Source organism: Amia ocellicauda, chromosome 11 (genome assembly GCF_036373705.1).
Source record: "Amia ocellicauda isolate fAmiCal2 chromosome 11, fAmiCal2.hap1, whole genome shotgun sequence".
Classification (NCBI taxonomy): domain Eukaryota; kingdom Metazoa; phylum Chordata; class Actinopteri; order Amiiformes; family Amiidae; genus Amia; species Amia ocellicauda.
This window is the reverse complement of record NC_089860.1, coordinates 33,609,348-33,749,810: the sequence shown is the minus strand read 5'-3', so window position 1 is coordinate 33,749,810 and position 140,463 is coordinate 33,609,348. Positions and strand designations below refer to the sequence as shown.

The 140,463-nt window shown below is 42.3% G+C and overlaps 6 protein-coding genes across 7 annotated transcripts; 4 read left to right on the top strand and 2 right to left on the bottom strand.

The window, feature by feature from the left end:
- Nucleotides 1-48,180: 48,180 nt before the first annotated feature.
- gnl2 (G protein nucleolar 2) lies at nt 48,181-60,470 on the top strand. Its single transcript, XM_066717571.1, has 16 exons — nt 48,181-48,374; nt 49,179-49,263; nt 49,520-49,614; nt 50,951-51,090; nt 53,348-53,532; nt 53,735-53,801; nt 54,087-54,245; nt 54,472-54,585; nt 55,361-55,489; nt 57,360-57,464; nt 57,672-57,830; nt 58,515-58,622; nt 58,964-59,418; nt 59,720-59,796; nt 60,092-60,168; nt 60,286-60,470. Exons 1-16 carry the CDS (start codon nt 48,311-48,313, stop codon nt 60,430-60,432), a joined length of 2,166 nt encoding a protein of 721 aa, XP_066573668.1. The 5' UTR covers nt 48,181-48,310; the 3' UTR covers nt 60,433-60,470.
- A 4,023-nt stretch (nt 60,471-64,493) lies between these two features.
- On the bottom strand, nt 64,494-68,460 carry LOC136763515 (axonemal dynein light intermediate polypeptide 1). The gene is made up of 5 exons (XM_066717569.1): nt 68,329-68,460; nt 66,060-66,189; nt 65,408-65,586; nt 64,961-65,020; nt 64,494-64,660 (listed from the first exon to the last, which is right to left on the bottom strand). The coding sequence occupies exons 2-5, from the start codon at nt 66,154-66,156 to the stop codon at nt 64,625-64,627; spliced, it is 372 nt and encodes a 123-aa protein (XP_066573666.1). The 5' UTR covers nt 66,157-66,189; nt 68,329-68,460; the 3' UTR covers nt 64,494-64,624.
- A 3,218-nt stretch (nt 68,461-71,678) lies between these two features.
- LOC136763514 (axonemal dynein light intermediate polypeptide 1) lies at nt 71,679-75,567 on the bottom strand. Its single transcript, XM_066717568.1, has 6 exons — nt 75,354-75,567; nt 74,415-74,554; nt 73,798-73,967; nt 72,804-72,982; nt 72,400-72,564; nt 71,679-72,143 (listed from the first exon to the last, which is right to left on the bottom strand). Exons 1-6 carry the CDS (start codon nt 75,432-75,434, stop codon nt 72,108-72,110), a joined length of 771 nt encoding a protein of 256 aa, XP_066573665.1. The 5' UTR covers nt 75,435-75,567; the 3' UTR covers nt 71,679-72,107.
- Nucleotides 75,568-75,925: 358 nt separating this feature from the next.
- snip1 (Smad nuclear interacting protein) lies at nt 75,926-79,587 on the top strand. Its single transcript, XM_066717567.1, has 4 exons — nt 75,926-76,260; nt 77,114-77,219; nt 77,762-78,333; nt 78,525-79,587. Exons 1-4 carry the CDS (start codon nt 76,085-76,087, stop codon nt 78,778-78,780), a joined length of 1,110 nt encoding a protein of 369 aa, XP_066573664.1. The 5' UTR covers nt 75,926-76,084; the 3' UTR covers nt 78,781-79,587.
- A 655-nt stretch (nt 79,588-80,242) lies between these two features.
- On the top strand, nt 80,243-84,751 carry meaf6 (MYST/Esa1-associated factor 6). Of its 2 annotated transcripts, XM_066717564.1 has the most exons (8): nt 80,243-80,418; nt 81,512-81,627; nt 81,719-81,806; nt 81,901-81,946; nt 82,256-82,445; nt 82,921-82,950; nt 83,726-83,759; nt 84,210-84,751. In XM_066717564.1, the coding sequence occupies exons 1-8, from the start codon at nt 80,329-80,331 to the stop codon at nt 84,216-84,218; spliced, it is 603 nt and encodes a 200-aa protein (XP_066573661.1). In that variant the 5' UTR covers nt 80,243-80,328; the 3' UTR covers nt 84,219-84,751. The 2 variants fall into 2 exon arrangements, with proteins under 2 accessions (XP_066573661.1, XP_066573662.1); XM_066717565.1 differs by lacking the exon at nt 82,921-82,950 and having other exon boundaries at nt 80,248-80,418; nt 84,210-84,743.
- Nucleotides 84,752-100,358: 15,607 nt separating this feature from the next.
- Nucleotides 100,359-137,802, top strand: fhl3a (four and a half LIM domains 3a). The gene is made up of 6 exons (XM_066717563.1): nt 100,359-100,515; nt 129,589-129,767; nt 131,218-131,392; nt 133,514-133,683; nt 135,398-135,584; nt 136,249-137,802. Exons 1-6 carry the CDS (start codon nt 100,428-100,430, stop codon nt 136,398-136,400), a joined length of 951 nt encoding a protein of 316 aa, XP_066573660.1. The 5' UTR covers nt 100,359-100,427; the 3' UTR covers nt 136,401-137,802.
- Nucleotides 137,803-140,463: the final 2,661 nt, after the last annotated feature.

Genomic DNA, 140,463 nt, shown 5'->3' with positions numbered 1-140,463 from the left:
TGTGGACAAATAATGAAATGGCTTAAGTCGACCGTAGCTCACAACCACGCTGAAAAATGGTGCAAAGAAATGTCTAAGACTTCTAACAAGCACAGAAAAGGATCGATCCATCGGGGATGCCAAAGCCAAAAGAGGACACCAGGTAAATTTAATGATGCACTTTCTTAACCAGGATATCAAAGATGCACAGAACAATCTTTTATTATTATTATTATTATTATTATTATTATTATTATTATTATTATTATTATTGGGCAGAACTTTGGTGAAGTGGTTAGCGCTGATGCTGATCTGTGTGTAGTTTACATGTTATTCCTGTCTCCACGTGGGTTTTCGTGTGCTATTAAGTTAGCTACAGGCTTTGTATACAGCATAATATATATAGGCACTTTTTTCCCCATCCATGTCCATCACTGAGTCCGGAGATTTTGTCAAGTGTCCGTCGCGCAACATCGTGATGCTGACCCCTGATGCAAACGATGGGTGTGGCGAAATACAAGGTCTTGTGCTGTATAGGATAATGCCAATATATGTGTATATCTATACAGATGGGTGACAAATGAAAGGAAAAAGCTGAATAAATGAGTGGAGGAACATAACGAATGCAGATACTTCCAAACAGGTGCACTGCATGACACAATTAAGCAATTAACATCCTATCATGCTCTGTGGCATGTATAACAATGCTGAGCAGCCCCGGTTGACCTTGATTTTGGATCATGATGCCGAGAGGAAAGGATCTAAGTGCCTTTGAAAGAGGGGTCATTATTGGGGCACAAATGGCAGGAGCTTCAGTCACAAGGACTGTACAATTGGCTAGTGTTTTAATTGGAACAGTTCCCTTACATCTGCATTTACATCTATGGGAAAGACATCAGTAAATAGGGTTGGACATTGTGGTGGAAAGCGCACATTCGATGGCCATGATGCTCGTGCATTACTGCAATATGTAAGGAAAAACAGAAGAGCAACTCATTCCCAGGTGACTGAGAATATCAATGCAGGACGTGATGGACGTCAGCAAGAACAGAGATGTGGAAAAAGTGATATGGTCATGTGTGGGACACCAAGCAAACGGTACAGGCCTGACTGCTGGACCCCTACAGTGATGGGGTCCAGAGGCTCTGTTTTTGCTGTAGGGGGCATTTTCCTGGCATGGTTTGGGTCCACTTGTCCCCTTAGAAAGTGCATCATTAAATCTACCTGGTGTCCTCTTTTGGCTTTGGCATCCCCGATGGATCGATCCTTTTCTGTGCTTGTTAGAAATCTTAGAAAAAATTTTGCACCATTTTTCATGTTCTCATGACAGAGTTACTCTGAGTGATCACCTTTATCCTGTGGTGACACATTTCTCTCCTGATGGGAGTGGTCTCTTCCAGGATGACAGTGCCCCCATCCACAGGGCACGAGGGTCACTGAATGGTGTGATGAGTATGAAAATGATGTGAATCATATGCTATGGCCTTCAGTCACCAGATCTCAACCCAATTGAACACCTATGGGAGATTGTGGACTAATGTGTTAGACAGCGCTCTCCACCACCATCATCAAAACCCCAAATGAGGGAATATCTTTTGGAAGAATGGTGTTCATCCCTCCAGTAGAGTCCAGAGACTCGTACAATCTGTGCCAAGAGCATTGAAGCTGTTCTGGGGCTCGTGGTGCCCAACACCTCACTGAGACACTTTATGTTGGTTTTTCCCTTTAATTTGTCATATATATATATATATATATATATAAGCTATGATATATGTTTTTTCTGGAGCAAAACCGTATTGAACAACAGACATCTCTAATTTAAAGAAAGGCACATTTAAATGTGGATATAACAAGTATGAGAGCAATGGAAATCATTCATGCCCTTCACTTGAAATCATGTTATTTAGCAATTAATTTAGTTAAATAAATTTGATTTATGGAACTATTCATTTTCATCAGTCTCTTTTTTCAGAGTTTATTTGAACACTGATTCAGTCACGAGAAAATTGTAAAGGTTCAAGATGATTGAATGGCGTTAACACAGTGATTCATCTTTATTATATAAAAACGTTTCATGACACCAACTCACTACTCTACTCACCCCATTCTGTGGGAAAGCAATTTTCCACCCAGTGGGAAATTTGGCACATTGTTTTGTGACTTTTGTTCAAGTTGTTTTTATTATGTTTATGTTAATACATCTGCTCTTAATTATTATCTAATTGTTGACAGCGGGGCTTGCAAATCACACTGGCGTTGTTTTTATGCTCGCCCGTTGATTCAGAGCGATTAAATAGATGACGTCCTGTTGTGTTCCTTCAAACGCACAGTAGCTTGGGAAAGAAACAACTAAACCTTCTCAAAAACACACACACGTGAATACATGCATACATGCATACACATACATGTACAAACATACCTCAGTACATAATAGTAGTAATGACAGAAGCCTCCCCTTGTAATGTGTTATATAGAGCATGCGTGGTAACCAAAGATAAAAAAGTCTAAAAGGCTATCTGTGACCTGGAGCAAGACGTGTCTCTGGCTTGAGGCAACGGCACACTGACAGCATTCATGGATTTGTGTGGTGAGGGCCGGGGGGCATCGGCAACATTATGCAGAGTCACACAGCGAGGAGTGAAGCGGGGAGATGTAAGCCGAAGGGGGGGGGGAAATATGTGTTGGCCTGCTCAGTCCTAACCTCAATCCCATCGAATAGCTCTGGACAGCAGAACAGGAAGGGACCTCAGAGACACACCTCCCTTACTGCACGAGAGTCTATTAAAGTCTGTGGAAAGGGCTGGGCCAACATGCCCATTAAATACACTGTGAACAGCTGTCTGCTGTCCGTTTGCGTTTTGGTGATGTAAAGTACAGAAAACATTGATTTTATTATATTTTATTATGTTGTGCCTATAGAAAGTCTATACCCCTTTCAAAATGTTCACCTTGTAGTCTGGAATTGAAATTATTGTTATGGGGATGTTTCTCATCGGCAGGGACTAGGGAAAGCCTGCTGCCTTTTGGAAGAAAGCTGAAACTGGGAAGGAAGTTCACCTTTCAGCAAGACAATGACTCAAAGCACAAAGCCACAACTACACTGCAGTGGCTAAGGAGCAAAAAAGTAAATGTCCTTGAGTTAAATCCAGTTGAAATAATGTGGCTTGACTTGACAGAGTTTGAACAGTTTTATAAAGAATGGTCAAATATTAGGCACAAATGTCTCTCTGGGTAAGGTGGCATTGACTAGTAAAAGACAAATGCTTAGGTCCCGGTTAGAGAGGGAAACAGTGTAATAGTTACACCTTCGCTACAAGCAATGGAGTCACGTAGCTCTTTTGGAACCTGGGCTTTTATTTTCTCTGCGTGATGAATAATACAAAAATCAACTGTAAAAAGTCTGCATGCATACTGCGCTTAGATGTACGAAAGGAAAGTTATAGTTTAAATCTGGTTAACTTGGCCATGCATGCAGGGAAATATGCGGTTCGGGTTTGAACATCATTCAAAGAGTGACTCAGCTATCACATAAATGTATTTAAGTTAATGCGTGTAAGCTTTGTTGACTTAGTGGTCTCTTCATATGTTACTCTTGTAGCACATTATTTAACCAATATGCTGCATGTTTGATTCAATTACATTTCTTTGCAAGAATGGATATATTGTTGTCTGTGTTTTGAGACCATATGGCAGTTAACTATCTTGGGAGGAATGTCGATGGCCCGGACTTCAGAACAGATATGCTTAACAGTTGGAGAGGCAGTTAGTAACCGTCAACCCGGTGTATTACAGACGCCTAGGCCCGTCCAGACCTCTCCCTGCTTGAACCTCATCTGACATAGCTCTTATCACAGCACAGGATTTCTTAAGCCCTGTTTTGGTTGTGAATTTAGTTGGATATCGGCTACAGGAAGTACATAAACCATCGTCTCCAGCTGGAGGACGGGTGGGTTCGGTCCGCATTGCCCCGAAAAATAAATAAGCCTCGACTCTTAAAAAGCCGACTTCAAAACAGTGACTGCAAAACGGCTCACTAAAACTGTGTGGCTGGGAGTTTGGTAAGTTAAACGGTCACATATGAAACCAAGTATATTTAAAATGTAGTTTGTAAAAATCATTAAAACACTCATACACAGACACAATTGCCAAAAAAGCAACTCGAAAACAGCACAACTGAAACCCAGGCCTGGTTTCACATCACCCTAAAAGCTCAAGACACACAGCGATATCCCAAAGCAAACCAGAGTGATGTCAAAGAGCGGCAATAAATTGAGAAGGAAAAGTAGTAGTGGATTCGGGATTGGGTGGGGGTCGGCACAGGGGAAGCAGGTTAGCGTCAAAACAAGCCAACCACCTAAATCTTCATAAAACATTTGCTTGAGACCTAACTAACCAACAGGAACCATCAACTCATTCCACAGTTGTGTGATCAAGCAAAAGCATGACACCAACTTTTAGAGACAAACCTCATTACCTACAGCCCAGCATCACTTGAGCCACATTCATTTGAGACTGCACCATTTATTTTTATATATATATATATGTTTGTAATGGGCTATGTATGCCTACTGAATTTAAACGTATCAATTCAAATACGTATTTAATCTACAGATTCTGAGCATTAGGTACTACCCAAGTCTTTCTGACAAGGTCTTTCATAAAACACACTAATAATCTCACAATGCAGTGTTTTCCTACAGACGCATTGTGAAATTCTGTATCCCAGCCCTTTCAGATGGTACACTGTGGTTCACATTTACTCTACTGTCAAACTAATTTTGGCATAAATACCACCAACTAATCCCCATAAAAACCAGCCATAACCAAAAACAAACCCAGCGAATGCCAATATAGTAGAAAACCAGCGTGGTGTGACACAGCTGAATCCAAATGATGTTGTCACTGCCGGTCTTTTCCCTGTTCAATAGTGCTACAGGAATTCCCCAGCCAGCAGCAGATGTATTTGCTTTTGTCTCAGACATTGACTTGAGGTTTTTCATGTGGATGTCTTTGCTAATGGTGTCTGGGTTCACAATTTGTGAACATATGGGAATGTTTCATACTGATGGCAATCCTTAATAATAATACTGGCACTTGTAAGCGAAGGGCACCTGTTGTCGTGCGATAACTGAAAATAATCTGTCCTGTTATGCAACAATTTCCTTTTAAACTGAAACCAGGCAAAAAACAAACAAACAAACAATTTGGTTTTACTTTTAAAGGCGGCTCCTTTGTCAAAATTAAGAGCACATTTCTGCGTTGCGTGAGTTTGCAAAAGTGCTTTTAATTATTAAAACGGCAAGTTGCAATGAAAGTTAAACAACAACCGAAAGCCCGGTTGTAATGATCGTGACGGCCTGGACTCGGAGAGATGGCTTGTTTGTGTGAACCGGTGAGTGGGAACACAGCACCGTTGCCAGTTTTCGACTATTATCCCATTTCTGCTCATGAACGGATCCCCCGGCCAACTTTATGCTCTCATTTCTGAGCAACTGAGAATTCTCATAGACCTTTAACAGTGAGCTCACCTAGCTTCGATCCACAACGAGACACAATATCAGTTTGCAGTGGAAATATATATTTTGGATATTTTTGGAAACGAGTCGAACACAGTTGATGTAAGAAGATCCGTGAGCCAAGTAAGTGGGTTGAAAAGAAAATATCTAGCGTTATACATCCCAGAGTGTTGATAAAGCTGTTTATTTAACACACCTGGAATTTGGCTTCATACAGTAAATATCCTGAAGCCTTTCCTACTTTTTATTATAAAAGTCTGAAGTCTAGCTCACTCCTCTTCTCAAGTGTGTGTTTTCAGTGTGTTGTGCCCCTTCTGTGCCACCTTTACCCTTTGACCCCTGCCTGAATAAAGAATTAAACAAACACGCCTCATGTTTTGACTCTTCTTTTGCCTGTTACATCAAAAGTCTCTCTTGATCTGTTGCCACTTTGGAGATGTGGACGGTAATAATTAACCTCTTGGGGGTTAAAGGTCACACAAGGGAAGCACGGCCACACATTCCATGACTTCACACATTCATATTGACTGTGAAACACAAATTAAATGCTGTGATTGCGGTAAATAAGTGAGGAAATATGACATGAATGTTACCTGCATCCTTGTAGCGACATCAGGTTGGCAGTATGAACCCCACTACATGCTCCTTTAAGTCTGGCTAGACTACAAGGTCATTAAATCGATGCTATAGACCAGGGGTTCCTAATCCTGTTCCTGAGGACCCCTTACCCGGCTGTTTTTTGTTCCAACCGAGCTCTCAATTACTTAATTGAACCTTAATTGAAGTGACTGTGTAATAACTGAGTTGGTTGTTTAATAAGTTCTTATATAATTAAAAGGCTCTGATTTAGGAAATGATGAGTTCAAATAAGGGTTCAATTGGTTGGAACAAAAACCCACTATGTGTCATATATTCTGCCATGATCAGTTTTCTCTCGAGTTCAGTTACACAATGTTGCCCTTTTCCACCCGCAATTATCACTTTCCAGAGGGCTGTTAAAACTGAATCGCAGTGAACTGTGCCTCTAAAGACTTCCTAATGGTGTGTTTTGGGGAATTGTGGCTAAGGCATCTGATAAAATATCGCAGACAAGAAAAACTGTTTACAGTCTTGTTAACAACTGATTCAGATTATTTCTCCTGTTTGTAATCACCCGAGAGTTCGTGATTTGAGTTATTGTTTCACCAAATCAAACGCAGATATTGAAGCATTCCTCTCGGAGTGGTAGCATAGCTCCGACAGATGTTTACTAATTAGAAACAAGGAAATGGTAAGTCCAGGCTTTTTAGTGCTAAGGGGGTGGGGCGGCTGGTTCGTCTCTCACCAGAGCAAGAGGGTGCTGGTGAAAACCTGCAGCTTTACCACACTTTTCTGCATTGTCAGTACTGCAGTTTTTCTGTGTCCTGGAGATACATCATTTTATAATAAAAAAACTCAACTTCAGAGTTAGACTGGAGCTACAATCCATCCACTGCGATCCTCACCATCCGGAACGACTCCCTCTCTCTCTGTGCCCAATGTGAGATTAGGGATGAAATGGGGATAAACATTAAAAAGCCCCTGCCAGTGCGCTGCCCCTGTACCTTGGCCCATGCCTCTTACCTCTACAGAGATGCCCCACAGATGCACTCCAGTGTCCTGACCAGCCCTGGTGTTCATTTGTTCCAGCTGTAGAAGACAAAACGCCGGATTCTTCATTCGATCCTCAAACATTATTATTTTAACAGTATGAAGTGATACGGGTCTGCAGGCTACCAACACACTATCTCACCTCAATGCCTGATTGGATCGGAAGTAAAAAGCTCAGACAAGCAGATAGTGGACCCGTAGGTGACACGTCTACAATCTGGACCAGAACCCCCTATTTGCCAGTATGGTGTGCAAGGACGACAACTGTGCTGTGGACTGTGGTAACTTTTGGTTAAACACAGGTTATAAAAGGTGGCTCACCTGAAGTCTCCCTTCCTCAGCTCTTCCTTCACACTACAATTGTTCAGGTACTCCCTGAGAAAGATATCTAAAAGGTCTACTGAGGATAATAATAAAATATTAACAGTAAACATATTTCTGTATAAATTATAGGATTGTGTCTCATTCTGGAGCTCATCTTTGAGAGATTAAGAATTATAAAGTGACTCAACTTGTTTTATAGTTACCAAAAGAAAAAGATAAAAGATTTAAAAATAAAACTCTCAGGGCAACATTTCAGCTCTTGGAAAATACATTATTCTAAGTACTTTCCTCAGACATAAGGAATAAAGAAATAAAAATCCCATCTTTCTTAAAACCATTGGAAGTGACTGTTCCAATGAACAATACATTCCTGCTGGAGTGATGTGGCAATACTTTTGTTCTCCACCTGCCAGACTTGGGGTAAGATTTATATTTAGGTGAAAATGGGATTGCAGGACGAGGACAACACACAACACTTCACATCAGAGCCAAGACTGACTCAAATCAAAACCAGCTTTGGATCAATAAACTACATCAAGCGTGTAAAAACACGTTATTAATCCTGAGGATACGGCACACTGCGCCGATCTCATGTGGCATAAATCTAAGAGCCAAGATGACACATAAGTCCTTAACTTCGGCCTTTGCCCCTGACAGTCGTAGATTAAATGAAATCATGTCAAAGGCGCTTGATTTTTGGACCCACATGAAATAGATCGATGGAGTAAAAGTAGCCTCAGTCACAGAGTGGACTTACACTGCCAGCGAACGCAGGTGTTTATGGTTGGGAAGCTGGCAGAAACAGGGCAGAGGAACACTGCAGAACTGGCTGGAGTTGTGAACTTGAAGCTTTGCTAGACCAGAACTTGGAAGATGGAAGCCTTGTGTAATTTTAGGAAGTGTGTGCCTTGTGGCAGCCACACCGGTAGGAGCCCAGCTCAGCCGTGACTCATGGAAAACGTTGTCCTGAGGCAACCTTCTTTGGGCAGAGGCGATGCGAGACAACGGTTCTGTGAATTTCCATATCCTGCTGGTTTCGCGAAAGAGACGGCTTGGAGGGGAGCAGCGAACATGCGAGACACTCCCGCAATGTTCCACGTGGAATTTCAGTTAGTTACGAGCCTGACGGATGTCCTAGGGGAGTTTACCCAGCAACGGCTTCTAAACACTGTTATTTGTGGTCTGTCCCGGCTCTAATAGACTGTGATAGAAAACATCCAGTCAGATTTTTTATTTAATATTTTTGGGTAAATGAGGCCCTAGTTAGGCTGCCAACGAATTTCAATTATTTTGGAGGAATGCCCTACACCACTTAAGCTTTCTGTACATGGAAATACATTTTCATATAGAGCCATATGATTGAAATGATTCGATTCAGAGAGGCTTACTGAAAATATGAATGTTGATTATGGTCCAACAGGACAGACTGATTGGACTGATTATTTTCAGACGCATTAAATGGGAAGTTTGCAAACATTAGATCTACACAGATCTGCCAGCGTTGAGAATAAAACCGCAACACGAACGCCAAGCAGACACGAACGCACCCTCGTCCGAGAGCCTGGCCTCGTAGATCACGAGCAAAGCTGCTGGAGTCATCCATTCATTTTCTTTTTAACACCCTGCTGCTCACAGCTACACCCCTTGCACGAGCACAGGAGAGATTAAGACAGCATACATGCACACTGCAGAACACACATCTGTTTCTTCTCACAGCCGACGGCCACCGGGAAAATATGTCTGACGGAAAACCCTGCCAGAGCCCAGCGTGTCACACTGACAACAGCCATTGAGTCAACTAGGGGAGGAATTCCTGTCACATCCAGCAAAAGAAAGGAATTCATCCAGATGACCAAACCAACATCCGTAGAGCAGTTGGGTTTTTACTGGAGCAATCTGGGGAAAGTACTTTACTCAACAGTACAGTCCAGAGCCCTAAATTCTGCTTCACATCTATGGACAAGAGGACCTACACGCCAAGCGGCGGGACAGCAGACTAAGGGTCAAAACTACCCCAGACATTTGTGTCTGTGTCTTCTCCACTTGGGGCATTGTGTATTACCTCCAGCTCGCTCTTCACAATGGAACTGCAGGGCTCCGTCACAAGGGCATTTCTCCTAGTATGAGATTCCTTTCATTTAGCTTGGACTGGGAGGGTTTTAACACTGAAAAGCGCGCCGGTGTGGCCACAATTACACAGAGGCTGAGAGAAGGAAAACAGGAGGATTGAGCTGTGAGGTTATAGGTTTTAATTCTCCCTTTGAGATACAGCCAGAGTCTTACCTCCCTCAGGGGGTGCAGTGACCTCTGACACAGGCTTTGGCCGATTGACTGATCGACTTCTGAGACCGGGGCCAGACACTGGGTCTCAGGGGGGAAGAAAAAAAATTTAAAAACCTGAAAACACACTCTTGTAAATCAGACGACCCAGTGAGGGCTGCTGGTTCTACAAGGGCTCAGTGCTACCCATTCACAAATATACCCCGGTACCGATCGCACAGTTCAAAGGCAGACGCAAGCCACTGGAATTCAAAGACGGCTTTCACCACAGGATTCCAATCATTGCGCCTTTTTATACTCCATATTTCGGTCGGGTTACTAAAAGGCGCTGGAGAGAAGAGGTACTGAAAATGATCTACTTTAAGAAAAAATCATTCTACTTTGGATATCATTTCCTCAACACCTCGGGCTAAGAATGGGATTATCTGGGAGGCAGGAAAAGCAACTCAATCTCAATTTCAATCTTACCTTCCCCAAAATCTTAAATAATAAGGATGAGGGAATGGGTAGTGATTGATTTGTGAAAAGCAGTAGAGGTTTTGTACACAATGTGAAGGTAGTTTTATTGTTAGATCACGTGGTGTTGACTTTAAGACGACAATGTTTTATTTGTTTATGGAAATTGTGTTAGACATCAGTTTAAGAAACTTATAAAGGGTCTAAAATGAAGCCCCTGAAAATAATTAAAATGATCAGACACAACTCATCCCGTGAATCCCTTCATTCTTCCAGTGAAACGCAACGCCACCATTACTAGATTGCAAGGGATTGGCCCCTGCTTTCATTCTTCTCATGCACCCAATAAACATTACCTCAGATCATTCTAACCCAGACTTTTTTATTGTCGTTAATTATTTCATGTATTCTGTTCTGTGTGGCCCGGGGTAAGGAGAGCAACTTAAAATAGAAACAGTTGAGCCCAAGTGATTGAAAGTAATCTTCAGTAAGAAGGTCAGGGATGGCAGTATGTGATGTACCTGGCTATTGGATCTACTTGACAACTTGTTAGGATTGGAGAGGCTGTTGAAAAAATAATCCAAAATAAACACATTTTTTGCAAGTTAAGCTTTTTTTTTTCTCTCCCGTCTCAACCATGAACAGATGTCTACGCCGGCTGATGAATTGAAACCATCTGAAACAACTTTCGGAGTCAAACTCTAATAAATATACCTTTCATCACTTTGCCCCTAAGTGTTTGTTAAACAAAAAGGAAAAAAGGAACCGTCCTTTTTGATGTAACCTGTTGCGAAGCATCACTAACAGCTTTGTGGCAGATAGAAGGAGAAAGCAGAATAACACTAATTAGGTGTCTACGAATTGCTCTGCAGTCGTGATGCTCAGACAGAGCAGTCCGTGAGGAGGAATGATAACAGATATAACCCGTCTACCGATCACAAATTACAGGTACAGTCATCGGTGGCATCTTCGCAAACAAACAAACTAAAAAGCACTGCATCAAGAAAAATCCTTCCATAAATAAGTAAATAACAGTTTGGTGCTTTCAAAAGGTATTCTTCCGAAAGCACAGATAAAAGCTTTCACTATTTTGCTCACATAATCGCAGCCACTGTGTATATTTCTGGGGAGTTCTGAAGTAAAGAGAAAAGCCAGTTATTAGAAAGATAAGTCATTTCTGTGGAAAGCTAAAAGAGTTTTGTTTTTGTTCATCCTGTCTGCTCATATTAGAGAAAAACATTTCTAGGAGGTTCAAAATCCATCTGTATTTCTTTTTTTTGTTGTTGTTGGGTGAGTAAGGTTTTAAGAATGCAATCATGAAAACATATATATTATAACTGTCTTTGCAGAGGGCACTGTCTCTTAAATGTTCGGTTCTCTGCCAAAGACGTAATTGTCACCCTACACCCTGGACGAGAAAGAGTGTTGTACAGTAAAAACTCACTTCATCAACAGAGACAGAGCAGGGGAAATAAAACAGCATTCCCTGAGAGGACGTGTGAGAGATCTTCACCTCTGGAATAACACATTTGTGGAGCAGCAATAAAAATGTTTTCTTAAGGAAGGAAGGAGAAAAAAAGAGGGCCGCACTTTTGTTTTGATAATCTCGGCCTAAGTGGGTGTTTTCGGAGTGGATGACTTGCACTCTCGCTGATCTGCAAGCATCGACCAGAAATATCAAACAAACGCACTTTGGCCTTGTGTCCAAACATTTTGAAGTTCCTCTCAGAAACCGAACCCGGTTCTTGCGGGTCGGACAAATACCCAGAAGGCTGTTCTCCGTTTGTTCTCCTATTTTACGCTCTCCCCATATTTCTTCCCCCCCGTCTCGGTAATTGATGCTCGGTATATGACTGTTGGTTCAGCTGGAGCTTTATTGTGAAGAGCTGTGTTGTGTTTGTGTAGTAAGATTATACGTAAGCTGGATTGTGGAGAATGACCGGTATGTTTTTGTGAAGTGCTTTGGCAGTTTTCCTTCTGATGAAGAGCAGCATATAAAATGCAATCTCCCAGAAAACACAAACAAAAGGATATTGTATTTGAACTGTAGTTTTAGCAATAAGTTGGAGTTTCTGGATTCTGAAAACCCAAGTAAAGACACACATTTTTTGTACGTTTCTCTAATATGTTGCTTGCCTAGTTTATACCTTAATAATCCAGTAATTAAACTTGGATGCAAAAGGTCAACCTAAACCCGCCCTTAAAACACCCATATTAAAGTCCAGCAAATCTAGAAACAAAACTTGTGAACGATGTCAAAAATGAAAACCCAGCATTAAGTGTGACCTATTGCAACTGGGGACATAACCACCCGATTAAAATTAAAAGATTAAAATATATATCAAATATGTATTCATTGTTTTGATTTCGAATTATTCACCGGGGAGACACAACGCAGCTCAGGGGACAGCCATCTGAAACTCAAAATCTCTCGTAAGGCTTTCCGGTCTTAATTAATAATGATCCACACGTGCATCTAGGGTGCAAATCCGGAGCTGCGCTCTCATCAGGTTGTAAGCGTGAATGTATTGTTGGCCCTATTATGACTGGCTGTCATGCTAGCTCTGGTTTTGTAGTAAATTGTCCTGTTTAACTAATAAACTGCTGGACTCTTGTTCTGACACACACTGAAATACTCTTGAGTCCAACTGCGACCGTTTTTTGTTGTTGTCGTTTTTGCTTGTTTGTTCATTTTGTTTTGTTTCCTTGTTTATTTGTTGTGTTGAATGTGAAACAATGAGCCACTGTAGACCTTACTGAACATCCCTGCCAAATATGTGACATTCTCCACAACAATAGACCACAACATTATTAAAGTAATCAATAAAAAAATATATTAAATAAAAGAATAGATAAATAAATACATCCCAATCCTGTAGTTGCTCTTATGTATTTTAGTGCAGAATTTGTGGAAGAATGTAACCAACTTTCATGCTAGAATATTGTAAACAATTTTGTTTTAAACTGGAGTTGGCTTTTGTTGTCAGTTTTGTTTAACTTTTAAATGGCATATTCTCTTTAGGCCTAGCCAATCATTTCCACATGCTGTGACCTACAATGAATTTCTAAGCAAAGTGATTTAATAAGATCCCCCCCCAAAAAAGTGTTAGACACCATCTTGAACAAATAAGTTAATTTGGCGATTTACTTTATTTAGCAGTCATTAATGTTTAAACTCCATTTATGGGAAACTTTTTTGTGCTATTGTTTAACTCTGGCTCTGAACATGGGAATTCAAAGGGGGAAATTAGGCACCATATGTTTTCTCTTAATCAGTATACGATTAAAGGGTTGTTTAATTTTTATTTTGACTAATCATTAATGGACAGAGAAAGCAGTCACACACCAAGCAAAAGGTTGTTGATTGTTTTGTTTGTTTCGTTTTGATTTGGATTGAAGCACTGAGCTGGTGTTCAGAAATGATTTCAATTACAAAACATGTAATTGCATAAATGTCTGCAAAATGACATCTTTCACCACAGCGAGCAACGTCATTCCCAGGAGATCCTCCGCTTTGTGCATCGAGAAGGACCAAAAAGTGCCTGTGTATGCACTGTATATAGATCTATTCTCAATTAAAGATAAAGGCTCCTGGTACCATTTTGTGACTTTGATTTGAGCATGTTGCATGAGTTAGGGCATAGAATTGCGTTTCCTTTTCTTTCACTCATCTCAGTCTCTGCCTGTGAGACTCCCTGTCTCTCTTCTGTAACAGAGCTCAATGGACCCACGTATTCAAATGGAACGGAAACCAGAAGATGGAGAAATGGGAGGCTAAGCTGCATTAGGAACAAGGATGCTGTATCGAGGCGACCAAGTGCAGAGGCGCGTTGAGTTCGGTTCGAGTCCGAGGGTCCCAGTTCAGCTCCCAGACCTGCCCATAACACGTGAGTTATGCGTGAGTCTGGCGACATCTCAAAGTGCCGTGATTAATCGTCTCATTACCTCAGCCCACAATGAGCCGAACAATTTCTGCAACTACACAAATATTAAAGCACTTGTCCCTGTATTAATAAACACATGGAAAGGCTGGTTTATTTTCCCTCCGATGATCAAAAACCATCAAAGAGGAACTTGACTGACCTAAAGCACCTTGGTACGCTCCCACTCTGTGTGTGTGTGTGTGTGTGTGTGTGTGCGCATGATTTCAGACAAGGACTATATTTCATTTTGGGGAATATACTCGCCGTATTGATACGAACCTCTGTGAACAATTTGGCTTTTTTCTCACGTGCGATGTCTGAAGTCCAAATCCTCCTATCACATCTGCCGTGATTAAAAGCAGGAGACGTTTTGGGGAAATTAGAATGTGCTTGTAATTAATCTGTCATCATATTATAAACACCATGATTCAAGGAAAACCTTTTGACAATTAATAATGCGTCTCCCCAAAAGAACGGAGCGGAGAGGAGGCCCCTCTGATCTCACTACCCGGATCAAGCAGCATTGCTTATTCCTGCCACATTGGGGAACCAAGAACCTGAGCTTCTATCCTCACTTCTGATATGTGTTTGTACAGTCAATAAGTCATTTCCCAAATCTTACATAAGACAGTAAAATATATATGAGCTTAACTGTCCTGGTCACTGAGTCACTGTTCTGTGGCACTGTGCTGTGAGACGCCCCTGTCACTCAACCGCCCTTCGCATCGCGTCCCCATTCGTGGTCATTTTAAACCCGAACCCAAACTTCACGCCGCACAAAATACAATTTTTTTGCATATTTCAGCTCCCCCAATGAAATAAAACCTCCTTGATTGGCTGTTGAAGTCTTTAGAGATGTCAATCATTAACGGCCAATAGTTAAAAAAAAAAAGTCAGCCAGCCAGTTAGGAAGTTCACGTGCAGTTAAGAAACAAGGCTAAATAACAGGTCACAATGAATTGACTAAATGGTGTTTTTTTCCAGTGATTCATATATATTATTTCACGGTTTTCCGCAGGTATAATGGCACCCCCACCCCTGTCCGGCTTGACAATATACCCAGCCCACACCCCGCTCTTGCATGTTTACTACTAATATTAATAATTGTATTTATAAATATGTATGGCTTTGGCTTATTGCACTTTCCCACTCCTGACAGGGGGAAAAAAGGCTCTGAGCTCCGGTCTTAGTTTAGGGTGGACTCCCAGGAGCTGTGGCGAATTGCGTTTGGTAATTGGACCATTTCCCTGATTAGAGCTTTCTTAACTGCTTCCCACTCTTATAAAGTTGCCTGGGGTTATAAATTAGCACTAACTTCGTACCAACTGCTGGGATGGACAACTCCCCTCCTTTCAGCACACGGTGGTAATGGCCAGGTGTCTGAAACTCGAGGCGTTGGGCTGCAGCAAAAAAACACCCGTGCTCGTTATGGGGAGGGTAATCTTCGACTGTGCGTTTACATAATTAATTGGTAGCCTATGCAGAGTTCTTCAGACACGGGGGGACACAAATGTTCTCTACAGTTTGTGGACAGGCTTCACAGAGTTCGGTTTTCTAAATTGCTGACCAACTATGCAACTCAGCCTTGTATTTCTAAAACCAAGTTTACTGAATGCAGAGAATAATTTTAAATATATATATACAATGACAAAAATGGTCAATTCAAGCCCTCAATGAACCTAAAGCTGCAAATCAACAGTGGTGCACTAGTGGGGGAGCCACTATCGGCTTTTATACAGGAATTAATCCAATTATGCAATGGGGGAAAAAACCTCCCCAGGAGCAATGCTGCAAACATGGGGCCTGTATCTCTCTAAGAGCCTATTTTTGGGATGTGCACAATGCCGCAGAGCTGTTTAAAAACCCAGCTTCAATGAGACAAATGAGGCAGCGAGAGTGAGTGAATGAGAAGTCACACTTCGTCTGGGTTCGGTCGCTGTTCGTGGGTGTCAGGGCGAGGCGTTGACAGACCAAACAGCGGCTTCGGAGCGCAGACTAAACCATTAGAGACCAGCCTGTCTCTCTCTGTGCTAAATATTTAAAGATTTCAACCTTATTCTGCGATTAATTACAGGGCAGACGGGGAAAACACTCAACAAAATATTTAAATGAGTTACAGCGATTTAATTCCTTTTTAATTGAGTTGTTTCTTTCCACCAGCACATTCTAGGTCTGTCTTTAAATTCAGTTTGTCAGTGTATTGTTCTGCTGTTATTTACACACCTAGAGGCTTTGCGTGTGGCAATCAGCTGACTCCAGAGGTCCTGGCCGCAGCTCCGTGTCCCCAGGTGAGTCTGTGAGTCTGTGAGTCCCTAAAAGGACTGTTTCACTGCTGTTAAATTGAGTTTTTTCCCCCACAGAAGCTAAGTAGCTCTTTTCCTCTGGATGTCACGGGGACAGCCTGTGTTTGCTTGTGTTTGTTACAGCTGAGATCAGTGATGCCAAGTGACTTTGCATCTCCTATAATTGAAATTGATCTTTTTCCAGTTTCTACCAGTTGATGATTTGAACGGCTAATTAACCACATAACGGAGTTCGGCTGTTCGGTTTGATTACTTGAAGTCATGTTTTCGTTTCACTTTACAGGATGTAGACCCACCCTTGGACTTACAGTATAGGTGTCTCTGAGAAGATTTACCTGTTCATTCACTCGGCACAGTTTTCAGAGCAGCCAGAGAAACTGATCTCCACAACACCTCCCTGCTACACGAGCCCATTTCATGCCAGTGGGGAGGGCAGGACCCCATGAAATTCCCTCAACAAAGCGAGGCTGGTCCGATTACTTTAGCTAATGTGGTGCATTTCTTTGTGGTAAATTAGGAAATGTCAATCCCTTTCTCTGGCTACTCTCACTTGGGCTGTACCTTCAATTTCAGACCTTCCTTTAACTCTGTAGGTGGACTGAGAGCCTTGAACACATCACAAAATAATAAGAAAGAAAATAATTATCACTGGAGATTGGAATTCAAAGTGCATAAAAACTAAACACAAAGGTACACAGCTGCATACTCAGATGCTCTGCAGCCGCGCAGTGTACACAGGGTAGTGTGGATGAACTATGGCAGAATAACTCACCCCTACTTCAGACAACCACCATTTGCACACAAAGAAAAACAACAAACAGAGCTACAGTTTCGCCTTCAAATTCATCCCAGCTGTTCCAATTTGCCTGCTTTGTGAAGACAGTGATATTTAATCCATTGTTATTTCTACTATTTTAATAGACAACAAATGCATTCTGACATTCCTAAAATAGATTATCAAACACTTAGACTCTAAATAATGACATCTGTTGGTGCCCGGCCCAGGTCAAACATTCAGACAGCTAAAATACCTACCGACCGTCTCCATCAAAGGCCCGGGGGCTCTCAAAGACCGTAAATTAATTGACGGCTATAAAACGTTGATTTATTCAGCATTATTACAAGGTGGAGAATGGCGTTGGGCTCCCAGAAGGCTCGCAAATACCTAGACGGAAAATAAGTAAAACGATAGGCTTGGGAATTATGAGTTATATCCCTAATTCAAGGAAGATGCGCCTGACACTCCACATGACCCTACAACTCGGATCAGGAATGGCGAAAGGAAGCCAGAGCTCGGTATTGATGTCAATGGGGTTTTTGTGTATCACTGCTGTTGTTTTATTTTTTACATTTTGTAGGCAGTTGCCAGCCTGCTTTGATCTGTCAGGCAAATCAGCCAAAATGAACAAAATTAAGGATTCTATACAGTATTTCTATACATTGACAGTTATGTATATGAACAGCTGTAGTTGACAGTATTAACAACCTCGATTTCAGTCAGTGATTCAATTCAACGCTTATTCATGTTTTTACATTTCGAGAGATTGTCGAACACTGGTTCAGCGGAGATAATCGATATGGTTTAAGAAAATACATACCCCGTGTATTTCAAAGCAAAAGAAGATCTGTAGCCCAGAGTTTGGTACCAATCCCATAGTTTAGATTGTTTGTCCAAGATGACTTGTGTCTTTCCAGGGTAGGTTTGCTAAACGTTGACAAGAAAAAGGAGTAGGATTTCCTTGACATCTCAACAAAGCACTTTTTGTTTCTCGCAGTCCTTATTCCCAGAATTGCAATAATGCCGTGCCAAGCCCTGTTATAGCATTATGGCTGGAATCTACAAAAGCCTTGTGCTTCAAAGTCTTATTGGTCACATTTTCCCGTACGAAGAACAAAAACAAAACTTCAAAACCCCCTTTCGAAGAACACTTGAATGTACGTTTTGTTTGTTTGTTTGTTTGTTTTTTTGTAATACTGTTCAATCTCTGCTCTAACTTGATTTGAACACCTCCTAAGGCCCTTTCTTCCCTTCTTGTGCGTGATTATTCAATTTGACTGTCATGGCAAGAACGAGGTAATATTGCCCTTAAAATGAGACAAAACCTACAAAACAACAATGAAGACAAAAGACATGCTCCGTGATAACTGGAAGTAGAGAACTCAAGCAGTAGTTCATCCAACTTGGCCTAGTGCAACGTGCAGGGCCTAACACAGACCGTTCATACAGAGGGCTGACATTTACCAGGAGAATTGTTGGGAAAAGCAGACAACTGCCTAGCATGTGGGGTTTCCCATTTTCCGATGCCAAGAAATATGTATGCACTTCGTTTTGCGCTTCCTGTACGTACGCACGCCTGGACAAACTTGGGAGCGCTTCTGGTGTTAAGGCCAACCGGCAGGGGCGAAATCCATCCCCCGTTCGTCTTCCCTTCACACATCCACTCTGCATCTGTCAGCGATATCCCCTGCCCGAGAAAACAAGGCATCACAATTGGCATTTCAATTAACCAAAGTAACGTTAGGGATGTCATGGCACGTCGTCTAATTGTTGACATCTGCGATAAACGTTTCGAGGATTTTCCAGCCGCTGAGGTTGTTTTATACCTCGCGCTGTGAAGCAATGATGTGGTTTGTTGATGCAAGAATCAAATTCTGTGGCAAACTCCCTTTGAGTCCCTTCCAAACCTGCCTGCCCTTAAATGTGTTGTATATTAGCAATGTAAATGAGGTACTGATTTATATCTGTTTTGCATGAGATCTTTCCTGAGTCTGTTGAGAAACGCTGCATTCTGTGCCGGCTTCAAACTCCGAAAGAGAGACGTGTGGTTTCAAAAACAAATATCAGAACCAGAATGTAAACCATACTTTAAAAGGCTTCGAAACTAGAGATGTCGCATGTGGTAAACACTTTGTAACAGCTCTGAATTTGATTAAGATCCCGCTTAAAGATTTTCTTTTTGCAGTAATTTGCACGAGCTCTGCTTTGTCAGAAAAAAAAAAAAATGTCTGGCGACTCCCAGAACAGATAATGAAGAGTTTCTGAAGAGGAGAATCAAGAAGATTAAGCAATTATAGTGACATTCCCAGATCGTGCAGCACAGCAATGCCAATGCGGCGAGTGCGGACGCATGTGTGGATGCACTGTCTGAGCCTTTAATCTGAAGCATCGTCTATTAGCCACGCATTACAGATTAATGTGTGATTGACCAGCATTAAAAACATTGGTAGCGCCACCGTGTAAGGCTTTGCCGGTTATTTTACGCACATAAATGACAGATACATCACGTTCATATTGAAGCCAGCGATTATTATTTCTCTTCCACTCGTTCGCAGGTGTTCGTGCTTTGTTAAAGGCTAGTTAGTCACAAATAAATAACCAAAAGATGTCTAATGATTGCATTTGGGAAATCACGGTTTTGCTACAAATTCTGAAAGAGAAATGCCTAACACATGCCAAACACATGGCCGAGAAGGGATGCTTACAATACAAATGTTACCTAAAGTCAATAAAATGACACGGATGGAGTGAGTGAGTGGGCTGATGGGTAGCAGCAGAAAATAAATGAGCAACTTAGGTTTTAGTGGAGGATGTTCTGTTCAAAGAAAGAGAGTAAACAACGTTAAGATGGCATGTGAACTGGACACTGGATGATTTGACAGGGCGATAAAAACGGGGAAATAGATATCCCCAAATGATTTCACCCTGGTCAACTTATTTCATGATTGCAGGGAAGCCCAGTCTAAACCCGACACAGCGTGCAAGATTATCACGCTCAGTATTAATAATAATGTAATGACAGAACTGGGTCAAATAATATTGCTGATTCTCAGAAAAACAGAAAAGAAGAAAGTATTTTAGGCACATGCAGGTATCAAATTAAGTCACATAACTGGGAATGCTATGACATTCAAAATGTGTTGCTTCCATCCAATATCAAACTAATGTATAGTTTACAGGCTGCAAAACCTATATAAAACATGCGCTGCCACTGCATTACAGCTTCAGAAACAATTCATTCATCACCAGAAAATGCAGAAGATAAATCAATTATTAATACTAGAGAGGGCACAAAACTAAGCAAAAAATTAGTTATAAACGAATAATTTCACATTGAAAGGTGGCTAAAATGATTTTAACAGTAGAGAGTTTGGATAACCTTGTAGACTGATCTTTAAAATCCCCCTACTTTAGCTCAAGCTAAGGCAGATTCAGGAGAATGAGGCTCTGTGTGGCTCTCCCTGACATCAGACACTGATAGTAAGGCGTTTAAGACTGCAGAATGTCTTTCTGGCAGGATCTGAAACAAATCTTTATTTACCCTGCTCTGCAGCCACGTCCGACTCCCTAACCCGGGCCTTATCTCAGGCCGCATTCTCCAGGCTCGGCTGTTACTGGGATCCCGAGCAACGCACAGACAACACTTATGAACGTAAACATGATAGGCAGTAACCTGTCATTTTCAGCCCCAAAACCTGAGGCCTCACTGTATTTATAGAACCTTTTTCTTCTCCACACCTGGAGATTGGATTTTCCCCAACACGCTGTGTCAGGAGGATGGGAAACGACAGCCTTCAATGGGGAAAGAATAGTGCCAACAAAGTGCCTAAGTGTTCCTTCTCTGTATGGTGTGGTGTTGAAACAGGGCAAAGTTCCCATTTAGTCTAAGAAGAGATTCATAACCTTCAGTCATTTTCAGACTGGATAGGATATTCAGGATGGGAGATCCACTCATAGGGGAATTGGCCATGGGTCCCGGTGGAGCAGCAGGTCAGGAGCTTCGTTATGAGTCTCTCACCGCTTGCCTCTGTGTGTGCAATGTCTCTCAGCCCCCTTTAGGAGATATTTTCCACTTGGAAGATAACTGACTCTTACAAATTGCCTCCCAATCTCTTCCAGTAAATCTATACAATATAAACTTTACACCTCCGCAACATGATTAAATTAGATCCTTGGCCACACAAAAGTGTGTCTAAGCAACACTCAAGTCGAGTTTACACAGCGTCAGCCGGTATCAGGGCTTCGGCCTCCGAGCCAGAGTTGGGTGCCCGTGGGATGTAAGAGCGCACGGACAGGTCTGCCAGCGCGTGTTGTAAACAACGGAGAACAGAGTCGCACCTGGGTGTCACATAGCTCTCTCTCACACACACACACACACACACAAAGCCTCCTGAAAGGCCGTGCCGACTCAGCGTGCGCTCCAGACGGCGCATTCCTGAGGTGTAAGGGGGTATAGTTCTCACTTCCTATCTGCCCGCTCAATTTAAATATTTGGTATGTTGAACTGCTTCTTAAATTTTCACAGTCCTTTGCCTTCCAGCTGATATATTCCAGATGTGTGGTCAGAGGTGAGCAGGGAAACTATCAGCTCCGTCTTTAGCAGCAGAGACAACTAAAATCAGACCTGGTCTTTGTATCACAAGATCTGATGGGAAGGATAAACTCTGTATTTATTAATGATTTATTCTGTTTTGTCGGCTTGTTTTTATGTTTATTGAACATAATGTCAAAATCAGGAAAGCTAAACTAATTTGTTTAAGTTTATGTAGGTCTTCTTTTCTTACTGATGTTGGAAAAGCAATCTCCAGGGCACTACGCTGAAGAATATATTTCAAATGAATCCGGTGTGAGCTGTGTAAGTGGGTTTATTATGCTGTGGCAGAATTCAGAGATGTCTATTATATCAGCAGCGACAACAGTACATCAACAGGACAGACGTTAAAGCATATTTAATCTGTCCTGTAACTGTGTCAGTGCTTGGGGTTGGAATTAAAACTGTTAATACACACAGGGACTAGATCTTTACTCTTACTTACTAGTCTTTTAGCAATGCGAACTGCTGCATATATATATATATATATATATATATATATATACTTTAAAGGCGAAAAAAAAAAAAAAACTGACTCCAATACCAAAGCTGTTACACAAGTAGATTACTGGAGTCCCATCAGCATGACGTGATGGAAAGAAAAGACAGCGAGACCGCATGGAGCTCGGGAAGCAGAATCAATCCCCAGGAAGCGACGGCTGCGCCCTGCAGGGATGCTGTAGGAGAGCCGGGCAGGAATTCCTGACTCGGCAAATACTAATGTCGGGCTCCCGAGACACAGGTGTTAACTCTGTCCATCCCCCCTTTCATCTGAAACCCAGCTGGAGAGTCTTCTGCCTCTCAGTCACATCAATTATGAGTGGGATGTGTGAAAAAACTGAAATAATGTAGAATAAATACTAATATAACTGAAATAATCATTTGCCTTTTTAAAGGGGGACCGTCAGCACACTCAGTGCTGGTGGGTGTCTTAAGAGATCCTTAATACCTGAAGCCTGGGTGTTGCTACTCTTTCCTGAGTCTGACACTTAAGGCCCCTCTGTCCTACACTGCCACGTGTGAAGACAAGCACTTTGTAAAGTATTCATCCATAGCCTGATTATTGACCGTCCCCAGCAGGAACGTAGTCCAAACTCCCTCTGCGCCAATGGACACATTTCACATCTGCCACTGAGCCACCAAGCAAAGGCTTTTTATTTTAGGAATGTTAAGATAATCTTCCTCCACAGTTGGCAAACATTTTTGTTTCTGGTATCTTGATATATATAATTGTGTAACTGTAAATGGGTAGCAAAAATGATAAATTCGGGACTTGACGTACGTCCACAGGGCAAGAGATTGTGCAGAGCCATTTTGGATCGAGACAGATTGCGGTGAAATGTAGGAGACACTAATGCAGAACAGGATTTAACATTTCCAATTTCGAGTGGCCAAAAAGAAATCTTTTTTTTGGTATTATTTAGTTTTGTTATAGTATGTTCTCCATTTCAAACCCCCCGTGGACATAGAAAACCCAAGAGCGACATCTTGAACGTTGCAGCTAAGTGTCTGTGGCACCGCGCTGATATCCAACACTACAAATTAAAATACGAATGTAAATAAATAAATAAAGTCTAACTGCTTTGTCAAAACAGCCTCAGGGCTTTGCTCCCTCTGAAACCCTACATAAGGCAATGCGATTCAGGCAAAAGCAAAAAAAACGGCTTCGTCTGCAGCCATCTAAACGAAAAAATATATATCTCTAATTTTCCACAGAGACGAGAAAAAAGGGCCGAAAGGTATGAATAATATGAGCCAACCGGCCAAAAAGACACACACGAAGAAAGACAACAAATTGAAGTCTCGCAGCTTTGTAGCCAAATGAGCCCCGAGTGGAGTCGAACCCGTCTCGAACAGTATATCGAAGGGCTGGATCTTGGCACCACTGGGTACAGCCACAGGTGTAGCTGAAAAAATATGGAGGGGCAAGACGATTTAATGGTGCCGAGTTATTTACAGCCAATGAGAAAGACTCAATTAAATTACCTGAGCTCTTCCAGGCTGCTGCTGAAATGACCTAAATTATACCAAAGGCTCGTAACTTATGGAGGACAGACTGCGAATCACAGGAGTTGCAAATGGAAGCTGGGCTGCAAAACACCATTAGTAGGCTTAAGCCATTCATCATCAAAGCATGAGGGATCTTGGTTTAATTTACAGTTTTTTTATTACCTCCACTACTGCGCCGGCACTACAGCTGGGGGAATATTGTGGTTGGCTCCAGCCAAGTCCGAAGATGGCAGAAGCATGAGTTTCATCGCCATAAAAAAAAGCATGAGCCATCTTCCATACCTTAAAAAACCTTTTGTAATAGAACTATAATATAGTCATCCTCAGAAAAAGAATAAAAAGAAAACGTGCTTATGCTGGGTAGATACACTCGTTTTAAACCCCTGCAAGCAGACAGGCGGTTAAATAAAAAGCATGACTGAAAGTATGTGTGCATGATTTAGTATATACCGAGGATCTAACACACTTTTGAACGTACATCTTTCAGCTGCCTTGTGGGCTTACGACTTCTGCCAGGAGGAATGTTTGCAAGACCTCCAGAGTGGCTCTCGCTGCTGTCTCCAGTTGTCTTTGCTGATTTCCTCTCGTCCTCTCCTTCCCTTGGCCTACAAGTGAAGCAGAACCCGCCAGAATACCAGATAGGCCACTTGGCTTGTCAGGGACTGCCATAGAATGATGCAAGGACATTCTGTTTTTATTTTAATAATGACTTCTTTTCATTTCTTGTTTTTTCCCCCTTTTCTGATACACCAATATGAAATCGAGTGGGCCAATTTCTCATCGTAATTACGCTGTTGAAAACAATATAATGCAAATGATAACATCCGGTAACTAAAACCGGCAATTATGGGGAGAACAGGGGAAATATGTTACATCGAGAGAAATGCGGATAATTGGAAAAATGTACAGTCGACATCCATAATAGCGGGGGGGCATTTATGATGTAGTCTTGGGATGGGAGGGATTTGCATTTTAAAAGAGACATTTTGTCCTATGCTTCAAGAAGACAGACAGAGTCCCCAAAATGCTCACTTCAAGACAAATCTCAAGTGCATACGGGGCTCCGTGAAAAATATCCGTGCTTCGTACACGGCCGGAAGATCGGCCTCAGAGAAGTGTAGTTTTCTCTGTCGAAATCCTGGATTTGTGGAGATAAAGCGGTACTCTTTCCCTTCCCCCTTGAAAAAGAAAGTGAAAGATGACAAGGGAGAGCTATGACCTCTTGGGAAAAAATAATAATCCTCCCACAATAGTGTCTAGCACTTTTTTCTCATGAGCTCTGTGGGTTTTCCGCAGTTCATAACATTCCTTGAGCCCCAGGTTTAATTTCTCTGGGATACAGCAACAGGTTCGGCCATATCCCACCCTGTGCCCCCTTCTGTGTGGCATTGTAATCTCCGAGGCTGAAAAGAATGTCTAGTGTTTGCCCTCGGATAATGATATTTGACTGGTTTTACTCTTTTAATACGTTGGTCGTTTGTTTTCTGTCTGAACTGTCAGCTTCCTACCGACCTAAAATCTTTAGAGTATCAAAGCACTTTGCTACTTTTACACAGGCATGATCAACTTCACACACCTGTTTGCATTCGATGGAGACTTCACCCAATGAAGCGTGAATGTGTATATTCTGTATCTGTGTTCATAATAGCAATTATTTTATTCTTAAGTGTAATGATGTATGGGAAACTTAATTATCTTGGTAAGAAAATAAAATGACTCAACAACTTATTTATCAATGCCTTGATTGACATTGTTAGACTAGTCCAATATTAATAACTCAAAATTATGTTGAAAGAATTGTAACCACATTCGTTTTTCATGAATGGGAGGCAACCATAGAGATCCATAAAAAGCTGCAAAATTAAAATATGCAAATTCCCACAGTTATCCTATGTCATTGGATATCATGGAAAAGTGTTACAATAGGTCCATTGTAGATGGTCTAACTTAATTACTGAACTGAACATGCCAATTAATTTAAATTAATTTAGTATAGTGTGACAAAAGGCCCAGAAAGCCATCAATGTAAATGGCACAGGCCCTTGTAAAGAATTGGTGCAGGCAGTCTTCACGGAAAAGACAGAATCGTATTTTTTTTATTAAGCCACTCCATCTTGCAACAATTTTGAAACGGGCAAAAGAAAGAAAGTGGTTGAAAAGTAATTTCAAAAACCTAATTTTGGTCATTTAAGGGTTTATAAAAAAAAGTATCATGTGTCCAACTTGTGCAATATAAATGGCACGAGTTACTTCAATAACTATTATATATATATATATATATATATATATATATATATATATATATATATATATATATATAAAGTTTAATATTCAGTAGCCATGGAAAGTCTGAACCCCCTTGAACTTTTTTTACAATTTGTTGTGTCAGTGCCAGTGTCAGAGTTTCATTAATATTTTGTTTCCCCCCATTTATCTATATTTTTTTCACTTGTAAGCTGTGGGGTAGGATATGTAGATAACTTAATAACAAGTAAATCCAGGCTATAAGGCAACACAAGCTCACAATTTTGAAAGGGGGTGTAGTCTTCCCTTAGGCACTATAAATAAAGGATTTATCAAACCGTCTAATTGTGGCCCGATTTGAAAATCATGCGATAAAATGTGTGCGTTCATAAAATTAACTACAAATGTGTCAAATTCATAAAAAAAAAACAAGACCCCAAATACACTTTCAAGACCTATCAAACTATTTTTAGTGTTGAACGAGTCTCTCAAGTAACTGATTTGTACAGAACATAAATAATGATTTATTGCAGAGCTCAATAAAGATGTCAATTTTTGTGATACTCTTCTAACTCCCTTCTGTTTTTGCTATTGCAAAGACTATCCAGTTACACTTTTAAGACCTGTAGTCTCTCATACGCTTTAAGCAGGTTGAGATTTATAGCGAGTGATGTGATATTTACAATCGTGTCCCTTCTGCACACAAAACACACATATAAATACATCAAGTGACCATAAAAAGAAGTGTTAATGTTTCTGAGCCTTAAAAACAGCACGAGGTCGACTGAAACCATGGTGGTTTGGTTGTGCGGATCGGCTGAATCAATGTGAATTTGAAAAATAACGTATTTCAATCTGATTCTCCTCGACTACATAAATACATGTTTGGAGCAGTGGCTTTGATTTGGCCCATATTTCCCTACAAAATGGTTCCAATTTCAATTTATGTACGGCTCTGTTCTGTAACTAATGCTCTGTGCGTATTTTGTATACATAAGTTGCAGCTTAACTAAAGCATGCCAAGATCGTCCTTGTTAATAACCTCCTTGCGTTGAGGCCCCCAAACATCCACTTAATTTGAAGTCACGTATGGAGGCTCTAAGTTTAGGGGGGGATCTGCTGAAATTATGAAGACTTTTGCTCCAGTTATTAATTCTGCTGACTCATGCATCCGAGTGATCCCCTGGGACTTACAAACGCTATAATGGCAACATGCAAACTGGATTTATAGCACGGCTTCTGTGGACTTTGCAAAGCGATTTCTCTCATCATATTCATTACGGCAAATTGACTGCCCAACTCGCTCACGGTGTCCAGTGCCAAAACCTGAAATTAAGACTTTGAATTTAATTCCACCCCTCCAATGTAAAAGATGATTAAGGAGACACAAACCTTGGCCTTGTTTTTTGTTATTCAATATAGCTGTAAATATGTTGCACATGGATTCCTTTAAAGAGTCATTTCCTTCAGGCTTCGCAATATAGCATTGAGTTTCATCGCCTGCATTAAGTCTTAATTCTCAGTATATTGGCTGCCATGAGCCCCAGAGAAAACAGGCCGAGGAAAACAGGGATGACATCGTACCGAGGGATTAGGAAATCATGCTTCTCTCTCTGATCGGTTTCCTGCTATGTGAAAATGTCCTAAGTGAAAGCATGATGCACCATAGAAATATTTCACAGATTTCTTTGGACAGGGCCTGTGTTTCCTGCACTAGACCACAGGATTCAGCGGGGGTCAATTTCTGTGGCACAGTCAAATCCAAACAGACACTTTGGTCCCTGCCTGACCTCAGATGACACAAGGCCCGGGTTGCACAACAGCCCTGAGGTAAAACACACGGTCTCATTCCTCTTTGTGTAATTCCATAGCAGAAAAACACAAAAGGACGCCATTAGTCATGAATCACAGGATTCACGAATGCAGCCAAGCCCTTCCCCACACAGTCCCACAGCTTTCACTTTCCTCTCCATATTGGACACCCCGGCAATGTTTGGTTGACGAAAGTGAGCCTCAGTCCTTCTCTCCATTGTTAAAGTTCGATTTTAGTGAGGAAAGGGGAATGGCATACTCCTCTAGTGTGATCTTTGACCCCCTCCAGAAGAAAGATTAAAACCAAAATACGACACATGATTTAGTCCTAACCAGATAACGGATGTGGGTAGTAAAAAAAAATGTCATCTACATTACAAAAACCACAGTGCATGACAGATGACATATTGACATATTGACGTGGACTTGAATCTAATACTTTTCTCTTTGGGTAGATTTCCTTTCCACATGCACTCCATCCCATTTCATTCTTTTGATTTCTTCCATAATATCTCCATCAGCACCAACTTCCAGTATATGTCTGTCTACTTCAGTTTTCTTAGATTGAACGAAATTGTTAAACATGTAAGCAATTAAAAAGGCAAACAGGATGCTGGGGTATATTGTCAAAAATGTAGAATTGAGAACAAGGGCAGTGATGTTCAGACTGTACAATGCACTAGTTAGAGCTCATCTGGATACTGTGGACAGTTCTGGGCTCCACACTTCAAGAAAGATATCGCTGCTCTAGAGGCAGTTCAGAGGAGAGCAACCAGACTTATTCCAGGTCTGAAGGGAAAGTCCTACTGAGAGACTGAGGACCTGAACCTTTTCACCCTGGAACAGAGGAGACTACGTGGGGACTTGATCCAAGTCTTCAAAATCATGAAAGGCATCGACCGCATCAAACCAGAGGAGCTTTCCCAGATCAGCAGGGACACACGCACCCGGGACACAAATGGAAATTGGGCTTCAAGGCATTCAAGACAGGAAACAGGAGACACTTCTTCACACAGAGAGGCGTCACAATCTGAACAAACTCCCCAGCGATGTGGCTGAAGAGACAATTTGGGAACATTCAAAAACAGACTGGATAGGATCCTTGATCACTTAGTTATTAATGGACACCAAACGAGCAGGATGGGGCGAATGGCCTCCTCTCGGTTGGACACTTTCTTATGTTCTTATGTCATCGGCAAATCGTAAGTTGTTACAATAAGCTACGTTTAACTTGGTTCATTTGTTGTGTAGAGTTGTGTAGAGATTGTGTCTCCCTGAGGGACTCCTTTACAAATCTCCATCTGGATTGTTGATGCTGCGTTGTTGATATATTTAATAAGAGTTACATAGGTTTCCTCAGTGTTTTAATTTCTTAGAGACCCATTTTATATACTGAAGAAACAAAAGGGAAACTCAAAAGAAAAAAATGTGAATGTGAACTTAAATATCATACAGAACACATGATGTACTCTGAATGGAGAGGGGACAACTCGAAGATATTAATGCGAGCTAACAGGGGGAGCTGAAACACATCTGGGGTGAGAAAAGATGTTGCAGATTGAATGTTTGGGCAAATGAGTGGAATGAAAGAATAACAGCCTTTAGATAAATCTCATTTTTAACCAGCTGGATGAAGGGATACAGAAAAACACAAAAAACGGCTTAATCAGCAAAGAAAGCAAAAGTGAGAGATGGTTTATTATCAGCCTGACATCCTTGGTTGTGGCATTAAAGAAGCTGAGATACTTCTGGAATAGAAAGAGACGCACAGAACAAATGCGCTGCTTTCACAGCCAAAGCATCGCTGTAGCTCCTGGGTTTCAGGAATTTGAAAAGCAGGTCCTAGAACAACACCAGGACTGAAACCAAGCTGGGAGCCGGGGGCCGTTTCGGTTTCATGAATCATTTGTTCGCAGGTCGGTTTTAGCACCCAGATATTGTTCTTGGGTTCCATAAAAAAGCATCTGTTGTGTTATGATGTTATTTATCCCTTCATATTATTGCATGCATTTTCATATTCTGAATCATTGTGAAATGTTCAGCGTATGTCGCATGAAACAGCAGAGCTCTAGTGTGTTTGCTGGATGGATTAACCGTATCCAGTGAGGAACACTCAATGTATGAATAACACTTAAGGTTGTCGATTTTGTTTTGTGGTCTGGGCATCTATTATACGTCTTACGCACACATACTTACCTGTTAGGTCATTGTTCAACAGTCTGGAAGCAGTACAGCTTCATGTATAACCCATGTTGAACCCAACAACCGAGAGCAATACTTATGCATCTGCACTGACAGGGAGGCGATTTAATCCCACCGGGTAGAAATCATAACCCTGTTCCAGAAACGAGAGGTCAGAACCTGGGGACACGTAATCACAGGCTCTGCTTCACTGGACCCTGCTACATTTCTTAAAGCAGTCACACTGAAGCTTTTAAATCTGATTATGACAACCGAGCACACAACAGGGCCCGGAGAATAATTCAGATTTCAGGTCGAGCATGAGGGATACAGTTTGGCCTTAAAACCAGTGAGTGATCTATAAAAGTAACACTGTGCGCAATCTGTTTCCCCTTCATCATATTAACTATTGAGTTTATTATTAAACGCAGTCTGCAAGTATGTAGCCACTTTTCGTATCCCGCAAAAATAAATAAATAAAATGAGCCAGAGGGAAAGAATGACTTTGAAAAGACTCGACACCTGCAAGATATTACCCCGACAGATATGAATGGCTAACTGCTATGATTTGACCATAAATCAGCCTTTAATAGATACCATTTTGTCTCTGTGAATCTCTGTATGAGCTTGTCAGGTTTACAGTGTCATTGATTTATTGCATTTACATGATAGCTTGAAAAAACACAACAGATAGCTAGTGTTTCTATTTAAGTGGTCACAGGTTATTACTACGGGAAAATAAACTGCAGAGAGTAGGTGTCCACCTTTACATCAACAACGGGGTCCCAATAATAAATCTACAGCTCAAGTTGAAAGCTTTATAGCACGTATGGATTACAGTGCTTACTAAGGAACACTTAAAACTGTGATGGACTGCTCCTTCTACAGGAACATGCCAGTTTGAAAAAAGTCAACTCTGATCTTGGGGCACTGAACATCAAGGACAGAAATCACAATGGACTGGGAGCCATGGGAGGAAGCCAGTAAAACAATACATTTTTAATAAATGGCAAACCAGTCTGAATTCTGAAGGGAACTGGAAATGAACGGAGTGGCTCCTCTTTGGGATTCGAAAGGACAACCCACAATTTGCATTCCACATTCATGTTATGAATAAATCCTTCCGGAAGAGGAGGGACGTGTCTGTATTTTATCGTGAAAGGCATCCGTCCCGCTCGGGGGTGAAACGCCAACCCCTGTTTTTGCTCTGTATACTGTCTGTTTGTTTAAATAGCGCTATCTTTCCTTTAACAGTGTATGTGATCCAGCTATATGTTTAAAATATGAAGAAGAAGAGTGGGACCGAATTAAATGACTACCATTCATCACACGGCAGAACCAGATCTCCTTTGTTAATTCAGCTCACAACCAGATGACTTTTGAGATATAAATCAAAGTGCTCCTCTTTAAAACCCTCGTTGTGCACGGAGCTTTAATCTACTTGTCTTACTTTTTTAGGAAAATAAAACAAATTAGCTGCTGGTTCAGGCATCCGATGATAAATATCCCAAATCTTTCAAACGGGATAAGGTATTTAAATCTGTTGCAGACACACCATTATTTTATACTCTAGCCATACAATAAATAAATAAAATACAGCAGAACTATCAGCTGCGTTAAACATATTCATATTTTACAGTGGATATATAAGCCATGACCTATAATTTGATCCAGGCAAAAACGTGACATTTGCAAGATATAATTATATTGTGTGTGTATGTGTGTATATATACACACACGCACACAGTAGAGTCCAGCACAGTGGAACATTATACAATCATTTTTCTTTTAGAAGGATGTGCAACACCACGTTTTTATTTGGGAGTTAAAAATATCTAGTGTTACAACTAAAAAGGAGCATATATATTTCATTTAATTGGCAAGTTACTGACGATAGTGTGTCAAGTAGTTCGCTAGGCTTGAGAATGAGGGGCAATATCTAAATATGCATGACAGGAAGTCAAATGAAGGTAGATTACATTAGGAGAGGCTGAGGTATTGAAGGTGGAATTAGTGGTTATTACATAGGTTATTGGAAGTACTGTGCTTATTATTTAAGCCAGGCCGCTATGCCCAAATAATAATTGTCAGACTTGGTGTGAACAGTCAGATATGACAGGGCAAGTTAATGCTTTCAATCCACTTGAACATATTCAATGAGCGCTGTGTGGAACTGAGCAGACATTGAAGGGCCATATGTTTCTTTTCGCTTTCTTCTTAAAAAAAAGTTTGCATTTGATCAAATTATACTCTCTTATTCTCCACTGTACACGGAAACCCAGAAGTTTATACACAAATTAGGAAAGAGCAACTTAAGATGTCATTCTTGCAGGGCTCTTGCTCTGGGATTGGATTTCAAACGAAAATAAATGGTAATTGCTGGATAAATATAAAACCATGTTTGAACAAGCCTTAGACCACTGGGACTTCAAAATGAAGGGCATTGTTGCTTTGTTGATACTGTACAGAAAGAATGAAAAAGTTCAGTTTTACATCTAATGAATTTCAAAAATATTTCCACAATATGTAATAGGGATGACATTGAGATGTATCACCATGTAGTTTCTCCACAGAAGGCATTGTGAAAGACGTGTATGAACCTTATCAACCAATTGTACAAATATTGTCCTTTGGCATGGTGTTGCTCTATAAACAAACATATTTTAGGTCTGTAGGGATATTGTTTTCAAAGCACAACATTAACCAGGAAGGCAAAACTAAGAATCGGCTATTGTGTTTGAATGTGAAGTGAGTGAGATCGACTGAATGATAACAGCCTCGTTTGCACCGGACCTCCCGTTCCCAGTTCCTCTGCAGAGATTCACGTCAGGATTAGAAATTGAAAAAGGGATTCGCAAACACATAGCTCTGGCTCCTTCACTTTGATTTGAACAAAGAGTCCAACATTTCTTCATCCCTCAGGAAGATGCCGCTGCTTTAGGTTGTGTCCCACCGCAGCCCTTTCAGTTCTCATCAGTTTCCTTTTTACAGATGCGTGTTCCTGTCTGAGCATCTCTCCTATCCATCACGTTAGCTGGGAATGTTTCCAGCCTTACACCGAGGAGCAGACCCCGACAGCGTGCAAACTGCTACTTAACATCATTTGTTACTCATACGCTGGCTCTGAAGAGAGGCCGTTTAAACATCAAAACCTAAGTCTCTCTGAATCGAATCACCCTCTGCACTTTGTAGCCACTCGTACACAACCAGAGTCAAGAATTTGTGGTAACACGTCCGCAACAACCAGGAAGAACCAACCGACTCGTCTGCACTACCCATTACAGAAACTACAGATTTAATTCAATTCCAGACATACGTTTCTTAAAATGGTTCTCCGTCTCCCCGTCTGTTGCCCTCACTGTGACTACTCTTTCTCAGGCAGACGCGGGATTAGGATTCAGTGGTGTTCCCCCGAGGGCACAGATGTGAGATGGCTTCCTCACAGGCTCTCTCTGAGGTGGGCAGTGAAAGTCCTCCGTCATCTCTCCTCCGTGATCTCCGTGATCAAGTTCTTGGGGCCACACACCCGCAGAACATCAGCGCATTCCGGCAACACAAATGAGTGGAAGAGGAGTAAAAGCTGCCTCCTGGAAACAGTTGCTCCAGCGCTTCACCAATCCCTTGAATTGTACATGAGGTCTCTAAGGTAAAGTCCCACAACACTTTGCAGAAAGAAATACAGCAAAAGAAAAGAGACCCTTGAGCTTAATGTCCAAACTCAGATATATCAGATACAACTCAGATACACACCAAATGAGCACGATGGGTCGAATGGCCTCCTCTCGTTTGTAAACTTTCTTCTTTCTTCTTCTTCTTACATGCTTAATTCAATTACAGGGCTTAATTTGACAACGTTACCAAGTGCTCACGGTTTTCAGTGATTGATTTGGAGAGACCTATTAAATGGTGGCCCTCCATGAACAGGGGTTGGCCACCGTTGCCTTATAGTCACCTAATTAATTAAACTAAAAAGTTTATCTTTCCAAGAGGAGTGCCGCGGTATAGAAAAATGACCTGCAGATGTTCTATGAGGGGCTTTTCCAGTCGGCTATCCTACGGAAGGAAACACGTTGGAGCCAGATGTGAAACGCACGAGCAGCCTATGGTGTCTCCTGATTTTAATTCCCCGTTAAACACTCAGGGATTGTGAAGTATTGGCAATTTTGTCTCATTATAGCTGAAATGCTTCAACTGTCTTTCACCCTCTTAGCTCAGACAGGGCCATTAAATCACACCCTTCCTGTGAGTGAATGATGGGGAGATTGCCGTGTTTTTGGTAGCAGGTATTTTGCTCTGAACTCTATTCTTTAGATGAGGTGAAAACTGCAAAAGAAACAGGATCTGTTGTCTTCATGCTGTCAGGTCTGGAGATTTCAAATCACATACATCTGCAAACCGAACTTGTGATAGGATGGCAGCATTACACGCAAACCACGCTAATGATGGCATGCGTGAATGTATGCACAGTATGTATATATATATATATATATATATATATATCAAATTCTGCCTGCTGTTACATCCGAAAACTGAGCCGGTTCCCAAAAGCTCATGATTTGTTCGTTGTTTCGTAACCCTGCAGGAGATCTGACTCCCAGATGGGGGCCAGAGACCGGCACAAATAAATGTTTTATCGCAAAGGTGACCAGAGCTTCCCATGCACGGAGCGATCAGACACTTTTGGAGGAAGAAGAAAAGCACTTTTATCAGCCAGATAATACCCAGTGAGCGTGCAGCAGCCTGGCCATGTGTCTCCCGTGACCCCCCACCCCTTGAACACGCAGGCACACACAAAGAGCAGCCCTGTGCCACTATCGGAGGAAAAACGCAGGAGATAAGAGGGCAGATGCTGGGTGAGCACTGCGCTCTTGGCTGGCATCACATCTGAAGCCTGGATTGTGTTTGAAACCTTTGTGTGTGTCTGGGCAGTAAAGGCGAATAATCCGTCACTTGAAAACAAATTGAATGTTTTATTCACTCTACAATAGTTTTTCATTTCAGGACTAATGCGTCTCTCTACAGTTGCAGCCAAATGAGTTACAGTTACATTGGCTGAGGTGCTGCAACACACTATATAGTTTTATAGTAAACGTCCCCTGGCAGTTGAAAGTGCCGAATATTAAAAATAGACACCAATATCCATTTAGCCTTTGTTTTGTTGATGAGGCCTAAGTAGAGTTTTTCATCCAACATGGAAAATAAACACAAGTTGAATTTGGTTCTCTGGTAATACTTATCTCGAACACTTTACACATTATGGCCATTTCCAAACACATCAGCAATAAAAAATGATAACACTGTTTAAAAGTTGATCCCCAAAATGAAGTGGTGCTGTGATTTGTTTGCGATCTCGTGTACGCTTTGTTAAGTTCTAGTTAGTCACAAATAAATAATCCAAACATGCCTAATAAGTGCACATGGGAGATTGCGGTTTTGTTAAGTGACTGATATAAATGTCTAACACATGTAGAACACATGCCGAAAAGGGACGGATTGAAATAATGTGTTACCGATTTTCTTTTATCATTAAATTATATAGACCCAGTGAAACCAGTGACCCTTTTTGCACCCTTCTGCAAATAAATAAACACATAAACAAAGAAATAAAATGAATGAATGGACACGCACGATCAAAGCCTGGAGTGGCCACACAAAAGGAGCTATTACGGAAGAGGAAGTAAACCGTTTTATCCCCCAGCTCTGTCCAAAGGCAAGTGCGTCTCAGCGAGTCGACCACATCAGGTAAAGAATGTCTTTGAGGAAACGTGCCAACCTAACGTGTTAACTTTTGTTCTCTCCGCTGTGGGAATCCCAACCGACCAAACGGGATTGATTTTCCAAAACAACTCTTCAGGCGGAGCGTCGTCGGAAGGTCAGGAGCAGGGTGTCTGATTCATGCCACAGCCACGTTGTTGGGGTGGGTTTTTTGCATCTCAGACGTTTGATTCTCGCATGCCAGCCCCACAGAAGAGCCTTCCGGACAACCCGACCACGGCACTCATAAAAAAATCATAAAAAACGATGCGTGTTTATTATAAGTAGCAGAAAACTAACAAATTAAAGAGGATTAGAATCATCGACAAGGCATTTCAAAAACATCGCATGTGGTTCATTTCCGCTCTCGGGCAGCTAGAAGCCCAGATGTTGTGAACGAGAAATAGTATTATATGTATATAAGCTTATTACAGTGAGCTTTCGCAAACATAACGGATTGTATTACACACACACACACACACACACCCCCAAGTGTATACAAATCAGTATTTGTAGGAGTGTCTGTGTTTGTCGCTGCATGATGCCACGATCTTTTTTGCGTTTTAAAGATGAAAAAACTTTCATATAATATCTGAACATATCTGTGTTGATCCTTTTCAAGTCTCTTCGCCTGTTTAGGGAGACAGCTTATGATCAGCCTGAAAGAAACTGAAAAATCATGTTTTATTTAATATAATAATCATAGATGTCCTCGTATCACACATATTTGTTTAATACCGCAGTGAAGGGTTGTTTCCTTTCCAAACCTTCAAGTCCACAATTTGTATGTTATTATTATTACATGCCTGAAGGGAAATACTGTGGCAGCCTATTGCTTGTCTGTATCCAACTGAGACAACTTTGTGTTGTTTCCTCGCCGTGGCAAATGAAACTGAATGTGCAGATGAAGATTTCAAACCAAGCTGTAGTGGATGCGTTACACCTTCTTTAAGGATAATTTTACCCTTTGCATATGATCCCACTGTGAATGGTTTTTTTAGAAATCATAATGTTAATGTTTGATACTTCAGCATTCAAATCACAACAAGCTTTTCCAGATCAGCAGGGACACGCGCACCCGGGGACACAAATGGAAATTGGGCTTCAAGGCGTTCAAGACAGAAAACAGGAAACACTTCTTCACACAGAGAGGCGTCACAATCTGAACAAACTCCCCAGCGATGTGGCTGAAGAGACAATGTGGGAACATTCAAAAACAGACTGGATAGGATCCTTGATCACTTAGTTATTAATGGACACCAAACGAGCACGATGGGGCGAATGGCCTCCTCTCAATCGGACACTTTCTTATGTTCTTAACAATCTCCCAGCCCATGGTGGTCAGACCCCCGAGGTCATCTTGGTTATAATGTACACAAACAGTAAACACAAACCCCTCCGTGAATAAAAGAAAAACAGTGTTCGAAATCAATGCTATATCATAAATAGAGAAAAGAGAAATTAGAAAACAGTCAGGCTGGGAATGAGATCTTATTGTTCTTTTAATCTAAGCACGTGTGTCCTTGAAGTAGCAAGATAGTAAATACTTTTGAATTTGATGTTGTTAGGTGGCTACAGATAGTGTGGTTTAGATGGTGGTGATTATGCCGGTCTCTCACATTGTAGTTTGCTAACACAGGCCCTGGACGGCTTTTGGGGAGACGAGCAGGAGTGATGTGATGTTTCCTAACTGTGCTCTTGGGGAGCCAGCGGGCCGTGAAGCTTCACTCTCTATGTAAATGACTCTAGACACATCAGTGATGTGTCCGGCAAGCAGAGAAAACCTTGGTGGACTCCAACTAACTCCACTAAACCCTGAGCCACTGTTGAGAAATCCCCTCCTAGTGGGGTAATGGTGGTGTGAGAAGCCCCATGCCTTCTGTTTTTAAACACTGCCATAGCACATTTGTTTACGAGTACGAGAAAGTCTCCCAATACTAAATATATACACTCATTACTGACAGCGCACTCACACACTGAGAGAGAAAACCCTCTTTTAACATAACGCAGGTCAACGTTTCCGTGTGTGTTTGTAGGCGCATGTTTGACCGCAATCTGAAAGAAGTCCAATTGCTGACATTACACCTCTGATCTAAAACATTTTCGCACGAAACCGGGGCTACTTAGATCGCGGTGTGTGAACCAGATGCACTGACGTGATGCGAAACGCCCCGGGACTCATGACAGTTAAGAGTTACACTTCAGGGAAACGTGTTTATTTTGGACGGAGTATAGACAGACCCACATCTGCCAGCTTCGCAAAGCAAGTGCTTGGCATCCCAGATCAAACCCCCGAGAAGCACAAAGAAAGTGATCCTCAGCACAGGGGGGAACATTTACCATTTCACTTCAGATTAACTTTCTCTCGCAGGTCGAGGAATCGCATTTCACTTTGTAAGAAAGTCATTGTTTTGTTGCTACTTCACACTTCTGGAATGACTGCAGATTTCCATTTTAAAACAGTAAAACAAACTTTGACTTATTTTTGTATCTATGTATGTATGTAAGCATTCTTGTAAGTATGTAAATCCCATAAAAAATCTGATGTATTGCACTTTTTACAACTAAAGAAGACAAATCGTGCAGTTATTCATTGTGATGATGACTTACCTTGTTGTGTAATTGAATGTATTTCACTTTTAGCCTTGTCCTTTGAGGTACCATTGGGCAGCGCCTAGTGTCCATCACCAGCAGGAGGCCCTGTCAGACGGACAGTGGGGAGCAGGTGGTGGCCGGAGACCTGGAGAAAAAGAGGTCAATTCTAACATTTCGAATTTCAATATTGCTTTGATGTTTTGATGCAGTTGTTTATCAATCCAATTGATAGCTTCATTCCCAGACAAATGCAAAGTGTATTGTTACATTCGTATTTGAAGGCTTAATATAACTTGTCATCTGGATAAAATAATGGCAGGTGCTACAGAGTTACAATAATTACTTACTTCCTACCAAAAGTGCTCAAATAATGGTTTCTAAAACCTTTCTAAGGTACAACACAGTGACTTCCTATCAGTCCTGAAAAGCAAGAGGCTTGTCTTTACTCTTGCCTTCCTCGATGGCCTTTCCCCACTGCTCTCTCCCTCGCTCTGAGTTGTAAAAGCAGATGATTGTAGTTGGGGAATCTTGCAGGTGTGAAAGCAGACTCACCTGCACATGGCAAGTCTATTAAGCAGAAAGAGCAGATTTGCAAAGAACCATTTGAACATACAAACGGGATGAAGCAGCTCTGAAAAAATAAAATAAAAGATCCACACAGCTTCCTCTTCACTTTCTTTCTTTCTTATGTTTTTATCAAATGAAGCCTACATGCACATAGAACATGTCAGTGCTGCTCTGCACGCTGATATTGTTATAAACAAACAAAATCTCTTAAAACTGAAGTGATTTTTATTTTTGTTTACTTATTTCTGTCACAATTGCTACCTTATGTGTCATTTAAAATATGTATCTGTCTACAAGAAACAACAAAAAGTGGAAACGACTCTAAATAAACTCTCTTTGAAGTGTAATGGTCAAATGACCTAGAGTAACTCTTGTTACAAGATCAAATCAATTCGGTCACCATGTTAAGATTCTTCAGCACAAATTGTAACCACATCTACATTATTGTGTATAAAGTTAGCCAATATGCTTCCAAATTGTTAAAAAAAAAAACAGACGAAGAAACGTTTTAGTGATAGGACTGTCCGAGAGCATTGGTTAAACCAAACTTCTTTATATAATTTGTTGGAGGCAAGGGATAAAAAGAAGAAAAGAAAAAATAAATGTTTCTTTGCTCTTTGCCCAGGAAGTGGCCAACTTCAATTAACTTTCCATTTCATTGTTTCTTTTTAATGATTTCTTATTTAAACAAAAAACAAAAAACATAACAGAAATTTATTATTTTGTTTATTTGCTTGTTTTTGTCTGCCTCTGAGATTTTCGGGACAGTTATATTCCATATTTCTCCGGACAACTGAAGTCTTTCCGTTGCAAGAAACTGAACAAGAAACCTTCACACTGAAGTTACTGAATACAATTTACACGTCTGTCAAGGCGTTTAAGACACATAACGCTGTCAACAATTAGTCCGCCACCAAGGGGGAAAGAAACACTTTTCAGAACCACACTACAGAAGAAAAGAAAGAAAGCAAACTCAGATATGATGTATACAAAGAAAATCGCAGATACGTTTTTTCATTTCTAAGGAGATATAAAGACACAGTGGTCATAATGTGGCTGGTACGTGGTAATGGAGCCAAGGTAGGAAACTCTAATGACTAAATAAATATGCTTTTGATATATGTCATCCAAAAGCCTTGGCCGGAATCGAATACATTCATTAACAGCCGTGTTTAATACACAACATTCACATGCCTGGGATAAGAAAAATAGGAGAGACCAAAATAGCAAAGGATAACTTTAGCACAGTCTTAAGACTATAAACTATATTTTAATCCAGGCTGTCATTGCGTTGTCATAGAAAGGGATTCTTTAAATTTCCTCCCATGTATGGCTGGCCAGTTCTATCCCCCCGGAGCCGACAATTAGCTGTGTGCATACAAATGAAGTGTGGAGGACGTGTGGAGAGTGACAGGCCAGGAGACAGGGCGGGAGGCAGAGCGCAGGGGAGGGCCACGTGCACTGGGTTTTGTTAAGAGCCACATAAAAAGCCTGACTGGCTTGTCAACCATCGACCGAATCTGTTACAGCATATAAACCCGCTGGATTGACCTACCCCTAAAGTCTGATCCCCCCCCACCACCAGCACCATCAAAATGGGCCAGTGAACCCACAGTGTTTTCACTGAGAGCTGCATCAGTCCTCTGCACAATCCTATAGGTCTGCTGTTTGCACTGGGGACTCGTGGGTGAAATTAAGCTTTTCGGTGGCAATTTTAGGGGCCTGGTCACATCCACTCTGCTCGGTACAGTGGTTGTAGTGAGTAGGGCACAGAAATGCATCCTCTGGAGTTATGAACCTCGGTTCAGCCCTGGCACATTGAACTTCAACAGCCACTCAGCACAGACCACACAGACTAGGTAAACGAACAATCCAAGACCATTTCATTTTCTTTTTTTCCAGAAGGACAATGTTACATTCTCGTCAGGGGCGAAAATGAGGAGAGGGAAGTATGCGCCCGCAACGAGAAGTAATCTGTTCCTTTTGTTTTGCCATTTGTGTTGTAGCTGTGATTCGCTGGTGCATAGGCAGTGTAATCTTGACTCAAAGCAGAGACTTGCCTAATGAGCTGTAATTAAATATTATCCACAACTGCTACAAACAATTATTGAACGAGATATTTCAATCTGAAGTGACTGTGCAGAAATGTAATATTTCATACGGGGGCCTGTTATGATATTCGCGGTCTCTGTTAAAGATTTAGAGAAAGGTCCGGTACCTTTTAGCCTAGGCATCCTCGCATCTGGTATTTGTCTAGCAACAGTGTGGCGCTCAAATGTTTTCGATGGAAGGAAAATGTTTATAATTCCTGCCACAACGTATTAAAGCTTAACTGAATAACAGCAAAGAAGTAATTGTCTAATTGCATTGTTTATGATGAATAATGTAGCTGTGTGGGAGCAGTGGTTTTAGCATTTGCTTTAATTTTCTACCGCTGGGGCCTGCCGCGTTCACGGAGACGCAGGGTATTTCTCTGTCTTGAGTTAAAGAGTCTTCAAAGAGGGTTTTTGTTTCCTTGCATGAAAAAAATTAAAGGAATTACAGACAACAACGCAGTGCATTCCTGCTCTCAGTGAACAAGCCCTTTCCCAGTTTGATCTGAGAAAGAACAGCGTCATACAATAATAATAGGCAGGATACCTTTCCGCTGCTAATGTGTGCCTGTAAAGCAATTTTGTGTGCTTGTTTTTTGTTTTGTTTTGTTGGCATCCACAGTGGCTTCTCAGTTCACCAGCATATTAAACCATTGCTGTACAAAATGCCCATTCACCTGTGTGTCTACCTACACAGGCAACCCTAAGAGAGTTTGAAATTGTGGTCGAAATCCACCAGATGCTTTTAATAGTAGATCGCTCTTGATATGATCAAGTTTGAAAATATGGGATAACAACATTGCTTTCAGTGCAGTTGTACATATTGAAATATAGGGTTTTGTCTCTGCCATGGAAGGCATTGGCTTTGAATACTCTCTAACAATGTTAGTATGAGGTTTATAGTGGCGAGACTTTCTAAACATCGTGGTTTTCATTAAGCCAAAGCTTCTTGAATTTCCTTAAAATACTTCTTCTATGGCCATAAAAGAAAAGGCTGGACACTCTCCATTATTATTTTAATTACTTGTCCCTTTGAACTCACATCCAAAATTTCCATTTTGTTAGCATGGTGCATATTGTCATGGATGGATTGATGGGTGGGTTGAAAGACAGAACCATTTCGGGGGTTGTCTAATTCTTTCATCTCCAATTAATCAAAAGTAAGTACATGTATTTCAGAGTTTAGTGAAGGTTAATGTCTTGATGTATCTATTAGACTTTCTGAACAGTCTTATTTATAGAAGCCCCACAGAGCTAGCTGGTGCACGCATGACAGGCTATCATTTTGGAAGAAAACGAAAAAGCAAAAACAAGAGTTTCATTGTGTCATCCATCATCCCTAGAGAAGTTATAATTGACAGCAAATATTAGCTAGTTTGGAGAGGACTGATCTCCGTCCAACATACTTTTCCTTCGGTTATTCTCGCAGTGTATAAGTAGAGATGGATCGGTGAACGCCACAGAAACAGAGATGTTATGCAGGCACTGTTTGTGGAATGAAGACTGACTATGGTTTATCAATCACAGAGCACTTCGACATTGCCAAGGCAGCTAAATATCCCTTCGACTTGCCATAAAGACGACATTAAAGCCGGGTCTCTCGCACGAAAGTATGATTTTGCTCACCAGTGCCAGATATAATTCAATTCAGTTTTCAGCATGATGAGTTTGTGCCCCGTATTTTATGATGAAACAACTCTCCTGAAGATTTTGGATTTGTTTGCATAGTAGAAAGAGCATGAAATCAGGAAGGTCACCAATGAGACGCTGCCATTTGGACCACGTATACCCTTTTATTTGGAATCTCCAGAATCTGATCTTTCTTGAAGCGATCCAGAAAGTCATTGTGTCTGGGAACCGGACTGTGGCCCTCCGAGACCAGGCTTAGCCCTGACTGATGCAGGACAACAACTCTGCCATCAGTGCTCTGGGCTACGCATGGCTTGACAATGCATATTCCACCACCTGTGTGTTTTCCTCTCCCCTGCTCTGGCACGCACAGTAAGTTAGTAGCAAGAAGACTCTTTGAATAATAACTGGCAATCCCAAAACGGAGAAAATAATTGCTCACTGAAAATGTAAATATTTCCTACAAACAACAGTTCTGAAAAGAGGTTTTGCAATTTGTAAGAATGGCTTCATGCTGAGTACTTTTATGAGGGAAAATCTGAATTCCACAGTTTATAAAGAAAACCAGGGCGAGACGAGAGCAATTTCAATCGAAATGTAAAGAGTAAATAAGAAAACATAACCACAGCCTTCACATAGCAACACATGAATATAGTGCATTTAAGAATCTAACATTGGTTATCATATGAAGTTTGATCAAATCTGATTACAACGATTTTGGATCTCCATGCACACTGGGGGATCTTCTGTGTCTTTTACATTGTACTATAAATGTTGACAAACGCAACACTCCTATTCCAAATTGGTCCTAAATGACTACTGCAAAAATATAACCTCTTCTTGATCGCCCACCGGCTAGTTCTGTTCTAAATCCTTCATGGTAGGCAACATGTACAACAGAAATACCCCCTTAAACACTTAAACATATACCAGGTAGGTGTATGAAATGTGTAAATCTGTTCTGTTAATAAAACAAATTGAGCAATGCAGCCAGTGCCTTCAAATAGATTCTGCCCTTCTCGTTACCTTATAATAATCTTCCAGTAAAAGTCATAGCCCTTTGACAGGACTCCACACACCTTTGCTAATGATGGCCAGACACAGAGACACCTTCTGAAATCATCCATATTCAACTTGGATTGTCTTATCGCTCAGTGTAACTAAAAAAGATGTGCTTCTACACATGCAGCCTTTTTTGCTTGATAGCTAAATATGAAGATGCCATTTTTTGCTCTTATAAAGCCCAATTGCAAATGCATATATTCGTGTATGTGTTCCGAATTACTTTTTCAACACTTTATTGGAAACTGTATTGATCACATCACTCATACATGCCTGACAGCACACTTATCAAAACACACCGTTGGCCCTGAAGTCTCCAACATACTTTTAAATGTTATGAAGTCACTAATTCGGGTAGGAAACCATGTAATCAATCTCTACCAGCGAAGAAAGAGATGTCATTCATTCTAAATGCCAATTTCAGAGGACGGGAGAGTAACAACATGGTTTGAGTCTAAACATGATTCTGTCCTTTGAAAGAATTTTAATCTGTCGAAAAATAAAGTGTAACTGCAGATCAGAGAGGCTTTAATTATTCATTGTGTGGTGCTAACGTTATCTACTTCAATTGTGGAAAATGAGAAAGAACAGAAAACATTCCCATATCCAGTATTCACAGAGTCACGACACATAAGTCACATGCCTGCAGACCTACCACCAATGACTGGGTAAGTAGCATCAGCATCAGATGTCTTCATAGACCTAAATATACTATAAATATACTATAGTGTGCACTCATAACACCTCAACATGTGTTATGAACATGCACAATAATAATAATAATAATAATAATAATAATAATAATAATAATAATAATAATAATATAATTGTTTTGTTTTGTTATTTCATTCAAAGTTATCCTTAACATTGAGATCATGGCTTAATTATCTGTCTGCCCTTTATGTATTTATTTATTTATTGGTATTGTATCGGTGCCCTTTCTCCAACATTTTGGTCTAATTTGTCTCCTGGAAGGCTGAGGTATGCGCCTTACAAAGCCCTTAAAATCACAGGCGTTTTACAACTGGTGCCTGGGTTTTATTTTTGTCTTACGGTTGTAAAGCAATGTCACGCGGGCAATATTCAAGTGATTAATTAAAAAAGACAATTTATTTTTATGTAGGTTTTCTTTGCCCCCACACCGAATTGTTTTGGTTATGCTGGTTAGGTCTGATATGCACAACAAATCAAGACTACAGAAGCAATTGGCTGATCGAAAGAAACTTTGCACGCTACTGTACAACACACTGGTAGTCTTCACTTGAATTATTTATATAGAGCTGACGCAGCTGTCACATCCATTGCTGCTCAGCCTTAACGAACCCGGCTCGGGCCAAGGAACAAGTACGTTTTTCTTCGCGATTATCTGGAAAAGCGATGTCGTAGGTCTTGTGAGATGCGTGATCACAGTAAAAGTAGTACAACATGTATAACTACCATCACAAAGTCCAAGAAAGGTCTGCAATGTGCTAATTTGTATTCTATTAACAACATAATCTCTGTTGTGTTCCCTTTCCGTGGCCAACTGGCTTGGCACTATCTGGAGCGACAGATTATTTCCAGCTCTTTCTCCAACACTTCAGTCCCTTTTTCCTCTGCTATCGAAGGTTGTCCGTTTTCTCCTGAGTCCTGAGTTGATGGATCTGTTGCCGAGAACTGTTGGGCCTCTCCTTCTACTGTAGCTGTGAAGGGTTTCTCTCACTGCCAAAGAGCTCAGAGGCCGTCTGCTCGCTCTGCAATTTAGACCTCGGACCTTTACATGAAAATCAAAACATGTTATTGACGGGTTCAACTGAACTGTCTTTTGAGTCATTATATTGGCAAATAGGTTCCATGCGTGGTTTCTGTTGTGTTTTTTTAATTCTGGGTAACACAAAATTCTTGCAATTCTTCCTCGAAATCATATAAAAGGGATAAAGCTGAACTTTTCCAGTCTGACTGTGCCTGGTTTTCATTGGCTTTCTGTTACCCCTGATTACATTAGCTACGCATTCCCAGTGGTTTCTGTGCCTTTTGCCAGGGTGCACATTAGTTGAACAAACAGAGGCATCATGCAATCCCCATTTATGCAAGAGCATATGCAATTTTAATTCAAACGGACAAAGCCAGATATCACTCATAATCTTACATGTTATATCCAATGACAAGAGCTGCTTTGTTCATGTATTCTGTGGTGGTATATATATTAATATGAAACGACTCGTATGGTTCACATGTTCAGTCTTTATTGTCTGTAACAATCATGAGTTCCGCCCAGACATCATCACTGCGAGAACTGGCTTATTCTCAATAGATGATTTTCGATAAAGTTGCCCTGTTAACTGGTTTAGACTTAATAGCTCAATATATGTTGCCATTTTTGCTCAGCTGAGTAAGAGATAATTGGAAACGCAACCTAACTTGTTAACTGTCCACAACACAAAAAGTCCTACATACTATTTGTTTACAAGGCAGCTAATCAAAACATATTGGGGGGAATCTACCTACAAAAAGAAAGGGTTTGGGTGTGGATTGGGGGGAATGTGTGTGTTCTTGGCAGTGCACTTAACCCGGGGTCATCAGACAGCATGTACTGCAGCCAAGGAGCCGGTTCAACATGGCATTGAAGGTTTTCCTCACATCGTGTGTTGCTAATGCAGTGCTTCCCTCTTCTGGCCAATTCAACAATATGCATTTGCTCAATTCTGGATAAAAATCATAACGCAACTTATTCACACACATATAGGCTACAGTTCCCCCCATAATCAATTTCCGCACAATTACATATCCCACAAACTTAATTTCTTGGTTAAACCCACTTCTTTCACACATTGTTTGGCATATTCATCCATCATCATTAAAAAGCATTGGGAAGCATATTAGGAAATAATGGTTTTGATTATAAGGGTTTTACTATTAATAAATGTTGATGTTGTTATGTGGGTTTGAAGAAAGGGGTAAAATGATAAAGCTTGCTATTTTAAGGGTGGGAGATCCAGAAGCAACTGTATATTTTCTAACGTTACATGGAGAAACTATGTTCTTCTCATTGTCTCCCAGCCATTGCTCTCATTGACTATCCACGTTTATAGATTGCATGTTTAATTTACCATTTCCCTCCAAGTATGCTTCATTACATCAATCAATTCAAAATACACAAGAAACTCCAACGATGCATCTAGGATTGCTGATATACTTCACAGTGATCATGTTTAAAATTGCACACATTACCAATTACATTTACTATACTACTCCACATGAAAGCTATTTCTGACAGTATGATACATTGCGTACCATAGTAATTTATGGTACTGATATTCTGTTCTATTTTTACATTTATATAGTGTAATATAGCAAAGCACGACATTTATGGGGTCACGTTACATTAATGGATTAATAAGTGATTCATCCTTTCCAAAATGATTAATGTAAAATTAATATATATTATGTGATTATTGATGCATTGTTTTTTAGTATGTCTGATTATTTTTAATTGTACAGCACTTTGGTATGACTTTGTAGTCTTTAAAGTGCTTTATAAATAAAATTGAATTGAAACTGTGTTGTAAAGAGTTTATGGTGAAAAATACCATTGTAAATGTATTATTAAAACAGTCTCAAAGAAAAGCGTTATATTTAGCTGTGTTTGTCTGTTTCTGTCACGGCTACAGCAGATAGAGGATTATGGTTTATTTTATTGCGAATAAAAATATAGGAATTAATTCACGGAAAGATGCTGCGAACTTTCTCTCGTTTTGATTTTATTGTTTAAGTAACATTGTCAATCATTACTAGTAGAAACATGACGTAAGTGCACGTACAGTGACGCAATGCGCGGCTGTGCGTCAGCTGGTTGTCGTTCCACCAGAGCGTTCTATCGCGTTGATTAACCCTTCAATTAATTATTATAACACACATTTTAAACGGGAAAACGACCAGAGAAAAAGTTGACAAGACGCTGTCGCTCATTTTAAAATCACTTCATTATTACTTTAATGTTGTATTAATGTTATCACAATCTGTCTCTAAAAGCACACCTGGAAACTAATGATTTGTTTATAAAGTACTTCAAGACTTTACACATGTGAACGTTTGTAAAAGATTATGAAACACGTAGCAAAGAGCATTGTGTGTTGTAGAAACGTGTAGCTTTTCAGGCTTTTTTTTATACTGGATTCACCAATGACACAAACAACACATAATACAGAGGCTGGTCGGGGATCTGCAGCAGGAAACACTGGGCGGCTCTGCATGACCCCCAGCCCCAGATCTGTGCAACACGTATGAATCACAGCATTGAGGTACAGCGTCACCTGGCATGCTTTTCGTGCGTGTTTAGCGCAGATTCCCGCACCTCTGCGCAGTTCTGCGGAATCCCACCGGTCCCATTGGTGGAGCCGTGCAGACCTGCGCACATCTGCGCCATACGAACGCGACCGCTGCCTTTGACTCGTCGCGTTGTTGATGACGTCCTTCCGGGTGGAGCGGCGCTTTCCTTAACACGTGGATCTGTACGGCCGGAGGAAAATAAGTTTTCAGATCCACGAAATAAACGCTTATTGTCACCTTTTCCTCGGCGGTGTTGTCTGACAACAGATCGGCAACATGGTGAAGCCACAGTACAAGGGGAGGAGCACCATCAACACCTCTTCATCCAGCAGTAACCCGGGTGAGTTAGGGGGTCCCATGTTTACTTGTCTGTGTGATCATTTCACAACATCATGTAAACTCCCTGTACACACGACTACACTGTGTTTAAATGTACTGTAGTAGCACAATGCGTTTCTGTGACAGGTGGATCATGTTACCTGCTCCCACAGAATAAGTCATGTATTATTATAGTTGGCTGATTTCTTCCTACCATCTACTTTTGATGCACATGGCATTTACCTTAGAGTAGCCTGTTATAGTAGGACGAGCTTTACAAACGTATACAAGACATGTCACTAAGATTTTGTGAAAGATAGTAATTAAACCAAAAATAATACGGGGAAATTGATAATCTGTTGGAGGTTCACTAAATGTTAATTCTACATTTTCAGGTTCTTCAGTATATTTGTCATTCTCAGTACCTGAATTGGTGTAAATTGTTTAGCCTATACAATAGTAATATCATGTTCCCCTTTAGTTGAATTTTACTATTATTATTATTATTAATAATAATAATAATAATATTAACGACACTTTTACTCAACAGTAAACTGTAGAGATGTGACCCACTGCTGAGGTCATATATATACATTATACACTGACTGTTGTGTGCCTTGCTATATTCCTATAAGCTCCCTACAATATTCATTTGTTTTTTAAAGTAATGGATGAAGCTTAATCAATATCGAAGACTTGAATAACAAATGACTTCACTCTTTGGATGCTGAATTAATATGTTAAACATGGGAATGCAGCTGCCATTGGAATTAGCCTGACCTCTGCATTTCTCAATAATGACATGGTTTTCCTTTTTCTCCAAAAGATCGGCCCAAGGGTGCTGGAGGAAGCAACATGAGGGACCGGGCAACGATCAAGCGCCTGAATATGTACCGGCAGAAGCAACGGTGGTGGGTGTTTAGAGGAGCCATTGCCATAGTGTTTTGCAGTTTTCCACTGTCCCTGTTATGGTCTAATATTGATAAACATCTGAGTCGCAGTAGTAGGACCTGATCCACATCACACCCTTGAACCCATGAAAGCTTTTATCCAGATCATTTATCAATTGTCCTGCACTCTGTTAAAGTAAGCATTTGACCATGATACTGAAGTAAACTGCACATGAACTGCCACCACACTCATCCCTGGTCTTCTTTCTGTTTGTAGTAACAACCGGGGGAAAGTGATTAAGCCGCTGCAGTACCAGTCTACAGTCGCCCCTGGAACGGTAGCCAGAGTCGAGCCAAACATCAAGTGGTTCAGTAAGTTCAATGCAAATCCACAGCTCGGCCTTATGAAAACAGCAGGGTTTCAAATTCATTCATTCAACATTCATTCAACAGCCTAATGATGCACAGAACACGGCTACCAGATAAATGTGTGTAAATATATATTTCACACACCCAAAAAAGAGGGATAGGTAGGAAAGTTATTCACAGATGCAAATAAGGAACTCTTGGCTCATTCGCCCTCTTGGACAGACAGATAAATTCGCAGTGAACTAGAGTTGGCATCGTAAAAAATGATGGTGATGGTTGTGATATAAATAGGGGACAAGTGGGTATAATAAGCAATTTAATAACCAAAGTAAAACACTGGTTTCAACTCCAGTTATCCAGAGCTTTGTGGTGTTGTTTTTAATTATTATCTTTTCATTTCCCAATTGATCTAATATTTAGTTTTTCATATTGATAAATATACCATTTCTCCTGGTCTTGATTACACGGATATATAAATAGACACTTGAATACCTGTGATGTATTAAATCAGACAGTGTCAGGTGAGGAGACATATGCATCTCTCCTTCAATTTCCCTTTTACGGTCTTCCCTTTTATGAGGAGTAATGATCCGGTGCCGGGCTGACAGCACAGTTTGGACAGAGAGATGAGTCAACGGGATTGATTGTGGCTGCCGGGCATATCTGTTTTATCTAACACAGCATAGAAGAGATATGCATGTCATTACTGGCACCTGGAAATATTTACTTTATCTTTACACCGGAGTTATGCGAAGCTGTCTCTGTTTAGAGCTTGGTAGTGCGCTTTGTTGTACAAAACAGACCGAAGGTTGCTGGTATTTGCAGTAAAAGTGTAGAAAATAGCTCAGTCATGGACCATGCTAGATCATGGCCTTGGCTTCAGTGAGGTATTCAATGAGAAACAAATGACGAGAAAACAGGAGTGAGCGCCAAAAGAGTTATTTCTACAAATCATCTCTAAGCCTCGTGATTGTGGTTGAATTGATTTAGGCTTGCTCATTTTATATGATGATGTCAGAAGTGCAGACACTATCTTCATAAATGACATAAGAAAATGATTTTGCTAAGGCCACCAATTGAGCTAGTGGGAGATCTGCCCTGTGAAGTATGACATCTATCCGTTAACTAGCTGCATGTTTCTTATTCGAAATAGAGGCATCAGTCTCAACACTGCAATGGATTTGCCTGTTCCTAGGGTTCAATTAAGAAATTGAGAGCTTGGTTGGTACGATCTGTTGTGTGCTTAACAGATTAAACAGACAGTAGAGTCTTTTCTAGGTAATGTGTGTACGTCTGGACAGGAGAACTGCAATAGTCTGAAAACCCTCCCCTGTCTCAGTCAACACCAGGGTGATCAAGCAGTCGTCCCTGCAGAAGTTCCAGGACGAGATGGACAAGGTGCGCAAGGATCCCTACCGGGTGGTGATGAGGAAGAGCAAGCTGCCCATGTCTCTGCTGCAGGACCGGGTCAAGTCCCACGTGAGTGCCGTAGGAGACCCGAACCCCAGGCCGCGGCCGTTTCCTTTCCTTTGAACCGCAATCAGAGGGAAGCTGGAGCAGCAGTGGGTCAGGGATGGTTGGCCCGTGTTTGCTGTCGGCTGCGGCTGTTGACAGATGCAGTTTACATGTATTTACTGCTGTGTCAAGGTTGGTTTGCATCAGAGCAACACACTGCTGTTCTGTCGAACCTGTTGATTTGTTTTGGAACTTTGGTCTTTTTTTATATAATATATAAACTGTTCCATATGCGCACAATCAACTGTGTATCCGTTTTTCTCTTCCCCTTCTTTCATATTATGCCTCCTGGGGTTTTCCAGTCTCTGCCAACAAGAGCTTAAAGTGTCCAGATTAACATTATCAGTGCCTGTTTTAATTTGGGGGGAACAAAATATATATTCTCCGTGCTGTGTGGCAGCATTTCATTAAAAATATAAAATGTATGAATTTGGTTTTAAAGTGTGATAAATAAATATTCAGGTTTTTAATTCACTTCTCACACTTTTTTCACAGACAGTTGAAATGTCCCTCTATGCACCTGGTTAGTGTGCTGAATTCATAGGTCATGATAGACCTTTTAACGGATGGGTTTATTACTTAAAGCTTTGGGAAGTGTTTAATCAAAGCAGAGCTCATCTCTTACACCCCAGGGATTGAATGTCGCTTTCAGGCGATGAAACACAGACAGAAAAGTAACTCTGTGGATACTTAGCAAGGTCACTGCGCCTGAATTCATCGGTCCGTTCAACAGCCAACGTGTTCATGAGTGTTTTGGGTCGGTTTATATCCTGATATTTCACACAGTGACGGAGATCTCATCTGCCTGAGATACCTACTGATTTGTTACATCGGTCGGGGCTGTCGAACTCCAGTACCGGAGAGCCAACTTCTTCCCAACAGGAGCTCGCAATTACTCTGTTAATTTCATTATTTTCTCGGTGAGGTGTAATTAAGACTTCCTCGTTGTATTTTTTACAAAAGTTAACTTAAAATATGTGAGTCACTCAAGTTGATGTACCCTCAAGACATTTTGGCGGGCGAAAAGTGTTAAATTCTTCCAATTAATCATTCAGTTAGTCAGATGGAAGAGTCTTATGCTTTTTCCCAGCCCGACACTTGCTGCCCCACATTAAATGAGCCGGACACCTCTGTCTTTTATGTATAGCTTTCAAATCCCAAGAAAAACGCTTTATGCTTCATGTATGTTCCAGCTATGTCCCTGCCCAGGATAAAGTACACCCTTCGCTTAGCTAAGAATGCAAATCATGGAACACACTGATGGGTTTGACTCCCATTGGATGCACTGTAGGATCAATAACCGCACAGCACTTTCATAGGTATTTAAAATAACCCCCCCCAGAATCCACTACTTCTCCCAAAACTCTCTCTGCATGTTCATATTGGGTTTCTGTTGTTTTAACTTGGGTTATTATATTTGACTTTTGCCACATTTGACTCAGGAATGTGTTGCATATGCGTTTTAATAAAACAATATAACTAAATTAGGGAGAAATGTGATTTGGAGGAGAAGCACATATTTACCGAAAAACAAGTCAGTTTTGTTTGGTCATGAGAGCAGGACTGTTCCCAGAACCTCTTGGCAGATGTGTGTGCAAACTAGAAACTAGAAAGTGTTATTACGTTTGACAAGATCTGTAAACTGTTTGGTTTGTAAGCATGTTGGAATACAAGTGTGCTTGATTTGTAGATACAAGGTAATTTAACCAGCTTTATCAGACTTGGCACTAATTGAAATATGAAGCCTGTTTTATACCAAACTAAAAAGCCTTTTGACGGTTTGATTCTAGATTGTGAAAAATGTCGCGACCGTCTGTTCCAAGTCAGTTTTAGACAAACATCCAGCTGCCTACGCGTGCCTTTATGTACTGTGATGGGATAAGTTGTAGAAGCTCATTATTAAAACACTTAAAATAGCGTTGAAGCATTTCCTTGCGGCTACCGTTTTCCATCCACAATGAAGTTTGCATTGTTGCTTTTCCAAAACAGACGTTGCTACATCGTCCCGCGGTTTAAATATTTACTTTTATAAATCAAGACCCGGCGTGAAAACAAAACCCCGATAACGGTGTTTATCTGTTAGCTGCCTTTGCACAGTCGCCTTAATGATGCACAAGCCCTTCGCTCCGGAGATCTGATAGCACGTGTACTGAACGGGTCGAGGTATCCCGTTTATAGATCTGAAAACAAATCCTTGTGTTTCTGTTGCGTCCCCTCGCAGAATTCAAAAGTGCACATTCTGGACACGGAGACCTTTGAAACGACGTTTGGGCCCAAAGCCCAGCGGAAGAGGCCCAGTCTGCGTGTGGATGATGTCCGGGAGCTGGTGGAGAAGGCCGAGGCTTCTGCGGAGAGTTACAAGCAGGAAGAGGACAAGGACCTGGTCACGGAGGACACGGGGGTCAGGTGAAGTCACAGGAGTGTCTCCGTGTAGGGACAGCTATACTCTACTGATATGCTGCCAATTGTGGTGTATTAGGGTCGTTTCGTGCATTTTCTGTTGTGTACTAGGCCATGATTCACATGTTAGCAGTCCGTATATAACCGTATCTGCAGTGTAAAATGTTTGATTCAACCTCTCTCCCCTCTGACCACAATGCTTTCTCAGGGATGAGGCGCGTGAGGAAATCTTCAAAAAGGGGCAATCGAAAAGGATCTGGGGTGAACTTTACAAGGTGATTGTTTTGTTTTCGATACTCATTAGTCTGTTTCAGCTTGGTCACGCATGTTTGGCGATGTATGTTTTCGTAGTTCCTCTTGTAAGTATTCAGTGTTTATTCCGTCAATGTTCTGTCTATGATGGATGTATCCATTTCATTCCAAACGCTTTGGAAAATATAGAAAGCAGCCGAAGGGGCCGCAGTGTAGGTCCAAATTGAGGTCTAACTGGTTCCCGGTCCGCTCCCTCGCTTTCTGTAGAGCCACACTAACGACAGGCCGATCCCGTGTTTGTTTTCCAGGTGATCGATTCTTCCGACGTCATAATCCAAGTGTTGGATGCCAGGGACCCCATGGGGACCCGATCGCAGAGCATCGAGACGTACATGAAGAAGGAGAAGCCCTGGAAGCACCTGATCTTTGTGCTGAACAAATGCGACCTGATTCCGACCTGGGTCACGGTGAGCCCCGACGTTTGTCTCGTGCAAAAGTGTGCTTTTCACAACCGATGCGGCATTGCTGCCCGCTCGTCTCCCCAGCAGGGAAGAGAAAGGGAGTCGGAAGAGTAATGGCTGACCTTACGTAGCTGATATGGACAAATGTATGAGTCTGCGTGTGTCGTCCTGTTATTTTTTAGACTGTTATTCTTTCCCACTGACTGTGGTCCTCTTTCCTCCTGTCCCACAGAAACGCTGGGTGGCCATCTTGTCGCAGGAGTATCCCACACTGGCCTTCCACGCCAGCCTCACCAACTCCTTCGGCAAGGGCTCTCTGATCCAGCTCCTCAGGCAGTTTGGAAAGGTGATTAAAAAGGCGTCGCTGTTGCCGGCGGACTTCGATCAAACCAGTTTAAGCGAAACCTGCAGTGGCTTTCACTTATCCAGCGCAGGATAAAATCTGTGACGTTAAAGGAGAGCTGCCAGTTTTATATGCCGAGAATCGATTGATCCTTTTCCCTGGGAAGAGCGATCGGTGCGTGGCAGGCAGGGGAGAGATTTACGGTCTTGCCCATCCGTTAGCAGCAAGTGTGCCGTGAGGGGGTCGATTGCACCTGGCAGCCGCGCACCCGACCAGCGAGAGCCAGACATCTGTGCGCAAGCTATTTTGGGATCTGTATTTAAGGAACCACTTTGAAGTTCAAAAAGAAGGGATTAGAAGAAGAAAAAAGGAATATGTACAAATGTAATTGAAAGTTATATCGTTCAAGGTGTCTGGAAGTGAAATGAGGACTGAGATGACGCGCTGTGAAGTGTCAGCGTTCCTCAGTGTAACGGTTTGCTTTTATCAGCCGGAAAGTTAATTGTTTGAATTAAAACTAAATCTACAGGTTAAATTGAAATTAGCTGTGAAAATACACTTTGATTGGTTTCACGTCTCCTTGTGTAAACACAGCTTTGGAATGGCCGCTTCCTTTAATCAGCACGCGTGCGTCTGTCCTCCAAACCCTCGTTTCTTCACCTTCAAAGCGGAGGGGTGACACGGTCCAGTTGTGCGGGCGTCTGTTTAATGTGTAATGAAAGCCCTGCTCTGTTTCCGCCCGCCTATGTCAACCCCTGTATAAATTCCTGTTTTACAGTTGCACACTGACAAGAAACAGATCAGCGTTGGCTTCATTGGCTATCCCAATGTTGGCAAGAGCTCCGTCATAAACACCCTGCGCTCCAAGAAGGTCTGCAATGTGGCTCCCCTTGCAGGCGAGACCAAGGTAAGTCACCCAGGGACTTCCTGTCGCCGAACCCGCTTCCTGTTGATACTGGGCAACGGAGATGCTGCCAGGGGCTGGTGCGAACAAACGCTCTCCCGCGCTACAGAGCATTCTGGAGTGGTTTAAGTGTTTCCAAAGCCAAGGCATTCAACGGGAAAATAAATAGTCATGCCGAATTTGCTTCATCGTGCCTCACTGAAGGCGTCTGTGAGGATCTGATGGGCAGGCGGCCCAACTCCCGATGGCTTGGAATCGCTGCATCTGACCACATTTCAGCATCTGCAAGTGTTTTCCATCAGCCTCTTCAAGTGAATGTCATATTATGGTTTGCTTTGTTGAATTAATACGTCTATATTGTGCCGGTGTCTGTGGAACGCGTCTTAATTTGTCAGGCTTGAGTTTTATACAAATAACGCGTAGGACTGTTAGTCTATTAGTAGTATAAACATTTGCTGAGTAATAGTTTTTAGCCGAGAAAAAAAAAGGGGGAAATACAATTTATCAAGTCATTGAGAACAGAGCGCGGCTTGTTATTGTTTTAGGTATTGGTTTTCTCAGAAAAGCGTTTTCTTGGACATGATGGGGGCCGTGATTTGACAACTTTCCTGCAAAAGGCAGTTTGCCTGTAGAGCAGATTTTGGAAGAGATTCATTCTAGTAGGTGGTTATGGAGTTCAGCATGAATAGCATTTCAAACTGCTGTTTAAATGAGACGCAACAAATCTGTCGGTCGATCTGTTGATCTCTCGTGTCACCGTGAGCCCACATTGGTTCACTGCTGGATGGAGGCCTTCTCAAGAGGTTTCCACTGACTTTGATCGTCCGCTTCTCTTCTCCACGTCACGCCTGCAAACTTTATTATCTTTTATGTGCTCGTCTTCTAGGTATTTTCTCATCTCTTGGCATCCATTCGATAGACTCCCTCGTCCATCTATGATCTGTTCTTGAAATGTGTCCATTGCCATTTTAACATTTCCACTCTCTCAATGACATCACATGTTTTAGTTTGTTCTCTGATCCACTCATATATTTTTCGATCTTGTTATTCCACGCAGACCTCTCTCCATGCTCCTGTGTGTTGTCCACAGTTTCTGTGACGTTTTTTCATTTAGTGATCGGGTTTCGCGGCCGTAATTGAGATCTGTATACAGCAGTTGTCAAAAGTACTATTTACACCTTCCTTTTATTCAGTGATTCATTTAGTTTAGTAGTTTAGTACTTTTGAATCAAGTATGTTGAACGATGATTCATCCTGGAAAAATGTAACTATTCCAGTTGATTGAATTAAGATCAAATAATAATGTTTTCAGTGAAGGGTGTGAATACTTTTACACTTCAACTGAATGTCATCCTGTTTTACACTCAGTATAGCTCATATTATTAATACGGTTTGCTTCTGATGTCATGGTTTTTCCTTGGGATATTGCCTCGTGGTTTTGAGTCGAGTACTTAGTGTCACATTTTCTTTCATGTGCAGCTAATGTGAACGCTGGGAATAATGATGTGGTTTTGGAAATAAGCATTAAAACACTTAATGGGAGTTTTCTGAAATAAATCTCATCTACCTAAACTGAACTTGCATAGTGCATGAACCTGCCGTTATATCCTTATAGATCTGGGAGATGAATATAAGTATAAATAATTGATTATTAATGTTCAGCAAACTCCCCTCTCATTCACCTTGGCAGTTTGTGTCAGTATTTCTCTTCCCGTGCCTTTCTTTAATTTAATTTCTTTAATACTGTGTTCGATGTTTTGTCAAGCACAATATCTTCCCATACCTTTTATTTGACTTATACGGAGGATATTCTTTTAGCTCCAAGTAGACAAATCAGAAGCTCTTGACTTGTCGTTTTATTGCTGTCCCACAGGTCTGGCAGTACATCACCTTAATGCGGCGCATTTTCCTGATCGACTGTCCGGGGGTTGTGTATCCGTCTGCCGACACGGAAACTGATATAGTTTTAAAAGGCGTGGTAAGTGTGTGTTTGTATGTATGTATTTTAAATTTACCATACCTTACCTTACCAGTTGTGTATTTAGTGGATGTCCTAAGATGTTGAAGCTCATTCCACATGCAGTGAAAACTGTTGTCTTAATCACATTTGTTAAGGTTAAGGATTCAAACACACAGACTTGGTTTTGAGGTCTCAATTTTGTTGTTGTTTTATTGATATGTTTAGGTGCAGGTAGAGAAAATCAAGAACCCCGAGGAGCACATCGATGCGGTGCTGGAAAGGGCCAAGCCAGAATACATCCGAAAAACCTATCGGATCGACTCCTGGGAGTCGGGAGAGAACTTCCTGGAAAAGTTGGCGTTTCGAATGGGGAAGCTGCTAAAGGTCGGTGTCCTTCGTCTCGGTGAAAGAGTGCTTGTGTCACCAAGAGCCCCGGAGGATGGGAAATATATTAGACAGAGTGGCTACTTTATAAGTTTCGTTGTTACAGATACAGCTTCACTCGGGTGTTTTCTGGCAGGATGCTGCTCTGTCAGTCAACTCGGTGAATTGGAGTATTTCAAACTGTAATAAAGTATTCTTACGCTGGAGTATCGCTTGATCCCGTCCGCTAAGAAAAGGGCAGCGTAGGGAGACGACTGCATTAAATCTAGAACAGCGTGGTGACCGTCCGCAACCACATCCATCGCCAAGAGCCCCGCGGAGCCAAGCTGAAGACGACGCCTCCTGGCTTCTGTCTCCGGACGCGGCTCTGTTTATTAAACGCCACCCATCTGTAACTCGTAAGGCGGCACTCCGCTTCAGTGCAACTGTCTGGAAGGAAACTGAATGTCAAACGAACCAAGAAATGAAATGTTTCCACACTTCGGCGTTTGAGCGGTTATTTCATTCATCCTGGTTTGAGCTGGTTTAGTGTGCATTCCCTCAAAACCAGCATCCGTGCCCTTGACGTGGGAGAGTGTCGCGTGTTGATGTCGTGACACCAGGCCTAGTGGAGAACGCAGTGTCGGAAGTGCATCCGTTTAGGATACATTGGGTTTTTTTTTAACCTTGTTTTCTCCAATGCAGGGTGGAGAGCCGGATCTACAGACTGTATCAAAAATGGTCCTGAACGACTGGCAGAGGGGCAGGATCCCGTTCTTCGTGAAGCCCCCCAATATGGAGTCGGACTCGGAGGTGAGAGCATTGCTCTAAACATCTGCAAGGGCTTGTGTAGCATCTGCCAAACTCAAAGTGCTTACAGTAATCATGCAACGGCTTATCAATTAAATCTGAGAGGACAGTAAAGCACTGCAGACCTTTGAGTTCTTTATCCTTGTATTCAGTGTTCTATAAATGGCTTAATGCAAGGTTTAATCACTGAAATAAGCCGGCAGATTACGCCCCCTACAGGGTGAAAACTAAATGTTTGCACACTATAAAGGTTAGATTTTAAAACTCCTAATTAATGATCTATGCTGTTTGTATCAGTTTATTACTATGCATCTGACCCTTGTTGGTTATCGTTACACTTCCAGCCTCAAGCGAGTTTAGAAGCTGCAAAGGAGACCCCCCAGATCAGCGAGACCCTCGAGGAAGAGGCAGCGGTGGGCGGAGAAGCAGACGCCACGGAATTCAAGAAGCAGGACCAAATCCAGAGGCTCATGTCAAACGTCCGGCAGAATTTTGGTAAAATCCACGTGGCCCCGGAGTTCACCGAAGAAGACCTGGTGCCGGTGGAGATGTCCGACATCTCGGACCTGTCCGGGTCGGAGCGGGAGGGCTCGGATGAGGATGAGGAGGATGAGGAGGGAGAGGGAGAGGCGGAGGAGGCGGAGGAAGGTACGGCGCTGGAGGGAGAGCCCGCCCAGGCCAGCCCGTCCACAGCAGCCAGCAAGAGTCCCAGAGAAGTGATCCGGTCCCTGGACGAGAAGATTGCCAAGTACAAAAAGTTTCTGGACCAGGCCAAATCCAAGAGATTTTCGACTATTCGGTACTTTCTCCTTCCTTTCGTCCTCCAGACTTTGCATGTGTTTATGTCTCGCAGAAACGGAACGTGTGGGAAGTGGAATTCCTAAATCAGCAAGTCTTTTAATGAATATACTGGGCTTTAAAATACAGAAACCGCAGTGCGGTAAGAATACCACTTGATGATAATCCTCCTGGGAGTTTGACAGTCATTAAGTTGGCCAAGATTGTCGTTTTGACTGTTTTAAATGTGTTTACAGAACCGGTTTCCTTTTTCATTTTTATATATGTGATTTATAAACAAACTGCTTTTCTTATTTTTGTAGAATACCTACAGGACTCTCTGCAAAGGTTTTCACAAAATCAGAGCAAAAAAATCGTCCGTTCGAGGCCCAGACTAAAGGTAATTTGTGATTAAGCTCTTTGTTTATTGTGTGACTTTTCATTTGTGACCCAGTTCGCAAGGTTTTTATTTGGTTAAGCAGGTTTTCCAAGCAACAGATTTAGCACAGGGAAAAGAGAAATAAAATATTTCATGTTCTAGCGAGGTTTTCTTTTATTCTCTCCTTTCTAAACCAGTTGTGAATCATTAGTTTGACATTGTTATTGCCGTGCACCTGAAATTAAATTGATAGTGATAGTTTGTGCACGTTATGCGTGTCTCGATTTGTGTTACAGCCCGTCTTTTTGTGTTTCAGTTCTTGCAAAAGCAGGAAAAAAGAGGAAAGCTGAGGCAGATGAAGAGGAACCCCAGAGTAAACTGACATCCAAGGAGGTACATTGTGTTAACTGTTAACGCAGTCATTTGTTTTTCTTTTCGTATCTTCAACCTGTTTCTGTCATTGTTTGTGTCGCCACTCAAACCGACTCCTTCCGTTTCTGAAATCCGCAGCGGAGGAGGCAGGAGCGCGCTCAGAAGTCCAAGAAAGTGGGAGTGCGGTACTACGAAACACACAACGTTAAAAATAAGAACAAGAACAAAAAGAAGCCCAGCAGCTCAGAGGGGAAGAAGACCAAAAAACCCAAACGCAAATCCTGAGGCAGACATCAAATTCAATAAAAATACATTCAATCTTTTGATATTTCAGGTTTGCTTTTTTTGTCTAAATAAAGCATATGATTTAGTGATTCTATTTACAAAAGCCTACTTGAATATCCTAACATTCAAATTTTGGTTCTGAAGATACAGACCAGAAGCTATGGTGGGGGTTTATTACGAGTCGAGTCATATGGAGAGAATAGTCAGTCCCGATTAATTTCACATTACAACTAATATAAAAATAAAACTGTTGAAGGTTTCAAGTTTCAAACGCCTTTATCTGAAAAAGTGAAAGGAATACAAAACATGAGTTTTAATACAACTTTGAACTAGAATTAGAAAAGCACAAACAAAACCCAAACATAAACAATTATAGTTAATTATAGTTAATAACTAGACTGTGCTGTCCGCGCTCCGGTGATCCGGCTGCTCTTCAGCTCAGTTTTGGTTTCATACACAAAAGATTTACAAACCAGTTCCTTTTAATATATTTATTTTGCAACACACAGCACCGATGCAGGAGGTCCATAGGAGCAACACGAGCACCACCGCGGTGCGCCGTACACCGAACACCAGCGTGCTGGAGGACAAGCGCCACGCGGGTGTAAATATGGTAAACTAAGTATGAGAAAAAGCTCCCACTCACATGTTTGTTGAAGTCCTCTGTGAAAGCCACTGCACCACAGCGCCGGCTGTACCAATGCACACGTCACCGGGTCACATTCCCTGGTAGCTCAAGTGTTGCAACAAGTGCCAACCACCACCAAGTTGCGCTGAGCAAAGGCGCTATGCACCGAGCACCGGAGTGCTGTTGGATGACCACCACGCAGGCCTAGCTGCACGTGTGCCGGAGACACTGGGGGCCACGCTGTTCGTGTTTGGGGGGCCCAAGAGTAAATTGCCGCCCCGGCCATAATACATTGGGTTGCACGCACACTGTACCGATTTGTGCGTGTACCATATCGGATTGTTCAACTTAAGTGGGTGGGGCAGGACTGGAGGAAGGAAAGGAAATCAGGCAGACGCAGCAGTGCAGCTTATCCCTCAAGTAGCACGTTGCTGAATGACTCACCCATGTCCTCTCAACAGGACAGTACAGGTTATATTCTAAAATATATACTGAGACTTATACACTATATATACTGAGATACTGAGACACACACAATATATACCAAGATGCTGAGACATATACACTATATATTGAAATGCTGAGACTAATACACTATATATTCTGAGACGCTGAGACTCATTCACTATATACTGAGACTTATACAATATATACTGAGATTCTGAGACTTATACACTATAGACCGAAACTGATACACTATACACAGAGATGATAAGATATAAGATATTGTGTGTATCTCAATGTCAATATATAGTGTATAAGTCTCAGTGTCTCAGTATATAGTGTATAACTCTCAGCATCTCAGAATATATAGTGTATTAGTCTCAGCATCTCAATATATAGTGTATATGTCTCAGCATCTCGGTATATAGAGTGTATAAGTGTCAGCATCTCTGTATATATTGTATCAGTCTCAGTGTCTCAGTATATAGTGTATAAGTCTCGGTATAGAGTGAATAACTCTCAGCGTCTCGGTATATATTGTATGAGTCTCAGCATCTTGGTATATATAGTGTATGAGTCTCAGCGTCTCAGAATATATAGTGTATTAGTCTCAGCATTTCAATATATAGTGTATATGTCTCAGCATCTCGGTATATATAGTGTCTAAGTCTCAGCATCTCAATATATAATGTATATGTCTCAGCATCTCTGCATATATTGTGTGTGTCTTATCATCTCTGTGTATAGTGTTTAAGTCTCAGTATGTAGTGTATAAGTCTCAGCGTCTCGGTATATATTGTATGAGTCTCAGCATCTCGCTATATAGAGTGTATGAGTGTCAGCATCTCTGTATATATTGTATCAGTCTCAGTGTCTCAGTATATAGTGTATAAGTCTCATCATCTCTGTGTATAGTGTATAAGTCTCAGTGTCTCGGTATATATAGTGTATAAGTCTCAGCGTCTCAGTATATATTGTATAAGTCTCAGCATCTCGGTATATATAGTGTATAAGTCTTGGTATATATTGTATAAGTCTCAGTGTCTCAGTATATAGTGCAGGGATGGGCAACTTTGACGGTGGTGAGGGCCAATACATTTGCATCCTTACTACCACAGGGCCAGATTACAAACCCGCACTCTCATTAATAGAATATTGTAAACCACCTTCCTCTACTTGGCTAATATAACTATTAATGTATTAAATAATCCAACGTGTGATTATTGTTTTAGTTTTTATTATAAAAGCACACCAGTTGCCCAAAGCTTTAGTTTTAGTTTAAATTAAAAAACAGACCCATTATAGTTATGTCTGAATTATAACACAAAAGCAACAAAAGCTTACAAAAGCTTTAGTTTTAGTTAAATAAAAAAGACAATCTGACTCCCATCTTGGCTGGAATACACGGTTCTCGTGTTCAATTTTTATTTTTTTTAGAATTCATTGTATCCCGGCTCCTCTACTGCTGGCTACAGTAGTTTAAAAGTGCTTTTAATATTATTATTAGCCTAATGCTTCTTGAGCTGGCGCCCGCTAGTGGTTGATTGTAGTAATTAACGGAGCAAGCAATTATTGCATAGACCTGCGATTGTAGGAGAGGTCTTCACGGGTTCAAAATGTGCGCCCGAACCCGAAGACTCGGAAATGTGCTAACCGGAACAGACCCGGACCGTCTATTATTTGAAAGTTTGGAACCGGACCCGTGCAGAACCGAGAAGTGCCGTACATATACACTATATATTGAGATGCTGAGACTAATACACTATATATACCGAGACACTGAGAGTTATACACTATAGACCGAGACTTATACAATATATACCGAGACGCTGAGACTTATACACTACATACTGAGATGATGAGACTGATACAATATATACCAAGACGCTAAGACACACACAGTATACACCATAACTGTGTCAGCCATAACATTACGAACACTGACAGGTGAAGTGAATAGCACTGATAATCTCGTTATCATGGCACCTGTCAGTGGGTGGGATATATTAGGCAGCAAGTGAACATTTTGTCCTCAAAATTGATGTGCTAGAAGCAGGAAAAATGGGCAGCGTAAGGATCTGAGCGACTCTGACAAGGGCCGAATTGTGATGGCTAGACGACTGGGTCAGAGCATCTCCAAAACTGCAGCTCTTGTGGGGTGTTCCCGGTCTGCAGTGGTCAGTACCTATCAAAAGTGGTCCAAGGAAGGAAAAGCGGTGAACCGGCGACAGGGTCATGGGCGGCCAAGGCTCATTGATGCACGTGGGGAGCGAAGGCTGGCCCGTGTGGTCAGATCCAACAGACGAGCTACTGTAGCTCTGCTGGTTCTTAGAGAAAGGTGTCAGAACACACAGTGCATCGCAGTTTGTTGCGTATGGGGCTGCGTAGCCACAGACCAGTCAGGGTGCCCATGCTGACCCCTGTCCACTGCCGAAAGCGCCTACAATGGGCACGTGAGCATCAGAACTGGACCACGGAGCAATGGAAGAAGGTGGCCTGGTCTGATGAATCACGAGTTCAGGGTGTTGACTTGGCCTCCAAATTCCCCAGATCTCAATCCAATCGAGCATCTGTGGGATGTGCTGGACAAACAAGTCCGATCCATGGAGGCCCCACCTCGCAACTTACAGGACTTAAAGGATCTGCTGCTAATGTCTTGGTGCCAGATACCACAGCACACATTAGAGGTCTAGTGGAGTCCATGCCTCGACGGGTCAGGGCTGTTTTGGTGGCAAAAGGGGGACCTACACAATATTAGATAGGTGGTCATAATGTTATGGCTGATCAGTGTATACTGAGATGCTGAGTCTTATGCACTATATACTGAGATTCTCTATATACTGAGACGCATTCACTCCATACTGTACGGTAGGCTATACTACATTGGATTGTATACTATACTCTACTGGTTCACAACTTCACATGCACACTTATATCGGTCTGCTTGTGTACTACTCTGATCATGATTTTGAAAGACCTCTCCCCGGCTGCTGTAATGTGGGGTTTAGGTCTGAATTCGATCCCTACTACCCAGGCCTCTTAAACACAAGGCCTCAGCTGCTTGGCTTTACTTCACTTTTCATTAAGTAAAACCCCTTTTCAGTTCAGTATGCTCTACATTTACTCCAGTGGCTCAATGGTGATGCCCATGCGGACCTGCAAAATAAAAATCATGCATCAATATTACAGAGAGGTTAACTGGTAGCATGTATGTATGTATACATGCATGTAAATTATTGATTGATTGATTTCTTGATTGGAAAGTTGATCTGTCCTCAGAGTAAATCAAAACCAGCCCTACTGTTTAATTAGATGGCACCTAATCTATTTTGTTGAAAGTTAACTGCATGCACTAAGCAGCTGAAGATTTCAGCATGTACATAAAAGTACACGGAGCCAACTGCCTGTGGTGTGATTTTGTGTGATCCACTGTATGCAATTGCAGGTTTTCTTTACCTTGAACTGCACGCTGCTCTCCACCATTTCTTTCACCTTGCTCTTTTGCAATTCGACAATCTAGAAAGAGGCAATTCAAATAATTGTTTAAAAAGAAAATGCACCGCTGGCAAGATCTGGTAATTCTTGGCAGCTGGCCTGGTGAAAATACAACTCATTGTGATTGTTTTGGACCAAGGCGTCAGGTCCAAAACAATGCTGAACTAATCCTGCATGTCATCGTCATACCTTTCACTTTCCTTATTTGTGGAGGCTTAAAACACATTCTGGACAGTGAAAAGTGTATCTACTTCTCCCGTCGTATACTTCTCCTTCATGACTTCAAAGCAATAACTGATCGGTGGGATATCACACGTCCAGCGTCTCTAAACTATGCGCTCTAACTGCATTCCTGCAATGAAATGCCCGCCGTCAGACTGCAATTTCAAACCCGAACGCCAACGTCACCTTTGCCTCCATCTCGGATTTGACCTTCTCAGCCTGCTGGGCCTTCCTCATGCTGTAGCCCATGCTGCTCTCGTACAGCTTCTCCAAGGCAGCGATGGTCATCTTCATCTCATCGTGGATCCTCTTCAGGAGGAGCCCGCGCTCGGCGCAGTTGCTGCCGGTCTGTCTGATGACTTCATCTGGGCGAAAAGGAGAAGCAGAGGCCCGGCTTTAGACGGCTCTTCCCATTTGGCAAACCGGAACTACACATCTTGGTACAGCACCAAAGGATAATGGCATCCATGACCGTTATAGCTATTGACACATCCTCTGAAGAGCAACTGGGAAGAACTGGCTATGCATTAAAGGCTTTCCAGAGAAAATGGGCACTTGAGCTTCCTGGGACAGGTTTTCATTGGGAGCCGACCCTAATGCATCAGTCTATAAGTGTTTCATGAGAAAAAATTATGTTGGTGCTTAAGAAATAATAAAAGTATGGTTATATAAGCCTGCCTATCAACCCTTATTCCCCACATAAATTCATATAACACATAAGCCTTTTTCACAGCGATTGTGAGCTCCAAACATGTTGCCATACACTATGGGAGAGTAACTGTGACAAGTCATTCTGTGTGCACCAATCAACATGTGAGCTAAGGCTCTCCACACATACCGAAGCACTGTGAGTACAGCTCCCTGCGGATGGGGCAGAGCCCGGTCTCACGGGCCTTTCTGTTCAGCAGCATCTGGTCCAGTTGCTCCTCCAACATGGGTATCCGACCGCAGGACGTGATGGACACCAGCTGCACAGTTATTGAAATGGAAAATATTATGTATATAAGTTATATAAACGTTAATAAGAATACTGGATGAGCCTTTTTGTAATTCATTGAATTGGATGAATATGCAGCTTTGGTATTGGTAGCTATAAATTCATCAAATGTGTGTGTGTGTGTATATTGTTGAACCCCTAATAGCCAAGTTATATTTTGGCTTTTAAACCTCTTCATTTTGTATTTATTGTTAGTAATAACTCATAAAACTACCTTCTCGAGTTAGAAGATGACTGGCATTAGATTAAAAGCTCAAGGGATCTCATAAATGGGCTCATCTGCTCGAGATGCTTTCCATGTGTGTGTGTTGGGGGGGGTGATCGGGTACTGCACCACCTGATCTGTCAACACTTATTTGTAGCCAGAATTCAGAAATACACATTCTAATTGTGTATTTATTAAAATAAAGGTTGAATAAGATCATCATCTTATTCATCATAATGCCATAAAATAAAAATAAAATTCTTAAACAAATTAGCAAAGAGAAAAATTACATAAACTCGCCTCAATGTGCCGACAGGGGCTCGCAAAGTACAAGTTATTGATATGAAGTAGTAATAATAATAATCAGGCTAAGAACAAAAACAATTAAATGGTGGTTCCCAACCCTGGTCCTGGAGACCCCCCCCCGCTGGTTTTTGTTCCAGCCAAGCTCTTAATTACTTAATTGCACCTTAATTGTAGTAACAATCTGCATAGTTGTTTAATAAAAGAGTTGGTTCTTTAATTCTTTAGACAGTTCAATACTTAACCTAAAACCCCCACTGTTTAAATTAATTAAAAGGCTCTGATTTAAGACATTGTTAGTTCAATGAACTAATTGAGAGCTCGGTTGGAACAAAAACCAGCAGGATAGGGGTTCCTTCAGGACCAGGGTTGTGGACCGTGTACATTACATAAATGTTCAATGTTAAAAAATAGAATGCAAACTTTAAAATGTAGTTATACCACAATCCTGCTGACAATTTACACACACACGCACTCACATACAAATATGTCAGTTTTAACATGGACTGTTGTAATGTATGGATGTCAGTAACCAATGCATCCCATGGGTGTATATCAGGGGTTTTCAATCCTGTCCTGGAGTACCCCCTGCCCTGCTGGTTTTTGTTCCAACTGAGGTCTTAATTGCTTAATTGAATCATTAATTGACCTAACAAAGCGATATACCATTCAATTAAGTAATTAAGACCCAGGTTGGAACAAAAACCAGCAGGGCAGGGGGTACTCCAGGACAGGATTGAAAACCCCTGGTGTATATTATATACAGCTCTGGCGGTTCTAGTGTGTTTGGCTCCCTGGGTGAACCCCTCCTTCAGCGCCCCCTGGGCCAACAAAGAAAAGCTTCATTCTGCACTACCTGTAATTTTTATTCAAACATTTGTATAAAAAAACATAACATTTAAAACTATACAAAGATAAAAATATATACAAAAATATATATTTCATTAATATAAAATAGAAGTAACAAAGACAAACAGAAACAAATCGTAGTATATAGATACAAATACAACAGAGAATGGAGTTAATACACTATTACCCTAGTGCTAACAAAAAACACACAAATGAAATTCAATTGCACAAATCCTATATCAAACAAATACACAAATAAAATAACACACTTCTACAGAAGAGAACCTGATCATTACACTATCCATTTGTGATGATTTGCTCGAGTATCAATACATTACCCACCCCCCAGCAACCAAGAGTCAGACTGGTTTGATAGTCTTCTTCACGATTTCGCACAAACCAGGGAAAAATGCAGCAATGTCTGTGAAACTATATATTCACAGTATCATGAATGAATTGTGGTTTATTTGGTAGCGTTTGGTAGTGTGGCTGATTTCACTCATTGCATTAGTACTGTACACAGAGAGAGGTGCGCTGTTTGACAGACTCCCCCGCTCCCCTGCTCCGGGCTCCAGTGGGGACAAGGTGAACGTCCCAGTCCCACACGGTGACATGATGTCATTGACGTGACGTGCAAATGAGCGACAGAAACCCGATCGCGCAAACGGCAGCCTTGCGTGTGTGGTGAGCAGGCGCCTGTACCTAAATCCGATATATACGTCATGCCAGTTCTCTTCACTGATAATTAGTTACCTTGACTGGTCCCCGGCGGATTTTGTTCAGTTTGCTGTAATAATCGTCTAGAAGAGGATTTTGTTCTGCGTCTTCGGGAGACGGGTCTGCATCGTTGCTCACAGTCACTCTAATGGGCGCTTCGAGTGCGGATTGGCGTGCTCTGTGACATCACACGCATCTGCTTGAAGACCCGTGACAAAGGCGATGACATCACAAATAGCCCCCGCCAGACAGAGCGACGGTATATACAGATGTGTTATATTAGTATGTATTATTAGGCTATTTATTAATAGTATGTCAGTTTAGCATAATCATTGTCATGGTTTCATAAAACAATTAAAATAATAAAATAATTTACACTTGTGAACACATTACTATGCAAACTCCATCTATCAATAGCAGGGGTTTTCAAACCAGTCCTGGAGTGCCCCCTGTGCTGCTGGTTTTTGTTCCAACCTTAATTACTTAATTGCACCCTTAATTGACCTAACAAAGCAATATACCATTCAATTAAGTAATTAAGACCTCGGTTGGAACAAAAACCAGTAGGGTAGGGGCTACTCCAGGACCGGTTTGAAAACCCCTGCATTAAAGGAAGCTACAGATATATACTATTAAAGAAGTGTGTTAAGAACATTGTGAAACAACCAACTCAATAAACGGCCAACAGGTGAAGCCATTCAAGACAATGACGTTGGCTTCCGAAGAGCTGGCGTCCCCGACACACATGTCCTTCGGGAGAACCCACGGTCTATTCGACCAAACAACCCACACATGACCTCAATGAAGCCGCTGACTCGCCTCGGGAACATGTGGATGTGGAATCAGAGGTTCCAGCATGTGATCGGGATGGAATTGCCAAGAGAAATGCAACTGCTGCATCTTTATAGACTGTAGGAGAGAACATAATCCCCTGCCCTCTGTGTATATAGCGGTGTGATAAATAAAACTGACAGACATTGTAATATTATTGTTTTATTCATGGAACAAAGCATGCAAAATGAAACCGAGTTAAAAAGAAAGAACAATCCTCCCCAGCCAATACATATAAACAACATCACTGCTTTTGCACATTTTCTTCTGACAGTTCAATAATTCCATCCTGTTTTGCAGAGACAAGTTTATTGTCTTCCAGCAGTCCAGTTTCCCTGCGTTCTCTCCTCTCCCTCTGCTCGGCTCTGCGACAGCTTTTCCCCTCTTTTGCTGTCGCCTTGCATTGGCTTCTATGAGGGTTTCCAGCATCTTGGACCTGTACAGTCAGAAACGTCCCCACTCTATTTCCACCAGGTGTCTTGGCTTGTCTTGTCTTGTCTTTGTTGTGGGACGTGTTGTGGAGGGGGGCTGGCGTCTCAGTGGCAGCAGACACAGACAGTCCAGACGTTGATGGCAGTGGATGGGAAGAGACTGCTGAAGGGGCAGATGGTGACATACACATCTGGGGCTTGATGCCTCAGTGGTCTCTTTTGGACAGTGGCGAACCGTGACTATTGCAGCAAGGCCCTCAGCTGCGCAAAATATCTGACGTCATACACAAAGTTAAGCCTGTGTGCACAGAGCATGACGTGAGCCCTTTGTTCCGCAGACCTGTGTAGGAGAAGCAGGTCTTTGATGCCAGAGTCAAAGGTGAGGCATCATACAATTGTCCCGCCTATTACAACACAGTCTGTGATTGGTTGATTCTCCTGTCATTCCACAATGCTGCTCTAATTGAAGTCAATGTCAATGAGGTTGGCTGGTGCTTTCTATTCAAGCCTGAGGGCCTCGCCAATGAGCGTTGAGCCCAGCTGGATTATTTCTACCAAGAGACTACCAAAGAAAAATTCTGATTGGATATTTTTTCTCTTGGATATTAACCCTTCTTTTTCCTACACAAACTGAAGAAATTCAATAGGAAGATTATTGCAATTAAGACCAAAAAGATTAACTAAATGAAAATAAAATTACAAATTATAATATATAAAAAATATATACAAATTTGTAGCTATCCTTAGGCCCTCTCTGAAGGCGTAGAGGGCCCTGACGGTTCCCCACTGCTTTTGGGGGTAAAGCCCCCTGTGTCTTGCAGAGCAGACTATCCATTACCTGGGAGGAGAATAGGTGACAGAATTTAAACTGAACCCATGCCAAGATAAACAGTATTACCTCAAAGTACTCCCATGTGGGCCTGTCCAGTCTCCCTGCGTTTGTAAACATTTTGGGGTGATTGTAATGATCCCAGTGACATCTAGAGGGGTTTCATGGGTTCCTGTAAGAGTTACAGGGAAACAAGCTCATATTTTTTAAAGCATTGGTTTTCAGCTCTGGTCCTAGAGGATCCCTACGTCTTCTAGTTTGTGCTCCAGCCCAGTTGTCGGCACTAAATTGAACATTTATCTGAACTGTCACCCCCAGGATCTGGAAACGGAACATAACTTAAAAAAACTGTCCGTGTCCTGTGTGCGCAGGCGGTCACGTGTTAATAAAGCACATGGTTTAAGACAGTTACACCTCTGATGGCACTGTTGCTGCCTTTTGTAGGATCGAGTGGCATGTGAAAACATCTCACCTGCTTTCTTGAGGGACTGTGGGGGTGCAGGTGTAAAAGATTGTTGTGGCTCGGCTGTTCAAACACTGGATGTACAAATTGACCTTTCACATGTGCCATTCATGACGCTTCTTACATCATGTAGGGAATGTTGTCATCATTCATTTCCAAAGTATCATTGCCTACCTGAAGTTATCTTGTGCTTCTCTTGTGGAGTCACTAAAACAGTCCTGGCGGTGGAGCCATCAGTGACGTTTTATTTCAGATTGAGAATCCATCACTTGGTGGTGGTTCAGACAAACTAACCAGCAGCCTCACCGATTTATACACTTGTTGCCTATCTGGAACTGTTTAGTACATATTATGTGATGCAATGACATTGAATTGATACACAATGTATCACACATGGGGGTTACAATCCATAATAAACTAATACATCTACCCTGAACTTCCCTTGTGTTGTTAGGAAGTGTGTTTATTCTGTCATATAATGTTCATTGTCTTTGTGTGTTGTACAACACTGTGTTGAAATGACACTTGAAAAAACACCTTTGATGGGCATCAGCTACATTATTGTTATTAATCATTTAGCGACTTAATGAGAAATACATTATTACTTCAAATCCACTTTACAGTCGAGCTGATGTAATTAATTGACATTATCTTTAATTTAATATACGTGGAATACAATATTGTACTATTCAGATTATTTTGTTATTTTAGTCATTTTAATTACAGCTTTATTATACATTGTGGATGTCATTATGTAACTATTGAAGCTTTGCCAATGCTATTAATGGTTTCATTGTGTGGTGATAAGATGAAACATTGGAGAAAAAACTAATAAAATTGAATAAAAGTAAGTTTAATTGTTTGACTCTTGTGTTTCATGCTTGATGATGTTTGGGATATTTCAGATTTGCTTTTCTTTAATTCTGAAAACAATACATTTAGTAATTATCCTTACAGAAGTCTACTTGAATATCCTAACAGGTACAAATGTGGTTCTGAAGATACAGACTGGAAGCTTTAGGACAAAAATACTGACCCTCAGGAATGCTCGCTATGAGGGGGTTTATGAGTCGAGTCACATGGAGAGAATGGTCATTCCCGATTCATTCCACATTACAACTAATATAAAAATAAAGCTGATGAAAGCTTTAAAATAGCCTTTTTCTGAACTACACAGAGGAATACAAAAATGTTGTCAAATTGTAACAAAACTTGGAACTACATATTATAAAAGCACATACACTATATGAAACTGGTCCTGTTACTTCTTTGGTGCAATAATGCCTTCCAGTTGGGCCTGCAAAATAAAAACCATACACCGATGTCACAACGCGGTTAACTGGCAGCACGTATGTATCTATGGATGTAAATTATGGAGTGATTGATTGATTGAATGCAAAGTTGATCTGTCCTCCAATTAAAGCAAAAACAGCACTCTACTGTTTAATTAGAAGTATAAAAGTACCCACAGTGGACCCAACTGCCTGTTGTGAGATGTTGTGAGATGTTGTGCAATGTTGTGGGATGTTGTGAGATGTTGTGCGGTCCTCTACCTTGAGTTGCTGGTTGGTTCGTTTCAGGAACTGGATTTCCTCCGTGTGCTTCTTCTCCTCCACCTGCCTTCTCTCAGCCTCTCGTTTCTCAATGGCGTCACACTTTGCCTTCTGTTCGTTCAGCTGCCTCTCCAGGTCTTTCTTCTCATCTTCCAGATCGGAAATCTAGAAGGAGGAGGCGGTTCTAATACATAACAATAGAAATGGCTGGCAAGACCTGTGATCTGGTTGTTTTTTTATCGAATGGGTAGGTAACGCCATTACACACTTCCTCCGGTCGCCTCCAGAGGTCACTGTCTCCCTTATTGCCCCTGTTTACCGGCTCTAGACTGTCCTGACTCTCCCTTGCACTCTGAATTGGGTCTATCCCACCCTGTGATGCCCCGGCGTCACACCCACGTCACCTTCTTCTCCATGTCGGATTTGCCCTGCTCAGCTTGCAGGGCCTTCCTCATGCCGAAGGCCACACTGCTCTCGTACAGTGTCTGAAAGGCGGCGATGGTCATCCTGATCTCATCCCGAACCCGCAGCAGCAGCAGCCCGCGCTCGGCACAGTTGATGGTGACCTGTCTGATGAGTTCATCTGGGTGGAAACGAGAAGCAGAGGACCAGCTTCAGATTGGCTGTTCCCATTTGGCAAACCGGAACTACCATCCAATATATATATATACTACAATATATCTTGGTACAGCACTAAAGAATGATGAGACCTAGGAGCCTACGTGGACTCCTCACTTTCTCCATCCAAACAATGTGGGGAAGCAATAAAAAAGACAAACACAATGCTGGGGTATCTTGTCAAAAGTGTAGAATTGAGAACAAGGGCAGTGATGTTCAGACTGTACAATGCACTAGTTAGAGCTCATCTGGATACTGTGGACAGTTCTGGGCTCCACACTTCAAGAAAGATATCGCTGCTCTAGAGGCAGTTCAGAGGAGAGCAACCAGACTTATTCCAGGTCTGAAGGGAAAGTCCTACTGAGAGACTGAGGAACTGAACCTTTTCACCCTGGAACAGAGGAGACTACGTGGGGACTTGATCCAAGTCTTCAAAATCATGAAAGGCATCGACCACATCAAACCAGAGGAGCTTTTCCAGATCAGCAGGGACACACGCACCCGGGGACACAAATGGAAATTGGGCTTCAAGGCATTCAAGACAGAAAACAGGAGACACTTCTTCACACAGAGAGGCGTCACAATCTGAACAAACTCCCCAGCGATGTGGCTAAAGAGACAATTTGGGAACATTCAAAAACAGACTGGATAGGATCCTTGGATCACTTAGTTATTAATGGACACCAAACGAGCACGATGGGGCGAATGGGCTCCTCTCGATTGGACACTGTCTTATGTTCTTATGAGCTATGGCTCTCTTCTCTCTGCCTACACACATACCGAAGCACTGGGAGTACAGCTCCCTGCGTACGGGACAGATCCCCGTCTCGCGGGCCTGTCTCTGCTGCAGTTTCAGGTCCAGCTGCTCCTGCAGGTGCACCACGTCCATCCGAGTGCAGGGCGCGCTGGACACCTGCTGCACCCACAGCTGGCTGTTCTCCGTCCATTCCCTGCAGTCACAAACAAGAATGCTGTGGTTCGCAGGCCGTGCTCCCATTGGTCAGTAAGGCAGTCAATCAGACAGCTGGAGGGACAGCTACAGCTCTATTTAAGACCAGGCCCAAGACTGTGGTTTCTGATCAGGCCATTTATAAGCTGCTCCTCCGTGGCCCCCAGCTGGCTGAGCCTGCCATAGGTAGGAGCGCTCTACCAGAAGAGGGCGTATTATAATCATTATTTAAAGACATCTTGAATTGTCTATTGGAAGATTTAGGTAAATAACGTTTTGATTTTGTCTTGGCTTTTCTTGATCTATTTTCTTTTATGGTATTTATCTGCTGTATAGCAATTGTAAAGCTTCTCGAATCTGGAACAGAGAAAGAAATGTATAGATAGCTAATAACTAGAACTATACTGTCTTATAGAAATTTGCGTTAATAGCCTGACCCTGATATTACCTAGGGGGCAGGATAGCGTTGAGAATCTCCTCTGTCTGCTGCTTGTTGGCGTCGGCCGCAGCTGCCTTGGGCACTTTTGGAGGCGGTGGCACGGGCCCGGTTACGAGAGGTTGCTGCGGACTCACTTTTAAAGGCCGGGCCTGCAACAGAAAGAACATATTTGTTTTGCTTGTATGCATTATTTTAATTACATGTTATATCAAGTTGTGTGTGTGTGCGTGTATGTATTTTGGAACTCCTTTATAGCCAAGTGCAGCTTTTGGCTTTTAAACCTCCACTTTTTGTATTTATTAGTAATAAGTCATAAAACTACCTTCTTGAAGATGTTTTGGTTTTCAATGTTCATTTGTAAAAATAAAATGATGTAGTTGACATGTGAGTGTTATTTTCTGCCCATGACATAACCTCTGTCTGGAGAACATCCCAGTTTGGAGTCCAAGTCTTCGAGTCGGTATGACGGGCAGTAGATGAAAAGGGATCTCATAAATGGGCTCATCTGCTCGAGCTTTCTCCTGACGTGGTGCATGGAGATGCTTTCCATGTATGTATGTATATATATATATATGTTTGTATGTGTGTGTGTGCTTAAAATAATTAAAAGGCTCTGATTTAGGAATTTATTAGTTCAATTAAGGGTTCAATTAAGTAATCGAGAGCTCGGTTGTAACAAAAACCAGCAGGGTATGTGGTTCTCCAGAAGCAGGAGTGAGAACCGTGCCTATATTAAATAAATGTCAAAAAGCAATTTTTTTTAAAGTAGTTATACAACAATCCTATTGAAAATGTACACACACACACACACACACACAGTTTTAACGTGTTTTAACAAGTAACTGGAGTAACGTATGGATGTGAGTACCCAATGCATCCCATTGTAAATGTATTTCACATGCAAGTTAATGTGATGTCATCAGGTCCCTGCACGGTGTTACTAGTTACCTTTGGGGACTTCTTCTCCGTGTTCCTGCTCACCAGGACGGCGTTGTCGTATTTCAGAAGCGAGTCGGCCGGGGGGATCATGCTGACAGGAGTGGGGTTACGGGCGCCGTGGCGAGCAGCTGTATCGCGGGTCTCCGGGAGGGTTTGTTGTCAAAAGTGCAGCCCAGAGCCCTGTTTGCCATCTCCATGCCTACAGCGCACTCCTGTACGGTGGCCGCGGCGGGAGCAGAACGCGTTCGCAAAATAAGTCACTTCGACGTCGGGTCTATAGTCTATATAAACATCCAGTATGTAAAACATGGCAATAATCTGAACGAGTTTTGTATTTGTATCATTTAAAAGCAATTTACAACGGTCTGTATGATGTAATTACTTTTTATGTCGACAATATATTTCTCGTAATATTCATACATATACATTATAGAGGTTAAAGTGCATTGTACATATATGTTGAGGTTTGTTTTAATTTGTTTTTTCAATAAATATATCTATGTGGACATGGTTTGAAAAGGTGTATTTATTAATATAGGGACGAAGGGGAACCATTTATCTGGCCAGGTTGCAGATCCAGTCGGACCTCAGAGTGGCTGGCCCCGGATCCGGAAGAGGAGCTGCGGTTCATGAGTGTAACTTGGGGCCGCGTACAAAGGATTGTGCTTTCATATCAATAATGCGTGGCCTGAGAGTCTTCTAGACCCAGAGAGACCCAGAGCTGAGCCCACCTTTCAGACATGGACAAGGAGAGACGGCACCGACGGCTGGATTCCCCGCCTCCGTGTAAAGAGGCCAAGATTAAAGTGAAGCAGGAGAAGCTGAGCCCGAGCAGGCCCAAGAAAGCCCGCCGCTCGAGTTCGCCCTCTGACCGGAGCAGCGCAAGCCCTCCCCCGCAGAGGAGGAGAGCCAGCAGGTGCGGAGGGTCGGATAAACGCACTCTTGTATAGATGTGTGTGATATTTGTGTTTGTTTGTAACTGAGTGTGCACGATTTCACCACGTCACTGAGCAAAGTTAGGGACTAATGAGAAGAGGCCGACTTCAGGAGCATGTGTTTTACTGGCTGAACTTGAGATTTGTAGTGATCTTTTATCGCGGGAAACTCTTAGAAACAACACTGTCCAAAACGCGTGTAATTAAGAGCTTGTCTGAGACCTCTTTCTCGGTGTAAGCCATTTATAAAGTTATTGTTTTTGCTAGATGACACAGAGAGGCGAGTTATTTAATATCCAGATCCCTTTGCATTACAATTGGGACCCTTTAGAAATACTAAAATTGGAGTACAATTGGAAATACGTTGTAATGTTTGTACAACCACTTTATATTATAGATGTGATGTAGTCTAAACCAGTGGTTCCCAAACCTGCTACTGGAGGAGCCCCTACCCCGCTGGTTTGTTCAACCCAGCTCTCAATTACTTAATTGAACCTTAATTGATGTAACAATCTGCTTAGATTTGATTTAAAATTGTGCAATGAAAGAGTTGGTTCTTCAATACGTTATTTATACAATTCTATACTTAACTTAAAACCCCTACTGTTTAAAATAATGAAAAGACTGGTTTAGAAAGTTAAAAGTTCAATTAAGTAATTGGAACAAAAGCCAGATGTGGGTAGGGGCTCCTCCAGGACCTGGATTGGGAACTACTGGAGAAATCTGTGAACCTGGAGGTTGGGGAGAGGGAGTTGAAACCGCTGTCCCCAGTATATTTGGTATTTGATTTCAGCAACCAATGCTAAAGAATTTATTTAAATTATTTTTTTATAGGTCACCGCCTAAAAGGAGGGACAGGTCCCCTGGGAGGAGGGGCAGTAGGTCCCCTAGAAACAGGAGAAGCAAGAGTCCGCGTTGTGTTGACGGCAGAATAAAGCGGGTAATTCAGTCAGCTTTCTGTCACGGAGGGACAATTTTAAAAACCTGGCACTGTCCCATTGAGTTCCACTCCGATACCAACCTGAGCCGATGGGGAGAACCTCAAAACTGCTTTGATTTGAAGTGGCAGCGGATAGGAGGGTTGGGATCCAAGGGTTTCCTGGATGCTGTGCTTTCAGTTTGTTGGGGTTTTACTTCCCTCCTATAACATTGTGCTGAAACCAAGGAGGCTGCCAGCTTCGCAAAGGTGTTTTTTTCTTAATTCTTTAATTTAGTCCTCAATCCAACAAGCAAGCCTCTTAGAATAGAAGATTTAAGTGCCTAAATGAAACGGAGGGCAGCTGTGTTTTTATTTAACTTTATTAAGAACAAACGAATACAGTTAACGATTAAAATTATTCACAATTAGAATTATTACCACAAATAGGTGAACGTAAGCGCAGGTAATGTCTGCAGCTTTTGAGTTCAGGTGGTTAACATGGTCTCCTCTGTTGTGAGCATGTCGGGTGATGGAGATTAACAGTTGAATCGCTGTTGGTGCAGGAACAGGAGGAGCACCGGGGGAACGAGGAGAGGAGACGCAGGGATCGCCCGGAAGGCACCGATGACCGGCACCACCGAGACGCCGACCGGGCCCGACCCCGCGGCCGAGGAGGGGACCGGGAGGACCGGGAGGGCAGGGCGGGGGGGCTGCGGGGCCGGGACCGGGATGGCCAGACGTTCCAGCAGCAGCAGGCGGACCGGGAGCGCCACGACGAGAGGCGGCGGGAGAACCGCCAGAGGGCCGACGGCGACTTCGAGAACCCGGAGTTCGGCCAGCAGGGGGACGGGACAGAAACGCCCGTGGAGAAGGACCAGCCCAACTTCGAGCTGTCCGGCGCCTTGGTGGAGGACACCAATACTTTCCGGGGGGTGGTGATCAAGTACAACGAGCCCCCCGAGGCACGCATCCCTAAGAGGAGGTGGCGGCTGTACCCTTTCAAGAACGATGAGCCCCTCCCGGTCATGTACATTCACCGGCAGAGCGCCTACCTGCTGGGCCGGCAGAGGAAGATCGCCGACATCCCCATCGACCACCCATCCTGTTCGAAGCAGCACGCCGTCTTTCAGTACAGGTGGGTTACTTTAACGGGACGGCCTTTTGGGCCTTTTCGGTTTATGATATTGTGAAGATGTGCTGGGGAACAAAAGTGCGGGAATGGGTTTAAGGTCTTGTATTTATTCCATATTAACGAAATTGTGGAGGTTACTCTAGGAGTGTGTGGTCCATGCAAAGTCCAGTCAGTGTCGCTTCTGTGCTTCGCAGGCTCGTGGCGTTCACCCGGGCCGATGGCACGAGCGGCAGGAGGGTGCGGCCCTACATCATCGACCTGGGCTCCGGGAACGGCACCTACCTGAACAACCAGCGCATCGACCCGCAGCGATACTACGAACTGAAAGAGAAGGACGTGCTGAAGTTCGGCTTCAGCAGCCGGGAGTACGTCCTGCTGCACGAGTCCTCCGACACGACCGAGGTGGACGAGAGACCGGAGGACGAGGACGACGAGGGGCTCGACGAGTGAGCGCTCCGCGGGGTGTTTTGTGTGTCGTCGGGAAATAAAACCGAAATACATCTTTTGTACTCCGTCCCTCCCCCCCGGAGGACGGATATCTAGTCTCAGGTCATTTGTAATAGTGCTTTAGTATGTTGCTCTTGATCGGTGTCCATTAAAACGAAACGACAAGAAAGCCCTCCCATCCAGTAAACTTGAAAGAGCATAATGCCAATTATCCACACAGAATCATGGTAAATAAATATATTTTATTTTTGCAGACAACACTTGAAACTATTCTAAAGTGACGCTGGGGATATTGAATGTGTGCCGTGGACCTTTACACATACTAAAGCTTGAGAATTGTTCAAAATAAAAGCATAAGATCTCATTATTTTGAAAGAAAAAACGATATTGGAAAAAAATGATTTTGTTTGTCGAGGTGTGTGTGTATGTATATGTATGTGTATATATATATATATATATATACGGTATGTATATATGTGCGAGTGTGTGTATATATGTATACATGTGTGTGTGTGATCTGATTTATGTAAACCTGTGTGTTTAATCTGTTTTTCATTGATATATATCTACGGTGTCAGTATTGTTGGGGGGGTAAACGCAGAATATGAATCCTGAAAGGGAATAATGGAGGGACGCAGGAGTATTTGTAACTTCAAAATCTTGGAAGCTGACCCGTTTGGCACACTTTTGTTTTGTGTTCGTGCTTCGGCACACATTTTATACAGTTTCAGATTTCTTCAGTATAACCATTATATTTTAGTTCATTTTGTAATGTTTTGTATTGTAAATAAAGACCATGGGGAAAAAAAACTGTTTTGGCAACTGTGTTCTGTCCTTATTAAAAGGAGCAGAATATATATCCTGGAACACTGGACATGTATAGTTAATTCAAGTAGGCTTTAAATGTATACATGATCATCCAATTCATGTATTTATGGGTGTAAGCGCTGAACTATATTATCTACACCAAAAGCATCAATGATCTAAAGAGTTGGCAAATATCACAGCTATTTCATGTGAAGTCACCCTCAATCTTAATTACAAGTAGCATATTTTTTACATTTGAGATGATGTCTGCATGTATGTGATAGACATGTACATGTTAACACTAAGACCATCATACAGTGCATGCATGTTATATTATGGATGGGTTTGCAACTTCATTACTGAGTGATTTTAAAGATCTGCGTTTAAAAATGTGATGCATATGTTTAATTTAGTACAAAAGCATAATCATGCAACAAAATATGAACCAAAATCAAAGATCTCTGTCAGTTCCTTAATGCAAGGTGACTGTACTGGTTACTTTCTTTACCAGTAGTGTGGGTAGTATACAGTCTTGCACCTGCGCTTAATTATACCGGCTGCAACACATGCAAGTCCCCTACACATGTGCGCCTACTGTACACAAACCGTGCGCTGCTCTCTAGGAAGTGTAAAGCGCCCCTTGCGGTGTGCGGCCCACCCTGCTGCCGGCCCGGCCGCCTTCCCTCCGTGTTCCGGCTCCTGTGTTCCTGTCTGCGGCTCTTGTTTTCGTTTTCACAATCCAACATGGCGATGCACGCTAAGGCGACTCCTCCGCAGATCCCAGATACGCGCCGGGAGCTGTCCGAGCTGGTGAAGAGGAAGCAGGAGCTGGCGGTAAAGACGGCTTTACTCCGGGGTTTCTGGCCGCGGTTCAGAAAGTGCCCAACCGCGCGTATAAACCCGCTTTTATTTGCTAGAAGCGTCCACGCACGTCCTTGTTGTTTCTGCCGTAAGTCAGGAAGACGGTCGTGCGTTGCGTGACGGAAAGAGCGTAGCTGGTGTTGGAGAATACGCGCCCCGTTTTGCGGCGGGGAAGTAGCCGACGGAGGAGCGCTCTTGGGCGGATTGTGGTTGTAGGAAAGTCCGGCTCAAATCGGGCTTGCGGCCTTTCTCTGAACGTTGTATATTGTTGATGGTGCATGAATGAGACCTGTGTCACAATCCATTATGTGAAGCGTATATACACATTTAAGTGAGAATTTATCAGTTAACAATCAAATATCGGCACCGATTCATACTGTACCGGTTGGTACCTGGCCAGGGTGGCTGGTGAGACCTGTGGTTATACATTGATGCTGGCAGTGTCATGATCACAACACACACCTCTTTGGTTCATCAACAGATATCGCTGTGCAATTAAGATGGGTTTTGTCTGACCCTTGTTGGATTTAATAAGTAGGTTATTCCAATGCATATTAAGAATGGTGATGAATGCATTAATTGCAGAGAGAAGCAACAAGCAGCAACTAGACTTTTCTCTCGGTGTGATGCTGCAGACCTTGATTCAAATGTTATGCATCCATAAACGTATTGATGACAATTCAAGCATCAACAGTATTGTGATCATAGGTGTGCAATAAGAGCAGGGACCTTTACATCCGCAAACAGCCCTTATTTATTTACACACTGTAGCAGCCATGTGGAATAAATAACCCAGCTTCTTGCAGGTGATCTGCCTCTGGATGCTTTATGAAAAAGCGTACTGTGATATTTTAAAATGTACTAGATCACAGCAACCAAATAAGCAGGATTTACAATTCCCAGTCTAAGTGTAATTCCAGGTTTGCTTTTGTATAAGCAATAAACTGCAGTACAGGAGAGGGCACAATGTGTTAATTGAATCAGGGCATGTTTCCTGCTATTAGTAGTATTTTCTGAATGAGTGAATTAATCTATACACATTGCTTTGTTGTTTTTAATGCCGCAGGAGACGCTGGCAAACTTAGAGAGGCAGATCTATGCGTTCGAAGGGAGCTACCTGGAAGACACTCAGATGTACGGCAACATCATCCGGGGATGGGATAGGTACCTGACCAACCAGAAGTGAGTTATTGATATTATGTCACAAAATCAAGCAATGAAGGGAGATGTGTGTGTATATATATTCCCCTACTTCACTGTTTGTTAATTGCAGGAACTCCAACAGCAAAAATGACAGAAGGAACAGAAAATTCAAAGAGGCCGAGCGGCTATTCAGCAAATCATCTGTCACATCTGTAGCAGTGAGTAGAACACTTTTGAGGAAGATTTATATATATTATTCACTTTACAGGTTTAACACATTTTAACAAGTATTTTTGTTTGTTTCCTTTATAGGCTGTTAGTGCATTAGGGGGAATTCAAGACCAGCTTATTGAGAAACGTAAGCATCTTTGTTTTTTATTCTGCCGCGCTCCCTTTTCCATGAGCTGTGTACACTAGATTAGTCAATCCCAGTCTTTGAAGGCCGACTTGCTATGGCTTTTTCTATGTGAATCGCACACGTGGATTTACTGGGGATAGAAAGCTGTGTTTACTGAAGCATCTATTAAGGGCCGGCCAGTATTCTGTGACCAAAATCTCTTCAGAGGATCAGGTCTGCTTCAGTGGGGGTCGGGAGGGGGGTTGTCCCTTCCATCGCGTGCGGCTCATCTTGGGGCAGGTGTAAATATCTCCCTCCCTGCCGGAACAGGGGAACCTGGCAGCGGCACGGAGAGCGACAACTCCCCCGATTTCCAGAACCAGGAGAACGAGCCCAGCCAGGAGGACACGGAGGACATGGACGGCTCTCTGCAGGGGATGAAGCCCCAGAAGGCGGCGTCCTCATCCTCCGGCAGCCACCACGGCAGCCACAAGAAGAGGAAAAACAAAAACCGGCACAGGTACGCCCCCCCCGGCTCCCCCCTCGCCTGTATTGTCTGTTGTTATTAGTATTATTTATACAAAGGTGTATTTACATGGGGAGAAAGGCGTGCGTTGTGGCTAACTTTGATCTTGATGATTGTCTCTGTACGGAAAGATAAGATCATATTTTGAGCATAGCGATCCCTGTATTGGAAAACCTTCTTCTGGAAAGCACTACACCGCACTTTAATTCGAGTGAAAATGTTTGTGACCCAGCCTGTACCTCCTTCACGCTTGCATTGTTGACAATCCTTTTAAATGGAGCAAAGCATTGCCAAAGCCACCTCTGCATGTCATTGACTGGAAGTAATTGTCCAATAAACCTGGTTTCTATAGTATGAAACCCTGTAGAGAAGAAACGGATGTTGACATTGCGTAACTAGATCATTCATCCAATTAAAGACGAGTGTATTAATTTCTGCTGCTTTCTTCCTTCCTAATGCTGCCTTTCAGCCCGTCTGGCATGTTTGATTATGACTTTGAGTAAGTTTGACTTTTAATCAGTATTTGTGCTGTGTTTCTGGTGTGTAGTGTAGTTGTGTCCTTGTGAAGCCATTCCACTGTCCCAGTGTAACTCGGCAAACCTTACAGCCGACAGTTTGTCCTTTTTCTTAAACACTGTGATCTGTGCAAACGGTTTTGACGACCGGCTATGTAGGTTCACTGTCAGAAAGATAACATTGGGAGACGAACAAGCATCCTAAATTTAGTATTGCGGTGCATTTGGGACTGTTTACGTGGTTTGAAACATTGCCGGCAAGCCACTGATTTGAGGTTTAATGGGGGTGTGTATTTTACACACGTAGTCCATGAGGAGCTCAGGATCTGTACTAAATGTGCAGCTTCTGACCTACACCTCAAACCGTTTCTACTGGAAGGGCGAGCAATCAGCATGCAATCACTGAATAACAAACCTCTCGAGATGGGCACATTCTCCCCCACAAAACATGGTAGAATAAATGATTCCCAAATGCCCCAAAAAAAGGGAAGTTGGCATCATTAAAGACTTGTTTCTCTAACTAGTTTGCGACATGTAGTGTTTAAGAAAGAGGCATCATCTGTCCTGTTGAATCGAACCATTTGTGCACTCAATCAATGCCCCTCCATTCTCAGCGCATGGTTTCCATAGCCTTTGCAGTAGGGGTACGTGCGGTTTCGTTTACGAGACCGACGCTCACGTTTGTTTGCCGAGGCAAGCGAATCCAGGTCTGCCCCTGTGTGCCTTCTAACGCTGTCGACGTCTTTGTTTCATTTGTAGAATTGATTTGAAGATGAACAAGAAACCAAGAGCTGTAAGTTCCCTGTCTCCAGTACTTTATTTCCTTTCAGGTTCAGATGAGATTCATTTTTGTATAATACTGTAGACTGTGCATGTACCTCCTCTACAGTGAGATTACACTTTTAAAAAACGAAGGTAAAGTGATTTAAGCTCCCCCCACTGCCAGGTTCACGTACTTCACATTTTTTGGAATATTCTGTTCATATCAAAGATTAATTCCTGACATCATTCCTCTCTGAACTAGGTAGAGCAGTCAGCCCCCCCCGCAGTATCTATTGGCGGTCATTTTAACTTCCTCTTGCTCCACCGTTATTAGAGAGATGTGAAGACACAGCCGACCGGAGAGCAGATGACAGATCATTTCACCCCAGAGAGCCCCAGAGAAAATGTATGTCCTCAGAAAGGGGGACAAACAAACCCTCTAACTAAATCACGGTTTTGTTTCTTTCGCCGTTTGCTCCAGGACTATTAGGTCGTCGCTGGAGTCACGGTACAGCCGGTGGATTTCCCGTTCGGTGGGACTCCTGGCAGCAGTGGATGTCGGAAGCTAAGATGTGGGAAACTACTCCTTCTCTCATCATCGGACGTGTCTTTCTCTCGCTTCTATTGGCTGTTCCCTTCCGTTGTGTAAGATAGCATCTAAGATTTTGCCCTTGTAGGTTTTTTTTTTCCCATATTGGCATTATAGGAAAAATCTGGCTGGTGGGCTTCTGTGATGTGCCAAACCTATAGCACCTACACTGACCCCAAGTAGCTGGCATGAAGAATCTGCCTGGTATCGTACAGCTACATTGTGACGTCGATTCTCTGTATATACATTAACTGTCTTGTTTTTGCGTCGTACCTGTGTGGCCGCTAACTTTTAGACCTGCTTTTTTTTTTTTTTTTCCTTTTCTGTTTATTTTATTTTGTGTGTTGTAGTTATCCCCCCAGAGTATCTAAATCTAGGTGTACCAACCTTTTTTTTTTTTTTTTTTTTGTATTTTTTTTTTGTATACATAAAGTTTAACATTTGTACAAAATAAAACAAATAAAAAATGCAAAATGTGCAACGTTTTATGATGCCTTTCAGCTGTATGTAAAAAGCAAAATTCACAACTCGTCCAAGAAGGCAAAATAATGGAACAGGACGGGTTTCAACTATTGATGTTCAGGGTTTAAACATTGGATTAAACATCACTGATCTGTGAGTGAATACTGTTGAGGATGAGAGAAAAAGTAGCCCTCAGTCTTCTAACGCACATTCATTTAATGAACTGTGATGTTTAGGTTAGTATTCCTTTCCGAATGACACTAATTGATTGGTTGACCGGCCTCAGAAAGTTTCCGTCGGCAAACTGCTTAAGGTTTTGTCTGTGCTTTGCCTTCTTCCTCTCCCATGTCTTCCATTGTGTCCTCCACTGATCTCCTCCTCCTCTCTTCGCTGCTCTACTCCTGCCGAAGAGGAGATCAGAGCAGCGGTTGAGGTGTGAGTATGAAAGGCTGGACCATAACAGTGGGGGAGGACATAAATTATTAATTATGTGTGGGCAGTAACATAATTTTTAATACTTATTACATTACTTATCTTAACACAACTAAACGTGGGAATCCAGGGCTGGGCTGGACACATGGGCGGCTGGGTGGATTAGACACGGATCTGGGCTCGCCAAAATTACCAGAAGCTGTTGGTACTCCCGTTCCTCAGCATCTCCTCGTTCAGAAGAGCGCAGCCTCCAGCCTCCGGTGCTGCCTTTTCCTCCCTCTCTCCCTGCAGTTCCTGCAACCCAAAACGACAGGCCCGTCTCCCACTGTGCTGTTGCTGGTTTGCATCCTACATTGTCCAGGTTTCACAGTGCACGGGTTCCCATGTAGCTCTGCTGGTGAAAGCCTCTGTTCAGAGCGCAGTAATCCAAGTCTGGATTGTTACGGCACACAATCTACCTCATGCTCCTGGCACCGGTAGGTCATTGTAAACTGATGTTCACATGCAATAGTGACTATGGACACACAACCGGATTGTAGACTTAAAATGCACACTCTGTTACCAGAAATAACTGTGCTTTACACAACTTATCCCTGTCCTTTGTAAGCACTGAGTGTTGGCTGTTAGCGGAATTCAACTCAGACCCCTGGAGCCCAGTCACTGGGCGTTACAGACAGACTACAATCCTAACATCTCCAAGGACAACTTCTGTCCTCAATACCGAATCACTTCTTGGTCCAATAACAGTCCCAGGGTGCTCAAAAGCAGAAGTTGTAAAAATTGTAAAAATCTGCTTGTTCTGCGTGTTTCTTATATGGAGTGGTTTTCACTAATCTATGTGTATAAATGTATGTCACGTGATCGTCTAGATTCAGAGAGATGGGAGCACGATTCCGACCCCGTGTCTCTCCGAAGGCCTTTGCAGTAAACCTCCAGATTCTTGACCTCAGACTATGACTTCATGCGTGACACAGGGCTGTCTGAGACTTTTATCCTAACATTTAGTTCATTACATTCATGTCAATGCAGCAATAGAGAAATGTAGGTTATAATCTGATCTGAGAGAAGCAGGTCAAATCAAGCTGAGAGATCAAATAATTCTATCCTCTCCACAAAGAGTACCTCTCTGACGCCCCTTGTTGCTCCTCAGGGCTAATTTGATTGTCTTAGATTCTGAGCAGGGGTGTGGCCTCCCAGGGGGCCCGGTGAACATTTAAATAATTACATTTTACTCCCAATTTCACTCTGAGTGTAGCGAGTTATTAAATAAAGGTATATACAGTATATGTTTTGTTTGTAAACCAGCCAACATGTCAATCAAATCGAACATGTTTCTTAAAAATATTGCACTATAATAAAGGATTTAATATTTCACACACACACAGGGGAAACCAACATTTGTACAAATGCCACACACAGTAGTGTATGTTGCCCAGCGAGAGTCCTTTATTAAAATGAATGAATATCTGAATACATCTGATTGCGTGTGTTGGGAGGATGGGATTATGGGATGACACGCGGCCCCGAGTGGACACTAGCGGTGTGAACTATAACCCAGGTGATGCAGGGGCCCGAGCGACACACCTGTTCTATTGATTGAGCAAGTTATTTCCTTTGATAACAGACACACAACAACGAAGAAGATGCATCATGCATTTCCCTATGCATTTGTGTTAAAATGTTCTCAATTACATCATCTGCCGAGACACCAAGCTATATGGCTGGGTCGAGGAGGAGCTGAAACTTCCCTGCCTTTCCCACAAGACGAAAGCGGTACATTATACATTTCTCTCAGTGACCGCAGCGCCGGTCCTCTGTGTGTCCATCTCTCCTGTCTCTCAGTGACCACACTGTCCTCTCTGTGTCCACCTCTCCTGTCTCTTAGTGACCACACTGTCCTTTCTGTGTCCACCTCTCCTGTCTCTCAGTGACCACAGTGCAGATCCACTCTGTGTCCACCTCTCCTGTCTCTCAGTGACCACAGCACTGGTCCTCTTTGTGTCCACCTCTCCTGTCTCTCAGTGACCACACTGTCCTTTCTGTGTCCACCTCTCCTGTCTCTCAGTGACCACAGTGCAGATCCACTCTGTGTCCACCTCTCCTGTCTCACAGTGACCACAGTGCTGCTCTTCTCTGTGTCCACCTCTCCTGTCTCCTGTATTGTGTACAATTATTGTCTGATGGCATAGAAAGCTCTTCTGGCTTTTTCTTTAAGTTCATTCACTGCCAGGCCGAAGCCCCCAGACACATTAATTTTCAAGCCTAAATCACACCGTTTAATTTGACCGTAGCAGTGCTGTGTTGCACAATCCACAGAGCGATTATGAATTGCAACCAGGAAGGATTGAAGTTGAGGATGTCTACCATTTAATCACAGCTCTCTCTTTTATAACAAAACATATGCTGGGACATAATACTTTGTTATTAAATTAATATATTGCTTACATTATAATATCAAGGAAAGTTTCTTGAACTCTAGCATTGACAAGGCAAACTCTGATCCTGAAAAGTTCCCATATCAACCTGCTGCTCACTTCATTTTTTGGACAATATTGGCTTCTGCAAGTTGAATGGATTTTCACTGTATTGACAGTCATCGTATAAATATGACATTTAATATTCCCACTTGCTCTGCAGTGTAAATGTCCTGTTGTCTCCAGTCAGTAAGTGACTGTGCTGTATTAATCCCCACCTCCTCTCTCTCTCAGGAGAAGAAGAAGATACTTGGACAGCTGATGCCATCGTTCGCCTGTGGATCAGTGGAGAATGATGATGCGGTGTCGCTAGCGGAGATACTGAAATGGGTGAGAGAGAAGGAAAGGGGAGAAAGGAAGATGTAGAGAGAGAAGGAGAGATGGACTGACTGGTGAACAGATGCTGCTGTAGTGTCCAGTCCAGCAGTGTCTATACTATCCTGTATTAACCCTCTCTCTCTCTCAGACGGATGTGAATGCGGCTGATTACTGCAGGTCCACAACCCTGTACAGGGCTTATAGGCTGGGCCAGAAGGACATCGTCAAATACCTGCTGAAGACTGGGGCCAGAACTGACGACCATGACCAGTTTGGACACACTCACCTGTACCTGGCAATCGAGCTCAGGTCAGCACTGGACTGTGTGTCTCTGCACTGGACTGCGTGTGTCTGCACTGCGTGTTGTTTGGTGGTGTTGTGCAGTGTCCGTGTGTTTCTGTTGGCGTGTAAAGAAGTGTAACCCTGTGTTCCCAGGTGCTACGATGTCATAACCATCCTGAAGAAGAAGGGAGCCGCTCTGAGTGTCCCCCCTGCCAGAGTGGGCCTGGAGCTCATCCAGTGAGTGTGCGGCCCTGCGTGGGTCTGTGCCGTCTGCATACACCCTCTCTCTCAGGGCAGTGTCCATATGCTGCACTGTCCATCAGAGTGTCTGTGCTGGACTGTATTAACCCTCACTGACTTTCCAGAGTGGCCTTCCCCTGCCCTGAATCAGCTGATTGTATGAAATATATACGTACGTGCGAACGTGGTTATATGTTTTTAGTAACTGTATCGAGTCCAGTATAATGGTGACACACAGGCTCTAGCCTTTCCTTCTCCTCCTTCAACACGAATTCTCTCCGTCGCTCTTTCAGACTTTATAGAGCAGGGTGTCCAGCCCTGGTCCTGAGAGCCCCTGTCCAGTGGGTTTAGAGGCCACCCTTGCACCTGGATGGATTTCATTCTGATCAGGCGGTCAATTCAGTCCTTTAGAAACCGTTGGAGAAATTCTCTGAATACCTGCAGCCTCCTGAGGGCGGGATTCCCTCGCTTGACTTGCTTCATAACTCTCGTGTCTTCCCAGTGTTTAGAAACAGGTGATTTAGGGTGACCTGTGAGAGGAAGTGCACTGGGGCTCCCAGGACCAGGGCTGGACACCCCTGCTGTAACGGACAATACAATTTGACTGGATAGCCCCGTGAAAGGGGGTTCTGTGGGAACAGGAAGGGCTGGAGACTCACCCCCCAGCGCTGCCAATCCTTGTGAAAGAGTCCATCGCTCTCGGACTGGATGTGAAGTAACAAAGCTAAAAGAAACAAGAGGCAGATGAATGGACTCGGATCCAGTTTTGTGTCTAATAGTTTCCCATCAATAGGGCAGTGGTGTAAGAGCTAGTCTGAAGTTACACTTGAGTAAAAGTGAAAAGACTCCCATTCAAGCAGTACTTGAATAAAAGTTAAAAAGTATCTACTTTCAAATGTTCTAAAGTACCAAAAGAAAATGTAAATATTGTGATTTTAGCAATAAAGTGGATGTGCATGTGTTTGTGTGAGAGCCTCGTAAAGGGGACACACGAGAATAATTTGATGGTGCTTTCCAAATACAAATAATGTGCGTCAAGTTTGTGACAGTCATGTTCGTGTGAAGTGTCTCCAAATCTGATCTTGCAATTCCCATCACGTAGAGAGGCAATACCTTCAAATGGAAATATCAATAGGGCTCGATTCCAGGTAACCAGCAGTCTCTAAATCACCCACTAGAGGGAAGTAAAACATTACATACAAATTCACTTTTTGCATGTTCATTGATGTCTTTAATCTGGGTTTCCTCTCTTTTGATTGTTTAATTATTTGCAGAAACACATCTTGCATTTAAAGTTGAACTCTTTCTTTGTAAATAATTGCCTTGCTGGGAATGTTATTTTAATCTAAAACCCCCTACATTATGAGAAGTGTTTACACTGCACACTAGAGAGTAAACAAATAATATCTGAAAGTTAAACATGGTCACCAATCTCTCGTTTATCAATGCATGTCGTTCCTTGGCACTGAGGAAAAACCTTTTGTTGTGTTTATTTATTTATTCGTTGTGGTTATGATTCCTAAACAGCTGTGAAAGAAGAACTTAAACTCTGCCGAGTCCCGACCCTGATTAATGGATATTCCCATTCGCATCTCAGAGGACGAATGTTTTGAACTGAACTGTGACAGATGAGATGTAACTGAAATGAGTCACAGTCTGTTTGTATGATTCATTTCTATGGTCTCCTGGCAAAACATTACATTTCTTATGAGTCACTTTTTTTGGAAACGAGGAAACAAATGGTGCTTGGTGACATGAAATATAAAATGTGTCTCTTTTTAATGAGTATCTTGCAAGGTAGTTGCAGAATCTGTGTATCTATATATGGTGATCAATGATCATTAAGTGCTACAGTCAGCTTTAGGCATGTATAATTTAATAACGATGGTGATCACCTGTTTTTATAAGAAACATAAGAAAGTGTCCAATGGAGAGGAGGCCATTCACCCCATCGTGCTCGTTTGGTGTCCATTAATAACTAAGTGATCAAGGATCCTATCCAGTCTGTTTTTGAATGTTCCCAAATTGTCTCTTCAGCCACATCGCTGGGAGTTTGTTCAGATTGTGACGCCTCTCTGTGTGAAGAAGTGTCTCCTGTTTTCTGTCTTGAATGCCTTGAAGCCCAATTTCCATTTGTGTCCCCGGGTGCGTGTGTCCCTGCTGATCTGGAAAAGCTCCTCTGGTTTGATGTGGTCGATGCCTTTCATGACTTTGAAGACTTGGATCAAGTCCCCACGTAGTCTCCTCTGTTCCAGGGTGAAAAGGTTTTCATTTGGAATTTGAGAAAGTGCAAGCTTTGGTCCAAGATGAATGGAAAGATGATGTAGATATAGAAGAGATTGGTGTAAATTGTAAGTGACATACTGCAGTGGTTTATGTCTTGGCATACATTGTGTACATTGACTTATTGCTGTCTTTGCAGCCAAAGAGATTGATTACATTAACAAATAATACGTCTTGTTTTAACGTAGGATATATTTATGTGTCCTGTGGAGGCCTTCATCTGTTTTTCCTTCTTTTTCTTCTGTTTGACCTCATTTTGTTGTTCCAAACTGACTGGCTTTCCAACTTTTTATTTGAGATCTACCAGTAACTGTGTGGATGACAGACATTGTGTGAGTTTATGTATTTCCTGGCTTTTTAATATATTGTTGTCCCATTTGAACTGAAGGACCATATTTTAAGTATTAGTAAGTTTCTGATCACGTTGTTTACTGTTATTGTCTGGGATTTATAGGAGCCAATATCAGGGAATGCATTGCGTTCTGATGACTTACATGTAGGTGTAATCAGGGCGTGTACGTTTAATCACCAGAGAGATAAGAATGACACACACATTTCCTTCTTATATAACTGCAATGGCACAGAGAGAAGTGTCTCAGTCCAGACAGACTGCACTGAACAGCAGTGTTTTGTTATGACTATAGTATCATCTTTTATAGGAAGATATAAAAAGTGTCTCCCTTACGCATTTGTAAAACCAGATGTAAAGGTATTTATTTGTGCCAGAACCTAAAGAATGAGACCTTTAAATGGCATTTCAGGAGGAAGAACCATGCAGTATGGGAACTTATGCAGTACCCTGGCATAAATATCAGCCTTCAGTTCTGCTTGACTCTAATCAGGCTGTGCATGAATCACAAGGCCAACCCACCAGCAATTGAGGTGTTTGTGTCTATTTTGTGCTTTGTGTTCTGTTATGGTTTTCTTAGCTCTCAGGTCAAGGCAGCGGGTCGTTTCGCGACTGGAACGCAACACAAATGGTGATTTCCTGTTGGAAAATATCTCTGTATAGTGAGAAAAAATATAGTGTGGATCCTCCTGTGCACTCTGGATTAATGTAACAGCTCAAATAAATACCAGCGAGGTTTATAAATAGATGTGGGTAGTTTCTTTTGTCCACAGCTAATATTTTGTCTTATTGTCCAAAGGATGCACAGGCTGGGTTGATGTCTGTCTATTTTCTGCCACACCTGGTGTCATTGTGCCATTATTGTCTGGGAGATTACAAGTTAGCTAGAGTTCATCAGGTATAATAAAACCGATCTGAACGTGGGAGGGGAGGGGATTAGGCACTGAATATGCTTTGAAGAAACGTGTGTGGTGCAGCATTGTACAAAACCACTTTGAAAACAACTGGATCACTGTATATGTCAGTGTCCCAATGCGAGGTGGCTGCAGGCTGTTGATTCACTCATCGTGGCAATAAATTTGTGCTCTGCGAGTTGCAAATTAACTAATTAACTTTCAGGGGTACGGTTTAATCTACACCCAGAACAATCTCCACTCCTTCCCTTCGAATGAACAGAGTACCTTTCTAGACCTTTGATTCTCAGTGAAAGCATAGACTTCTGCAGCTTCATTAAACTCACTTATTTGTTAATAATCTGTGGAAAATATATATATAATTCGTGGCTTTCCAAAAATGCTGAGCTGGTTGGAAAATCCCCTCTGGCCAGATTTGTTAAGACTTTAAAAACATTGTGATCATAATTTATCATCATTCCTTATTCCTCTTTTTATCCCCTCCTAAAATGTGGCAATGCCAGGTGGGAATCAGGCATTGTTAATTTGATGCTGTGCTTCTCCCTTCCAGCAGCCTTCATGATAACTGCCTGAAGAGCACAATGAATGTTCAAAAATTATGATTTTCTCTTCCACTCCAGTTTAAGTATTTTCCCTCACTTTTGACACCTCATCAGATTTCACTTTAATGTGCAATGGGCGGCTCTGGAATGCAGCTGGTTTTATTGTGCAGGAAACTCATGCTGACTGACATTTCACCCCTTCGTAGAATTAAAAGAGTCTTTTTTTATGCTTTGTATGGGTTTCTGAAAAAGTGCAACCCAGAGATTAGAGGATTTTATTTGCCTGCCACAGTGGGGGAAAAGTGTGTTATTTTAAAATGGTGGTGGGGAAGACAGGGCACAGTATTTTATTGCATTAAGCTGGATTGAAGCACAAGGTCCTCCACTTTCCTCGCAGGAGTGTGTATCTCTCAGCGACTTAAACCTTAGAGATGATAGATGGTTCAAGTGAATAATTTATGGTACGAGAGAAATGGCAGTATTTCAGAACACAACTTGTGCGATTCTGGATTCCCTCAATGGAAGATTTTCCCCTTCCTGCTTTGTGACACATCGTTTCTCTTTCAGCTGTGATGGTGCCGTAACTCTTGCCCTTTGGACTCACGTGTTTAAGAGCACGGCCGTCGCTGTCGACATCTCTTCCAGATTAATACAAACAAAGGGTGTAGAAGAGTGAACTGAGTCACAATGAGCAAATACATAATGGAGAGCATGAATATGGAATCAGTGATGATTGTGAATGACTTCTGTATATAAGATCGACCCATCATAAATACATAGTGGACGTTGTGTCCGGATCGATGGAGCCACCATGGCGAAGTGTGAAGAGACTCTTTTGCTCCTGTGACTTTCTGCTTCCTTTGATTGCTAAATCTTGTGGACAAATAATGAATTCTTAACCGACTGGATGGCCCCCATTTGACAACACCCAAGAGTGGGCGCTGACCTGTTTGATTTGCCTCACTGTAGATAAAACACAAGCAACGCCCTGCCACTTCTACACCGAGGAACCGAGATCCTTTCACAGACACCAGAGCTGAGATTGGAGTTATCAAACATGATGTCTAGGGAATTAAATCATTTCACGTTTATTGAAAATGTTTGTTCTGGAATTGGTGCGTGTGGGGATTTTTTGAACTAGAAAGGGAAGTCAAATGTAAATTATGTTTTTCCATATTAAGTTCACCTGCCAAAGAAAGGTTGAGTTTTCTTTACTGTTTTGGCTACCTTTGCTTTGCAGGAATATGGATATATGGTATGACTATGAAAACCTTTGAACCTATAACGATAAGATTTAGATTTTATGGGCAGCATAATATTTCCTAGGTGACAGTAGTGTCCTCAGTTTGTGGACCTGAAACATAAATAAAGTTAACCTTTGTTTTGATTTGAATACAATTTTCCATATTATATTAAGTTGTTTTCAAAGCTTTCTGCATCCACAGCCAACAATGCTGCCCATTTACAAAAAATAATGATACATACTCTGTTTATCATTTTGTAACCTAGCTATGGAGGATTAACTGTCATGTATTTGGGGTTAGACCTTTTTTAAACTGCAGGGAGAAAAAAATTAAAGCATTTTTGAAAGTCAGCCCGTGGGGGTTTAGTTACAGTACAGCAACTTTGATGCAGCGCCGACCCAAACTGAAAGAAGCTCAACTCCATTGGGATGAAGCTTGTTCTTGGGAAAATAAAGTCACGGGCCAAAAGAAGGGAAATAATTTACTTTTCATCTCCTGATGGGTAATCGACTCTGACAAGATGAGGCCATAACTGTACCACCTCTGTAATCGTGTCTCAACTTTAACAGTAGAGTCATGGAAAATGAAACTAACTAGGGGAAAGATTATGCTCTCCAGATTTTCAAAGCCAAGACATTTCCTCTCCTCACCGCAGAGTTGTTTTTTTCCCCTTCTGTTTTGTTGTTGTTTTTTTAAACATATAAAAGAGCGAACAAAGATTTCCTGACAGAAATCTGAATGGCTGGAACCTTTGCCCATTGTGTTTGTGTGTGTGTGTATGTATGTATGTATGTATGTATATGTATGTATGTTAAATTCCTTCACATGTGTGGAATGCTAATAAAATTAAAAAATGCTTTTCAAACAGGCTGTGTTGCACAGGAAAAATAGGGCAGATGTTAGAATGAAGGTTGTGGAAACAGACAGCAAGAAACCTCCTTTTATTGTGAACAAAACCTTTCAAAGAACTGGACATCTTTGTCTGACAGAAACGGTGTAGAAACGTGGAATTTTCTCTGCTGGAGGTCTGGTGGAATTTCAATGCCAGGGAGATGGCGGTGATTGTGGGGGGGTAGCTGGACATGGGGGGACATAATACTGCCAAAGGGATATCGAACCAGCTTCACAATCGTGTAAAATAGCACTAATGACACGATGTTGCGAGTCAGGAGTACAGCCTTGTAATTTCCTGGGCTGGAGTGGATTACTCTGCGGTGCACGGACGACAAGAATGTCAGGGGGGCCTCTTTCTGTGGACGAGGGCTCCTGAAGGAGACATTGTCTTGCTCTGCCTGCCAGATGTTTCCAATAGCTGGTGACCGGGGGGCTCTGGGCCTGCAAACGATGTCTGTCTCCACGCTGCTGTGGGCCTGCGGGCTGGACGCGCTCGACGTGTGTGAAGACATGTACGCCTGCTGCCAGGGAGATGTCTCGAAGGGCAACCTGTCCTTCCTTTTGTTCGGTTTCACTGGTACAACAGGTCTGCCATACTTTTCTGTTTTACTTTACTAACATGTCAAAGGTCCTCCTCCGAATGTTCTCCTATTCTGGTCTGTTTGTTACAAGATGTTAAATAAAGTAACTAAAGCTTCCCTACAATGTCAGCTACTGGTATAAGAAAGAAAACAAAGCAATAAGTAATATTATATATGTATATGTAATCCATACATGTATACATATGTGGATATATCTGCCACCCTGGATTTGAGCCAATTGGATTCACTAATTCATGCAGTTTACAAAGTATCTTTAATCACTTATGTTTCCAAAACACTCAAGTAGTACTAATAAAATCCAGGTGAGCTAAGACATACTTGTCTTTGGTAACCCCACATATATCCAAGGCCTCCTATCTGATCATGATCAAAATCCACTTCGTGATTATTGATCTATTTGAAATAGCCAATGCCTTGTAAGTGTATTATTTCTCTTACAATGGGTACTGTGGGAAGTGGTGTCATTCTCGGGGACACATCAAGAGACAAAGGGTGTGAAAAAGTCAGTCACGGGAGAACACAGTTATTTGATTATCAATACAAATCCAATTACAGGGTAGTTGGCTGTGGAGAGGGTGCAGCTGATTGAAACAGTGACACAGGGAGTTCAGATGGGGCTTTGATCAGAAATCTGAATGTGTAAAGAGCTAAGAGGCATTTTTTAAAGGAATCAGTACATTAATCTGAAGCTAAAACTGCTTCAAGTTCCATCCTTAACTTTTCCTGCAGCAGTGAAATGTTAAATATTTAACTGTGACTGGATGCTTCTTGAGGTATTTGTTTGTTTGTTTGTTTGTTTGTTTTTATTTTGATTACAATCATCCCATTGATTACAAATCTTCCTCATGGTATCAGGAAGAGAGAAAACAGAGAAAATTGTGATTAAAGGAAATTAAAATTGTGAAATTGTATTCTAACTGCAGGCACATGTTTGGTAGCCTGGCCTTTTAGTATCCCATACACACACCTATGTTTAGTTCCCCAATGCTCTGCTGTGAGCTGTGATCTACCTCCAACATCCGATCCTGTTTAAGCCTCTCTGTCTTAAAGAAACAAATAGAGAAAGCTTTGGTCTGGTTGTTGCATTGGTGTTGGTCATTGTTTCATTGTTGATTTGGGGATTTTTGTTCTTCCTCCTATATCCAGTCAGCTTGAGGAGTCCTTACTTTAACTAGCCAGGCATTCTCCTGATAGCACTTTTCAAGCTTCAGATAGAAATTGGACTATTTTTAATTTCTTTATTTCTCATACCATGCTGCCAAAAAGACTTTCTCTATATTTCTGAAGGTGTTTTTAAAAATCTGACACTTGACAAGCAGATTGCAAATTGCATATAGTGAGAAATACATTTCTATCTTCACTCCATCCAAAATCCGAAGCGAAGACAGTTCACGATTGTAAATGGGGACTGTGTGCCCTCATGGTGGTATCAGTAACACAGATGTTAGCAATGCGGTGTGAGTGACTGGCATAACCTGTTCCATTGTGAAGCAAAAGGTAAGAGACAGACAGATAAGAAACAAATGCAATGCAAATGAGTTTATCACCTTGTTAGAGCGATGCAGAGTTAAATACCATGAAGAGAGGTGTGTGGGCATCCCTTGGGAAAAACCTCCAGATAAGAGCAAACACAGAGCAGGCTGTGTAAAAAGTCACCGAGCCTATCGCGAGGAAAAGAGGAAATAACAGTTACTGGACACGTTCAAAAGCAAAACAAAAAACAGGCTATGTTGAGCAACACCACAGACCTTATGTGAAGCGTACAAGATGTTTAATGTAACTACCAAACTATAATATAAAAATCTATGGGCTGGTATTAGAATAGCAATATTTGAATAATCTTGCTCAGATGTATATTACTCCAAAGGACTGGCTAAGTGAATCAAGGTTTTATATTCACCAGGAACACAAACCCTGCTACAAAAATCTAGTTTAGAGATGCTGGTGTGAAGAGATTCTTTTAGTGAGATTAGTATGCCTAAAATAGGTGAAAGAAATCTGTTTAAGGTGCTGAGAATTTAAGATAAACATTTTTTCCTATGTTCAGTTATGTTATTTATAAATAATACTGTGAATTAATTAAATTGGGTACTTTTTGTCTTTTCTTAACACTCAAGATTGTGAGATGCATCATAATCTTGTGACATTAATCTTCCACACTGTACATTTCACTCTATTGTTACTGTTAAGCACTTTGCACTGACTAACAATCTTGAGATATTATACAAATGTTGGCCTCGGGGCTTTTTAACTGGCGGATTCAACACTTAAACACATTCAAAAGTTATACAGCTGCAAGAATCCTGATGTGCTCGTCATTTAATTTATATGTACAGTGGGAAGCTATTCTTAGGAATTTAACTGCAGCTGTGACTTGAAGGTAAGTTTAACATCCTGTATAATAGTTATTTCTGACCCTAAAAGATTCCTCAATAATTCCCCCCATTAAGACATTAAATAACTGCAATAAAGCATGGCTGTTACACAAATGTTGCACTTTGACACACTAAAAGGGTGAAACTTAAGTAGTTATCCAGGCAGGAAAGAGTAGACCCAGTAATTTACTTTTTGATAGATCTTTTAGTGAAACCTTGGGAAGAGATAAAACCTCAGCTTTGTCTGTGAATGGTATTCACTCCAGATGTGTGCCAGACACCTGTCATGGTAATAATGCTTTAGAGAAGCATAACGCAAGAGGTCAGCTATCTGGGACATGACCCTACATGGCTCAGTCCATTTATAACTGACTGTATATAAGCATTCATGTTGAATAGTTCGGACTGAAACTCTTTTTATATTAGATAATATTCAGGTATTACATGCAGGTCATAAAAATGTCCACTATAATTACACTATGGGAGGGATAGAACTAGATGAAGTAACACATGAGAAAGAGGAGACTACGTGGGGACTTGATCCAAGTCTTCAAAATCATGAAAGGCATCGACCACATCAAACCAGAGGAGCTTTTCCAGATCAGCAGGGACACACGCACCCGGGGACACAAATGGAAATTGGGCTTCAAGGCATTCAAGACAGAAAACAGGAGACACTTCTTCACACAGAGAGGCGTCACAATCTGAACAAACTCCCCAGCGATGTGGCTGAAGAGACAATCTGGGAACATTTAAAAACAGACTGGATAGGATCCTTGATCACTTAGTTATTAATGGACACCAAACGAGCACGATGGGGCGAACGGCCTCCTCTCGACTGGACACTGTCTTATGTTCTTATTGACATTTGATGTGGGTTCTCTTGGGTTTGGCTGGTTTCTACACAGTCCAGGTCTTGAACTTCTTCCCAAGAACCAGGCAGCCCATAACAAAGCAGGAAAATACTAGATGTCACACTTGAAATCTTGATACCCAAGATATGGAACAGATTCAGCAGACATCCCACTATTTGTCATGAATGGGAATATTTCTCCCTTTAATTTGGTTGCATGCCTAAAAAAAAGCAGCTGCTTCCAGGGGCAACATTCTCATTCTAATTACAAGTACACTGGTATGTCTGCATGAGTGACCACACTGTGATCATTCATCAGTGTTTGTGAAGACGCTCACATGACACACACACCCACAACCGATTATATTTTTCAATTCATGTTCATTTTCTGAAAGTGCCTTTTGTACTGAAGAAAACTGTCTCATTGTATCACAGCCAATGACAACTTAAGGTGTCACTGAAGCAATGCAGTCTCTGATAACTAAAGCATAAATAAATAAATTCATGAAATAAAAGCTATGCATCTATATCATTAGTTTAGGGACTTTATCTGAAAATTGATTGTTTTCCCTAAAGGGTATTAAACACAAACAAAACCTGCTATCAGTTACATGTCATTCTGGAGTTTACTTTTCTTTTTGAAACATACATGCTGTGCTGTTGCAGGACACTCTGGCTTGTAAAATTGTAAATTTGTAAAACACAAACTCCTAGTTTTCTGCTATGATGGGTCTCTTTACTGGTGAAATATATTGTTTTAGATAATACAAAAGCATCAGACGACAGACATCAAAACATGTTAGGTTTTGTGGTTCATCTTAATTGGAGCTCGTTTTTAAATGTGATATTCAGGTATAACCCAGGACAAAGTGAAGAGTTTTGTTTAAAATGCATTCATAAGTGTTTGAACATTGTGGCATGCCACCCCAGCAAAAATGTACCAACCTTAGTCACCATGCCCATATTTCTGTATGAGAACTAATATTGTTATAATTGGTCATGGATTTGGCTTGTCAACTTTCCTCTTTGCACAAGGACAAATTGCCAGGATATCACACATTTAATTCCACGATTAACTGTGTTAAATACAGCTACGTACACTTTTTGTGTACTACAATTAAACTTCAGACATAATAGTATACTTTTAGTTTACTTGGGGGATGCCTGGAACATTTCTTTAACCTTGTTTGGCCATTTTCTACGTCTGCTTTTGCTTGTTACTTGTTTGTCCTTAAATTAATAAATACAATTACTTCTACAAGTACTTCTTAGTAAAGTGCATTATTTGGTAGCAATTGCTAGTAATGTAAAATGTAAGTAAATCTATGACATGTTCAGTAAACAAAGCAAGTCTATGAATTCTATGTTAAGCTAATCTGTGACAAATACTTGTTATTGTTGAATATAATAAGGGAAGTCACTTTAAAAAAACAGAAAAACAATGCACTCCACAAGTCATTTTAATCAACAGCAGATAAGAAATTCACGTAATCCAGTTACTTGGTTTATGCAACAAACAAGTAAATCCAAGTAAATTGGTATTAACGAAAAGTTATGAAGAACAAATAATTGTCATTCGTAGTAATAAGCAAGTACATGTTTTAATTGTTACACACAAAATAAAAATACATATGTTTGTGAGTGCAGGTAGATACTATCAGCTACAGTGTAACATATTTCAGATAATATAGGAGATTGCTACAGTGCTGAGCTGGTGTGTGTGGCTCCGGCGGGGCGGGTCTTGTGACTCGGGCGTCCCCCGCTCTATAGCGCCGGCGCGGCCGCGGCTCGTCACTCGGGCAGAGAGGCTGCGGTGCCGGAGTGTGGCGCTCACAGCTGCGGGTCAATGTCTGGAGACGCGGCGGCAGAAAGGAGAGACTCCGCTCCTCAAGTGAGCGAAGTGCGCCGGGCAGAGGTTTCCAACTCCCTCGCAGGTCAGTGTGCGGCTCTGTGTGCGGCTCTGTGTGCTCTGTGTGCGGGTCTGTGTGCTCTGTGTGCGGCTCTGTGTGCTCTGTGTGCTCTGTGTGCTCTGTGTGCTCTGTGTGCGGGTCTGTGTGCTCTGTGTGCGGGTCTGTGTGCGGGTCTGTGTGCTCTGTGTGCGGCTCTGTGTGCTCTGTGTGCGGCTCTGTGTGCGGGTCTGTGTGCCGGTCTGTGTGCTCTGTGTGCGGGTCTGTGTGCTCTGTGTGCGGGTCTGTGTGCTCTGTGTGCGGCTCTGTGTGCGGGTCTGTGTGCTCTGTGTGCGGCTCTGTGTGCGGGTCTGTGTGCTCTGTGTGCGGCTCTGTGTGCGGGTCTGTGTGCTCTGTGTGCGGGTCTGTGTGCGGGTCTGTGTGCTCTGTGTGCTCTGTGTGCGGGTCTGTGTGCTCTGTGTGCGGGTCTGTGTGCTCTGTGTGCGGCTCTGTGTGCGGGTCTGTGTGCTCTGTGTGCGGCTCTGTGTGCGGGTCTGTGTGCTCTGTGTGCGGCTCTGTGTGCTCTGTGTGCGGCTCTGTGTGCGGGTCTGTGTGCTCTGTGTGCGGGTCTGTGTGCTCTGTGCTGAGGTTTGGGTTCTCTGCTGCTGGGACGCAGTTTGGAGACCCTGGATGGATCCAGAGGCAGACTTCATTCTCTCTGCTTGTTGGTTTTGGCTTTAAACCCAGCAGCGCCGGAGTGATACTGAACTATTTCATTGTTAGAAAGAAAATGCGGCACATTGTATAGCTGGCATACATTTCATGCTCATATGAACCACCTGACATCATGACTTCAACTATTTTGCCAGACATGAAACAAAGACGTAAAGTCACACGGCAACATCCAGGTAGATATTTTTAGTCCAGAAAGTCCATAAACTCATGTTTTAGTGGATATCCCATAGCGCTGGCCATGTCTAATTGCTAGATAGTGCAGACTTTGCGGAGTGTCATCTTGGGTTACAAACGTCTCTGATTTTCAAGAAATAAGTCAATTGTATTTGGGGAAATCATGATTAAATCTGAATTTAGTTTAGAGACACTAGTTTCGACTGCGGGTAAAGAATAGACGCAAAGAATAAGGGCAAGATAGTATAATAATTAAAATCAGGGAAAATGTGATTTAATGTACTTGTTGCTGTACCTTTGTGCATCCGACTGAGTCTGGGAGCATTAACATAGGATGGCGCTGTTCTGCTGTCGGTCAGCTTGGATACCAGGCATGTATAGCATTTATTTTGGACTTGCCAGGCGCTGAATTTGTATATGCATGTCATTGGGTGGAATAGGTTTTTACTGTTTTCCTGCTGGTACGTGAAGTTTTGCCTTTTGAGTGGCGTTTCTTTACACCCAAAAAAAAGGAACAATACTGTATGTCATGAGTCGTGGAGAATAGTCTCAATTTTGCTGAAATGCTGAAACCAGAGCAAAGACATAAAATGCATAATATGGAAGGAAATATATACTGTGCTCATTGATGTGTGGAAAGGTGTAATTAGCGCAGCACTTTTTCAAAGCCAGCAGTGTTATTACTGTGTCTAGAGCATGTTTACACAATTCATTGGCACTAAAATATAAGGTAATCCTCAGCTGTGTATTTATGACATACTTAGAGGTGTCTGCCAGTATCGTTTACTGTGAGCATTGTACACAAGAAAACCACAAACAGTATTAAACTGAATTAATTTGTATCTCAAACAAAATCGAGGTGCACAAGTGAAGAGGTGACTTGAGTTGAAAGATCTTCAAAGTGAATAACTCGGGGCCCTGACAGCTTCTTCATAGAGGTTACTAATGCATGTTGTCAGTGATCTGCTTCCCTGATAGTAAGCAGACGGCTATTTTCATTTTCCCCTGAGCTAGAGAGTTAAATATTTTTCCTTTCTCCTGAGAGTGGGGGTCTGCGGACAACAGAGGGCTTAAACAGACGGAGGAGGAAAAGCAGGAAAAAGAGGTTATTTCTGTCACCAGCCGGCCATTCTTTAACTGATGGGGATGGAATTTGCGGTTTCCTTTTGCCCCCCCCAACTCCCCAATTTTTACTTCACAACTGGTGCATCCTGCTCAGCAGCACAGCAGCAGTTAAACTTTAACCCCCTGGCCTCAATGAACACAAACGCTCAACTCGTGCCTCTCTGTAGACAAGGAAACGAGCTTAAACTACAGCCGCTCCGCTGGTCACCTTGGGCCGAGGGGAGAGCGGCAGACAGTCACGCAGAGTTGAGATTGGAGGCGCACAGAACAAGCCAGTCTTTGAGGCGTCCGACAACAAGCGAGGCGCGAGTGTTTTCCAAAGCCTGTTCCGGTTTAGGGTCATAATGGCTCTTTTCAGAGGATAAAAACAAAAATGAGGATTTGATATGTGCCAGGGTTGTCTTCCAACAAGAGTGTATTGACTGGTTGTTTTTTCATCAGAGAATTGATGGCTATGTTGTGTTAACCTTGCAGACAGCTGTTACACAACTTTTTGATGAGAGAGGTCTGCAACTGTCTGAACGATTAAAAGCATCTTCTACAAGGATGTGGCATTCTATTTGTCTGTAATCCTTCTCATCAGTCGTACCCTGATACTTTTTAAAAACTCAATGCCACCGCTCTCATGGTGTCAGCGGTGTTCATCGGATGGCCGTCCCGAAGGCTGCTGTCTGCCTGACGCCACTCACAGCACAGTAGAGAAGCATGTTTTACGCTAAACCACAATGCAATAGAGTCACTTCTAATTGATGTTTCTCCTGTAGCTGTGATATACTTTAGAGACGACAGCTTGTGGACACCTGCATCGACATAAACGCGAGTGTGTGTTGCAGGGGGACCTTTGTGGCCGCATCCGTGTTGATTTTTCTTGCACGGTAATACCCGAGCGATTATTTTTGAAATTCCTATTGAGATAGGAATTCTTCGTTTATGTGGGGGGGGGAGTTAAAAATGCATTGATTTGCTTTTTCTTCCCAGTGCAAAAGCCCACATGATTCCTCCAAGTCTTGACCACAGTCTCTGTAGTTTGGGAGAAGCTTAGTGCAGCTCAGGGATTGGATGGTGTCCAGGGTACAGTCGTGCAACTGTAAATGAGAGATTCCTGTCAGCGGGTTCGCTGTTTAAGGCTCTGCTCTCAGCAGGTGGCTTGGAATTAGGTTTCATTGTAACAACAGTTTATTTTTTCCGTCTGGACAAAACAGTATAGCTGTTTTTCCTCACTGTACAATCATTGTATCCTCCTTGTCACTCGTGCTGCGAAGACCTGTGTAGCTTTCAATTTCCTGTGAATGTGTTTATGAAAATTGAACCAAATCTGGAAAGGCACAGTGAACGGGAGCCTGCGGAAAAAAGATGTCTGTGGTTTGTTGACTGTCCGAGGAGGTGGCTTTAGGCTGTCGGTGAAAAGTTATGTGAGGAAACAAGACAAACGGGAGTCTGTCCATGCGAGTTTCCTCATTTGGTAACACGTCCCATTTGCATTTCAAAACAAGGACAGAAGGCACACAATATTCAAGATGAATAACAAACTGTCACGAGGGGCAGTTTTTTTTTGTGGAAACCACAAAATGTTTGAGCGTTTGCCCAATCTCCACCATCCCAGCTCTGAGTTTAGCTGTGGCTTGGGATGGGTGATTCTTGTAAGAGCCAAACTTCCTCACCAGGTGATTTGTCAACCCGGAGAATCCAGCCAGCCCTTTGAACTCTTTTTAGCTCTTATTTAGCTCTGAACACAGGAGCTCATCTTGGTTTAGTTCATCATGGGCCTTCCTCATTCTCCTTGAAGCGGGACCCCCCTCTGAATATTTTAAATAGCACATGCTTGTGGTTCATGCCTCTGTAAGCTATTTTGGAAACAATGTCATGTTTTCAGCATACCACCAGGTACTATTACATGGCACGTCTTCCTGCTTAAATAAAGCCGACCCCAGCAGACCGTGGGCAGAGTGACCCCAGGAGGAAGGCCTATATCTTGGCCTCTCGCTCTCGTTTACAAGCCTGTGTTGTGAACTCGTGGCGGAGGAGGTTAGTGTTATAAAAGGAGGCCGTGACTCAGGGGTGACGGGTGGATATAAATCCTTTTGTTGTCTGCCGTGCGTCTTCAGTGTTGACAGGCTCCTGCAGACAAAAGGTTTATTTACAGCAAGCTGTGGCGGTCTAATAACCGTGCAAAGCAGGACACACACTGCTGGTACACAGGTGGGCCTGGGAGGGTGTTGTATCACATGACATGTCACAGACTCTGCCGTGTGTGCTGGGAGGCCATGACGGAGAACAAACAAGCTCCTTTTGCAGTTTTCCTCAAAGCTAAGGAATAGCACAGATTATACTCTCGAATTGGAGTGGGTTGGTGGCATTCATTCATCTCCCCAAGTCCAGGACCAAGACCACCATAACAGCTCTTAAAAAGGGGAGGGGAAAATGGCAAGCTTTTCACTGTCCACAGGATCTCCCTTTAAAGAAGAACGAAAACATAGCCCGCCACACAAAGTAGGGGTTACCGTGCTGCAGTATATAATTGGAGCCATGTGGGAACTGCTCACGTTTCCCCGAGATCTGCCTCTACCTCTGTGCTGGAGTAGTCATCGTGATGTGATGTGGGAACAGCTGTTTCTCGTGAAGTGGTTGTCTGCGCTGGCACCGGCCTCACCCTTCCCTCCCCGTGACCGCACACCGAGCAGGGCCAGGGCTGGCTGAGTGGTGCGACTGCCCCCAGACCTGGCAGCTCGAGAAACCGTCCGTATCCTTCAGGTGGTCTAGTCAGCGCTAGGAGAGCAAGACACCGAGTTAAACTGGTTTAAAACTGTTAAACCATGATCTAACCCCCTCCCCCCTCGTCCATGACTAAAAGTATTCTTTTTGCCTCAGGAAATGTGTGCCTCCTTTGTCTGTGTGTTTGAGGTACTGTTCCGACATTGTGTTTAATTGCTGCTGATCTTTGTGGCTGTATTTTTTTCCACTGTTGCTCTTCTGGGTTTTTAGAGCCGATGAGGTCATGGTCCACATCTGTTAGACTGACACAGGTCTCCCCGAATGGTTTTCAGACAAGAGAAAATACTTACAGGGATCGCTGCGTGTTCAGACAGACATGGAGCGAAACAAAGCGCAGCGGTACAACACACCATCATCAGTTCCTTCTCGGTTTCTTAATCCCATCACACTTTTATTGTTAGTTTTCTAACAGCCTAGTTAGAGGTTTAAATTTAGATTGTAATTGCTGTTGTTGTCTCTGCTATTACTTCACTGCACCTGGATAAAAATAAAATAATGTTTTCTTGTTATTATTCTGCCAAGGCCGCTGTTCGAGGGAACTCCCCTTCCTATAGTTACTGTAAAAATAGTTACACAGTGCTAAGGTTACAGCAGAAAAAAAATATGAAATGCAAAATTCAGTTACACAGGAAGGCAAATGGGGAACAGGACTAGAGTGTGCCTCAATAGGAGGGATACAAAATTAATGGTGTTTGCTCGACGGCCTTCAATTGCTTTGATTTGATTGTCCATGTTGGGCAGCGGGATCTAATGCTGGTCTGGAGATGATAGTTTGTAGAGATGATGATAAAGATGACTTTTCAGAAAGTGCTGGACAAGATGGTTCTGTGGAGGGAGGGAAGGGTACAGCATAGAAGAAATCTGGGGAAATAAACTAGCAAATAAACAAAGCAAACTAGTGTCGTGATTCTGGCAAAATGTTTTACAACAGAATTCTGTAAGACAACAACCACTTTAAAACAGAATTTGAGCTTCATTCAGTGAAAGCCAGCTGATCAGTCATGCAGTGTGTTTTTTTTTTTCTCCCAGACGGTGAGTAGGGTGATAGTTTTGCAGGTGTTTCACTGATTTAGGTCAGTTGGAAACGGGACTCCCAAGACCAGACGTTTGAGTTTACGGTTTCCCTTACTATTCATATTATTGTTGTTATCTCCCCTTGAAGTGAGCTTTTGTACGCTGGCCAGCATCGAGTCTGGGAGAAGGTCAGCAACCTGACCAAACATCTGGTGAAATGAAATCCAGGCCTTGCCAAAGGAGTACATGACAAATGTCTTGTTTGCGATTTTCTAGTGGCTGTAATTTCACCTGTGTAAGAAGGCTTGATTCAATCTCGGACTGTATTGGCCTCGAAAAAAGAACAAGCAGGGATTTGTTCTCCTGTCCACTTGTGCCAGTGACCTTAAGCAATATTAAGCCAGATCAAAGGTGTAAATGTATCTATGAATACAAAAATGAGGCTGGGAGCTCCGCTGATGTGAGCAAGGTGCCAATAACGTCAGCTCCATCTGTTCCCATGAACACAGACACCTGTCTGTGCGGCCAGGTGAGTCACGCCAGTGACTTTTAAACACCCGTTTCTACAAACGGCACATTTTCTGCTTCTTGTCTTCTAACGTTATATAAAAATGAATCATTGTTCAAAATGGTTTAAACTGTGGTTGCAACACCCAAACTGCTTAACTATAAACTGTTTCATGCCCCCACCCCCAGATAAGAGAACTAAGGGAATTGACGATTACACTTAACCATATTCACACATTTTTAAGATGGAGAATGGAGGTGAAATGCTATTTTAAAGGATCACAATCTGAAAACAGCCTGTAATATTAAAGAGAAATCAATGATTTAGGTTATAAAACAAGTTGGACTAGGAGTTAGGCTGATTAAAATAATGCAAACAATGCAGTATTGTCTCTTTCCTACTTCCTAGCTTTATAGCCTTATCTCATTCCTCTATCCTCAATCCTCAATCCTCACCAATATTAAGACAACTGAAACATATGTCAGGAGGAGAAACAGAATTTGCCCCAACTACAGGTTTCTGCTGGTCATGCGACTGCGAGACCCCTGAACTGGGGGGACGGTGTGGAGGAATCGGTGGGGAGGAATCAGTCTGAAGGAACGCCTCAGTTTGACAGTCGCGTTAAAACAGATGGTAACCCTGCGAGATGTAATCTCAGATTTCCAAAGAAAAACAAAAACAAACAAGAAAGAAACAAGACTCGGCCTGAATTTTGTGCTTTTTGGTAGGGGGGAAGGCTTGGGGTTGGGCAGGGATCACAGTGAATTTATTTCTCTTAAGGGCTTGCTAAATCATTCCCAAAGTCATCTGCCGGAGCGCTTATCTTGCGATCAATGTGCCGCTTCAAGCTGAAGGGTGAATTGTTACTGTTCCCGCACACGAGCCAAGAAAAACAGCCGCGCTGTTGCATCTCCGAGACGAGTTATCGGTTCATCTGCGTCGATGAGAGACGGATGGGATTTTAATCTGTCACACTGGTGCGTCTACTTTGACTTTAGTGGTTGTCTCTCAGCCTGCTGTTTGGCGATAACCAGGACTTGGTTCGTTGTGGTTGTTGCTTGTCTCCCACGGGTGGGAAAGTTAAGTCTCTTGATCGTTCTGAAACCTCGCATGAGGTTTTTCTTAGGGTCAGAGACAAGCTGGGAAAGGACAATCTGGGGATGACTGGCCTTGAGGAAAGATTATATTTAAGGGGCAAGGATATTGGAGAGTTGGGCACATTTTACATACCTTTTAAGCTTTAGGTCATAATGTCTCTTAACTCCATCCAAATTTTCAGATATGGATAAAATGTCTGATTTAAACTTGTGTGTGTGTCTGTCTAGTAATGTTTGTCGCTTTTCACCACTTTGCTTTTCTCAGTCAACTGCAAGAGCTCATACGGTCTGAGCACTGGAAGGTATGCCAGTACATGATCTGTGTTTTTTGAAGTTTACTCAAGTGTTCTACTGGGAGATGCATTTCAGGTAGAACAGAGACACAATTAAACCAACAATTAAGTTCTACATTAAGGAAAGGGGACAGGATATTGATGTAACAGCAAGTTACTTGTTCTGTGAAATGAAAGCACAATCTCTTAATTTGCCTTCTTTCTTTGCAAGCTCCGATTAGGCTGTAGGGCACCTCATGTGGCTTTCGTTGCCTTTTCATTGTGAATAAACTAAAATGGACACCACTTTTAATGCAAATTGTATTCAAATCAAACATGTTAAGCAGCAGTGCTCACCGTCGGTGAACCTCAGTGTTTGTCGTTGTGCGTTCATAGTGTTAAACATGCTTGAAGAGATTCTTTTGCCAGTGTCTGTATATGAATATCGGTTGGGCGGAGGGGGAGAGCAGCTCGGCCAGGGCTATGCTTGTGAAAAATTGTTGAGTGTAGTAAATACCAGTCGAAAATTAAGGAAGGGAGGATGTCAAGTGGTTTTTGATCCAAGGTTGGAGTATGAAGTAGGCCACTCCATACAGAAGTCAAACCCAAATGCAAAACACAGGACTTGGGCCAAGTGCTAATTCTGAAGGCTTGGAAGATTGGTCTTCGGTTGGTCATGTATTTAAAGGAGTCCTGCAGTATAGGCTGGGGGGAGAACGAAGAAAAAAAAATGAAATCAAGGCTTTGTATGGTTTGCTGGTTTCTTTACAATACTTCAAGCCAGGAATGCCATCTTTGTTTATTACTTCCCAGCGCTTAATTAACCCCGACATCTGTAAAGAATGAACCAAATTACAGTGACATCACAGGTAGGAATTAGTATGAAGCTAGCGAGGGGAAAAATGCCTCTTATTCATGGAGATACGATGTGTGTCTAAGGATGAAGGGTTGACTATTAATTCATGCACACGTGTTCACACCACAAAATCCCCCACAAAAACAGTTTGTTTTCGTTAACCTCGTAAAATAGGCTCGGAAATTGTCTTCATTATTTTTGTTTTTGTTCGAGCCCAGCTGTGCGCAAGTGTTCTCGTTAAGCTAAACAAACTGTGCAAATTGTAAATCACGAGAGGAACTTGGTGAGCGATCAAATATGTGACTCCTTATCATTTGTCTTTTTGAGATTTGGGATTTTTGGTCAAAGCCAGGAATTAAATTGAACTCATCAGTAGGCTTAAACAAGTCACAGCTTCTAACGGAGAAGAAGAAGAAAAAAGAATGAAACATTTTCAGAAGCTGCCTCAACTGAAACAATTATTACTTTTAATTGATCAGGTTTAACATTATTTTTAAACCCACTGTGAGCCTTTGCAACATCTGGAATTACTTTATACAAAATAATCATAATAATAAAAAAACATACTTCGGAAAATAAAACCAAAGTGCACCATCTTGGGACAGCTACTCAGTTCAGCCACTGCTTTGATGTGCAGCGGAATAGAAGAGTCTAATCACTGGGGAAAACATCCAGAAATTATTACAGGACTATAAAAGGGTGTCATTTGTTGACACTGAGGAGGTCAAAAACAGATAATAAACCTTCTCCGGAGAAGCATGGCCTGACCGAGCCCCCTGGCATTGTTTGCTTGACACTTTTGCTTCTTCCATAAATGGGAAAGTTGGTTCTCTTCCTGCCTATAAAAGGACACTGATCAGCATTTCAAGATATACCAGATTTATGGCTGCTATGACTGTGCCGGGTGAAGTCTCCCTCCATTAGAGTTGAGGAGACGCGTCAGGAAAGGGGATGCTGCCAACTGCTCACTGCTACAGCACTGTAATGTTAGGTATCATCAAAATAGTCAGCTCGGCATCTGAGGTCTCCTGAAGGCATAGGGCTTTGTGTGGGAAGGCAGAAAAAGCTTAAGTAAGAGAGATGACCTTTAGAATTGCTTTAAACGATATAGAAAAATTGGAAAGAAGACCCAGAATAGACGAGTGCATGTCTCCGGAGTTCATTCATTTTAATTTCTGTGCTAATCTGCCCTTCGTGTCGCTGGTATGTGGATGCTGTGAAGGCCCGCGTTAATCTCGAGTCACTTGCCTTCGACGTGACTCTTTTGTCTGGTTAAGTCTGCTAATCTCTATTCATGAATTTATTTTAATTTTTCCTCATCCTGTCCCCCTCTCTCCCTTTCTCTTGGCACTTCCTAACGTTTTCACCGTTGTCTGAGGGGGAAAAAAAAAAAATAAAAAAAAAAATCCTACACTGGAGGATTAGTCCAGTCGTTTATATCCGTCGCAGTGTTTGTCTAAGCTCTCCGGCTGTCTGTGCGCTCGTCGGCCGAGGGAACGTTTTCGGGTTTCCTGGAAAGAGTTTGCTGCGCTTGCAGGTTTTTTTGACACCATTAATAACTGGGTTGTGCACTCATGACAAGAGAATAAAGGTACTGCGGGTGGACTGAGGCGTTATTGTTTCCAGACTAACACATTTTCCCAGCTGTCCCCAGCGTGGCCTAATTCCCCACTGTTTTGCCAGTGGATTACGCAAACCCCAATATTGATTGAATCCAAAAGGCCTTTTCGCTTTGAAGAATTCAAAGAATCACAGCACTGTTTGAAAATGTATAGGAAACCTGTGCCTCTGTACAATCCTCTCAAGCTGTTTTAGTCTACTGCTCTGTAGCTCCAAAACATTTGACTTAACACAGCCTTTCAGGGAATGGGTTTTAAAAAGGGTACATCAGTTACAAAGTAACTGAGTGGTGCTTTATAGAGATATATGCTGCATCAAATGTTTTGTACTTATTGATAGACACAAGTGCATAGCCAATGGCTGAGGAGCTTACTTGAGAGGTCATAGAGCTGCAAAAAGTGATACTGGTAGGTCTGCAAGTTGTGGACAGTTTCTTGAGCTGCATATAGATGTGTCCTCAAAGGTGTGTTGTCATAGATGACTCGACTAATTACCTCAAGAAAAAAAGACGAGGACTAGAGACCACCGAAACTTTGCAGACCCTAACATAGAGTTGAGGGGGTCTGGAATGAATTTGGATGAGATTCTGGGAGTGATTACTCGCCAACGAGAGGAGCAAGAGGAGCTCAATGGCTTCTTTCAGTTTGTAACTTTCTGATGTTCTTACACCTGTGATTGATTTTCCACAGTGTGTATATGTCCCAAGTATCAGCGTGGCCGCACTTTCAGCCATACTGACATACAATATGGTGCATGTTGCCACGTAAGTCACATTTAAATATGTTTTTTATCCTGTACGTAATCCACGAGCAACTGAACCGTTCTGTAAGTCCTGACGGCCCACTTGCTCCAAAAACTAAAGCTCCCACCCGTGCTCCTGTACGTCTGCTCAGGAGCAGTCATCTGGAAACTTGATTCTTCTGTGCCCTTAGAAATCTTTTGTTGCACCCTGTAATAATATCAAATATGGTGATGGCAGCAGTAAAAGTGGATCCCCTCACAGATGGAAAAGCGGGAAACTGAGCCATGAATTGACAAAGACGATTTTTTAATTCCTGAGTTCCCCCGCTTTTTGGCAGTTTGTTTGCATTCATTGAATGCATAGAAAGTCTGAGCTCAATACCACATGAAAACCAAGTCTAAGGCCTCTCAGTTGGCATACATATTTCACATACGTTCTCCAGGAAAACGGGCATCTTGACTTCATACTCTGAAAACTGAGGGAAAGCGTGGAGGGAGTTTATAGGGTTAATGTAGGCTCTACTTTCCTGCATTTGGGTAGGAGTTATTCAGTATTAGGAACATAAATATTTGAACCTGAAGAAGTAATTGTAGTGTAATTATTTGAAGGTCAGCACTTGTGAAACACTGTTGCTTTTGGCACCTCAAATTGCTTCCAGATCTTTAGGCAAAGTGTTTTTCCGCTGTCTTTGTTACAAAATCGCACAATTAGGAGCATTCCACACAGACGGAGTAACTCTTTTATTGCCCCGCTTCTTCTCGCTTTGCTGATTTCGGGGATTTGTTGGAGAACAGCCAGTTGCCCACTATATCGGAATCGCGTCGGTCTGCGTCACAGAAACTATCATTTGAAGATCGGGAGATTTGGTCTTTGCCTTAATGAGGTTTAACACGGCATGCTCTGATGGATTTAACAATGTTTAAGTCATTTTAAATAGCTGGTTTTTAAGCTACGGTTTTGGCCCCAAGACAAAAGACATCACAGTCTCGCTGGAATGGGAGTTTTGTTTAAAGTAACATTTAAACAGGGCGAATATGGCAACTTGTGTTTGTGAAATAATACGAGTACTGTGTAGTGCCTGCCTGTGTTGTTGCCAATGGAAAATGGCTATTAATCACCACCACTAACAAAAAGCCTGGTCTTTGTATATCGTACAAGTCTGCCTGTCATTAAATTTGGAGAATTAGAATAGCAAGTATGGGTTTGTCGAAGTCATGTGAACGGCACCTTGGGATGTCGCATCACTGAAGGACACTAACAGCCATTCACGGCCTGGCAATGCAAATCGTATCCTTTTGAAAAACATGCGTGATAAGTGAGCTCATTTGTGTAAAAAAGAAAGTGCCTGTTTGCCTTTAGTCTTAAAATAGCTGGCTGTTTCTCCCTTTATGTCTTCCTAAACGAACATGCTTAGCTAAGTAATTACTCTGAATGGCTCAACTAGCAGGCCTGCCTCCTGGGCACATTCCCTGCAGGGTGATCAAAGAAAACTAACCTGTTAGTAAGGACCAGAACTGCAGTTTTAGTTTTTCTTATTCTTCTTTAAATTGGCAGCTTGGCAAAGGGCTGAACAAGGACGATGACACAAGGGTAATTACTTCACTGTTCAAAAATGCTTATTTTGTTCTTTTTAAATGGCGTAAATGGAAACTCTTCATGGTTTATGGCAGAGCAGAGTAGCCTGTATTATAGTGACTTCCTTCCACAGCACACCAGACCCACAGAGGTCTTTGGGGACTCTGTATAACATGCTGTAGCATTTGTAAGACCTTCGCGGCTCAATCCGGTCTCTTGTGCATCCCCCCCCCCCCCCGAGTGCCTGAGTCAGAGAAATGCCACGCTGAATGCCAGCCTCGCTCAAACACGGGCATTTGTACTCTCTTTTGACCACCCAGGGGCATAATAATGTCACCACAACACACACTAGACACCAGACGGCCACTACACTGAGCCATTTGAACTGTAGTGACCTGTTAAAGTCCTCATGTCCTGCTCTTCACAATTCTCAGTTAACATTAAAGAATGATGTGGGATATTTTGGTCATTGAGTCTCAAAGTTTTAAAAATAAAAGAGATGGGCTTTTATCTGATTTAGGTTTTGTTTTCATTTCACTCACACGAAAAAGTTATTCCTGCAGTCGGGCCTCAGGTTTGAAGAAACACAAATTGAATAACCTAATCATGCTTTGAATATCAATTAAGTGGTATATGTTCATGTTATTTACATTAAAGACTGTAGACAATGTTTGAAAACACTAAAAAATAAAAACACAACGTGGACAATGTCATATTTATAGCACTGCAGACTCTGGGCTCACACAAATACCGTGTCTCTGTTGAAGAGATTTCCTTTCAAACATAATTGTGGAGCTCCAGTGCACACGGCACGTCTTTACGAGGATCCCAAGGGGTTAAACTGAGTGTCGGTCTGCGAGGGGTCGGTACCCACGAATCCCGCTGGACGAGAACTGTGAGTCACGGCATCCTGTTGCCGAGGCCAGATAGATAAAGACGTGTTCCAGTGGTGAACGCCATTATTCAAATCTGCTATCTGCCATTTCCCAAGCACCCTTGCTCGGTTTTACTTTTTATACATTTTATCGCCAGCATTAATTTCAGCAATAGAGGCTGAAAGGCTTTATTGTAGTTTAATCTTTCAATGATTCCACATGACACCAGGCCTGGAGATAAGGATGATTGATTGTGTGCCCTGTGTTTATGAACTGGTATCTTTATAACTCAGTTCAGCCTTTCTTTACCGACGCCCCGCAATCGCAAGTTCTGTGGCAGGCGGCGGCCGGCCATGCATTACAGCTAACATTAGGCAAACGATAAAATACATTTGGCCTTATTGGGTACCCCATTCGGAGAATAGAGTTTGAGAATGTGGTGAAAAATTACTGTAAGAAAAGCTTGTTGAATTGTGTAGCGTGGGACTCTCAGCAAGACTTGTTTCTTTACTGTCAGTTTTGAATAGTGTGTTTGGGTCAGCAGTTTCTTCTGTAGGTAATGGGCCTCCCTTTAATGGTCTGTGTGCACTGTTCAGTGTCTCAGAGTGGAGGGGGTTGGTGAGGCGGGGGTTGTGATTTATTGGTGGCTTTGAAGTCTGTTCATTCCAGCTCAGACTGCAGCCCGTGTTCAGGGCAATGTCTCTCGGTGAGAAGAACTGTTTAAAAAGATGTCTTCGGCTGACCCAGGCATTTTTGTTTTTGTATGCATGCTCACTGAGCTACATAGGGTTAGTTATTTGCATGTGTTCATTTGGTCTGGACAGCCGTTGCATTTCTCTTTGATGGCGTTGCACGTGTGTGAGCGCGACCTCGCTGTTTGAGTTCAGCTGCCTTCGACAAGTGCAAATATTGCCAGACTTTCAAACCAAACACTGTAACACGTTTATCGGTCTGGGAGATAGACACGCGTGATCGTATTGTAGCCCTCGCCGGGGCAGAGAGGCGAGGGGTTGGATGCGGGGATTGAAAGGGAGTCCCTGTTTACCTGTTAGGATCCTCCATGCATGAAAGTGAAGTGGTGCGATACATTAGCACGGGGAACTCAAAGAACAGTGCAGAAACATTGTAGCACTTCATTAGCTCGGATCTGGAAAAGGTATATTATGAGTTTTTTGTTTTTATTCTAAAATCAAATCAAAACCAAAATGTTAAACAAACTCTCTGATTGGTGGAATCTTGTTTCTACCCAATGGAAAGCCAGCATCAAGTTCTGGTGTTGTGATTGGCTGGATAAGTTAACATTGTGATTTAATCAGCATTCAGGAGTCCATAATCATTAAGCAAAAGGCATCTGACCATATGCTGTAAACTGCTCCTCTGTATGCAACTCCTAACCATATGAACAATACTTATTTCTCCAGGGATTCACCCGGAATACTTGTCAACAAAATACAGCTGTTTCTATAAATAGGGAAAAGGAAGAATACTGTTCTTAAAATATCAATACATTGTTCCTTCATTTGCAGCGTGTCCGATTATATGAGCAGATCGGCGCGGTTTAATTGACAAATGGAGAAGGATGAGACTTGTCCGCGGCCGGGACAGGACAATGGACAGGAAGCTGATTTAGACCGTGTTTAGCTGAGCGGCGGAAGTTTTTAGACACTTTATTTTTCTTCTTGCTCGTGATTCCTCTCAACAGACGGTGAGTGAAACTAAATAAACACAGGCACCCATTTCCCTGTATCCCGAGAAACCTTACAAATGGATATTCATACATTTTTCTAGGCCTTGCAGATCCATCTGTTTGAGACATTATCTCTACTAAATATCTAGGGCCACTTCCTGCAAAAAGTCTCCCTTCTGCCTCAGAACGGCCCTTAGCATCTCTGTTTATTTGTATACTTTCAATCTCCCTTTCTGCAGTCCCAGCCGCTCGGCAGGGTGAAGGAAGTCGCTTATTCCCTTCTTTTGCTCACCAGGTGTGTGGGGGTGGAGGACGGGGGGGTATATATGTGGGGTAATCAAGTTGAGGTCAGCAACAAGATATATCCTCTGTCTTAATGGGCAGGAAAAAGCACAGCGTGAGTTAATGAGATACCCCCCCGCCATTGTTCCTGAGCCCAGGCCTCAAACCAGCAGGAAATGAATCCTGCACAGTCAGTGCCAGCTTGTGATAGAATGAAAGAAAGAGCCCCTAACGAGAGATGCTGCTTCGTTTGCGTTAAAATATTACGGTTGCAGCATGAGGAATGAGAACTCGCCCACCACCACCTCTGGTTCTGTAACCACAGCAGGCCTTCCTGTTTAACTTAACTGACACACGTGCCCCTCGTTGACGATCTGTTTGAGTCCTTCCAGGTTTTATTGCGTTCTTAATAAGTTGCACATGAGCTTAATTATAGTGGCTGTGTTCCCCCAGCTCAGGTGCATCTAATTACACTCGGAGAACAGCCCACGACGATGCTTTTTGCTCGCATTCTGCTGCTCAGTGTTTACAGTCGACATCATCTCATCTAGAGCAGGACCAGAACCTTTTCCGATTATGGCACGCTGCTGTTTACACGTTGCCAAGGGAAAGAAACAACCAAATGAAAAATCCCTTCTGGAAATGAGTAAAAACAGTTATTCATTCCAGCCGTTTCCCGTTTGGCGATCTCCTTGGTTTGACTCCTGACGTAACCCGAAGCATCCTCGGCCAAGGACGAGAAGTTACAGCAGGTTTTCCTGATAGATACGAGTATCGTGTGAAGGAAAGAAGAAAAGGAATTGCCTTGTTTTTCCCAAAAGAAGGGAATTCATGACAAGCTTGTGAACGGGTGAGGCAACTGAAATTAAATGTCTGGGATTTTAACGAAGGGATACAGGCAGGCGAGGTTCCTTATGTTTTTGTCCTTGGTTCCTTTTCAAACCAAAACAGACCTTTACTGGGGTTTTATTTTGTTTGTCTTTCCTTCTTTGTTTGAAGGAAGTCTCTGGACCTCAGCCTGTGTCTCAAACGCATGTTTCGGGAATCAAATGGCATAGATGAAGGATTGAGGTTTGCTGGATTAGACACCTCGAGTGTGGGATTTCTTCAGCTTTCAGAGTTTCCCCTCTGCCTTTGTTATGAATGACCACTGAGGAGAGGAGAAGGGTTGGAGTCTTGGGGTGGAGATCAGATTTCCCAAACACAGTTGTCAGAGCTCGCACTACACGCCAGCACCCCAGGGAGGGAAACCTAGAAGTGGGGGCCTCTTCTCTGGTGTTAAATTTATTGCCAGTGCCATATTCTACTCTTCCATCTCATCCTCTTTTTCATGAAGTGTAGAGAGATGTTTCTGAGAAGTGAGGGAGATGGTCCCTTTTCAAGCCAGGTGACAAAAGAGCATCCCGTTTCTCATTGCATTGCTATAGTAGCTACTTTGTTATTTTTTCCTGTTAAACGTCGCCTATTTACGCCAGGGCTTGGGAATGCTGGCTATCTAATTGCTGAGATGAGTTCTGTGAAGCTGTCTTTTAAACGCCGCTGCCACGTACCATTTGTAAAGTATAATTAGAGAGTTACGGTTGTGGTCAGATCTGTGTTCTGCATCCCTGTGTTAAAAGAGTTCTGTATATTCCCTGTACTTATTGCATGTGCCTTAACTTCAAAAGTCTACCTCATCGTCTTAAGGTTTTAAATCCGGTCCTGCGCCTGTAAAACAGTTTCGAGTATTGTATAATTTTACAAATGCATCGAGCGCAACTTGTGTACAATGGCATGTGTGTTTCCTATCATCCTGGATAACTGGTGCACTGAATGTATTTTTCTATAGGACACACTCAAACCCCACTTTGAGTTCCAGACATGATGGTTCGATGGTAGTATTGCACACACTTTGAAATGCATTTCCCAACATCAATAACGCGTACAAAGACTTACTCTAAATGTTTGCTATTCTGTTTTTGAAATAATGCATCACAATGTCAGGTTAAATCTTAAATCAAGTGAGTGACATTTTAGTTTCAGTTTTCTAGATTGTGTTCTTCTGCAGTGTGTGAAATACTTTGAAGGGTTTTCAGTGACAGCAGAAAAATGGAGCAGATTGTAAAAAGCAGCTGACTAAAGATCTGACTGCAATTCAATCCAGGAAAGTTTACGGGGGAGTGGGTTTACATAGCGGGCTGCAATTATATGGCTGGTCTGCAATCTTCAATGCAGAACATGATAGTGTTTGCTCTTAATTGCAGTGATGTCATCATCCTGCTTTGTTTAAACAGACAAATCGACGGTTTTAGACAAATTAAAAATGAGCCCCTATAATTGGCAACGTTTTCAAGACCATTTCCTTTAACCCTCTCTCTGTGTGTCTAGGAATAACGCAGTCTAGTATAATTATCTGTGGGGTGTTTTTTTTGCCCACCTTTTGCCGACTTTGAAAAAACAGGGTGATTTCAAAATTCCTGCATGATCCTGTCTCAGTGTCAGGTACAGCACGTGAAATGAGGGTTTATCTTGGGATCTGTGATTGTATTTTGATGTAATTCAAAACAGGGTGGTTAAATCCTGAAACCCATACAGTACAGATGCATCTAATGCAGTAATTAGCAAGTATAGAATAAGGAGTTCATGATGCGTGTATAACAAGATGGAGAACACAATTTTCAGATCAGTATGGACGTGCCTTCGATCAGAGTCGGTGAGGCGCACGATTAACCACGCTGTCTGTATTTAATGTCTCAATCTTGGAAGGGTTAAAGTATTCACCATTTAGGCTCATTTAATCACTTGTGTGATTCATAATGTCTAATTCATAATGAATTAACATGTCAAAGTAGGTACAAGACGCCCATATTATCTTACAGGTTCAGCAATTCCTAGCTGATGCCACTTTTAAAGCATGTTTTACGTGGTTTAGATAATTGGCTATTGCATGATTGCCAAGCCAATATGTTGTACAGGACTTTACTGAGCTGTGCGAAAGGCTCGATTCAGTTACTGTGAATCATCCCGATTTGCTAATTTGGTGAATGATTTATACAGCTTCGTAGAAAAAAAGGGTGGTGCGTTGTCAGAAATAAATGAGTTTGAACAAGAAAAATGTATTTCCCTTCCCAACTAAAATGCCTCTGCAGGAGCAACTCGATCATCCCAGGGTGCGTTAACAATTCCTCATAACCTGTCGATGATGTAATAAAGAGAGAGTTTACTATGACGCATACGTGACCAGGCGAGGAGGAACACAGAGTCTCTGTTCCCCCTTCACATGCCTTGCGATCCTGGCCAGAGGCACTCCAGGTTTGGGCTGATCTCGGCAGAGCCTTGCCAAACCTAGATTATGTCAACAGTGTTCACATTAACAACAGGCAAACAGGATTCGACCTGGAGCCAGATCTGGCCCAGGCCCAAAGCCATGAGCGCGACGAGGCCCATCCATAGCAGCTCTGCACATTCCTTGCATAACTTTGACAATTTATTTTTCTTTTAATTTAGTCTAAAAGTGTTTGTCAGTGATGCTGTGGTGCTACACAATGGAGACCACATTTTCACAGCTTTCACAGAATTATTTAGGACTTTTAATGTTGTTCCTAATGTTTCACATAATAGATCCAAATATGTAGCTGTGTGTACACGTGTGTATTACTACTAGTATTGTACTATTTTCACTTTTTAAAGGAGGGATGCACCATTATGTGGAACAGGGTGTGATGTCAAAAAGCCATAGTTTGTTTTCAATCCAGTCCGCCTAATATGGGTGATCGGATTTCTAATTTGTTACACGAGCAAGATAGTTTCTCATTCCTGCTTCTCTCGTCCTTGTTGTCGTGCTACGTGATCTTCATAACGTTGACCTTGCATACTTTTTTGTTTGCCTGGAGTCGGATCCACATTTTTAGTTCCCTTTGAGAAAAGCCTCGACAGGAAAAGCAAGTTTTTTTTTTTTTTTTTTGTTTTAGGTTTTTTTTTTATGTCAAATTTCCTTTTGTATATAAATATATAATCATATTAATAATACTTGTTGTATAGAGACCGTTCGAAGTGACCACAATAATGTATGTTGCCATTTTTGGTCATAAATCTTCAGCAGCGTCAGAGGGAAAAGTTAAATTGGAGGGCTTTGGGGATTGGGTTACTGTTTGTTTACACTGGGTCAGATAATAAACTGCAAATGAAATCGAACAACGGGCCGAAATCCCCGTGGGGCTGCCGAGACCTCCTGCAAGAGGAAACTTTGAACCGCTCTCTCTTGGTCGAATGTCGAAAAGTTCCAACTTCAAGCCGCCAAACCAAAGCTTTCGCTGCACATTTCTAGGGTATATCTTTTCCCCCGCACCTCCCCTTGGCCTACAAAAGCTGACTGCATACTTTTGCGAATGTGAAACAGATGTGAAATTGTAATGTACGCTGGTTGAAAAGCCCAAGACCTTACTCCTTTAAATAAAACTGTTTCTCTGTAAAATTACTGGTTAAAGGAAGAGGACGCCTCTCTCTGGATTGAGTGGTCTTTGCACATCTGTATTAGAAAGCATGAGAGGGAGTGGGAGGCCATCTTGGGGAGGGATAATGATGGTGTAATTATTGCTTTAATATGAGAGAGAGGAAAGAAAAAGATGAAAATGCCAAGCTGTCATCTGCTGCTTTGCGTTAAAATGCCGGCAACACACAACTGTGGATCTTCGCAGCCCACGTGGTGTCATTATGGCAGCTGGAGTCACCAGAAATAATCACCCGCTCGGCACCGCAGGGATTTTACATCACCTTACGCTCGTATCTCGGTTAGGTCTGTCGGGACTTATTTCCAGCGCCTTGATGCGTTTCGGTTGAAAGCGAAATCAGTGGATGAGGTAACCGTGTGGAGATGGAAAATGTTGTCTTCCTCCAGTCAGCAGCGAATTCTCTCTCTCTCTGTCGCTCTCTCTCTCGTTCTCTCCCACAAACTGCTCATGACTACTGTTGCTGCTCTCTGGCATTCGATTTAAATTTGACTGAACCCTCATTCAATTGAAATCTGTCAACGGTTTGCACGTGTCTTCTGAGACCTCTCCATCCACTTGCTTCCACGCGGTCAGCAGGGAAATATCGTTGTGGTGAGGACTGATGCAGGGCCCATTGATTAGGAACGGAGGCAATTATTGTTTGGCAATAATTCAACCATTGTTTCTTATTTAAGTTTCTAAACAGACGTCACCGAGGATACATTTAATTTCATTCTGACACCCTGCAGTGTGCTTAACTCTCACTTTCCGGTCTAATCTTTTTTGCTGTACCAGATAGAAGCTGAGGTATTTCTTCATATCGCTTTTGGCCTTTGTTCTTTTTCACTGTCTCCTATTGCTTCATCTTCACTAAGTCATCTGGCACGGTGTCATTCCGTGGAAAGGAGAAGTGAGATTTGTCGGCAGCAAGGGCATTGCTGAGTCACCTTTCTTGAATTTCCTTGCAGGAGAAGTGCCTAGACGTGGCACGGTGTGCATTAGATCTCGTCTCTGCCGAGTCGCAGGCCTGCATGTGTCCGTTCTAAAGAGATAGGGCCAGAAAGACCAGACGTCCTTTTGAGGAGATAAACCCACGCTGTGTGTCCTGCCTGAGCTTTTTTTTAATCCAAAGAATGCTAATTATAAAGGTACCTTTACGTTTCCTGTACAGGATATTAATTACGATGTTAAGACGTGCATCTGCAAATGCAGCTACGATCCTTTCTCCCCCGCAGTGCGTGTTTATGTGCTTATGTGAATGATAGGGTTGACAGGGCTGTTCCCTGCGTCGGCTTTACTTCCAAAGCGAAACGGTCCCGTCTTCTGTGCCTGGAATAGATCTTCCATTGAGCTTCCATGGGTTGAGCACCTGGTACGTGTTAGTGTAATTCCTAAGTTGTGGCAAGATCAAAGGCATTCGAGTCTTCGTATTGATTCAAAACAGCAATTGAGGAGATGCTCTGAAGACGCTGATTGTTATCATGTAGTGCTGCCACAAAGAAACGATGTTCTGTGTGTGTATTGGGGTTTGACATTACTGGCCACAAAAGTGTAATTGCAGATGGCTTTAAACCCCTCTTTCTCCTGCATACGCTTATTTTAAGAATTAGTATAAACTGAACGAGCAAATTGTACAACTAAACGTTGGTGTGGTGGTGAGCCATGCTGGGAATTCTCATCTTTACATATATGCTGCGTCTATATAACCCTTTTTGTATGTTGATATTGTATAGAAAATGTCAGCTGGGAATGATCTGATTAAAGGCGATCTACCCAATCTTTAAAGAAATCTTTCCCTTCTTGGTTTTAATTCTGAGACGACAAACGTCTGCTGGCAGGAGGCAGGGAAGGGGTTCATTTTTAAAAATGGAAGAGAAAAAAAAAAACATAAAAGAAACATCTGGAATGACGCCAGACAGTTCTGATAGTCCCAAAGAGACATGTAACCCTCTGTGACAGCTGTAAAATAAACAGAGCGCTCTGATTGAGGTCTGAATAAATACGGCAATGTTCTTCGAGGGTAGAAAGGTTATGCACCAAGGAGGGGAATGTATACGCCAGATTTCATTCCTGTAATCTGCAGAAGCCATTTGGGCGCCGCCCGTTCCGAGTCGTTGTCATTCGGGGGTGTGTGGAAAAGATGATCAATGGGAATGGAACCTATGGATTTATCGTCAGTGCTTTGTTGTATTTGATCTGCCGCGAGGAATGCGAGTGACACGAAATGATGGAGACTTGACTAGTGTTATGTGGTCGATTCATGGGCTATTTCATCGGATACAAACCTTAACAATCCCTTGTAACTTCTGACCGATACTTTTTCATGCTCCACTTGGTCTTGCTCATGATTGCGAGTTTCTTAACTTTTGCAAGGCCTGAGGGAACATGAAAACCATGGGCAGGATGTATTTTAAACACAACAGTGTCTTACAATAATCTTCCAAGTAGATGCAGTTACTCTGCCCTGGAGAGGAAGAACTGAAAATGCTGAGTCTTTAAATGTGCTTGTTTACCTGGTGCTGATTTGGTTTGTTACTGAAGAGCTGTCCAGAGTCAACAATCATGGTTAAGAATACCCAAATAATTCAGGTTTACTCAATTTTGGGGGGAAAACTATGTCATGGATAATTACAGCAAAGAAACAAACCACTAGTAATTCAATCCTTCTTTCAACTTCTGATGTTTCAGTTTGTGTTCACTTTGAAGTTTGTATGGTATGTATTCTGTTCTAGAAGCTCTCTAAAGAATGGAGAAAGTTTTGTAGCTGCTGCCTTGTCTTAACTGATAGGGAGCCCCTGCAATCTATAAATCTGTTTTCCAGTTACAATCCTGAAATGATTAGCCCTGTTTGCTCTCCACAACGGTAAATAAACAGTGCCAGAGCAATGTAAACTGTCCAGACCACCCACAACCGCCCCACAACCGCCAGCCCTTGAATAGCCACGGACGATTTCAGCCTAATTTCCAGTGGTGAGGTAACGGTGCGTTCCAGTTGGTCGTCCACCTTTGGAATGTCCGCAATCAGCAGCCCTGGTGAAAAATGTAGGTTGTGTGGCTGAAGGATTTATTGAATGTGCACTTTTTTGGGCGGTGGTATTTTAATCCTAGTCCTACCATAGTCTGGCATCCCGGTGGGTTGGCTTCACCAATCAGTCAGTCGGTCCAGATTTAAGACATTGTAAAGCAGGTGGTACTGCTCAAAGGCTGTAGCTGGCAGTCCCCAGGCATTTGCAGTTATTTGAACATACCACCTGTTAAGAGATGAGGCTGGAAGAGGTGTGTCTGCGCCAGATCAGTGTGACTCAAGTTAAAGACCACACCGGGCCATGAATGGTTGACTCCTTCCTACCGCCACCACACAGAGGAAACTCTGAACTCTGCAAATGGTGCCCAGTGGTCAGGCGGAAGCTCGTGTTATCTGTGTTTCATGAGCAATTGCGTTCAGCTTCCTTTGATTGCCCTGTCCGGGGACTGCGGTTTCTCGACTATCATATTTTCAACAGCCGTTTCCAACACCTTCTGTTGCTTGTTTACACAACAAACTGTCTGCTTTGAAAAGTAATGACTCTATTGCACCTAAATTGCCTCTATACCTTTTGTTAAAACGGGCGCTTGTTCTCTTTGTTTAAAGGTTTTCTGTTGGGTAAAATACAAGCCTCTGTTTCATATGAACTTTGAGTCCTATTGTGTCCTGTTTTTATTTTTGGTAGCTTTTATTATTGTTAGTCATTTTGTTATTTTACCTGTTTGCAATGGCCTCCTAATGCAAAATAACCTTGGAACTTAGTATCTGGAAGTAATCCAGAAAATAGGAATAATTAAACCCGAAGAGGAGTATATTTATTCTGCTGCAGCATTTGGATTTTCGGGGACAAGTTCTTTGTTGTGGTCTTCGCAGGCTGCTGTAAGGAGATCGCTTGTGCTGGCAGGAGAACACACATCTACTCGAGAAACTCGCTGTCCTTCCTTTGAGTCAGTGTAAACTGTTTTGCTTTTCTTTTCTATTTAATCCATCAGACTTCACATTAAGCCATATAAGTTAAGTTGTTTTCAGTGACGTAGCAAAGCTTTGCAAGCCATTCAAAAATAATTACTAATAACTAATAATAACTACATTTATTTTATTTTACTCTATTCTGTTTTCATTTAATGAGAGGTGAATTAGTATATATACTACTACTACTACATGTATAAGAAGATTGCTCAAAATGCTCAATGAAAGGATTTGTCCAACCAAGGCATTGGCCACACAGCAAAATGAAGACCATGGACCTAATTTTCCATTGGTCACATAGTTACTGCTGAGTATGACAAGAAGTTCTTATAAATTGCATTCCATTTTTGAGGGGTTTCAACTTAAAGGGGAGCTTTTTGCAACCATTTTGAGTTTGAAGATAATCAGTCAGTATGTTACAGTCGATCTCATAAACACATGTCCTGCCCTTAATATATATTAGTATATTCTTTACCGAGTTCGGAAACGCAGGCCCTGTGCTGTGCAGCTTCTGGATAAAATTAGCAGTAAAAGGATGTATCAAGAAAATAACACCGTGGAAAAAATAGCCCTCACCTGTTTGAGTAATTAAAGCTTCAACTCTCATGATGGATAGCAGCACCAAGCCCACATTTACCCCTCCATCTTTGATGACTAAAAACATTCACAATAGCCTCTCTCTCTGCCAAGATTTCAGCCAGACCTACAGGTGGCCGGAGTTTTGCTTGTGGGGAGACTTGTGTTTCAAAGGAAACCCATTGTTGTTGCAAACCTGCTTCAGAGAGAGGACTGTATGATCTCGGCATGATCAAGCTCAAAGTTTAATTCTTCCCACAAATCGGGGCTAGAGATAGTGATGAAACCGCACTGCAAAGTAAACAGCAGTGTGTGCGATCAGGGTGGACGCCAGGGATGTGTAATGCCTTCTGCTTGGCTGCTTGATTAAAGTCTGCTGCATCCAACGATACAGTAGGAGGGTGGAAATAGTTATATTGTTTGCATAACAGGAAACGGTGTTAGCGTATTTACACATGGTTTATATCAGATTAGCCTTGTGCAGGGGAGAAGTCTCAGTTTTGCACAGCAGTTCCCTCCTGTTATTCTACATGGATTTATTTTTTTCTCCAGTAAATATGCACTTATCTCTATCTGTAAATATGTCAGACACTGGTGTCTGGTGTCAGACACTACATGTCAAGTGGGGAATCTGAGACCTTGAGAGATACCTGACCTTAACTGACAGTTTAAAGTTGAAAAATGAACTCGAATTCTAGTGAGCTTGTGTTATGCTTTGAAAAAAATATGTAAATATATTTTAGACAGGAAATATATATACATCAGATGAGTATTTTGTTAGAATAAAAACAAAAAGGAGAATAGACCACCTCGATGAACAGCACAAATAGACAGATTTATTGCACGATTAAATTGGACACCTGCGTTGTTAAGTATACACTGAGATGTCGCTTGACTGCAGAGAACCCCGTGTTTACATGTGTCACTAAGTACTGCTCTGCGAGGCCTGTACCGATCAAAAAACATGCAATTACAAAACGAAAGGTGGACATTAAGATGAGAACGATAACACATTGTTGTCATTAAAGGCCTGTTCTGTATGTTTTAAGGATTTAGCTTCAGGGGGCACGTTAAGTTCATGTATGACCTACTGTCTTTAGGATTCATAATACAGGCTTTACCTCTGTTTACATTGTGTCAAATGAGTTTCAGTTTAATGTTGGCTTTAGGATATTCCTTGGCAACACATGTAAAGGGGAGCACTTGCCAATTATCATCTTAGCAGTGATGTAAATTGTATCAACATAAATAGTTACTTTAAGATGGGAATGATCCTGAATTAGTTTGAGGATACTCAGATTGTCATAATAGTGGAAATTCAGAATCATATAATGTAGTCCTTCAGTACTGGTAGGCCATTTTATCAGAGGAAGTCCTAACAGTATTGCCTTTTCCATCTTGCTGTATGGAGAGAGAGCTGGCTGGGTTGTGTGAAACCGGGAGATTTCAATGTCAACTGGCTCAGAGGAATTCGTAAAGGAAAATGTAACCTTTGGTAACAAGTCTTCTATTGCTAACATAATATTATTGTTCCAGCAGTGTCTGCCTCTATCCAAACAGGCGTTTTACAAGCCAGTCCCTTTTAACACTTTCGAAAAGCGCCAACAATTCCCCGTCTAGAGTAAGCATCCGGGCTTTGATGTTAAATAGAGCGTGACTCGAGTTTGAGGAGGGATGTATTCACAGTCTGTGACCATCCCTACTGTTCAGTCAGCAACACTTAAATGAGACACTGTGTACTGTATACATCTGACCCACAACACGTCTGGCCCAACGCAATCGGCTTCACATCGATGTGCCCACTGAGCCAATCAGAACCTGTGGAAATGCTTACTGTAAAGAGTTATTTTCACTCAATCGGGAAACCAAACGGTGTGAGGGCAGGAGTTGGTTAGAGTCGGTCAGATATTTTGGGGAAAGACCCCCCCACCCAAGGGACAAGATATTTAGTGTAGCAGTTCTTACTGTATAGGAACAAAGGTGTGATCCTTATTGTAAGTCATTGAAATCCTATATCCCTCACCTGTCAGCCGAGACCGGAATCCTTTGTGGCTTTTGCAACAATATAGATTATTTTTGGAGCCTTTTCTTGCGCATCACTGACACCCTTTTTCTTTTCCTGCTTAAACACAAATATTGTTTTGGGAGCGGTAGGGCTTTCTAAAAATCCCAGATTCTGTTTTCAATCATCCTTGACGTAGGGAGACAGAAACCTCAGCTGCAGCGCTGCTCCTGGTGACGTCAGCGTCTGCGCTCACTGGGCCAAATTCCTGCCTCCGGGGGCGTTTCATTTTCCTGTCAGATACCGTCCGTCTACTGCGGCTTGACATAAGACGTTACAATAGGACCAAGAATGCTGGAATCCAGGAAGCCTGCAAACCGAAGTGAAGTCTACTGTATTGATCGTTTTTTTTTTTTTCCCGGTATTGTTGCCAAACCTGTTCTGCAACGTATTCAGGATGGTCTTGTTTTCGGTTTTTGGTGTCGAGGGAGCCTTAAACTCACTTCAAACCCGAAGCCTCGAGCCTTCCAGATCTGTTTCACACTCCCAGCCTGACGTGGCTTTTTATCTGTCTGGTATGATGTCAGTTTGACCCATCAGCAGGGTTTGTCTAAAGTATCTGAATACTCTGGCTTGTAATTAACATCCTTACTGACAGGTTACTTCAGCTCAAGTGGATGCTAAGTGAAATCCAACCCCGCTGCCTGAGGGAGACGGCTCACATACCCTCATTAGTAGGCCGTAGCGCGCCATTAATGATGCTACTGGTGTGTATGGATAAACAGAGTCTTTAGAGATTTTTTGTTTTGTTTTGTTTAGTTTTTTTCACCTCTTTGGCAATAATAACATATTCTTAGTTTTTATTTTGCACCGTGTGAAGGAAAGGTAACCCTCAGTTAAAGTATAAGCAATTTGGAGTTGCTGGAGTTACCTGTTATTAACTCTCTTAAAACAGGTACTTTACACCCTGTGTGTTTCTAAAACTTACCCCCAGTTTTTGAAATAAGTTTGAGAAATAATCTTTCTTTTGGGTGCACTTCAAATGTATGCACTTGTACATATAAGGAGATTAGGAGAAATACATTTTTCTTCTGAGTAATGTATACAGGGTCCAACACCCCACAGCACTATGAAATAAGATCCAAGAGACCCGGAAGTCATAAATAATAACAATATTAAGAAACCAACACACCACAAAAATGAATGAAACCGTGAAAGCCAATATCGAGTGCACGTGACGTAATCGGATCTGGCACAACGCTGGTTATTGAGGTGTCGGTGTCGTTCTGAGGGCTGAGGAGAGGGTTTAAGATGGAGGAGGTATTTGGGCTGAAACGCTGATATTTCAGCTGCTGTGGAGAACGTCTCGATAGGTGGTCTACTGCGCTACTGCCTCGGCTCTGAGCTCTCGTTCTGTAAATATTGTGAGGTAAAATGATACCAAACTGCGCTGAGATCTTGGTTATACACACACGAGTTTTGGCAACATTAATTGGCAAGAAATCATGGATGCAAGTATTTGTCAGATCTGAATGCTCGTTAAGGTACTTACTAACGAGGTCTCGGAGGTATGAGGCAAACTTTTCAGGGTAGTAAGCGCATGTGATTCGTGCAGTGACAAGCGTATTCGGTCATGACTTGGCTTAAATGCGCGCAGGACTTTTATTGGGTGGGTTGTGTGTCTGTCTCTAACTCTATTGACTCTCCGGCATAAAAATGCACTAGACGCTGCCTTCACGTTTCATTTAGCTAGAGACACCAAATCAAAACTGACCTTTTTGTTTTAGATTCTGGGCTAGCATTAATCAAAACATACTTTTATATATGCTACATTTCCCAACCTACTTTATTTCAAATGCACATTTTAGAATTTTAGGTTAGAATTATCAGTTCTTCGTTTGATTGCAAGTTACCTAGTTGACCCCAGGATCTCAGCCTGCCATTTTTGAAGGAACACAGATAGTCGGCTTCAACTACATGACTACATGTTTCATTGTGGAGCTTCATATAGTCCTTTGGGTTGACTTGGTCTGTAACCTCTGAGGATTTTTAATACCAGGACCAGATCACATCGCCGTTGGCTTTGTTCGTAACTCAGAAGATCCCAGATGATGCAACACCATTGTGTCATGGTTGAGTCCGTACACAACAATGGTGCAATTACAGTAGGAGCTCAACTGGTGGGAAAGGAAATCTAAATGATCCAAGAAATTAGTCAGGGGGGGAATTAAGGCATGCAATGCTTTATTAGTCCATTTTCGATTTGGCTACAAAGCAGGGTTTTATGAAGAACATACCTTTTAAAAAGTATTGCTGCCTGATTCCAAACCAAAACCAAAACACATTCATAATCTGATATCTACCTGACTAATATGACATCGCAAAGTAGCGTCTCCTTTTAAAATGACTCCCAGTGACCGATCATTGTGTTCGTCTATTAATAGTTTATTAATAGTCTAAAATTAGTTAATTGGTATTTTTCTTGAATTCAACAAAAGTTAGAAATGATAACGAAACTTCGGCCCGGCTTCCCTATTGCGAATTCCAACCCCTTACTACTTGGTGGTGACTTTGCATTAGGTGTACTCAAGATGCCTGTGGCAAATGGGTAAGCCGAGGCGTGTGGAATGTGCTCATGGGCGGGTGGGATGAAGTATTGTTTTAATGTGGGCCTCTATCTGTGTGTGTCTCTCTCTCTGTAGTTTCCAAATGAGTAATCCACAATCTGTCCGTTTTCCTCTCGCAGGGGCTGTACCAGAATCGGACACCATGAGTGATCGCTTCGACTGCGACAACTGCAAGGAGTCCCTGTACGGCCGGAAGTACATCCAGGCCGAAGACAACCCCTACTGTATCCCCTGCTATGACAGCCTGTTCACCAACACCTGTGATGAGTGCAAGGAGCTGATTGGACACGACTCCAGGGTGAGATGGCCGCCTGCTGTTTCTCCAAGGCTCGGCCGGGGCAGAGTTGGCCTCGTTTTTTTGTGTTTGAGTATCAAGATGCTGGGAAACATTCTCAGACTGGTGTAGAGGGACACAAACAAGGTCCTCCTCGCTCTTGCAGTACCTTGTCATCCTTATCATTCTCAATCATCTAAAGTCACAAATACTCCCAAAGATCTTGTGCATTATTGACACTTTTCTGTGCAAAACGGGTGCTGAAATTAAAATTTAAAAATCCTTTGATAGACACAGACTGTTCTTTCAAAAAACAACATACAAACACCATCACAGAAACAGCTGGAAGATTGTGAATGTTTTGCATCAAGATACAAGAGATAGAGACCTTTTAGATCCTGCAATTCACTCGTTTCTTTGGAAGCGAAGAGCTTTGTCATCTTCTGATCCATTCTTGGCTGTGGGAAATCGTCCTGAACCCTGACATACAGCCCAAAATCTGGCTCCTCTTTCTGTGCGTTTGGACGGCCATTCGGGTTATATTTATGACGGCAAAGATTAATCGCAGATCGGTCTTGGAAGACAGATAGGTCTTTTCTAAAGTGCAACTGCTTATTGTCAACAAACATCGGAGTTGCTTCTTGGATCGTGATCTGTTTAGTGCTTGACTAAAGAGCTTTAGTTTCTCATTAAAAGTTCAGGGAAAAAATAACATGTCTCGGTTGTACATTTTCTAAACAAAACAAGTTTCCTAACGAGAGACGGAGGACCGCGGGGGATGTGTGTAACGATTGTTGTTTACTGTCCGAGGAACAGTGGCCAATGTAAACCGGAGGTTACTGATGACTGACCCTGTGAGTGGCAGTGACTCCCTGGATGCTTGCGTGCTGATATTTTTACACCGCAGTGCGCTCGCTGCCTCTCGTTCGTTAGTTCTGCATTCTTCCGAGTGCGCTGTATGTTTACACAGCTAAACATGTGGGATTGGAGTCTCCTGTTGTTGAAAGAGGGGGAAAAAAAACAGATACAGCACAAACTCCAAGTGAAAACAGCTGCTATCTAAACCATATCAGCTTGCTGCGGTTTCATAGGTTTTGATCAGTATTTCTAACCCTGTATGTCACTCCGTATCTAGGGTCCATTCATCTTTTCTTCCTATTTTCTCCCTGCTTTGGTGCTCTACTGTCTAAAATGTTACACTGTAACATTATTAGTTATAACGATAAAATAACACGACAACTCCCATTCACAATTTGCACACGGTCACATTGCAAAATACTTTGTGTAATCGTGGGAAAACTGTCATTACGTTTTTATACCTCCAGATTCCCATCCCTGTCCAGACTCTCCATCAGTCTAGACTCATTTGAAACCCTACACTGTTTATAATATAACCATTTAAAATGAACCAGGATGTCTCCTGTAACGCACAGTTGGACGGCCTGGTAACGCCGGTCCCTGCCGTTGTCCACAGGAGCTGTTCTACGAAGACCGGCACTACCACGAGCACTGCTTCCGCTGTTTCCGCTGTGACCGGTCCCTTGCGGACGAGCCCTTCACAAGCCAGGAGGATGACCTGCTCTGTAACGACTGCTACTGCAACGAGTTCTCGTCCAAGTGCGTCGCCTGCGAGAAGACCGTCATGCCAGGTATGTGGGGTCTCGTACAGCCTACCACCCATTTCTCTATTCCGTTGTCCTTTTCTCTCCTGGAAAACCGGTTGTTTCACGAGATCTCAATGATTTATAACAACCAAGAGGTGGCTGTTCTTGGTTGATTTTGGATTTTGGTTGCCCAGTTATTTCCAGAATTGTATCCAAATGTTTCTTAAAGGAACTCACTGTCGGCTTCCTCTGGCATGGCTGGGAGGTTTGTGTTGTGTCCTAAATGCACCTAAACTTGATATCCACTTGAACTTTAGTAGTAGTGTAGTTTTATTTTTGAGTTTGTAGTCCATGGGAATGGTTCCCTGTCAGCATTTTGAGTGCCTGCCCCCTCCATGTTCAGGATTAGAGAGATTCAGTTGAGGTGTATTAGTTTACCTATAAATTAAGGGTTTCAGTTCAAGGTATATTAGGTGTCACAAATTGACACAAATTGGGCCATATACAAACAACGTTTACTGTCATGTTAAATTATCACCTGTTTTCCCAATGAAGAGAAAAAAAACCCTCAAAGAAATGTGAAGTCAGAGTTATAATTTTAAGTTAACAAGACTAATATTAAATGCTTCATTTTTAAAATTATGTACCATTGGAGTTTGAAAATGACATTAAAATATAGCCTACAGGACAAGAGATATGCAAGTAGTGGAGTAGGTTACAGGGACAGGTGTTTTAGGTAGAGGAATCACAGATACCCAAAGAGAATTAATGTATTTAGTTAGAAGGAAAAACCTTTAAGATCTGGACTCATTTTCCAGTAGCCAAACTCTCCATATCTCAGCGTTCAGGCAGGGCTGGTATCAGTGAGGAGGAGAAACCTGACGGGGAAACTGTAGAGTGGATATTGACTGAGAGACAAAGAGTTAATGAACATCTATCAAGTTGGAGGTGACAAAGTAATTGCCGGTTTGCTTGACTGACTGTCTCCCAGCCAAACCCTTTTTCTGGCAGTGGCCCACGCACTGACAACGAGAGCAGATTGGGCTGTGTGCGGCACGAGCAGAGCAGTCACGAAAAGAAAAGAAAATAATTCTCTCTTGTCAAGGCTCGGTAATTTCAGTTTTCTATAAACTTGGCAAGTTTTGCACATTCTTATTAGCGGAGAGGGAGAGATACGACTCCAAACATAAAACAGTGTCTTCTGTGATGTATCCTTGGGTATCTGTTTGGATTCCACACATACAGAGACTGTGATTAATATCTGCACACTCCCTGCTGCCCAAATATGTGTTACTTTTTACTGTTTGTCTGCTGTGCAGGAAATGCATTTTTGTGTGGACAAAGAAAGAGAAAACATGACGCTTCAACTTGGGAAATGCAGTCATGGGTTAAAATTTCAATCACACCTTTTTAATAACCATCTGTGTTACATATTGGCACAAGTGGAGTGCTTTAACATTTTGGCTGGGATCCACCGTGCAAGGAGAACTCCTACCCAACACCACAACACTTCTGCCAAAGACACAATGACAATCAACCCACATCCTGCTGTTGAAGTTTTATATGCAGGTGTTCAACCCCCAGGGGTATTATGAGTCCTTTTTAGACTGAACGAATGTTTATTTGTTTATTTATTTATTTATTTATTTATGTATTAATGTATTAATTTGTTTGTTAGACTGTTGTGTTAACATAGTAAATCTGTTAAAAAGTATTGTCTTGCATAAATATTACTGCCACTTTTGTCATCGCATGGTGTTTTAAAGAATAAAACCTCTACATATAGATCAAGCAATCACAGCCTAATTAAATCAGTCAAGGAGAGGAATGTCCTGTCCAAAGCTTTCGTATATTAATGTGGTTCATATCATCGTGCACAGTAGTAAGGTGTGATGGGACGGCTGCCCATAATTGTGGAAGTTCAGACAAAATAAATTAAGTGTAGGAGTCCGCAATTTACAGTTTCGATGTGCTTGATGGAGGGCTCTGGAAAACCTGCACTGTGATACAGGGCGACACCAGCAGGTGCCAAGTAATAACGATGCATTATCGCACTGCTTTTCAGTGTGAACACTGTTCTCATTGACCTTAGTGGTTGTTTGCTTCTGTTTTTTATTTTTAGTGCTGTTGCCGTACTAAAGAATCAAGCCTGTTGTGTTTTGTCAGGAACACGAAAGCTGGAGTACGGGGGAAGCACCTGGCACGAAAGCTGCTTCATTTGCCACAGCTGCAAGCAGCCCATCGGGTCCAAGGCTTTCATCCCAGACAAGGAGGACCACTACTGCGTGCCCTGCTACGAAAACAAGTTCGCCCCGCGCTGCACTCGCTGCAAGCAGGTAGGAGAGCGCACGGAGAGGAATACCGCAAGATGTGTGTAGAGATGTAGCACAGAGTGTACAACTCATTACACACTCCGCTTTTAATATGTGCGCTTTGCAAGGGTCTTTAAATCTTGAAGTAATATTGCAAGTGGCTGAAAACATTGATACGGTTGTATTTTAGGACATAAAATGTATCTTGAATTCTACTTTATTTTGCTTTTCGTGTAGTAACCCGTGTTGTAGATTTGACGGGCATTACGTCGTCTTATTTGGCAGCGGCTCAGATCAATAAAACTGACCTTTTGCCCGGCCTATGTGCTGGAAGGAATGCAAACCACCATTTAATAACCATTTAATATAATTTTGACTTTGACTGTCAGTGACTCTGGGGTTCAGATACAGGTGTTTTTTTTTTTTTTTTTTTTAAACAGAAAACCTTTAAATGTCCAGTAATTATAGGGTCAGCTGTCTACCCTAATTATATTACACTGTTAAGCTGTCTCTCGGTTATTAAGCAAGGGTATCACTTTGGCAAACATTTAACATTTCCGTGTCAGGGCACGTTTAGACCTTGTCCTGTCAGGAAGTGTTTGGGAATCGTGGCGGCAGGTGGTAACTCTAGTGACAAACCGCAGGGTGGGCAACAACAGGCATAACTCATGTGCGAGTCACCTCAGCCTGTTAACTGTTAAACATTCAGTCGGCACAACTGTTGTAATCCTACCTTGCCTAGTGTATGAGCTTTATACAAACTGACAAGAGACACGTCAGCTCTGTGCTCCCTGTCTGAGCCCATTATGAATTGATTCAGTTGATGCCTGGTAACAGACTGCTATTATTGTTATTATTATGAACTCCGGGGTTCATGAGAGATGGACGGATGGAGATAAAAACAACAGCTGGGAAGTCATAGACTACGAATAACCAGTCAAGCCAGGTTCCTGGGCTTCGAAATGGCCCATTTAAAATCCAGTTTACACAGTTTTAAGAACCCCCCCTTCCCCAGGAATGTATTCGAATGCATTCTGCAAGCCTGGTGGCTGTTTCTGCAAGATTGTCCACGTCTATCTTTGTCAGCTGTCTCTCTTTAAACGGCGAACCCTTTTTCTTTAGTTCTCCTTCTCTTTTTGACTTTTTGGAATCACTCGTTCTAGTTTTTTTCTTCTAATAATGTATACTACTGTGGGAAAGAGGACGTGTCTTTATTGGGAACTTCTCCAGCTCTTGGGCATTTATACTAAAACAATGAACGCCAAATTATGACCGCACAAGAACAGCACAAGAAGCTGTGTACTTTTCCCACCAACCTTGTCTTTGTGGTTTTGGTTCCTACATCTCTGTGCTTGTACTCATCAGCGCTTGCACTTCAGACCCTTCTCAGAGTCACAAGTGGGCGATTTCGCAATCGAACCTGGTGGTTTACAATCTGTGGTTTTGGGGAACTGCGAGGGGGTCCGTGTCAGTTTTTCAGCTGTGACTCACGTTTGAGTCAACGGTTTCTCTGAGGCCAAAAAAACGAAATAAAACTGAAGGTTCTGCTGACGAAGGTTCTTCATTCTGAGTTTTTAACTGCTTGTAATTAAATGCAGGGTCCTTTGGCACTTAATGTTTCTCAACAGACACGGTTACTATCCTCTACCATATCAGTATTTGGTTTTGAAATGTAAAATGGAATCTGCTGAATACATGTATTATGATTTAATATTTTATATATTGATTTTTGTTACAGACACTAGCTAAAGGAGGGGTGACCTACCGGGACGAGCCCTGGCACAAAGAATGCTTCGTCTGCACTGGCTGTAAAGTCCAGCTGGCTGGCCAACATTTCACCTCCAAGGAGGACAGTCCTTACTGTCTGAAGTGCTTTGGGAACCTCTATGCCAAGAAGTGTGAAGCCTGTAGCAAGCCTATCACAGGTACAACTCTCGCCCAACCGCCTGCACCTTGACACCCACAGGTCAGGACCATAGAGAGGACACTGGTGTGAGGAGGCGATTCTGATCGGCCTGCATGTTCGGTCACTTATCGATCACTCAGTGTAAAAAGATCATAAGAACATAAGAAAGTGTCCAATCGCCCCATCGTGCTCGTTTGTTGTCCATTAATAACTGAGTGATCAAGGATCCTATCCAGTCTGTTTTTGAATGTTCCCAAATTGTCTCTTCAGCCACATCGCTGGGAGTTTGTTCAGATTGTGACGCCTCTCTGTGTGAAGAAGTGTCTCCTGTTTTCTGTCTTGAATGCCTTGAGGCCCAATTTCCATTTGTGTCCCCGGGTGCGTGTGTCCCTGCTGATCTGGAAAAGCTCCTCTGGTTTGATGTGGTCGATGCCTTTCATGATTTTGAAGACTTGGATCAAGTCCCCACGTAGTCTCCTCTGTTCCAGGGTGAAAAGGTTCAGGTCCTCAGTCTCTCAGTAGGACATTCCCTTCAGACCTGGAATAAGTCTGGTTGCTCTCCTCCAGTGTAGTACTTACTTTGTTCATATGGTTTAAACCAGGCTTACAACACCGGACACCTGTCTGTCGTTGTGTTAAGACCTCTTCTAAGTCAAGTTTTTTTCACCCCTTTGTGTTCTCAGGATTCGGAGGAGGGAAATACATCTCGTTTGAGGAGCGCCAGTGGCACCAAACCTGCTTCACCTGCTCCCGGTGCGCCGCCTCGCTGGTGGGGAAAGGATTCTTCCCCGAGAACGACGAGATCTTGTGTCGCGACTGCAACAGCGATCTATAAGAGCCGGGACCCCCGAGGACCGCTCTGTCGCTGTTCGAGAGCTCGTCCACTGAGGACGGGGGGGGAGTGTGGCGCACGGCGCACATTGAGAGCATGTGGCGAGTGTGGAGAGTGTGAATGGACTCGAGAAATGATATTGTGAAAAAGCAAACCTGTCATTTTTTTTTATATATTTTTTAATTAAGGGTTCATAGAATGATCACAAAAGAAACGTGCATGTTTTTTTTGTTTTGTTTTTTACTTCTGAATACCTTACCACTATGTTTGCACCATATATGTGTGCCAAGGCTAGTGAACAATAGAGCAATGATGCAATTTGATTAATAGTTACAATGAAAAGGTTTGAGGGATGGGAGAGGGTTATATTTGAGAGTTTACGTTCTAGAATGTCATAAGCCTTCCTACATCTTTGTGAGGTCAAGAAATGTTTCCACGTGATCACTTTCTCATAAGGCATTCATAAGGGATGTTTTAATTGAATCATTTTTGTTGCCAGCTATCCTTTCATAATTAATTCAGATTAATTATAATGCGGAGGACCAGATGTGCAACTTTGCACTTTTCGTACAGGACACCAAAGGACCCCTCTTCGCTGTTTGTCCACATAATCCTACAGTGCTGTAACACTGAAACAAGTTTATACGCAGCCCCGAAACACACAGGTCAACTGCTGTACATGGAATTTAGTTAGAAGTTACCATTTTCAAAGCGGTAACGCAATTAGTTTCAATGGGAATGAAAAATGATCACCTCCTGAACCAACGCCAAAGGAAAGACGCTACACACAGACAGATGCAAACACCGCAAGAGTAGTAGCTTTCATATCACATAACCACTAATTTTATTAAAACAGTTATGATAGAATTATATATATATATTTTCTGTTGAATGTTTCATCGACTCCAAAGGTTGTCTTGAGGTTGGATGAGATGTAATCGCTTTCAGACTAAAGTAATCTTTTCTTTATTTTCTCGATTTGTATGTTACCTTCCTCATAATTGCTACTTTTGCTTTGAAGACATCCTAAATAAAAAAGAGGGCTAGCCCCACTCCTCTTGGGCTGTCTGTGTGAAGAGAGACCGAATGGTATGCATGTTGATTTTATCAGTTTGTTTGTTTGTGGCTGTTGTTTTTCTGTTCTGGATGTTGTTTGTATCTGTATTACTCGTTGTCCACCTATGCAAAATTTATATTCCACGATTTTGTACAAAAAAGAAAAAGCTTTGATGCGGGCAAGTCAGAGTGGATTATGTTATGCTTTATTATGCTTTCGAGTTTAGCAAACCATGTCAGGATTCCTCAAGCGTGAACATGGATGAGAAAATCTCTGTTGTGCTACAATGTTCATTTATATGGTTGGTTTTTTAAAGGCTTATATAAATAAATTAAAACTGAAAAGTCACAGTCCTATGTTTTCATTTTGGTCTACATTACCGCATGGAGAACTATTAAATATCCCTGAACGAGAATAGGTTTCAAACTGCATGATGTGAAGTTAAACTCACAGATATTTGTTTGGGCACATTCTGCTTCGGAGAAAAACCACAGATCAACTATGCTTGTGGCGTCTGAACTGCATTTAGGGGGAAAACTAATTGAGGAGCATTTATGATTCCTCCCAGCCTTGAATCCTTAAGAGTACTTCTTCAGGGGTCAGGATCGATTACAAATATAAATGGAAATCATGGCTGGAGGTTTCATTCATTTTTCTGTGCTAGTCTTTCTCTGCCATGTCAGTTTTCCCTCCAAGACCTTTCACACAGACGCTAGACTCGTCCTTGAGTGACTGGGAGTGATCGTGAAGCTGGGACTGAATGTCTCTGACTTGTAATTGTATCTAAAACCAGACGACCGCAGCATTGCTCCTGCCTTTTGAATTGACGGGAATAAACCCTGACGACAGTGTGGACCCGAGGGTGCTGGGGTTGGGAGCTGCTCTGTTTTCATGGCTTGAGAGAAGACCTAGATAAAACACACGCCAGTTTATAACAAACATACCCCTTTAGATGCTATTCAGCTGTTCCCCCCCCCCCCCCCAGAAACATAGATTGTTTCACCAAAAAAGGAAATGAAAAACCAGAGTGCTTTCCTGAACGAGAGGCGGGTGGTGGGGGTTGTAACATCTGGATTCAATCCATGCCGTGATGGGGTCGCTGATACAGGCCGACTAATTTCTGATTTATGGACAGAAACTGTGATTGTGACGCAAACCCTGGTGCCCCCGAAGGGTCTTGAAAACAACAAGTGAGAAAAACACATTTGGGCATGCGGCCTGTAATCAGCGGCCAGTGTTTCTGAAACGCCACGCTGGGGTGGCAGGGGCCGTGAAAAACTACATCTGCGTCAAAAGTCAAATATTTACACGCAAAAAAAAAAATCTAAACTGCAAGTGATATTATGGCACAGTTTGTGCTTGTCAGGCACTAAGCACAGGAAGTCTTATGCAAGACCTTAGAAGAGACAGCAGCTCAAGATGTGTGATTGTTAAATGAATTTACAGCACAGTCATTTTGGAGATATTCAGCTTTCATACAAAGATTGCGAAAACCGTTTTGAATATAGACTGTATATAGATCATCATCATCATCATCATCATCATCATTTGCCTTCATCATGATGTTTCCATGTGCTTCTAACTACAGCTTCTCTTTTCCATTTCACGCTTGCAAAGTTTATATATCAACTAGACTAAATGCATATACAGACAGGTGACAAATTAAAGGAAAAAACAACAAATTGTCTCAGTAAGGTCATGGGCACCACGAGCCCCAGAACAGCCTCAATGCTCTTGGCACAGACTGTACGAGTCTCTGAACTCTACTGGAGGGATGGAACACCATTCTTCCACAAGATATCCCTCATTTGGTGTTTTGATGATGGTGGTGGAGAGCGCTGTCTGACACTTCGGTCCAAAATCTCCCATAGGTGTTCAATTGGGTTGAGATCTGGTGACTGAAGGCCATAGCATATGATTCACATCATTTTCATACTCATCACACCATTCAGTGACCCTCGTGCCCTGTGGATGGGGGCACTGTCATCCTGGAAGAGACCACTCCCATCAGGATAGAAATGTGTCACCACATAAAGGTGATCACTCAGAGTAACTTTGTCATGATTTGCAGTGACCCTTCCCTCTAAGGGGACAAGTGGACCCAAACCATGGCAGGAAAATGCCCCCCACAGCATAACAGAGCCTCCGGACCCCCTCACTGTAGGGGTCCTGCAGTCAGGCCTGTACCGCTCTCTTGGTGTCCCACACATGCACTCGCCCACTTGTCCAGAACACGAGCCAGTTGAGCGTCTGTGTGACTGAAGCTCCTGCCATTCGTGCCCCAAAAATGACCCCTCTTTCACAGTCACTTAGATCCTTTCCTCTTGCCATCTTGATCCACAATCAAGGTCAACTGGGCCTGCTCAGCATTTGTATACATGCCACAGAGCATGATAGGATGTTAATTGCTTAATTGTATCATGCAGTGCACCTGTTTGGAGGCATCTGCATTCGTTATGTTCCTCCACTCATTTATTCAGGTTTTTCCTTTAATTTGTTACTCGTCTGCATATACAGCTCTGGAAAAAAATAAGACACCACTCCAAGTTCAGAAATCAATGTTAAGTGGTCTCTTAATTTTTTCCAGAGCTGTATATAATTTGTGTGTTTGTGTGTGTCAGTAAGAAGAACCAGGTCCAGTTTGCATGGTATTAGGGGTTCATTTAATAAATACAAATAAGTACAGGTTCCTGCACAATAAACAGGAGAGAACTTTTTCTTGGCCGTGGGTGCCTGCGTAAGCTGTCATTTGTGTTCCAGGAGAAAACATTTAAAGCTTAGTTCTTAATCATTGCACCACTGGTTTGTACTCTCTTTAAGGGGGACAATGTCCTCTTTGTCTCTGCACCTACACATATACAGTAATCTTGAGAAATATACATTTGCGAGTAGACATCTCTATGAGGTACTCGGCAGGATTAAGATCATGAATCAAGTGTTTGTCCAGAAGCACAGCAAACCCCAAAACACTCACAAGAGGAAGACTGAAATGTATTTCAGTAGAGAAGG

Bases quoted from the DNA above. Each gene is read 5' to 3' on its own strand.
- LOC136763515 (XM_066717569.1), bottom strand. From the start codon at position 66,156: ATGTTGGAGGAGCAACTGGACCAGATGCTGCTGAACAGAAAGGCCCGT. The intron at 65,587-66,059 runs GTATGTGTGGAG...CTTTTCGCCCAG, and splicing joins GCTGTACTCACAGTGCTTCG to ATGAAGTCATCAGACAGACC. The intron at 64,661-64,960 runs GTAAAGAAAACC...TTTATTTTGCAG, and splicing joins AGAGCAGCGTGCAGTTCAAG to GTCCGCATGGGCATCACCAT.
- snip1 (XM_066717567.1), top strand. From the start codon at position 76,085: ATGGACAAGGAGAGACGGCACCGACGGCTGGATTCCCCGCCTCCGTGT. The intron at 76,261-77,113 runs GTGCGGAGGGTC...ATTTTTTTATAG, and splicing joins CAGAGGAGGAGAGCCAGCAG to GTCACCGCCTAAAAGGAGGG. The intron at 77,220-77,761 runs GTAATTCAGTCA...CTGTTGGTGCAG, and splicing joins TTGACGGCAGAATAAAGCGG to GAACAGGAGGAGCACCGGGG.
- gnl2 (XM_066717571.1), top strand. From the start codon at position 48,311: ATGGTGAAGCCACAGTACAAGGGGAGGAGCACCATCAACACCTCTTCA. The intron at 54,586-55,360 runs GTGATTAAAAAG...CCTGTTTTACAG, and splicing joins TCCTCAGGCAGTTTGGAAAG to TTGCACACTGACAAGAAACA. The intron at 58,623-58,963 runs GTGAGAGCATTG...TTACACTTCCAG, and splicing joins ATATGGAGTCGGACTCGGAG to CCTCAAGCGAGTTTAGAAGC.
- meaf6 (XM_066717564.1), top strand. From the start codon at position 80,329: ATGGCGATGCACGCTAAGGCGACTCCTCCGCAGATCCCAGATACGCGC. The intron at 81,628-81,718 runs GTGAGTTATTGA...TGTTAATTGCAG, and splicing joins AGGTACCTGACCAACCAGAA to GAACTCCAACAGCAAAAATG. The intron at 82,446-82,920 runs GTACGCCCCCCC...GCTGCCTTTCAG, and splicing joins AAAAACAAAAACCGGCACAG to CCCGTCTGGCATGTTTGATT.
- fhl3a (XM_066717563.1), top strand. From the start codon at position 100,428: ATGTCTGGAGACGCGGCGGCAGAAAGGAGAGACTCCGCTCCTCAAGTG. The intron at 129,768-131,217 runs GTGAGATGGCCG...CGTTGTCCACAG, and splicing joins TGATTGGACACGACTCCAGG to GAGCTGTTCTACGAAGACCG. The intron at 133,684-135,397 runs GTAGGAGAGCGC...TTTTTGTTACAG, and splicing joins GCTGCACTCGCTGCAAGCAG to ACACTAGCTAAAGGAGGGGT.
- LOC136763514 (XM_066717568.1), bottom strand. From the start codon at position 75,434: ATGATCCCCCCGGCCGACTCGCTTCTGAAATACGACAACGCCGTCCTG. The intron at 73,968-74,414 runs GTAATATCAGGG...TTGTGACTGCAG, and splicing joins AACGCTATCCTGCCCCCTAG to GGAATGGACGGAGAACAGCC. The intron at 72,565-72,803 runs GTGACGTGGGTG...TCCTCCTTCTAG, and splicing joins AATCCGACATGGAGAAGAAG to ATTTCCGATCTGGAAGATGA.